The sequence below is a fragment of the Pinus tabuliformis genome, chromosome J (assembly GCF_031772625.1).
Source record: "Pinus tabuliformis cultivar Carrire ecotype Pingquan chromosome J, CPIR1, whole genome shotgun sequence".
Taxonomy (NCBI): Eukaryota; Viridiplantae; Streptophyta; class Pinopsida; order Pinales; family Pinaceae; genus Pinus; species Pinus tabuliformis.
In genome coordinates, this window is record NC_142295.1 from 424,349,068 (window position 1) to 424,493,246 (window position 144,179).

Consider the following 144,179-nt stretch of genomic DNA (forward strand, 5'->3'; position numbering starts at 1 on the left):
AGTGGATTACTTAACCAAATAAAAACTCTAAAAGAAACACACACACAAATGAAAATAAAGCATATATACAGTGGGTTTTACTACACTTAACTAAGCATAGTAACATTTAAAATACAACCCATTTCGGGGCTGCAACAATGGAATCCCATCATAGTCCACTAACTCGTAGGCACCTTTCGTTAACACACATTTAAAAATATAAGGGCCCATCCATAATGGTTCAAATTTTCCCACTCCAAGTTTATCATAATCCTGATCATAAAGCAAGACCAGGTTACCTTCTGAGAAGACACGAGGCTTAACATTTTTGTCATATTGTGCCTTGATGCATTTATTATGTGCCTTGTTAGCCAATGCGGCATCATGACGGGTTTCATCTAGATGGATTAATTCCAAAAAACATGCTTCTTCTTTAGAAGTGTCAGGTAGCAGGTCAATCGCGAGTTTGAGAGACGAGATTTCACATTTATAAGTAGAACTTCGGCGTAAATCACATAAAGAGAGACATTTGTCGACGCGTTTCGAACCAACCAGTGTGGCTCATCGTCAGGACAAGTTGAAGAAACAGATCCAGCTTGATCAACGGCTAATTTTGACTCAAGGCCTAAAAAGTCAAAATGATCAATTAATGGGAGTTAATTAAATTATAAAAGAAATAATTATATATGTTGATTCTGTTAATAGTTTAATAAGAATTGGTTAGATTAAGGACCTGATATATATATATATATATATATATATATATATATATATATATATATATAATATTATATAAAATAAAATATAAATTATAAATTATATGTGAGGTATAGTAACTAAATTTTATTAGAAAAAATATTTATATAAATAAAAATAATAAAAGATAGTTGAAAGGTATAATATAAAGGGTATAAATAAAATATAAAGGGGGCTAGTTAGTTATAATAACTAGTAACTTTTAAAGGAGATAATTTCACATGGTGGTAACTTATTGGTCGGTTAAAAAGTTATATATAAATTTAATGTAAATTAATTAGATAAAGGACCTTACTTTATAAAATATTCAGAAGGTAATTAGATATAGTGATTATATAGTATTAATCCAATAATAATAATATATATATATATATATATATATATATATATATATATATAAAAGTAAATAAATTAAATAAATGAAAATTAAATAAATAAATAGAATAATAAATTAATTAATTAATCAATTAATTAATTAAATAGAGTATAATATTATATTATAGTTCTGATATAGTTAAGATCGTATTTATAGGAAGAAGAGCACCTAACAAAAAAAGAAGGACAGACCCAAACGAAAGCAAAGAAGATGGGAAAAGGGGGGGGAGAGACTAGGATGAAAGGGCGGGGATCCAACATCTACTGATCTTCCAGCCGTCATCTCTATTGAGATTGATTGGCCTTCTTTCAATCTCAATAGCTTCCCTGAATTTACGATGATGGAACTGAGCAACTTTGGCGACAACCCTAGCCTCCTCTATACACACCTGATGCTTGGTCTTTTCTACATGCTCTGCCAAAGCTGAAGACTTGGATCTCCCATGTCTTAGGTCAGCTGCATGTTCGCTAATCCTCTGATGGATGGAGCGCCCTGTCTCCCCAATATAAGGGGTCCCACAAGAACAAGGGATCAAGTAGACACCCTTCATGTCCTTAGGGTTAATGGGATCTTTCACCGATCGGAGGGAATTGCGGATGGTGCTGAGGGGCCTAAAGGTTGAGGGAATCTCATACCTCTTAAGGATCCGAGCAATCTTGTCCGTGGTTCCTTGGACATAGGGAAGATGGACACCTAGACGGCGTTCTTTAGGCTCTTTCTTAATTAACGCATTTTTAGAGGCTTTACGGAAAGCCTTCTGACCTAGGCGTCTACTATATCCATTTTCCACAAAGACATCAAGGAGATGGGATTTCTCCTTATCAAAGCTCTCACTATCAGAAATCCTCAGGGCACGAGTGGCGAGGGTGTTAAGAACACCCATCTTCTGAGCAGGGAAATGATGGGAATCTGCATGAAGATACTGCTCAGTATGTGTTGCCTTTCGGAACACAGAGAGGGAGAGATAGCCATCCTTATTCTTGGATATAAGAATATCTAGGAAAGGGAGGCAACCCTTGACCTCTTTTTCCATGGTGAACTTAATGGCAGAGGATTGTTGTTGATATGATTAAAGAAGTGTTCCAGCTCCTCTAGGCCATGGGGCCAGATGACATTAGTGTCATCTACATACCTTTTCCAAAGCTTGGAAGGAGACGAGTCAAGGCTAAAGCTTTGACTTCGAAATCTTCCATAAAAAGATTAGCAACAATAGGGGAAAGAGGGGAACCCATGGCAACACCATAAGTCTGTTCAAAGAACTCGCCCTCGAAACAGAAGAAAGTGAAAGTGAGACAGATCTCCACCAGATGCGCGGTATCGGGATCTGTTTGGCGAAAGATTACGTCCAAGGCCTCCTTTATAGGGATGCAAGTATAAAGGGAAACCACATCAAAGCTGACAAGAATGTCCTCAGGGCTAAGTTTAATATCCTTGAGCTCTTTAACGTAGGATGCAAAGTCTTTCACGAATGACTCAGTGCGACCAACTAGGGGCTTAAGTTTGAGGGCAAGGAACTTAGCCAGAAGATAGGTTGGACCACCAATGGTGTTGACGATAGGCCTCATATTACTTTACTTTTAACTATGTTCCACAATATTTATGAACACCATATTTAATATATATATATATATATATATATATATATATATATATATATATATATTATTTCTAATTTTTTACTTGTATCGAAATCCCTCGATATATAGCACTTTTATTAAGATAATTCTCTACATATATTTTATATTTAGATTTCACTGTCTAAATTTATATTTTATGTTTAACTACTTTTTTTGTGTTTTTAACGACATTGTCAACTAAAGCCACAAATTCACCTAGAATATATCTTTTGGCTAAAATCCGGTAATTTTTCCTTTCTGAGAATACATTTTTTTAGTTATTTCATTATTTTATATTTAACTAGTTTTTAACTACTTAACTATTTTATATTTAACTATATATTCTATATTTTTGCCGTGGTAATTTGTCATTTTGGAAATACATTTTTTAACTATTTTTTAATTATTTAACTATTTTATATTTAGCTATATTTAACTATATATTTTATATTTTTTGCCAAAATCTAGTAATTTGTCCTCTCTGGAATATGTTTTTTTACCTATACAAATATAACTATATTTCATTTTTAACTATTTAAAGATTTCACATTTTATATTTTATATTTAAATGTCTGTGTTTATATTTTATACTTAACTATTTTTTGTGGTTTTTTGAGGAATGGTTATTAATGTCAAATGGGCTTGCATTCTTAATTTATATTTTTCACTAATATCAATATTTACATTGCATTAAAAAAAATCCATATTCTAATTCATATGGGTAAAATAGGTAAATAACATTAATAAAATATTTCACAAATACCCAACTTAATAATGGGTACAACCAAACTTAGAGCCTCAAGGCCTTTCAAAGAGCCAGTAAAGGACCTAGAGTTAAATCTGCTCGTGTTGATCCTATCTCGAAGGTGCATCTCTCGTTTATTCAGGGGACCAAAGATAGGATTACCCATATCCTTAGAAGGAATAATGTTTCCTCTTCATTCAAACCTCTAAGGACCATTAGAAATTCTCTTGGTTCGGTTAAGGACCCTATCGACCTGAAGGACAAGAGCCGTGTTTACCTAGTTCCATGCTCCTACAATATTCCTTATATTGGAGAAAATGGTCGATCAATTAACCAGAGGATCCATAAGCACACCACAGACATAAGGCACAATCATTCCCGCTCTTCGGCTCTTGCTGAGCATGTGGAGAAATCCAAACACCATGTCTGTATTGAGGATTCTAGAGTCATTGCTAGGGTTGATCATTTTCGCCATAAGAAGCTTAGGGAGGCAGTCGAAATTGAAAGGCATGCTAGAAATCTCAACAGAGATGATGGTTGGAAATCAAGTAAAAGTTGGATTCCATCCCTCTCCTTATAATCCTCTTGTCTCTGTCCTCCATGTATTTTTGTTCCCTCTTCCACCCCCCGCCCCCCTCCCCATTTTTTCTTGATATATCTTATCTTATTTAACATAATTAATAATTCTTTTATTCATATTCTAACATATTTTAACATAATTAATATATACTATTAATCTCTTAATTCCTTCATTAGCATATAATAATTCGAATCTTTCTCTTAACTCCTCTTTGCTTCATTATCATAACTCCTCTTTACCTTATTTTTTATAGTATATAATAATTTAGATCTAAACCTCTAGTATTTAATATTCTTATAATCTCCTAATAACTATCGTAGGTTCTTCTTAACCATCTTATTAATATGGAGTATTCTTAGCAATACTAATTTATAACTAAATTTATAATAATAAATAATAAATATTTACTAATTTATAACTAAAATTTATAATAAATAATTCCTATCCCTTGTAGCATATTTGAATCTTTCTCTTAAAACCCGATTATTAATTATATATAACAACTATTTTTATCTTATTATTATATAATCACCCATCCTCTTTTTATTAACTTTCTTAACAACTTATTACTATTATTACTAATTTACAATAACTAAAATATTAAATAACTAAATTTATAATAATACATATTTACTAATTTATAACTAAAATTTATAATAAATAATGCCTATCCCTTGTAGCATATTTAAATCTTTCTCTTAAAACCCAATTATTAATTATATATAACAACTATTTTTATCTTATTAATATATAATCTCCCATCCTCAATAAAAATTAGCTTTCTTAACAACTTATTGCTATTATTACTAATTTATAATAACTAAAATATTAATAATTCATAACTAAAATTAGAACATTAAATAATTTATAACTAAAATTAGAATATCAAATAATTCCATTCTAACTTCTTTGAATTTCTTTTTACCTAGTCAACTAATCTCCAACGGCTAGTTTTTCAATGGTTGACCCTGGGCTATGATGCAACCCTGCGATTTATTCTTAAAGATTCTATGATTTTTTTCACCTTGTCTTGAGGATTAACCACATTGGTTGGTTTGAAACTTCAACCAAATCCTAATGATTGATTAATCCGAAAGACATTCATTCTACAATATGGATCACAAAAGTCTCATATCGAACTTAATAATAAAATATTTCACCAATACCAAAATTATTAATAAAATATTCCATAGATATCCAAATTAAACAATTTAAAATTATTTAGGATAGTACCTCTTTTTAAATTTCAAGGATTTTGATCGGTTTACATATTATGACATGGAAATTACGTGAAAATTTCACGGACACTTTTAGGCAGAAATTTCCTCTTATGGACCATTTTCTTCTCTACCAAGAGTATTAACAGACCCACAATGATGATCTATTTCACTCTCAACCCTTTCTTTATCACTACAAGGGATGTTCTTATTTTCTCCTATGCACGAACACACATGGGATATATTCTCATTTTCCTCATGAGGTGTTCTTCCCTCTTCTTGAGAGGTACCTTCAACTGTTATTGCTACAAGTGTATGTCTTTCTTCACAACTACTAGATGCATATCTATATTTTTCTTTAGAAACGTCATATGAGCATCTAGAAGTTAAATAACCTATTCCTTTACAATTGCAACAAAGCAATAGCTTACCCTCCGAACTACATGACCTCTCTTTTGAATCTTCTTCATCATTTTGAGAGTGATGAGCAACAACTTCCTCATTGGGAGAAAGATCTTCAATATTTTGAGCATCTTTCCTCTAGGATGCCTTCTTCCTCTTTCTCCTTCTTTTCATGTCTTCATTACCAACAACAGTTTTAACAGTGTCTGGTTCACTACTTGAGCAACAAGGTTCATCGCCCTTCTCTTGAGCTTCATAATTGTCTTCACCATATACACAATGGAGTTTTCCCACATTTTTCTTGCAGACTCACTGTGTCTCGCCTTATCTAAATATGGCCTTTGATAACCCTTTCAAAATAATATTATTGGCTTCTGAACTATGTTCATTCTTTTCTTCGTTCACCATAGAGCACCATACATCTAAACCTTCATCCATTATATAGGCTTCCATTCTAAAACTTCCAAAATACATAATCTGCGCCCTTCAAAAATGGTACTCCTAATGTAAGCCAATTTTCATTAGCCATGTTTCCTCTTGAACTACCTTTAAGCAGTTAAATTGTTCTTCAAGCAACCAACTCTAATACCAATTGATGGAAATAATGTTAATACTGAGAGAGGGGGCGAGTGAATCAGTATTAAGGCTAATTTTAATTTTAATGCCAATTTATATTTTATGTTTTACTAGGCAATCATTCATGTGAGAACTCCACAGCAAAACACATAAGTAGCAATGTAAACAATTCACATGAACATACACATCAACACCATGAACAACCAACACATGTGAACACAGAGATTTAACATGGAAACCCAAAAGGGGAAAACCAACAACCTTTCTTTATTATGATGTAAATCTTAAGCTTCTACTCAAATTACATCATTTCTCTTTGTGAGAAACCACTCACAGGAAGCACCAACTCCCTTATATGTTTTGCTAGGTCCTATTAGTAGGAAGCACCCACTCCCTCTTTTGCAGACACCTGATTAGCTTACCAGAAGCACCAACTTCATGGATTTATGCAAGAACCCACTTGCAAAAGGCACCAACCTCCAAGTTGTTCTTTAGACACCCATTCATATGGAAGCTACAACTCCATGTTTTGTAGGCCCCAACCTACAATTCAAAAGGAAATTAATAATCTATGTTAGGTTACTCACTCGACCTAAGTTTATCTTTGCATTCACCAATTCTTGGCCCTTTGTTATGGAACTCACTCTACATGTTTTGGCTCTCTTCAACAATCATACATTCAACAGCTCTCGACCTTCAACACTTCAACATCCCACAACAGCATTCAGTCTACTAAACAACAAAACTCAGCCCCTATCTACTCCACATGCACACTCGACCTTTCTCAACAACTCTACAGTACACTCGCTCAACACTTCGCTGCATTCCCCCACAACTGCACTACTACAAACTCGCGTTTTGTTCCACTATTACACAAGGAACAATGAAGAGACCTTTGTCATTCACGTTGCTCAAGTGTGTACTTCCATTATGGAACACCACTCTGTTGTTTTGTCCTATAAGTCGCTACAATTGAATTAATTCAAGAGAATGGGCTTTGGTCTGATTTTCCATGCTAAGAATTGAATCTCATTCCACATGCACACTCACGAAGTACTTACATTAAATTATGATTGTTTGGCTAATGTGGCTCTCCATCACCAACTTGTATGGCTCTATAAGATTTCAAACAACCCAAGGAGGAAATATGGAACATGCGATCAACATTCTTAAATTCTTGATATGGCTCTCCTTGCATGTAGCTCATTTTTTGCACAAACCCTATGCTTAGGTGTGGCTCCCCTTACTGTGGACAGAGCTCCAATAAAGCTCTCTGCAGATCATGATCCTCGATGCCTACTTCCATTATTAAATTCATAACCACCGACACAATTTTGTTACATTCAAATTTGTCGAGCCCTCTAACATTTATCCCTTCTTGGTGTATGTGAGTCGGTGCCATGACCGCAGGCTAGACAATAGAGGCCTTAACCTCTATTTTATTCGCTGAGCTCCTACACCCTTATGTTCTTGGTATCATATGCTCGAGGGGTTAGAACCAAGTGCTAGCTAGAAGGGGCTTAATTTGGGGATTTAAAGGTCGGCAGTTCATTCCTTTGCTAACTTTTAAGTGTTGGGATGCCAAATTTTACGTGAAGTTCCTCCTTTGTCTGTCAACTTTCGTCTATCGATCAGTTAGCCTCAGTGATAGCCTTTATCTCCTACCTTGTTCCGATGTTGCACTGCAATGTCAATCTTTGTGATGGATAACAGGAGCAAATTTTGTCTTGGGCTCCATCAACCTTGGGACCATTATCTCTCCTAAGCTTTTGCCACTTGGCCAATTCCCATTACACTGGAAAACTTTACCAAACCAACACCTTAGCATGAACCACGAGAATATGCCACATCATCTTACTTACATCACGCCTACACCATGCTGACATCATCCATGCCTATGTGGTGCACATGTCACATGCCAGGAGTGCCACATCACCCTTTGCTAATGTCGTATCGCCACTATGGCTCCATTTTCACTCTCTCATCCAATCATAAAGTGCCACTTGTCCTCATATCAATTGTCCATGTTGTCTCGTGTCCATGTCATCATACGAAGGAAGGGGGTCTCGGGCCTTTTTTTTTTCACTGGTTTTCTTCATTATTTGACCAGAGCAAAACCATTGATCGGTTTTGAGAGACCCCCCCCCCCCCCCCCCCCGACTGTGGTCTTGGAAACCGTTAGGGGTCCCTCACACTGTCAAATCCCCTGTGAGGGACACTTGGCGCACGATCTATCTCCAAATATATGCCCCCATAACACCATTCATCGCCAAATATATCCCTGCCATCTAGGTCCCACACAGGTCGAGGGTCAGGGGTCAAGCCTTTGTACTCCTACCGAAGCCTTCCGACAAGACAACCTCCCGACTAGACCGACCTACTGACTTGGCCAAATTCTGCCTAAGTTCAAAATTTCTTTAACAAAGAAATTTCTTGTAAAAACACAAGGTCTATATAGAACCTTGAGGCTTGAAACTCTGCAAAAACTCCAACTAGCCATAACCCCATCATCTTTGAGTTTTTCAAGCTTCCTTATACCAATGTAAAGGTTTTTTTGAGGCCTATCCAACTGAGCCAATTTCAAGAGCATCTAGGTTGATCTCCTAAGGTAGAAATAGTTTCAAAGCTCATGCCATCCAACCATCATATTTATAGTATTTTTCAGCGTCAACATTTAGCCTGCTATTGTGATGGTTCCCAACTAAAGACTGCAGATACCAAAACACTCCCCCTGAGTACTAACAACACTTTTCCCAAGTAGTCTCCCATTTGATGCCACATCACTAAGCCAACAATCTCCTTTAACACAATCTTCCTATCCAAGCACTGAGGTTGACATCACTCTACTCAGGTTGACATTAATGTCAACACAACAATGCATCAATTTGACATCAGTGTAACACACTAATTCCATCTGCCGACTTAAGAATGCCAATAGTTTTCTCTGGCTTGCATCGAGACTTTGTTTTATTGCATCGAATTTGCATTTACTTATTTTATCTTATATCAATAGATATTGATGCAAATCTTAGTGATAGTTGTGCCCTATTCACTTAGTGTCATTGTGTAATCTAATCAAAGAACAACACACAACATAACACAAACAATTTACCCTAGAGAACCCTACAGGAAAATTCCAATAACAAAATATGAGGCTTGCTCAACTCTATGAATTCTCAATAATCGGCTCCATTAGATACTTTTCTCGTGTGCCAATGACTCACTATAAGACAGAATACTTCTTATGTTTTGGCTTTAATGCTCAATACAGATTTCTAATGGGCTCTTGGTAAGCTTTCCATCTATGCACTAAACTTCAAGCTACCACTAATACTTCCTCGGTTTCGTTGTTGAAGACTTTACATCCTTCTTCCGCAACTTCATTGTGCCTTCGACTGGTACGTTTCTGAAAATTCTTGTCCTCTCGAGACTTTTGAAACAAACCAAATAATGACTGCATTTTTTTCTTTTCTTGGATGAGGATTTTCAGTCCATCTTGTGGAAAATCTCTTCAAAGATCAATCTCTTTGCAACATGGGTGCTTGAATACCACTCTTCTTTCCTCCGCAACTAATTAGTAAATGCTCTCTTGCTACAAACTCCAACTAGCAATACTATCTTCACCTTTGGTTCTAGGATTTACTCTCTCTGGGGCATCTTCAACCAGACCTCATATATGTGCTTCTAAGCATCAAATTGAATCCCCTCCCCAAACCATTCATTGTTTTTGTTCTAGGAATGATGTTATTGGCCTGGAAAAATGCTAGGGGCCAAATGATTCTTTAGTCTGGCCATGGTTTTTGTTTTCTCCGCTGCCAAGCCATCTTCCCTTGTAATTAGTTCTTGGATTATTGACATTTGTAGCCCAAGCAGGTACTTTAGCACAAGCCTAAGTCTCTGAACGTGCAAAAGTTGCCCAAAGTTTCCTTAAGACACTTGCTCAAGCATGAGTAAGTTGTTATTGTAACGGGCCTAATTCTAACTTAGGAAAAACACATAATCAATTATGTTGGCTATTCAACTAAAGAAACCTAGGAAAATTAAAAGTATTTACTTTAGTGATTATGTTTTAATCTCAATCATTGACCTCAAATGAGGCGAGACCTAATCTCGATTGCCAATCACTTTGGAGATTAAGTTAGGGATTTAGCTCAATGTAAAGCTAAGTTGCATGGTAGGGGGAAACTAAAACACGTATCTGAAATGGGAACACATTGGAAACATGACCCCCCAAACATCGAGGAAACATATATATATATATATATATATATATATATAGAGAGAGAGAGAGAGAGAGAACATTTAAGTTTTAACATTATAATTTAGAACACATACAAATTCATGAATAAATGAGCAAATGCCAAGGCCCAAGAAAATCATGCTACAACAAATACCTACATATCATTGAAATCATTATCCATATTGAGGTCCTCATCATCAATATCACCCTCTAAGGGTTAAGATAGAAAAAGCTTAACATGTCAAATCCAATTTTTGTTTTGAGTGATGGGTACATTGTTACTAAGGTCATTATAGAGGATTTCAACAATCAATACCACTAACATTAAGGTAAATAGAGGGTTTGGTGTTCTTAATTAAATGTTGTTCCATACCCTTGTACATGACAAAATCCAAAAGAAACATTGCAATCCCCTCAATCCTAAAATCCCAAAACGATTAAGCCTAGTAGATTTGGAGTGCGATCTAAAATTCCACTTTCTCCATATGAAATCCAATGAGGTTGGAACCACTCTCAAACATCTTGAGTCAATTGATGGTAATGTTAAAAATTTAAGTAAAAGGATGAAAAAGAAAGAATAAAAGACAATGTCACTTTTACTTTAAGAATTTAACATTGCCATTAATTATATAGCATATACTTAACATTACCATTAATTACATAGCATTATTAAGGCACTATTGAATATTAGGCTGCCCCACTCATAAATTATTATTTTTTTTAAATTGATTTGCGTTTGGCTCACACAGGCCACACAAACATGTTGTATCACCCCACACGTACCATATGGATGCCAAAATACTATGTACGAACACTGAAATTCAAGGTGTGGTGCCTGAAAAACATTTCAACCACATTTCAAGGTTTTTGTACCGAAACACGGTTGGTAAATGCTGGGGTCCCAAATTTCTTGCAACTTAGATGTAGATTTATAAAATCAAGGCTAAGGAGAGGAGAAAGACACTATATAACAACACAAGACATTGAGAGAGACATCTTAGTGGTGAGTAGAGAAGGACTTCCATTCTAGTGTTTTGGGTCAGAGGAAGGTGCACAAGTGCACCATAGAAGATCCAGATCATGCAAGGAGATATAGGACAAATCTAGGGCTTGATTAGATAGATGAGATCTAGGTTTTGTTGCAACTTTTAATTTCTTGGTTGGGCCATTATCCCAAGACGAGAGCCCAAGTAGGTTTTGATTAAGATTTAATGAAGAATTGTTGATTGGGCAGAATTTGTTTGTGTCACATAATTTAGATTGGTTATAATTTTGCTTTCATTGAATAATTGTGTTAAGAACCTGATTACACATTTATTCAATAGATTTCTGATAACTCTGCTAGGTTAATAAAGTGTCGGATTCTAGATTAAGGAAATTAACATGGTATCGAAGTGAAAACTCGGAGAACCAATCTCAAGTTGCCAAATGCATACAAGGATGTTGGGGCCAAGTTCGACGATGACCATATGAGAAACCAAGTTTATTTTTGTGAGCATAGGGACGTACAAATCAAATCAGTATGTTGTGCAAGGGCAAAGGAAGAATAATAGTTAAGTTAAATAAAATAAATGTGGTTGGTAGTTGTGGTGGCCAACAGTGATGGACTAGCCACCATCCAACCTGTTGTCGCCATGGGAGAAATCGTAGTGTTGCATTGACGTGAAATTCAAGTCATTGTAGTAGAGGAACAAAATCACCAACAAATAAGTTGTCAAGGATGTAAGGCGAGGACAACATTGTAGTCATCAAACAACACTGCAACTGTCAAAACAGAGCGCCAACATAGAAAGCAACATAGGGTTAAGGCAACAAAAGTGTGGTGGACATGTGGAGAACTACCACCATGAGTGATGAAAAGGCCAAAGCCAACAGCAAATAGTCACCAATCACAAGTTGCAGCGGACCGGGTCAAGAGAGCACGTCGACAAGTAGCTCAACTTGATTAGAGCAAGCGGCAAGGGTGCATGGGACATGGTGACTAGTAGACCAGCAGGCATAGCCACATGCAAAGAAGAAAGGGCAATTGCAAAGGGTTGACACAACAACCAACATTGTAGTTCGACAGGAGATGAGTCGAAGTTAAGAGTTGATAGGCCAGTGAGAGTATTGTTGGGGCCCATAAAGGAGAAGATGCCAGGATGATGCACGAGAAGCCATCCAAGACGTGGTTGGTCGAGACAATCATTGTTGCATGCAGACAAGAGCAAGTCCACAAGGAAGCAAAGCGAGTCAGACAATAACTGCAAGAGTCGTGTTCCGTTGCCACCAAGAGCAGGGTCAGCGTGTAGTGGGTGTTGTGAGCAAGCTAAGAGAGTTAGTGTCAACCTGCAGGGATATGTCAAGTAATAGGAATAGGTCACAAATCTATCACAGCAAGCCATGAGCGAAGGTGTTGGAAGGGTTCAATGGAAACAAGGTATGAAGGACAACGCCAATGAAACCAACAAGTTTGGTGGAGATCAACCCTCAAAGGGGGAGAGAGATAGAGATCATACCAATCAAGGGTTTGGCAACAAATTTTCAATGGGTGTCTCAAAGGACCGAGACAGATCCACAAGGAAAATCTTAGCAGATCTATAAACCAACAATATTCTTGTGGGTGCTAGGACTTAACACAGGGACCATGAGGAGATAAGCATGAAAGTTATTTAACAACCTGAAAAAGTGGGACTCAAAATTGCATGTGGAGTTTTTTGTCGATACCAAACATGCAGTGAAGGGATTTGGGACAGTGATACTCCAACTCAAGTCAAGAGACAGGATGGAAGTGAAGGATGTGCTATGTGTGCTGGAACTCAAGTCGAGTTTGTTGTTAGGCTCTATTCTTGTAGCATTTCAAGATGCACAAGCACTAATGAGACCCATGGGATCTAGCTCTGACAAGGGCCACATCATTGGAATTAGAGAGAGCAACTTATATAGGCTAAATGGCTAGCCTATTCTAGCAAATGGAAAGAAACAAAACAATGAGAGAATAAAGAGCTAGTGACTCCGAAGGTTGAGCAATTCAAAGAGAATCAACCTTCAAGTTCAAGTGGGGAGGAACAGTCAGCAAATCCCTCCAACTCTGTCCAGAAAGTCTCTTGTTATGAGATGACCTTACAACATGTTCAGGAGTAGGAGACTTCTAGGAAAATGTCCAAAGTGAGCCGGTCTTCTAGGATGATTTCACACTAGGTGACAAGGAAAGCTCCCAATTCAAATCCATGTCAGAAAATGCAATTCTAGTATCAAAGCCAATTCCAAGTGGCAGAAGTATCTGTTGCAGCCATCAGAGGACCGACAGGGGCTCAACTGATAAGGAGAGGAATTTCTCATACTAACAAGTACAGTAGGACACAATCCTTTACCCGCCAACAGCTCTTAACCCCGCCAACATCCCTAAAACACTTAACCCCGGACTCCTTCAAATTGCTGATACCAGCAGGGCGGCGAGGGAACCAGACACTTTTATTCAATTATGGAAACTCACCTAAGAATCACTCTACAACCATATGTCAGTTTTACTGACGACAACATGGGACTTTGTAACTACCCTAACAGAGCGTAGAGTAGGTACAACAAACTACAAACTGATCATTGTATCCTCGCTAAGAGGGAGTGTTAATGTTTGTAGCTAGGGCAAGTACTTATGCACAAGCCTAAGTGTATAGGCATGCAAAAGTAGCCTAAAGTCTCATTAAGACACTTGGTCAAACATGCGCAAGTTTCTATTGTAACTTAGCCCAAGTCTAACTTAAGAAAAGCACATAATTAATTATGTTGGGTATTGGGCTAAAGAAACTTAGGAAACGTAAAGTATTTACTTTAGTGATTATGTTCTAATTTCAACCGTTGATCTCAACTAAGGCAAGATCTAATCTCGGCCATCAATCACTTTGGAGATTACGGTTACAGATTTAGCTCAATATAAAGTTATAAGAGCAAGGCTAAGGAAAGGAGAAAGACGCCATACAACCATGTAGTAGCACAAGATATTGAGAGATGCATGGTGAGTGGAATAGGAGTTCCATTTTAGAGTGTCGAGAACAAGGAATGTGCAAAAGCGCAGCGTAGGAGATCCAAATTAGGGAAGGAGATCAAGGACAGATCTAAGCCCTGATCAATTGGATGATATCCAAGGTAAGTTGTAATTGTTAATTTCTCAGTTGGGCCATTATCCTAGAACAGGAGCCGAAGTAGGTTTTGATTAATATTTAATGAAGAATTGTTGATTGGGCAGAATCTGTGTGTCACGTGATCAAAATGGGTCGTAATTTTGTTTCCGTTGAATAATTGTGTGAAGAACCTAGTTGTGCATTTATTTAGTAGATTTGTGATAAATCTGCTAAGAGGTTCCTGCTCCAGGGTTCCGGAAATTAACATGGAAATCTTCAAGGAATCATTCTTTTAACAAATGAAAACTAACATCAAACAACCCATGGATTCATCCTCTCTAGAGTATATATCTTCTTCTGCTCTAGAAGGCCAAACATTCACCAAACAATTCCACAAGTTCAAGAGGTTGTCACTACCATTACCTTATGGAGCTCAACCCAGGATCCCTTCACTAGTTTTTCTTTAGCAGAAGAAACAACTCATCCTAGGTTCCATTATGTAGAGCATAAATATTTTGTCTTCATGAAGTCATCATGGCATTTGTGCATCTATGGTGCACAAAGCAATTATCTAACGTGAGGCAAGGGGCCACATTCTCCTTATATTCATTCCACCATCTCTAGGTGAATATCGATCAAACCATCAACCCATGGGTTATCCTTGTCATGGATGGATTTATTCAAATTACAGGTTCTCCAAGCCTCAACCCTCTTCTTATGTTGCATGTATTTTTTAACTAGCTTCGAGGTTGGAAGGAGTACTTTTGTTCATTGATGCAAAGGTCAACTATCCTTATGGAAATCCTTTTCCTTTGAAGCAAAGAACAAAGGATGGAAGGTTGTCTTTGCACCTGTTATTTGTTGCCTATTCTGTCTCCACATTAGGCATGGACATTGACATCTCTTGTTGATGTGGGAGGTCGAGGGGGGAAGGGTGTCTCCACACCTTTTGGTTGTTGTTCACTCCACCTCCACATTAAGCATGGACCCCACCATTGCTTAGTGATGTGGAGGACAAAGGGTGGAATGGTGTCTCCATGCCTTTTCTTTGTTATCCACTCCACCTTTGCATTAGGCGTAGACCCCGCCATATTTTATTGATGTGGACGGCAAATCTAAAAGGGTGCACTTCCACACCTTTTGTCTGTAGCTCACTTTCCCTCTACATTAGGCATGGACCTCACCATCTCTTCGTGATGGGGAGGGAAGAGAGGTAATACATCTTCATTTCATTCCACCATGTTTTGCCTGCACACTAAACTCTTCCTCGGCCTCCACTTAGTGGTGCAGAGGGCAGCGAGGTAACCCTCTTCTCATCAAAATTGAGGGCTCAACCTCCACATAAGCTTAACAATGCAGAGAACAGAGGGCAGGGAGGGAACACCTCCAAATTCTGTCAGGCTCTGCTTCCATATTACTTGTAACTTGGCATACAACCCAAATCTTGGACGGTCAATAGAACATTGCATTCATCATGTTCTCACCATGAAGACTTAGCAGTTATAAATGCCTCTAGAAGGTTCATAAAAAAATGTTCGCCAAATGCTGAAGTGGGATTTCACCCCAGTGGAGCAAGAAAAAGATTTTATGGCATTCAAAGCTATTTCAGAGTGCCGAGAACGGCATCAACCAACTGCTGGTTTACACCAGCTTCCCTTCCCTCCTGTCCATATTCTCGAACAGGTCATTCTTTCTTTCATGGGAGAGAGAATGAAGATTTGGATAAGCAAAATTAGTTTTCCACTCTATTTGGAAATTTGGGTGGTTCTCAGAAGAAAATAGCAAGAAATATTATCCCTAGGGTCGAAAGTGACAGGAATGTATAAACCAATGCTTCCATAGATTCGACCATAATTTATAATTATGGGCATAGCTTTCATATTAATATTGATTAGAGAAGAGATAGGAGCAATGCTCACTGTTTGTGGTGGACCTCTCAGTCTGCTTCATGGATCCCTTTCAGATCAATCAGTCAGTTACCAGTTTCCAGATCTATGTAAAATAATATCAGCTTGAGCACAATGAACCAAACAAACATTGCAACAAATTAATACACAGAAAATTGTAGTAGAAGCTAAAGGTTATACCTGAAGCATCAACATTGACCACTACTATAATCTATAAACAGATTTCAGTGCAGTGTTTATTCCAGTTGTCAATTATCTTGAACTCAAGAGCACAAGTCAAACAAAACAAGTTACTGTCATAAGGAATTATTCTTGTCTGATTATTCCCATTCCAAACATGAACTCTTCATACATAAAGCCACACCTTATGGACCCGGGACAAACTACTGCCTAGAGAGGCACATCGATACTACTCAATTTAGTTCTTCCTCTTCCTTTTTTTCCCATTTTTTATTGGACTTTGCATGGAGTTGGCTAAATTCTTTGTCTGTTTCCTGCTAAATGCATTAGCCCTGCTGTCTGAATCATCACTATCAATATCATCGGCATTATTATCTTCACATTTGTACTCTTTAATGTCTTTGTCAATTGAACCTGCTTCCTCAGTGCCTAGATCAGACTGTCTTTTTGCAGCTTTAAGTTTTGCACGCAGTTTCTTCTCAACCGGATTCAAGGTGGCTGCAAACTTTGAGTGAGGAACAAACTTTGCTCCTAACCCCAACCTGCAAAATAGAACAAGTATGAAATCTGGTAGTTTCAAATCAAGAGCTTGGACTCATAACACTATTGAAACTGTGTAGGTAAATGATCTCACCTTGCAGGACGATTCTGGATTTCTTCTTCACCTACATCGTCTTCAGCAGTGTCTCGCCCCATATTCATTTGCTTCACCCATCCTTCAGCCTGCAACCAATGCAGAAAATATCATAAATTGTGTTGGAAATTAAAGAAGTAAAATTAATTACATCCAATCTCAAAATCAGGTTACAAAAACATTTTTGATCAAGATAAATAATGAGCCGTATAAATAGAGGTTTAAAAAGCCAGTTTATATGTAATAAGGCTATCCAACTGATTCTCAAGCTCAAAGAAACGAATTTGTTGAAACAATTGCCATGTGGATATTCCAGATGAAAGAAAGCCCTTACTAATGGTAGAATACAATTTTCTGTTTGCAAAGATAGTCTAGTTGGGGAACAAGGAGATTCAAGGGACATAGTGCTTAGTTTATGAGTCAAGTACTTCAGAAGAATTAGAATTTAAGGAAGGACTAAAGTTGTCACTATCATATACAGCCCAAACTCACTCCTCCAGTACATCTTTTCTCACATTTTTAAATAAACCCATAAATATGAATTATAGAAATTAAGGAGCTGTTATGGTTGTGTTGATTTCTGTAGCTTGGAAGGTACTCCCACAACCCCTGGAGCACTGGGTTTGTGAGGAGTTGACCCACAAATGGGCTTTGTGGGCAATGTACCCAAGCAGTGGGATTTCTACCCAAAGTTGTGGGCACGAAACCAAGTGGAGAAATTGATGGTTTATTCATTGATTGCATGAGGGCACCCGTAATGGAGTGAGGAGGACCTAAGGCAACCATGGAGTTTTTTATCAAATGAAAGAAATCAATTTTCTTATGATAGTTGTGGTTTTTGTCAACAAGATCAAGACAGCCTAGGCTTGAGTGGTGCCCCTTGAGGGCTAATCAATTCCCTCATGAAGACTATAAGAAGGAAAGAAATGAAGCTCATTTGATAACCAACCAACTGCAACTTCTCAAGAAGACTACAAGCCAAGGAGACCGAGTTCTCAAGTAGTAAAGCTGGAGTGAAGGATCTGAATGTCCCTATTCTGTCATCTAGCCAAGCTTATGGAGGACTTGTTCACTTGTTGAAGCAACCGAGTTTGTGAAGAGACTTTTCTGTGGTTTGCAGCCGAATTTTTATTGGAGAAGTGACCTAGAACAGGCCTAACATTACCTCCGTTCTGCATTATGACAAGGGCCGAGATATCTATGCTGTAGGAGAAGGACCAAGGGTCCTGGTTTTTTGCTACAGGAGAGCTGAAAGGCCTGTTTAGGTGTGGATTAGAGACTTACGTGTCTCTGTGGAGAGCAAAGGTATAATATAGGTCTGTTGGCCATGAAGGAGGGTTGCTACAGGCTGAGATTAGGAAAGTCTCAGTTCTGTAAGTGACTGAAGTCTGGGAGAGGGCCAAAGTCTGAGAAAGGGATGTAACAAGGGCTGTGAGTTGGCTAGGTGTGTTGCTAAGGGTGTGGGGTTGAACAGCAGTTCAAGGACAACCTATGTACAGTGCCTTTGTGTACTGTCAGTGGCTGAGTTAGCAGCCCTAAGTACTGTGACAAGGAGCTGAGATGTCACTGTGTGAGGGCAGTCCATCCAAGCCCTGAGTCTGTCATCTTTGAAGGAGCAAAGGGATAGGTTGAGGGCAGTTTTGGTGATGCCCTAGTTCAGACATTTGGAGCAACAAATATGTCTGTAGGTGGGCAGGCTTGAAGACCCTAAGAGTTGGCTATCTTGGACGAACATGAGAGAAGCTAGAGGGCAGACTTGTATGAGCCTATGTTGAGTCATCTTGAAGCAGCAAGAGTGATTGATAGTGGCAGAATGATCAGCTGAAGATGCAAGCATTCTGAAGTTGCAGAACTACTTGTGGGCAGGAGAAGAGGTGGCAAAGGACCTGCCATAACTGTTCAAGGTAGGTGGACCGAAAGGGCTGCGTTGAGCGCTCCTTCAGCGAGTAAGTCAAGTGGGTAGATTGGTAGTCATAAGTTGTTGATTCCAAGCCCTAATTGTTCTTGTATCAGGGCTAATCGTAAGGGCCATGAACCCTGGTACAGGAGCCCTATGTTTGTTGTATTAAAGTTTGTAATATAACAAATTTTGGTTAAAAATCATCTTGTGTACTACATTGATTCACTGTTGTACGTTTTCCGCTGTGCAAAGTGCTTGTGTTGTGGCATTTTAGTGTGTTTGTGATCGTGTTCTAGACATAAACCTGATTCTAAATTGCCGAGGAAAAATCAACATGGAATCAGAGCTACTTTGAAGGGACAGTGAATCAGAGTGTGCACAACGTACAACTCAAGAGGGAGTTGGTTGCATTGTTGTTGAAGGACTAATAGCAATGGCGAAGTTGGCTGTTGGTCTGAGATACGAGGATAGGTTGGATGGATTGTCCAACTATAGTCCTTGGAAGGAAAGGATCAAGTTGGTCTTGATGGTGAACAAGATCTGGGAATTTGCTGACAAGGAGATAAAGAAACCGACTGACCCTAAGGAGTTGGAAGTGTATGAGGAGTTGGATACAAAGGCGAAGTTGATCATCCTAGATGGTGTCAAAGATCACTTGATACCTCATCTGTCCAGGAAGAACACTACCCATGAGATGTGGAAAGCTCTTCAAGATCTATTCCAGAATAAGAACGAGAATCAGTTGTTGGTATTGAGAGATAAGTTGAAGAACACCAAGATGTTAGATGGTGAAGGTGTGGCTTTGTATCTTACAAGACTTTCTCAAGTTCGATCTGAGCTTGCTACCATTGATGAAACTGTTTCAGATTCTGAGATGGCGAGGACTGCTTTGAAAGGATTTAACGAGGAATGGAAGTCGTTCATCAAAGGGATCATTGCTCGAGAGAAGCTGCCAAATTGGAACAGGCTATGGGATGACTCCATTCAGGAAGAATTGCGGGACGAGGACCTTCATAAGAAGAAGACTTTTGAGGATAAAATGGCTCTTGCAGGGAGGATGAAGGGCAAGGCAAAGAAGGACTTGAGCAAATTGAAGTGTTGTACTTGTGGCAAATATAGTCATTATTTGAGCAAGTGTCCGCAGAAGAAAGGAGACAATGAGAAGAAGAAGGGGAAGGAGGTAGTTGGTGCTACTACATGTTCTGAGTTGAATGACCTCTTAAGAAGGTTGGAGGATGAGGATTTTGTGCTATTTTCTCATTTCTCTAAGGGAACCATCGACGAGACTACATGGTACGTGGACAGTGGAGCGTTTGAAGCATATGACAAGTTCGTCTGAAGTTTTTGAGACTCTAACTAAATGGGACTCGAAGTTGCACATGGTGGTTGACGACAAGAATTAGAAAGCGATAAGAGGATCAAGTGTTGTCCCATTCAGGATGGAGTCAAGTAGGTTGTTGAGAGTTCAAGATGTATTATGGGTACCGGAGCTCAGATACAGCATGTTGTTTGTCTCAGTGATTGAGACGAAGGGGTTTGAGGTGATTTTCCAAGATGGGAAAGCGAGACTTAGGCCCAGAGGCTCTAACTCTACTGGAGTTTTCATTGGAGTTAGGGAGCATGGTCTATATCGGCTAATGGGAAATCCTATAGATCATAAGAAGAAAGTTCACAAGACATAGAGGGAGTCAAGTTCAAGCAGGAGTATGCAGGTTTAGAGGGAGAATCTGCAACCCAAGAAGAGCGCATGGTTAGTGGGAAGCAAGGGGATTTTTGTTGGCAAGAAGGAACCGTGGGATGGCATAAAGGCCTATCAGCAAAGGAAGAAGTAGGAAGCTTTTGAGGGCAGAGACACTACCGAGAAAAGTGTGGTTCATTCTACAGGGTATGCTACAGTAGTGAATGCTAGAGATGGGGCTAGTGTCGCCAATGATGACGAGATACTTCCGAGTGGTGGAAGTACCGCCCTCGCTAAGAGGGAGTGTTGATTTGTGTAGCTTGGGAGGTACTCTCACAACCCCTAAGGTACTAGGTTTGTGAGGAGTTCACCCGCAAATGGGCTTGTTACCCACCAAGGTGGGTGAACCCATAGGAGAATTTCTCTCCTAGATTTGTATTCAATCGGCAACCAATAGCCCCTAACAACCACCGGTGTAACCAATATATTGTGCCACTCTATCTCCGCTCCCTGAGCGAGTCATATGTCCCCTCACCCATTTGTCGAGAGCATTTGTTTGAAGGTGGGAAGTCCAATCCTAAAGGTATGTTTTTCAGTGTGCAATCGGGTGATTATGCTTGTTTTTCTTTGGGCACTTTGGGCATGGATTATTGGGTGACTTGGAAGGAGTGGTTTTGACTATAGTTTTGTTCCCTCACCTTAAATCGGGGGTTAATCCTTAATCTTAGTCCCATGGGATCTCCCCTATTGGCTTATAGCTCTAGGAAGGGCACTACTTGGAAAATCCCGATATTGGTAGCGCAATCCTGTTTTACAATTTCACATTTTTCACTCCCCTCCGCACATTACAAGCCCTATTCCATCATCTTCCCTATCTGGATCCATAGGACCACTAGGTCCACAAGGCACTGGTATACCCCCTCCCCTTGTCCAAACTCCACATGTTTGGGTCAGGCCTGAAAATGTTGCCCCAGAGGTTGATGCAGCTAAAAGAACGTTAAAAGCATATCATGGCCACAAGCAAGAAACAAAAGAAAATAATATTATAAAATGCAAAAGATGGTTGGGACATTAAAATAGTGCATGGGCAAAAGCCAAACATGAGCTCTATCCCCCTATCATTATGGCCATCGCCTAATTCCTAGGGCCCCATGAGTGCCCCCGCATCATTAAGGAACCCATGCACGTCCCAACTGTTGAGAAATCAAAGGTAACTAGATTAGGGTGATTTCTCTTCACTTCGATAATTGCTTGTGATGTTCTTTACTTCAACTTGTAGTATTTATAATTAGCTTCTTCTTCTTCTTTTTTATTATAGTGTTCTTTTCATCAAACAACTACCAAACTATGAAGTCAATAACACGAATGGACACAGGGTATAGGTTGCTAGCCAAGGCCAAAACCTCTCCTAGAGAGGAAAACCCACAAGCATTCTTCTCTTCTTATAGAATCTTCAAATGATGAATTCCAATACCTTTAGACCCAAGACAAAGACCCCTCCAAGACCAAGTCAACCTTCTTTTAGATGAGCTTATTTTTCACAAAGTCAACCCAAGTCAAACTGCTTCAAAACTGCTGCAACTTCACTTATGATCTCAAGTTGAACCTTCAACTTTTTTACTACAATTTTCGGCCTTACTGCAGAAACCCTAGTTCGCATGTGTGGATGAAAAGATGGCAAAAGTGGTCTTTTTCGTCCTTCGCTTAGGGTGCTCCTTTCTCCTTCGAATTCATCTTTCAAGCTTGATCTCTTTGACACCAAACCTCGGCTTCTTTAAATAACTGTAATTCAGACTTTGTTGCAACAAATGATGCCATAATTCCTTCGCACGTGTGAGAGGATGTAGCCCAAAAACAGTCTTCAAAACTTCGATCTTTCTTCCTTTATTTCTCCTCTTCTTCGCTAGTCCTTTTTGTCCTTGTGTATGATTCAATGAACTTCATTGATTGACTCTCCAAGTTAGGTCGAATGCTTCTTATATATATCCTTTCTATGAGGCTCGAATAGTCCTTAATGAGGTCGGCATCTTCTCTATAGGTTGATTTGTTCTCTTGCAAGACGACTTGGTCTTGGAGGGACTTTTGACACAACACTGACTCAAATAAATTCTTTTGACTTGATACAAAATGCCCAATAGGGTCTATTACATATAACAATGACTCTTTTGACTCCTAGACTCTATGACAAAACCTTAGGAGCACACAATGGGTGCTTGACCTACAAATAAATTGACTTTGAGCATGAAACCCCATGCTTTACAAAATGTCAATAATAATTTTCTTTCTCTTTTACATCAAATACATTAAATCAATAGTACATAGAATATTATGAAGACCAAACCTAGTTACATATTTCAACACTCCCTCTTAACTAGGGAGGTATACATAATACATAGATGGTACATGGACATTCTCATACTCAAAAATTCTCATAAGAAGAGTCGATTTGTAAGCCATCTCATTAGTTATCTATTCAACTTATATCAATGCATCTCATCATATCAACCAGCATTGTCGTACAGCAAGACCTTGACTAACAGCGTTATCTCTCCACTAGATTAAAGCACAATGTTGGGGAGACAATGATTTATAGACACCTTCATCATTGTCTCTCAAGGCACATACCCCATCCAGATGTTCACAAGGTATGTCCTTTTAGGACCATTCTTGTCTTGGATTTACACATCCTCAAGGAATTTCCTCTTCGACTACTCTTGCCTATTGGATGCCCTACCTCATCCTCAAAGAGTATTGGTATTGGTCTTAGATGCTTACCCAATCCTCCATTCTTTCTTCATAATGTGAAGACAAGAATGATGTGTCTATCTCTCCCTCTCAACTAGGGAGGATCTACTCATTCCTATAAAAGGAATATACTCAAGCTCCCTCTTAACTAGGGACTTGTTTCCAACAACAGTTATCTGCTCTTTGGTGGAGATCATGGTACTATCAGCTACTTGTAGGGCTCCTCCTTTCTGCATCATCATGTCATGGATGAACTTCAACTTCTTCATCATGGAGCCAACTTCTTCATAGGGCTTCGGCCATCTTCTACATCACTTTCCCTTTCCTCTTCATAGTGTTGAACCAGGTAATGCTAGTCATGTCATCTTCTTTTCATTGAGAAGTGGCCTTCTTCGTCATCATCTGGCTATCCTTCATATTGCTACCTCTTCCAAGTCATGTTCTTCTTAGGACCATCCATCCAAATTTGTGTACTAGTTGTAGGTGAATTTCTACAACCTTCTGCCAGTAGCCCTATTCCAATCCAACCAGATGCTTTCAAAAGCAAAAGTGAACATCAAAAATAGAATTACCTCTTCAGATGGCCCTTCGTCGTGACATTTGCTTTTGCAACATCAACATATTTTCTTTACGAATCCATCTCCAAGGCTTCCATTAATGAGGTTATACTTCTTCATTTTACTCATCAGGGTCGTCATAACTTCTTCACATAGTTCCTTTCTTACTAGAAACCTTATGACCCACCTCCTTATATTCCATAGGAGTTCTTCATAACTTCTTTATGGAGATGCCATAGCCAGTCATTTTAATATCAAATGTTGATTAAGTAGTCGTAGACACATCTTTACAAACACTTCTTTCACCTTCTTCATATATTGATACCTTGGGATCTTCTATATATATAGCTCTTCTTGCATAGAGACAATTGTTATCCACCACCTCATGTTCATTCTATCATGTTTATAATGTAGAAGAGTTCAAGGCATATTGATTTATGCCTTTATATGTCATTCGTAAGGAAGAGTTCCTTCTCCTTCAATCATCTCATGAGATAGAGTATTCCAACCATACCATCTGCAACTAAGTGATGACATTACTGTATCTATTAAAAATTACCAAATACATGCATACCTTTATGATCTCGATGATCCTTGTTACCCACCACTTGTGGGTAGTGTATATAGGAGAGATTTTTTCTCCTAGATGGTCCTTGGCTAGTAGCCAGCAGCCCCTTGGAGCCCGCCAGATAGCTCAATGTGCCAATGTCTCCGCCACCTGAGCCATCCATGTGCTCCCTCGACCACTTGTCATGAATGTATGTTTGAAGGAAGGCCTCTCGACCCCAAATGTATGGCTTTTCATTGGTATAACTGAGTAAATTTTCTTACTTGTCATGAATGTATGTTTGAGGGAGGGCCTCCCAACCCCAAAGGTATGGCTTTTCATTAGTATAGTTGAGTAAGTTTCCTTACTTGTCATGGGCACTTTTGGGCATGGATTGGTGGGGGGATTCGGCAGAAAGAGTGTGTTAGGCTTATATTATTGTCCCCACTGCCTGATTTTGTGGTTACCTTTGTATCCTAGTCTTGTGGGATCTCCTTTACTGACCATTTGGATTTTCGGTTGGCACTACATGGAAAACCCGGATTTTGGTTGTGTGGTCTCGCTTCCCAATGCCACCTACACCACTCCCCTTCCACTCATTTTATCCCCATTAAACTATTTTCCCATCTAGGTCCACGTGTCCACTAGGTCCACATAGGGTTAGCCTCCCCCTCCCCTTGTCCACACCTTGTGTCGAGCCTGGAACGATGCCCCGTAGGTTGATGCAGCTAAAAAGAAAAGAAAAAACATAATTTGGCCACTCTCAATAGGAAACGTACCACAAAATGCAAAAGATGGTCTGGACATACAAATTTAACACGTGAGCAAAAGCCTGACATGAGCTCTACCCCTTACCCATGGCCATCACCCTGGTTTCTATGGGCCCTATATGAGCCCCCTCCATCATTAAGGAACCCATGATTTTCCGAACCCCTGGTGGGCAATGAACCACCCCACCTCAAGGGGGTATTCATTGCTACATATTACACATCATGCTCTCATCCCCTGGAGCCCTGAGCAGTTATAAAGAAATATCAATAAAAGGCAAAAGGCATATGAAGAAGGGTGGAAAAACAAAGGTCAAGGTAACTCATGTACCACGATTATCTCCCTCCTACACTCACATACCTAGGTGTGGGCTTCCTTTATTATAGCTACCCATGAACCATGGCCTGTGGTCTAAATGATTTCCCCTCATCCCCACTCTGATTCATTATTATATCATTCGCCACTTACCATTTGAGTGATGTACCATGGACATGTCACCCCCTCTAGAGGTTGAAACCACATGATAGGGTCCTTAGCTAACCCCTTATTGAACTTGGAGACACTTATACATACCAAAGCCCACTATGGAAGGGCATGCCACCATGAAGTGCCCCATTGATTCCATGACTTGTAAGCTATTTTACTTGATTCTTCTGATGACTTGTTGTATTGGAGGGCAAGGGACGCATTGGATCTTATGCAGAATTGCAATTGGATTCACATTTGGGGCTTGGTTTCCCTATACAGGGTCCTAGCCCTCCAAAGGGCCACATTGGCACTTGTAGGGTGAGCGTTGAGAGTCATGGGCCTCCACCATAGCCGAGATTACTTCATCGATCCCCAACAGCGTTCATTGATTGATCCTATTCCACCTTTTGGATAAGGATGATGCACTTGGTTCATCATGCCCAATCAACTCCACTGATGTACCATACACTTGGCAGATGTTCCAGGATCCAGAGGATTATCCCACGCGGCAGATGGTGGTCCTATGTCATCATTCCAACTCTTACAGTTGGTCTACAGGCACTTCCGATCCATTTGGAGACCCATGAGGATGACCTTGCGCCCCCAAACCCACTTGAGAGCACCACATGTTTTTGCTTGGAAAACAAGGGGCCAACCCCTTCTCCACTATGTCGAGAGTCCATTTCTGCATCATGGCACCCTTTGGACTTCATTACGCCTCCTCAAAGACCCAATGACTCACTTTGTTGATCATTTGACCCTCTTGAGAGGCTTATTCATGTATTATTGAGCTATTTGGTGGGCTTGTCACCAATAGTTATTGTTATTATGCACATTATTTTATTCTAAGGGCTAAATTAGTCCTAATTAGCTAAATCGAATTCATTAGGAAGTGTATAAATACAAATATGATGAATTATTTGGATCATCATCACTTGGATTGGATCATATCTGCTTGTGAGATTTTCGGTATCTTTTGAGGATGATAGTTTTGGGATGAATGGATGAATTTCGATTTTTGGATAGTCTTCTTTGTCTTGGAGCTTCTATGATTGGCATATCTTGGTGATTGGATATATTCTTCTTACATGAAAGTAATGTCTTAATGTTATTCTTGTTATCTATCTTGCTACATTCATGACGTTGGGATTTTCACTATTCTAGGGTTAATTCATTGCTTTTCTTGGAACGAAATTGTGGAAATTACATCTCTAAATAGTGTTGTGTCATGTATGGGCCATGTTTGAATGAATGAATGTTCCTAGAGACAATGTTGTTAAATTTGTCTTGATAAGTCACCAAATATTGCTAAACGAAGTATAAATGACCTTGAAGTTGCTTCCATTAAGTCCTAAAGCATAACGAAGTTGCTTTTTAGGCCTCCTTAACAAGTGGAAATCAATCTAAACCCTAAATCTTCCATGACCCCATCCCTCCCAAAGGACAAAGCATTGGTCCTCTAGTGATCGCTTTAAAGTTCATATTTTCCCTTCACCTTCCTCTTTTTCTAGGTCTAGCCCCATTGGGTCTCTTAGGGCATCAAATTTCTTGCAAACAACCCATCATAAAAATTCGATCTCTTGGTCTCTACTGCATAGGTGAGTCTCCTAGGCACCCTCCAATTTTGAAGTCATTCTGATGGTTGGATCTTGAGATATCTCGAGCCCTAGCCTTGAGACCGAATTTTGCCCTTAGTCTCCCAAGACTAGTTACCTCATAGGGATCATTGCATCAAAATTAAAGAAAATTGTTCCTTTAATCCCTTTCTTCTCTTTAATTAGGTCAAGCTCACCCTTGGTTAATCAATTCCATCCCCTTGACCTAATTTTGGGCCCACTTGGTCCCATGTTGTCCCACAACTTATTAAAGCCAATTTCACTAAGACCACTTGGAATCCAAGTTTCCACAAGGATTTTAGGAGCTAGGAATCTCTTTGACAAGTCGTATACTCCAACCCAAGCTCTTAGAATTCTCCTAAGCCCTTCCTTGAGAGCCATACATCTTGCTTTCTAAGCAAGCAAGCCATATATTTAAGCCTCTCTTGTGAATAGGTTTTTAGGATCACCTTTCATCCTATCACTGATACATTCATTATCGTGATCCTTATTATACCGGGTCTCCTCCCATTGGTGAAATTGCATAAAGAGAAGGGAGCCATAGCTGAGTTGATAGTGGGCTATCGCTCCATTGTTTCTCTTGACCTAGTAGTTGCCCTTCTAGGATCCCCTCCTAGGACCCCTACTAGTTTGAGCGGTAACATTTTGGTTTTTGTCACCGTTGTCAGGGACATGAGATGTTTGTCTTGTTCTCCATACGACAATATTGATATATCATTCTTGTCGACTCCATTGGAAGAACGAGGCCCTAGTTCTTCATTAATTTCTAAGGCCAATGCTTGCAGAGTGAAGCAAGCATTTGTTAAGGCAATTTCATTCACCCTAGCGACTCCCATGTCATTAAGAACCCAACAACATGTTGACCACATATATCCGCACCTTAGATATGACAAGGATCCCGAGATATCCCTCATCGGAATCCATGAAGAATACGCCAATGTTCAATGGGGATCCACATTCCGCATCCAACCATGTGGTAAGGTTCATGAGGTATCTTTCAAAGAAAAATATAACACAACCTTGTGACCAAATGGAGTTGTTTGTCCTATCCATTGCGCCCAATACTAATTGGCTTGAGTCATGTAAACCTAAAAGCATTCCTTCTCTTCCAATGTTGACTATGCACTTCTTGTTACATGAAGGGTCGGGTTTCCAATCTCATGAGGACATATCCCAAATATTGGACGTGGCCCTTCGAGAGGATGAAGTCATTGAATATGGTTTATGCTTGAGAAAGAGTGCCCTGATCCTTCTCTAAATTATCAAGATCAAGTGATTGATGCATACGTTGAGGATTGTGCCGAAAGAGAGACTCACGAATTGGAAAGCATGTCCTCTAAGGATAATGAAGAAGATCTCGACCTCAAGAGCCTTCAAGTTTTGCAAGAATGGGTGATGGAATATGAAGAGTCTTGCAAGCAATTGATGGCAACTGATGGCTACATATAGCTCCAAAGATATTTTCTCCCACTATTGTGAGCAATTGAAAAGGCTTCGTAACATGAAGTGTGAATATAGAAAGAGTCCTACCGATGACCTTCTTCTTGAAGCATTCTATCAAAATCATGTAGTAAATACCTTGGATAGCATTCTTCTAGAACGAATGAAGTAGGAAAAGTCCTCCCTGTCTAAAGAAGAGAAAGAATGGCACCTCAACCAACATCAAATATATAGTGAAGAATGGGATGATTCTAAGGAAGATCGTGATAGTCAAATAAACGAAGGATCTATGAGTGACCTTTGGGTTGTTGATTAGGGAATTGGGTATCATTATAAAAATGAAGACCCCATAGATTCTCAAATCCATAAGAATGCGCTTAGGAAAGAAGAAAATGCTCCGCCCCTTCTAAATAACAGTGTTGGCCCCTATGAAGCCCTTCCTAATGATTGGAAGGGCCTCTTCTTTGTGTTCCAAGATGATTCAATCAAACAAGAGCCTTCCAAAATTGTGGGTAATTCTGATGACTAATGTAAAAGAAACTGAGGAAGAAGCTTCCTTTAGTCATGCCATCGATACAGGGGTTTTCTTCACGTTTGAGCATTCCTCCCCTTGTTATGTCCTGCCTCGGAAATGGATGTTTATGATGAAGTTTGTTCCCCTAGTTTTGATGAAGAGCTAGGTTCCCCTACGAAAAACTAGGTATCATGGTTTTTCCCCAAATACGATGATCAATCCACCTCTTGTTTTCCCAATGACCAAAATAATATCATCCTAAATGTGTTTGAGACATTCACTCCTTACCCAAAGGGTGATAGGCCTGAGATAGATCTCCATCAAAGATTCATGTACTTGATCATTAACATTTCGATTTTCTGGTTAGAGGATCAAATTCAATCCTCTCGGTTGGTGTTTATCCTATGTTGCATGAGTTTCTGGAATGTGGGAACGTGGGTACGGGTGTCGGGAACGGCTAGAGGTTTCCCCAAAATTTACAGGAAACGGCTAATTGGGAGCAATATATAATAAAAAATAAAAAATAAAAAATATTTTTTTAATTATATAATTTATATAAATAATTAAAATTAATATTGAATCAAAATATTCAAATATTAAAATCAATTTAAAGATATAAATAATAAATATATAATCTCTCTTATATATAAATATATTCTTTGGGTGTCTCTCTCCCTGAGTCTCCCTTATATATATATAAAATATTAAAATGTCAAGTTCATTATCAGTTCTCTGACACATGACCAGTCTTTGAAACAATTTGGCTTAAAAATACAAAGTAACAGTTTTACATATGTTTCTCTAGTTATTCTTAAGAGAAAAAGTAAAGCAACTCGAGTGTTTAAGCATTGATCTCCACATACAATATGCACACACAATCTTCTGTGATATATATACATAAACAACGAAAGAAATACTCATCAGCATGACATCCCAGATATCGCCCTTACATCGAGGTGCCACACACTTCCTTAACCCATCAAGATATTGCTCCAGTTTCTCAATTAAGGATATCGGTGTTAAGGATGTCTTTGGCCTTTCTTCCTACGAAGGTTTCAACATAGGCTCATGTTTTGTGGGCAGTTCAACATATTTCTCTACAAGCTTTGTATTCCCTAACACCAGTGGACGTCGGAACTCCAAAAAAAACAGTCTTCAAAGCTCCCGAAACTTTCCCGAGCTCCCATTGCATCTCCCGCTGAAAAGGGAACGTTCCCATACAGTTCCAAAGCTTCCGGGAGCACGGGAACCATTGGAAAGGGTTCCCCACCTCTCGGGAGCGGTTCCCATGTAACAGAGTGTTTATCCCTTCTTCTAGGGCTCCTTTCTATATCATATGGGTCTCCTATTTTCCCACCTCCTGCCCCCGTAACCCCTCATATCATTATTCCCATTTGTATTGTTGGGTCCATTGCAAAAATAATCATGGAAGCATGCATTCTTGTATTGATCAATTGACATGTTGTTTGCATTGGGCCTATGATTATACCTAGCATTTGACATTGTATGTTATGCACATTAGAGTAGGATGCATTGCATGATGATTTTCTCATTAGAACTAACATCATATGATATTTTTCATGATAGACTAGTTGCATTTAGATTTAATTTGAATTTTACTTTCATGTTGATTTTTATGGCCTAATATTAAGCATGGGTGATCATTAGACACCACGAAAAACATGTTGCCCTGTGTGCTTGGTCTTTGATATGTGCAGAGAACATGTCAACGGTACCAAGAGATTGTTGGTGTTCTCATGATCTCTTGTCTGAGTAGCTTCGTGCACTTTCCCGAGAGCTCATGTCCCAGTTGAAGCCAGATGTTTACCCACCACCTATGCGTAGTGTATATATGAGAAAAAAATCTCCTAGATGATCCTCAACCAACAGCGCCTTGGAGCCGCCAAATAGCTCAAAGTGCCATTGTCTCCGCCACCTGACCTAGACATGTGCTCCCTTGACCACTTGATATGAATGTATGTTTGAAGATGGGCATCTCGACTCCAAAGGTATGGCTTTTCATTGGTATAATTGAGTAATATTCCTTATTTTTCATGGGCACTTCTGGGCATGGATTGGTGGGGGTATTCGGCAAAAAGAGTAGGTTAGGCTTGTATTCTTGTCTCCACTACCCGATTTCATGGCTGCCCTTGTATCCTAGTCCAATGGGATCTCCTTTACTGACCATTTGGCTTTTGGGTTGGCACTACATGGGAAATCCTGAATTTGGTTGTGTGGTCTGACTTCTCGATACCACCTACATCACTCCCCTTCCACTCATTTTAGCCCCATTCATATATTTTCCCATTCAGGTCCACATGTGTCCACTAGGTCCACATAGGGTTAGCCTCCCCCTCCCCTTCTCCACACCTTGGGTCGGGCCTGGAACGATGCCCTGGAGGTTGATGCAGCTAAAAAAAAAAAAGCATAATTTGGCCACTCTCAACAGGAAATGTACCACAAAATGCAAAAGATGGTCGAGACATACAAATTTAGCACGTGGGCAAAAGTCTAACATGAGCTTTGTCCCTTACCCATGGCCATCACCCTGGTTCCTATGGGCCCTATATGAGCCCCCTCCATCATTAAGGAACCCATGATCGTACCAAACCCTGGTGGGAAATGAACCACCCCACCTCAAGGGGGTATTTACTGCTACATATTACACATCATGCTCTCATCACTTGGAGCCCTGAGCAGTTATGAAGAAAGAACAATAAAAGGCAAAAGGCATATGAAGAAGGGTGGAAAAACAAAGGTTGTGGTCTGGATGATTTCCATCCTACACTCACATACCCAGTTGTGGGCTCCCTTATTACAGCTACCCATGAACCATGGCATATGGGTTGGATGATGTACCACGAACATGTCACCCCCTCTAGAGGTTGAAACCACCTAATAGTGTCATTGGCTAACCCCCTATTGAGCTTGGAGACACGTATACATACCAAAGCCCACTATGGAAGGGCATGCCACCATGAAGTGCCCCACTGATTCCATGACTTGTAAGCTCTTTTACTTGATTATTCTGATGATTTGTTGTATTGGAGGGCAAGGGGACGCATTGAATCTTATGCACGATTGTAGGTGGATTCACATTTGGGGCTTGGTCTCCCTATACAGGGTCTTAGCCCTCCAAAGGGCCACATTGGCACTTGTAGGGTGGGCGTTGAGAGCCATGGGCCTCCACCATAACTGAGATTACTTCATGGATCCCTAGCAGCATTTGTCGACTGCTCCTATTCCACCTTTTGGATAAGGATGCCCAATTCCGTGGTTACCCTTGTATCCTAGTCCTGTGGGATCTCCTTTACTGACCATTTGGCTTTTGGGTTGGCACTACATGGGAAATCCCGAATTTGGTTTCGTGGTCCCGCTTCCCGATACCACCTACATCACTCCCTTTTCACTCATTTTAGCCCCATTCATCTATTTTCCCATCCAGGTCCACATAGGGTTAGCCTTGCCCTCCCCTTTTCCACACCTTGGGTCAAGCCTAGAACGATGCCCCGAAGGTTGATGAAGCAAAAGAAAAAGCATAATTTGGCCACTCTCAACAGGAAATGTACCACAAAATGCTAAAGATGGTCAAGACACACAAATTTAGCACGTGGAAAAAAGTCTAACATGAGCTCTACCCCTTACCCATGGTCATCACGCTGATTCCTATGGGCCCCATACGAGCCCCCCCCCTCATCACTAAGCAACCCATGATCATCCCAACCCCTGGTGGGCAATGAACCACCCCACCTCAAGAGGGTAATCACTGCTACATATTACACATCATGCTCTCATCCCCTGTGGCCTTGAGCAATTATGAAGAAAGATCAAGAAAAGGAAAAAGGCATATGAAGAAGGGTGGAAAAACAAAGGTCAGGGTAACTCATGTACCGTGATTTGCTCCCTCCTACATTCGCATACCCAGGTGTGGGCTTCCCTTATCATAACTACACATGAACCATGGCAAGTTGTCTGGATGATTTCCCCTCATCCTCACTTTGATTCATAATTATATCATTCGCCACCTACCATTTAAGGGATGTACCACAAACATGTCACCCCCTCTAGAGGGGGAAACCACCTAATAGGGTCCTTGGCTAACTCCCTATTGAGCTTGGAGACACATATACATACCAAAGACCACTATGGAAAGGCACGCCACCATGAAGTGCCCCATTGATTCCATGACTTGTAAGCTCTTTTACTTGATTATTCTGATGACTTGTTGTATTGGAGGGCAAGGGGACGCATTGGATATTATGGAAGATTGCAGGGGGATTCACATTTGGGGCTTGGTCTCCCTATACAGGGTCCTAGACCTCCAAAGGGCCACATTGGCATTTGTAGTGTTATCGTTGAGAGCCATAGGCCTCTACCATAGCTAAGACTACTTCATGGATCCCCATCAGCGTTTGTTGATTGCTCCTATTCCACATTTTGGATAAGGATGATGCACTTGGTTCACCATGCCCAGTCGACTCCACTGATGTACCATACACTTGGCAGATGTTCCAGGATCTAGATGATTATCCTACGCAACAGAGGGTGGTCCTATGTCATCATTCCAACGCTTACAGTTGGTCTACAGGCACTTCCAATCCAATTGGAGACCCATGAGGATGACCTTGTGCCCCCAAACCCACTTGGGAGCACCACAGGTTTTTGCTTGGAAAACAAGGGGCCAACCCCTTCTCCACTATGTTGAGTCCATTTCTGCATCATGGCACCCTTTGGACTTCATTATGCCTCCTCAAAGGCTCAACGACTCACTTTGTTGATCATTCGACCCTCTTGAGAGTCTTATTCATGTATTATTGAGCTATTTGGTGGGCTTGTCACCAAAATTTATTGTTATTATGCACATTATTTTATTTTAGGGGCTAAATTAGGCCTAATTAGCTAAATCGAATTCATTAGGAAGTGTATAAATACAAATGTGATGAATCATTTGGATCATCATCACTTGGATTGGATCATTCTCCCTTGTGAGATTTTCACTAGTCTTTTTAGAGGACAAATTTGGATGAATGGATGAATTTTGATGTTAGTATCTCTTCATTTTTTTCTTGAAGCTTCATTATTGGCATATGATGATGACTGGGTATACTTGTTCTTACATGTAAGTACACTTTTAATGCTACTTTGTCATTTTTTTTATGTCACTTGAACGTTGCTAGGGATTTTCGCTATACCAAGCTGAAATTTGTTGCTTTTCTTATGTGAAATGGTGGAAATTTGTCTTTTTATAGCATTGCATTATGTCATGGGCCATGTATGAATAAGTGAATGCTCCTAGAGATATTTCATCTAAATTTTATCTCTATTAGTCATCACATATTGCATATCGAAGAATAAAGACCTTACGCAATTGTCCCATGCCCTAATTGCTATGTGAAATTGTTCTAGAGGCCTCATTGACTAAGTGAAATCATTCTAAGCACTGAAATCTGCTTGACTCCATTTCTCCCAAACGATTAGGCACTAGTCCTCCATAGGTGACCTTAAAGCATAATTTTCCTCACCTTCCCTCCTTTCTAGGCCTAGCTTCCACAGGGGACCTAGGGAATCACATTCCTCACAATTTACCCATCAGGAAATTTCGATCTCCGAGCCTCTACTGCGTTGTTGTGTCTCCTAGAATCCATCCAAATTTGAAGCCATTCCGACGGTGGGATCTTGAGATATTTCAAGCCCTACCTCTGAGATTGATTCTTGCCCTTTGTTTCCCTTGGCTAGTAGCCTCATTGGGATCATTGCATCAAAATCAAAAGAAAATTTTTCCTTTGATCCCCTTCTCCTCCCTAATTAGGTCAAGCCCCTCACTGGGTGATCAACTCCATACCCTTGACCTAATTTTGGGCCCACTTGGTCCCGTGTGGTCCCGTAACTTATTGAAGCCAATTTCATAAAGAACACTTGGAACCCAAGTTTTCACAAGGATTTTGAGGTCTAGGAGTCTCATTTGTATGTCATATCTTCATACCCTAACCCTTGAAATCCTCCTAGCCCTTCCTAGAGAGATTTTCACCTTGCTTTCCAAGCAAGCAAGCCATATATTTGAGCCTCTCTTGTGAATAGGCCTTTAGGGTCACCTTTCATCCTATCATACACTTGGAAGCCAAGTTTTCACAAGGATTTTGAGGTCTAGGAGTCTCATTTGTATGTCATATCTTCATACCCTAACCCTTGAAATCCTCCTAGCCCTTCCTAGAGAGATTTCACCTTGCTTTCCAAGCAAGCAAGCCATATATTTGAGCCTCTCTTGTGAATAGGCCTTTAGGGTCACCTTTCATCCTATCATTGATATATTTATTATTGTGATCCTTACTATACCGGGTCTCCTCCCATCTGTGAAAGTCCGTAAAGAGCAGGGAGCCTTAGCTGAGGTGACAATGGGCTATCAATTGTTTCCCTTGACCTAGTAATTGCCCTTTAGGATCCACTCCTAGGACCCTTACTAGTTTGAGCAGTAACAATCCTTATTCTGCAAATGCCTCTTTCTAAAGATGATGAGGTGTGATGAGCATATTTCTTTCAATCTTGCTAGATAACTTACTTCAATTGTACAAACTGCTACTTCTACTATTCTTTTATGCTTTTAATAATGATGCAATCTCAATTACTGCTACAATGCATCCTACCATAGTTGTAATGCTTCTATCATGATTGTTGACTTGAAATTAAAGTATGACAAACCTTTAATAGTAGAGGTCTTTCACTTCTTCCTTTTTTGTTTTCTTCTTTTCCGGTTCTTCTACTTCTTCGATCACATGGGCTTCATTTCTTTCTTTCCTTTTCTTGTTGTTGTTGGAAATACTGGGGGGGGGGGGGTGAATCAATATTTCTTTTCAATTGTTACTTTTACAAGTTAGATAATTTATATTTAGAACACAAAATGAACAATAATAATAAATGCTTTTATTAATTTCTTTTTCACAATAAATCACGTACAATGTATATAGGGCTCCAACCCTAGATGAAGACATCGATCTTCAATCTCCTAGGCTCCAACCTGTTACCAAGCACCAACTTGGACTTTTGTGAGGCTCCGACCTCTAGGGCATCGACCATTCTTCTCAAGGCACCGACCTTGCGTTTAGAGGCTCCAACCCCTAGGGAACCAACCCTTCTCTGGTCTAGACTTTGATCTGGTTTCTTGAGAACTCCGATCCTCTAGGGCTCCAACCCTATCTTATCCAAGGCACCAACCTTGAGTTTAGGTGCACCAACTCCAAGAACACCAATCTTATATTTGCCAAGCACCAACCTGAACTTTCCAAGGCACCAACCCCAAGGTATCCAACCCTATAGCTTCACTTTGTCAAGGTATGTTTGGTTGTACTTCACGGCTCCCAATGTCTTCTTCAATGAGCCCTGCCTATCTTCGTCTTCACTATAGTCTCCACGTTATGTCATCAATGACAACCTTGTTTTCTTAGAAGGTATCACCACTGCACTTCATGTCACCCAAACAAAATCTCCAAGGTTACCTCATTATGGCTTCAATGATGCATTATGGTCTCCAATCAGCTAAATCTTCTCAATAAGATGTCTTCAATAAGTTTTCCCAAGAATTCACGCGTCAACAGATCTTCACAATTATTGAATTGAGACTTCTATGATCCATATCAATTTTTTGAAGAATCTTCGGCAAAAATCACATAGAAAAACTTTTGTCGACACGTTTCGAACCATCCAGTGTGGTTCATCGTCAGAACAAGTTGAATGAGCAGATCTCATTTAGCACATTAAATAGATCTTCACAAGTCTTCACAAGTTTTGCATACTTCAAATGTTTCAGGTCCAAGGAGGTAGTCTCAAGGAGCTTTCAAACACCAATATTAAACCATAGATAGTTCCCAAGATTTGTAGTCTTTTAGGTCTCTACTTCACAAGTTTGTCACTGTAGATTTCAATAGATGCCCAATAGTTTACTTGAAATCTGCTCTAGCTGTGCCAAACAACTGCCCTCAAATTTTCACCAAAGATGCAAAGTCCTCCAGATGTTAACTCCGAGCTTGAATAGGATTATCCAAGCCTTCAATCACAGAAGACTATCCACAGATAATTTTCCATACACAGAAGAAGATGAGCCTCTCCACAGGTGGTTGTCTGAGCCTTTCAAGGATAAATGTGCCTCCACAGGTCCACAGGTCCGAGGCTTCACCATTTTCTGATAATAGGTTTGAGTCAATGTTCAACCTTCACACAAGACTGCCTACAAGTGTAAACTGCTGCAATCTGAGCTTCACAACAGTGTAACAAAGTCTTTACTGTTGATTGTCCGAGCCTCTGCACTAGTCTACTGATCTGAGGCAAAAATTTCGACCCTCTGCAATGCTACAGGTCCAAGGTATTTATGTTGAGCCCCCAAACAAATGTGACTTAAACAGTGATCCGGGCTTCTTAATCTGGACCTCTTCTTCACAGGTCCGAGAAAATGTATGAGACAGTTCTTTAATGTTTTATCACTGGTTTGAAGTTTAGTATTGATCACAGAAGACTTTCCTTTCTGAGCTGCAATGGAGGAAGTTTATTTAGCCCAACCACAGATATTTTAGCCCACAAATATCCTTAACTGTCCTCCTCAGCTTTCTGTCTTGTTTCTCTGCCTTGTCTCTGAAATCTCCACCAAAAATGGATGCTAGAATGAGGAGTCTGAACTGTATATATATAGTGATTTTGCTTAAAATCTGAAGGGACACGTCTATTTGAAGGAGGCCGACATGGGAGAGAAGCTCAGGTCGGCTTACTGACCAGAATTACACCATTAACTTGTAAAATCAATAACTTTCAAACCGCTTGGAGTTTCGGGTTGAGTAATAGCTCGTTGGAAAGGCAAAATTATGCTCTTCAAGATGGTGTAGGTGTCATTAAGGAATTTTGCCTCTAAGGTAGCAAAAAATATTTTTTAATGTGACTGATTATTTATGAGTGCAGAAATGGAGGCAAGGCATAATGCCTTTGAGTGTAGGGCTTCTTCATGGTTTGATTTCTTCGTTGATTGTCTTCATAATCATGTCCTAGCCTTCTTCAACATAGGATCACCATCATCATGTCCTTGCCTTCTTCAACATAGGGTCACTAGTGCAGAGATATTTCATCAATCAAATGCAACATCATTATGTAGTCTTCATCATAAGGACATCAAGCTTCACATCATTGGAGATTTGTCATGTCATCATCAAATTATCGAAGGTAGGACATGTCATCATGTAGTGTTATCATCAAGATCAGTGATATGGTAGTCTTCCATTATGATCATCAAGATACATGATTGACACTTCATTTGTCTTGACATCTTAAACAAGAGTTCTAATCATCCTCTGGCATCTTCAAGAATATTTGCCATCCCGACCACTAACATCAACTATTGACATCAATGACAACCTAGATTAACAGTTGCCCTTCTTGAGTTTAGGTCATTTCCTCTTGAAATGCCCATATTCATTGCATTCATAACACTGAATCTTACACATGTCAATCTTCTTTTGAAATTTCTTTCGAGGTTCGAATCTTCCAAACTTTCCTTTCTACCTTGTCATAGCAGCAAATGCTTATGTTTGCTCATTTGATCCAACTTCATTATTTGCTTTTAATCTGGATTCTTCAATCTTTCATAATGCCCATAGATCATTGAAGGTGTAGCTTCCTTCTTTCCATATATGCTTGATACAAAGTTGCCCCATACATATCATAGTGCATTGAGTACACAAGTGGTCATCTCTAGATCTGACATTGTTTCTCCTAGCTCTTGTAGTTGATCTCTAATTTGAGATACCTTTATGAGATATGAAGCTATACCTTCTTCCTTTGATACTTTCTTCTTGCATAATTCATTTCTTAAAGATATTATTTCCCCAGTTGTACTTATAGAGTACAACTCTACCAGCGTGTCATAGATCTCTTTTGATGTCTTCAATTTTGCTACGAAGGGAATTAGAGAATTCTCGGTTGATTCAATGAGGATAATTTGAGCCCTTATTTCTCCTTTCATATACTTTGACAATGCTTGAGATTGTTCTTGAGGAGGCTTTGTGATGGATGATCCAAGTGGATATTGGTGGCCACCCGCCAATTCCACTTGGACCCCCACCATTGTTTCTTTGAGTTTTTCAGTTTCCTTAATTGTAGCACAGTTTACTATTTTTAGCAATATTTTTGGGTCCTAAACTTCTGGAGCCGTTTTGAGGCCCTAAACGACGTTGTTTTGGCAATCTATCGTTAGCGATTTTCTATCTAAAATCGTCTTTTCTATCGTAGTCCTCGAAGAGATCATTCCAACGGGGTATCATGCGCGTCAAACAGAGATAATATGACCAAGTCGTGACCCCAGGAAGTTGGTTGTCCAACTAACCCCAACGGGGCCCATAAACTCTTGGTGTTACATCTCCTCGGGTTAGGGTTTTGGTTGTTTAGGGTTTGCTCTTATTGTTCAATAATAAAAAGGCCCTTGAGCCTCATTGTAACGTAGTTTAGAGGCATGTCGCTACCACATCTCTTCTCAGAGATAAGCTACCATCGCCTAAGCTAGTCTTATTTCCATTCTGTTTGTAAGCATATTTCAGTGTTTGATATTAATGAAATGAAGTGTTATTTCTACTGCATCTTTGTATTTATGGTTATATTTGTAATTTGTTGCGTTTCTGTTTAAATCCGGATCAATGGTATCAAAGCGATCTGCTCTTTCTCTGTTTTTCTTTGCATGTCCCCAACGAGGTCGGGATATAAGGAGTTAGAGCTTGAACTAGTCGAACCTTTGCAAGACCAGCCTCGCAAATCCTCACGGTCTCCCATGGCGAATGAAAAGAAAGACGGGGGGGCAGGAGATCCTATCAAAATCTTGCTCGAAGAAGCCCTCGAGCGACAAAGGAACGCGATGATGGACAACTTTGCCCAGATCCTTCAGCGGCTACCCAAGGGCAACGCATCTACTTCCAGCAGCTACTCTGGAAGCACCAAAACCTTTAAGGTACAAGTTAACTTTGACATTCCCATATTTGAGGGTCAGATAGATGTAGACACTATAGATAAATGGTTAAATCTGCTAGAAGGATGTTTTTCCGTTCATGACTTTTCCAGTTGGGAAAAGATCACTTTTGCACTTCTCAAAGCAACCCCCCACGTCAAGGACTGATGGGAAACCTACTATGAGCAGAAGGATGAAAGTACGAACTCATTGTTTTCAATCGCACCCACTTGGAACTCGTTCTGGGATGCGTCAACGAGCAGTGCTACCCTGTCGGGAGCTATGAGGATAAATACATAAAGTGGACAACGCTGCGACAGGGAAGGGACCAAGATGTGCCGGAGTTTACCAATGCTTTTCATACCCTTCGCACGAAGTTGGGTATCAAGGATTCTGAGAAGCATTTGGTTCTCAAGTACCGCAGCTGCCTGCATAGGTACATCCAGGACTAGATGGAATTCCTGGACATCTCCTCGCTCGGCACGGCATACCGATATGCCGTCAAGGTCGAGCAAAAGTTTAAACAGAAGAAACAAAACTTTTGATCTGCGAATCCGAAGCAAGGGAAAGGTGCCCCCAAGCCGCAGAACAAAGGACAAAGCTAAGGCGAGGCAACCCAAGATAACCTGTCAAAGCCGCAAGCAAAGAACAATGCCGCGAAGCCGAAGGAGGACACAGGATAGTGGTGTGAGTTCCATAAGAGCTCCACTGACAACATGAGTGTCGGGCCAAGCAGTCACTGGCGGCCGAGCTAAAGGCTTTGGAATCGGATGCATGTTCCGACTCTAAGTCAGAACCCAACAAGGGGAATGACAAAGGGAAGCATATTATCGATGCGGAGCCCAACGCCGCCGTTGCCACCACGAAGATCTAGAAGGAGGAACTCGAAGATCCAGAGGAGGAGGAGCACCTCTTCCACTCCCAGATGTGGGTAAAGGGTTCCCCGCTACAGTTCATTGTCAACAGCGGGAGCCAAAAGAACCTCATTTCGAGAGAGGTCATGAAGTGGTTGGGCTTACGGACCACAGCACATCCACAACCATACACCATCAAGTGGCTTCACCAAGGACGAGACCTTTCCGTGAGTCAATAGTGCCTCCTTCTATACAACATCAAGCCCTTCACGGATGAGGTATTATGTGACGTTTCTCCCTTGATGTTTGTGATGTATTATTAGGCCAACCATACTTATGGAAGCGACATGTTGTGTATGAGTCAAGGCCTCGTTGTTATTGTTACTTTGTAAAATAAGTTGTACAGGATAATGGAGGTAGCACCGCCTACTGCCATCTCTTTGGTTACTGCAAAACAATGCAGTAAGCTTATTTCCAAAACCGGGAAATTTGTTTTCCTCATGATACGCCCTCAGGGAAAGAAGAACACGGTGGCCACGACCTCCAGACAAGGCCCTTCCGCACGACAACAACAGATGGACAAGGTCGTGGAGGAGTACAAGGACATCTTCACCTCCCCCGCAGGGGTGCCTCTGCACTGTCAGGTCAAGCACTCCATCAATCTGACCCCAGGTGCATCGCTGCCCAATGGACCAATCTATCAGCGCTCCGTTCTGGCGAACGACGAAATCAAGAGGCAGATTCAGGAGCTGCTGCAAAATGGTCACATACATCTGAGTTCATCGCCCTATGCGAGCCTAATCATGTTGGTACAGAAGAAGCATGGGACTTGGAGACTATGTATTGACTATCAGGCGCTCAACAAGATCACCGTTCGGAATAGGTACCCGATCCCACGGATTGATGACCTTCTAGACCAACTAAAGGGGGCAAAATATTTCAGCAAGATTGACTTGAAATCAAGACTTCACCGGGTACCAATCGAACCCTTCGATGTGTGGAAGACTGCCTTCAAAGCCAAGGAGGGCTTTTTCGAATGGTTTGTTATGCCTTTCGGGTTGACAAATGCTCTTGCAACCTTCATGAGACTGATGGATGACATCTTGCGGCCATTCACCAATTCAGTTGTAGTGGTATACTTGGATGACATCATGATCTTTAGCTAGAGTTGGGAAGAGCACCTCCACCACATCCGACAGGTTCTCCAAACACTGCGGCAACACAAGCTATGTGCCAATTTGGAGAAATGCACTTTTGGCATGACCCAAGTTCAGTATCTGGGATACATTATTGATGAACGGAGGGTGCATATCGATCCAGCCAAGATCCAAGTCATTCGGGATTGGCCAGCTCCAACCACTCTGACAGAGCTTCGCAGCTTTCTGTATCTTGCCAATTTCTACCGCAGGTTCGTGTTTGGATTCTCTCATATCACTTGGCCGTTGAGTCAAGTCACCAAGGGAGGAGCGAAAGCAAAATTCTTTTGCTCTGAATCTCAACATAAGGCATTCACAGAGTTGAAACATCGCCTCTGCTCTGCATCAGTGCTCACATTACCAGACTTGCAACAACCATTTGAGATCGAGACAGATACCTCTGACTATGCTATTGGGGCAGTCCTTACTCAACAGGGCATCCAGTGGCATATCACAGTGAGACACTTTCAGACATAGTCCGGAAGTATCCCACTTATGACAAAGAGATGTATTCCATTGTTCAGGCCTGTCGACAATGGAAGCATTACATTTTGGGGAAGGAAACGGTAATCCACACAGACCACCAACCCCTGCAATTCATACAGACGCAAGGGAAGTTACAGAATGATCGCCATCAGAAGTGGTCCACATACCACAGTTCCATTTGAATATCAAGTATAAGAAGGGCAACACCAATAATGTTGCAGACTGCCTCAGTCGACCATCGATCATGGCGTTAACCACCGTGCTCAACTCTTGTGGGCACGAGACTGCGAAAATGATTTGGGAAGCACAATACAGTCAAGCCGCTAGCCATTTCGAGGTCGAGAAAATGGTGGCAGTACTGCAGAAGTATTTCTATTGGACGAATCTTCGACAAGATGTCGGCAAGTACATCAGATCCTGCACTGCCCTCGCCATTGCCAAACCGACCATCAAGAAGCAAGGCCTCTATACTCTGCTACCTACCCCTAGTCGACCTTAGGAAACCATCTCCATGGATTACATGTCAGGCGTTCCTTCTATGAAGCATGGCAACAACTATGCTTTTGTGGTCGTCGATAGATTCTCGAAGATGGCCATTATGGTTGCCTGCAAGAATAATATCACAGCGGAAGCCACTGCTAAACTCTTCTTTGAACGAGTGTGGGTACACTTTGGGATCCCATAATCTATCATCTCAGATCAGGACAGCAGGTTCCTCAGTACATTTTGGTCCAGTCTCTGGTCGATGCTGGACACCAAGCTCACTAAGTCCACAGCTTTCCATCCCCAAACTGATGGCCAGACATAGGTCGTCAACAGAATGATCGTACACATTCTACGCATGTACAACTCAAAGCATCCACACACATGGGATGAGAGCCTCCCCCATGTCCAACACATATTTAACCGGGCTCTCCACAGCCCTTTTCAGGTGGGCTTGGGATTCCAACCACTATGTACCATTGATGTGGTCATGCCATTTGCAGCTACTCAGGTAGATTCGGCTCATGTCCAGTCCGAAACCGATAAGGCAAACAACTTCATTGAGCACATCCAACATATCCGCCAGTGGGTCCACGACATTCTAGAGAAATCAAATGCCAAGTACAAGCAGTGACATGATCAACATCGGGTGCCACACAAGCTTCAAGCGGGCGACAAAATCTGGTTGCATTTGCAAAAGGAACGCCTTACCAAAGCCTATCGAAAACTCAGACCACTCCGATATGGTCCTTACACCATTACCAAGGTTGTGGGAGACAATGCATTTGAGCTCAGCATTCCCCCAATCCTTGGCCTGCACCCAGTGCTCAATGTGGACTACCTTAGACCATACTTCCCACCATTTCTAGACACATCAGACATTGCAAAACAACTCACACCTATAGAGTTAAATCCAGATTGCATGGAACAAGCCACAACTGATCGGATCATGGACACGCAAATCAAGCACACTCGCCAACATAAGATCCAACTGTATCAAGTTGTCAAAGCAGGCCAACTCCTTCACCAGGGCAAGTGGCTCACCAGGGACTAAGTTCAGCAGAAGTTTCCCCATCTCATGGAGGAACTCAACGTAATGGGGACCATTGCTTCCTAAGGGGGGAGGAATGATCTAGGTGGATATTGGTGGTCACCCGCCAATTCCACTTGGACCTCCACCATTGTTTCTTTCAGTTTTTCAGTTACCTTAATTATAGCACAATTTACTATTTTTAGCAGTTTTTCAGGTCCTAAACTTCCAGAGCCGTTTTGAGGCCCTAAACGACGTTGTTTTGGCAATCTACCGCCAACATTTTTTAATCTAAAATTGTCTTTTTTGTCGTAGTTCTCGGAGAGATCTTTCCAACAGGGTATCATGCGTGTCGAACGGAGATAATATGACCAAGTCGCGACCCCAGGAAGTTGGTTGTCCAACTAACCCCAACAGGGCCCATAAACTCTTTGTGTTACATCTCTTCAGGTTAGGGTTTTGGTTGTTTAGGGTTTGCTCTTATTGTTCAATAATAAAAAGGCCCTTGAGCCTCATTGTAACGCAGTTCAGAGGCATGTAGCTGCGACATCCTTCTCAAAGATAAGCTACCATCGCCCGAGCTAGTCTTATTTCCATTCTGTTTGTAAGCATATTTCAGTGTTTAATATTAATGAAATGAAGTGTTATTTCTACTGCATCTTTGTATTTATGGTTATATCTGTAATTTGTTGCGTTCTTGTTTAAATTTGAATCAATGGCGCCCTTAACATACTCAAAAACTTCATTTTCTATGAGAATCAAATCTATTATTTTCTTCCATGCAAGGCAGTTTAATGTACCAAGTTTGTTGTTCTCCTTGCAGAAAGTAATCATTTGATGAGACATAAATATAAAATACTTACTTGACAAATAAAGATGCCTTCTACTAGATGCTTCCATGATGATGATGTCTTCTGGTGAGCTTTATAATGAGAGATGATCTTCTTCCTTCAAAATGCTTGAGGTCTGCTATTTCTCTTCAATATGAAGGAGATTACTTTTGATTCCTTTGATGATGATGAAGAATGTGGAGGCTACTCAAAATACTTCAAACGAGTAGAGTCCTTCTTTCTTTGAGATGGAGGTGGGGTCCTTGAGGTCTTCTTTTCTTCTTCCAAGAGTTCTTCCATCAATATGATGGTGAGGTCTTTGTGATGTAATGACTAGATCTTCTTTTGTTTCTCTTCCTTCTTATGCTTGGCCCTTTTGATATCCTTTTCAATTTGATATGATATCCAAGTTGCCTTTCCTTGTCACCTTAGCTCTGATACCATGTTGAGAAATCAAGGGCAGCTAGATTAGGGTGATTTCTCTTTACTTTGATAACTTCTTGTGCTATTATTTACTTCAACTTGTAGTATTTATAATTAGCTTCTTCTTCTTCTTTTGATTATTGTAGTGTTCTTATCATCAAACGACTACCAAACTATGAAGATCAATAACACAAATGGACAAAAGATATAGGTCGCTAGCAATGGGCTAAAATCTCTCCTAGAGAAGAAAACCCACAAGAATTCTTCTCTTCTTATAGAATCTTCAAATGATGAATTCCAATACCTTTAGACCCAAGACAAAGACCCCTCCAAGACCAAGTCAACCTTTTTTTAGATGAGCTTATTTTTCACAAAGTTAACCCAAGTCAAACTACTTCAAAACTATTGCAACTTCATTTCTGATCTCAAGTTCGGACTTGCAACTTTTTGACTACAATTTTCAGCGTTACTGCAGAAACCCTAGTTCGCACGTGTGGATGAAAAGATGGCAAAAGTGGTCATTTTCTTCCTTCACTTAGGGTGCTCCTTTCTCCTTAAAAATTCGACTTTCAAGCTTCATCTCTTTGACACCAAACCTCAACTTCTTTAGATAACTGTAATTCGAACTTTGCTACAACAAATGATGCCTTAATTCCTTCTCACATTTGAGAGGATGTAGCCCAAAAACAGTGTTCAAAACTTCGATCTTTCTTCCTTTATTTCTCCTCTTCCTCACTAGTCCTTTTTGTCCTTGTGTGTGCATCCTTTTTGTCCTTGTGTGTGCTTCAATGAACTTGATTGATTGACTCTCCAAGTGAGGTTGAATGCTTCTTTATATATATCCTTTCTATGAGGCTCAAATAGTCCTTAATGAGGCCGACGTCTTCTTTCTAGGCCAACTTGTTCTCTTGTAGACCGACTTGGTCTTGGAGGGACTTTTGACACAATATTGACTCAAATAAATTCTTTTGACTTGATACAAAATGCCCAAAAGGGTCTATTACATATAACAATGACTCTTTTGATTCCTAGACTCTATGACAAAACCTTAGGAGAACACAATGGGTGTTTGACCTACAAATAAATTGACTTTGAGCATGAAACCCCATGCTTTACAAAATGACAATAGTAATTTTCTTTCTTTTTTCCATCAAATACATGAAATCAATAGTACATAGAATATTATGAAGACCGAAGCTAGTTACAAATTTCAACACCAACCCTTGGTGGGCGATTAACTTCCCCACTTTAAGGGGGTAATAAGTGCTTATATCATACACATCATGCTCTCTTCTACTGGAGCCCTGAGCAATAATACAAAGAAAAATAAAGAAAAGTCAAAAGGCAAATGAAGAAGGGAGGAAAAACAAAGGTCGCGGTAAATCATGTATCCACGATTGCTCCCTTCTAAATCTATACACCTAAATATGTAGACATCCCTTATCATTACCATCCTTGAACCCACGGCATCTGACTTTGAGACCCTTGTGTCCCTTTCCATCTCATCCTTATTCACATCACCCCTATCAATTGAAAGATGTACCTTGGAGTTGTCTTTCCCCTTAGGGATTGGGAACACCTAATAGGGTTGTTTATTAGCCACTCCTACCTAAGGAGGTAATACTATTACAAGCGTAACGCCCCAAATTTTGAAGGGAAGCCCATTATGAAGTCTCAATCTGCCCCTTGATTAACAAGCTTGGTTCACTTAGATGAACTAATGAATTATTGTATCTGATAGTGGGGAAGCGCAATGGATCTTATATGTAATTGGCAAGTGGTTTCATCATGGGTTGGGCAACTTAACCAGGGGCCAACTCCACCAGAGGATCATATCGACACCCCTTGTGGATGTGTTGAGAGCCATGGGACTCCACCATGTGTTAGAGCATCATTTCATGCCATGGGAACCCTCAACACCTTCATCCGTTTGGTCATTGCCCCACATTATTCCCAAGAGGATGCACTTGGACGAGCGTGCCTTGACTGGTTTAGCATGATCATGGCAGTTGACCTGAGGCCCAAAGGAGGTTTGTCTCATCCTTGAGACATGGGAGGGTAGACACCATAATAGGATTTGGAGCACTGTACAATCTTTTCTTTCATTTGGAGACCCATGAGACCAACGGTTGTGCCCCAAACCCACTTTGGGGCCCCACATGATGACTTGCATAGAAAATTAGGGGTCGTCCCCTAATTCATCTTTATTAGAGCCCTCTCTCTCATCATGACACTTAGAGGACTCAACGTGGCCATCCAATGTCCCTACATCATCATGATGTCATTAACTCGACTTGCATATAGATGGCTAATTCATGACTTGTGATAACTACTTGGTCAGCTTGTGACCAAGATTTGTTTTTAGTTTTATAATTTTGGGGGCTCATTAGGCTAATTCACTTTAGAGAGACTCATATAAAGAGAAGTGAGTCTCATTTGTGAGAACTCATCATCATCACTTGGATTCTTTTCTTGCAAAAGAACTTGCGCTTTTCTTTGGAAGTTATTGGAGTATCTTGGATGCACTATGATATTTGGAGCTGATTTTTTATCTTGTCTAGGAGCTACTTCTTGAATGTGGATGGATATATTGCATGATTATCTTCTAATTTCTTTTGTTGATGAAATCTTTCTCTTGAAAATGTCTAATGTATTTAATTGTTGCAACTAATGCAAATGATATTGTCCCCTAATTTTGTTGAGAAATGTTTTGGAAGCTAGTTGGTAGGCTCTTGCATATGTTACTCATGATATAACATACAATGAATGTTCCTAGTGATGAAATGTTATATTTCTTCATGAAACTCCATATTCTAATAGTAGGTAATTTTTAAAGGTTGGTATCTAGGGCATCAACTTTTGACCTACTTGAGGACAAATTTGGAAAATCTAACGCATCTAGGACTCCATAGCCCTAAGTACTAGACACTAGTCCAAGGGTTTTGGTGATCAAACTTCTCTTCCTCCAAATTTTCTCCTCCTAAATTTCGATCCCCTAAAGGTAGGGCTGAAATCTAGGACTTGCAGGGAAATTTTAAGGAGGTGGTTTTTTCAGGAATTCAAGGGTCCAAACATCAAGCTCGGGGTCTAGGTTACCTATGCTCCAACTATGTTGGGCATTCGCACGAGTTTCATCCATAGAATCTCTTGCCCTAAGTGCTACTCTAAGAGGGAAAATCTAGGTATTTCGCTCTCACCTTGAGGACTTTTTTGAGGGTTGTATGAGCTTAGTATCATTGGAATAAATCATAAGAAACCCTTTCTCCTCCCTTGCCTTGACCTAGTGAGTACCTTGGAAGTATTTCTTCCCATGATTATTCATAAAACCCTAGGTCTAGCACAAGTCTTTCCTAGGTCTCTCAAAGGAATGAAAGAACCCCCTGGAAGTGTTAAAAGTTAAAACATCGCATTAAGCTTCTTTGAGAGGTCCTATGATCTATCCCATCACTTGGAGTCTTGATCTTAGGAATACCTATTATAATAATACATCTCAAACCCTAAGTCTTGATCTCTTCCTAGGCCTTTCTTGGAGAGTGTTTAGCTTCCCTGAAGCATTGAGCCATTTTTGTGTCTCTCCTTTAATGGGCTTTGTGGAATCACATCATACCTAAAAATTGATCTATTCATTCTAAGTGATTCCCTTCCTACCGAGACTCCTCCCATCTATGAAAGTTTGTAAAGAGCAGGCACTTTGACTGAGGTGACAATGGGTCATTGCCCCGTTGTTGTTACTTAGTCTAGTAGTTGTCCCTTAGGTTTTTCCTTCCTTAGGGCCCTACTAGATTGTGTGGTAACATTGTTGGCATCATTGTCGGGGAGGAAGCAGGTCTACCTCCTTGGTCAAACATTTGAAGAGGTGATTCCTTTAATGACAATATAGATCCTCTTTTAGCGACTCCATTGGAAGAACGAAGCCCTTGTTCTTCATTGAACCTCAAAGTCAATGCTTGTAGGGTGAAGCAAGCATCTCTCAAGGCATCTTTGAATTCACCCTAGCGACTCCTACATGATTGATATGTGTAACCTAATAGGATGTCTTACCTTGATAAAATCCCTGCCTTGGACATCGCTAGCATTCCTGGGTACCCGAATTGTGTCACCTTACGCACAATACTCGGGGTGCCCAAGTTTGATGGTGATCCATCTTCTGAAATTGATCATATGACAAGATTTGCTACGTATACCACAAAGGTTGGTGTGGTTTATCATGATGTGCTCATAATGTTGTTCATAAGGTCCCTTCAAGGTCATGACTCATGGTTGTATAATTGCAAGCCTAGGAGTATTTCATCAATTGAAGCATTCTTTGATAACTTTCTAGAGCATTATCAAACTAAGGACTAGACTTGCCCAACATTAGATATTGATTTTCAAAAGGAAGCCTTCATTAAACATAAGGAGGATCATGAGGAAGAAGAGGATCCCTTTCTAGATCATCAAGATGAGATCATTGGTGAAGACATTAAGGGATATCTTGAATGGAAGCAAGATAAGGAGTTTGATGAAGAAGGTTCCTTAGAAAGTAAAATTGAAGATAGCCCCATCTTTTTCAAGGACATTATCTCTGACATTGTACATATCAAAGACCTTGAGAAAGACGACCCCATTAACCCCTTGGACATTAGTGATTTCTTGCATATTGAAGAAGGGAAGTGGGAGATCACGGGCCATCATTTCGACAAAGATCCTATCTATGACACCGATGAAGAAGGGGAATTTGTGGAAAGTGAAGTTGAGGCTAGCCATGTTTTTGTCAAGGATATTATTCTTAATGATACGCCTTTTGAACCCCTTGAAGAGTAAGGTGATCCCATTACTCCTTTGAAAATTGACATTGAAGACTACTTGCATGTTGTAGAACGGAAATAGGAGATTCTTAGCTACCACTTTAAGAAAGACCCTATTTATGATGTTGATGAAGAACTTAATAAGGATCTCGATTTGCCTTGTATTCCATGTCATCAAGAAACAATAATCATTTTTGAGCAATCCTTGGGCCTTAGTATTAAGAATGATGAACACATGGTGGTCCCCCCTTTTCAACATGATCCTTGCAATAGGCAACTTGATTGGTGTGATTCCTCTTGCCAATTTTCTTTATTGTCCTATCCCTATTGGCAAGAGCATGAGGATATCAAAGAGAACTCCATAAATAAAGGAGCCTTTGAGGAAAGGTTATGGGCTTTGATCATTCATCTCTCCTGATGGTGCAGGCTTGATTCATGTTCCCCTGCTTTGTCTGTGGCCTTTTTACATAATTCATGGTCACATTATTTTCCCACCTCCCATCCTTGTCACTTACCACATGAATGTCATGATTATCATGTTTGTTTACAAATATATATCATAATTAATCCTAAGAGTTAGAAATATGATAATCAATTAATATGTTGGTTACAATGGCTATATGTCTATACTTAGCACTTGCATGATGTAGTATGCATGTTAGAGTAGGGTCCACTACACATTGATTTTGCGTAGCTACTATCATCATATCATATTCTCATGCTAGAGTAGGTGCACCTAGAGTAGACTTGCATCTTAGAATAGATTTACTTTCCTATATGGATTTATTGTTTGATGAAAACATGGGCAATAAAAGTACACCCAGGACACATGCTTCCAACATTGTTTGTGACATGAGATACAAGTCTGCAGTCCCAGAGGATTGTTGGTGTTCTCATGACCTCTCGTTCGAGTACATGGTTCGTGAACTCTACATTGAGCTCATGTCCCAGTTGGAGCCTGATGTTACCCACCAAAAGTGGGTGACCCCATAGGAGAATTTTTCTCCTAGATTTGTCTTCAGTCGACAGCCCCTAACAGCCACCAGTGTAGCTGATATATTGTGTCACTCAATCTCCGCTCCCTAAGCTAGTCATATGTCCCCTCACCCATCTATCGAGAGCATAAGTTTGAAATTGGGCAGTCCAATCCTAAAGGTATGTTTTTCATTGTGCAATCGGGTGCTTATGCTTGTTTATCCTTGGGCACTTTAGGCATGGATTATTGGTTGACTTGCAAGGAGGAGGAGTTTTGACTGTAGTTTTGTTCCCTCACCTTAAATCGGGGGTATATCCTCAATTCTAGTCCTGTGGGATCTCCCCTATTGGCTTATAGCTTCAAGAAGGGTACTACTTGTGAAACCCCGATTTTGGTAGCTCAGTCCCATTTTCCCATTTCATAATTTTCACTCCCCTCCGCACATTACAAGCCCTATTCCATCATCTTCCCTCTCTGGGTCCACAGGACCACTAGGTCCACAAGGCACCGGTACCAGTGTTGCATGAAATGCCCCCCCTCAAAGGATCCAAACCAGGAATTGCGCCCTGTACAAATCCGTTGGGGATCTGTCGTCAGATCCGTGATTCTAAATTTCGAAACCGTGGATCGGATCGGTAAAGACAGTTCCTGGAAATTCGGAACTGTGTCAGCCCGATCCGCGGTTCTGACGTTTCGCACTGCGGATCCGACAACGGATCCTCCCTGGATCTGTGGCGGATCGAACACGGATCTGTATGGATCCCAAGCGGATCCAAAAGGAGATGGACGGTTCCACATGGTTCTAGATATTTTTTTATTTTTTCTTTGACTTCAGTTGGGTTGGGGCTTCTCGAACACTCCCAAGGTGCTCTGTTGATGCTCCATCATGGTAAAGTTAAATTCTTAAAGTAAAAGTGACATTCTCCTTCATTTTTCATTTTCATGCTTTTACTTAAATTTTTAACATTACCATGAAATGACTCAGGATGTTTGAGAGTAGTTCCAGCCTCATCAGACTTCATATGGAGAAAATAGAATTTCATATCCTATTCAAAATTAAGCAGACTTAACAGCTTTCAAGAATTCAGGATCAATGAGATTGTGGCTTTTCATTATATTATATCATGTATGAGGTATGTGATTAGCATTTAATCAAGAGCACCAAGCCCCATATGTACCCCTAATGTTGGTGGTGTTAATTGTTGAACTACTTTGTCATGCCATTAGCAAAAATTACCTTTCAATCAAGTCAAAATTATCGATCAAGCATGTTAAGCTTTTTCTACCATATTTTAAGACTTGGATTAGGTAGTTGAATCAAAATTGGGCAATGTTGACTAATATCCCTAGACAATTGAGATAGAGGCAAAGGCTAGACAAGAGGAAAAGAATCTAGATTCTAGATGGTTGATGCATCTAAATGGTTGATGATCAAATAACTAATCATTAATGTACAAATGCCATATGTATCTTGATTTATGTACAAATAAGCATGCTTCCATATCTTATACAACTATTTTGGTATTTTGGATTTTTTTTAATACAAATAAAATAATATATATATATATATATATATATATATATTATAGCAGACGCTTTCGAGACCCTTCGCTTCCTAGATTTTTGGGAAATGACGCTTCCGCATCCCCGCTTCGTGCAACATTGACTGGTACACCACATCCCCTTGTCCACATGATTGGTTCAAGCCTGGAAATGTTGCCCCGAAGGTTGATGCAGCTAAAAGAACCTTAAAAGCATATCATCACCACAAGCAAGAAACAAAAGAAAAGAATATTATAAAATGCAAAAGATGGTCAGGACATTAAAATAACGTATGGGCAAAAGCCAAACATAAGCTCTATCCCCTATCATTATGACCATCACCCTGCTTCCTAGGGCCCCATGAGTGCCCCCGCATCATTAAGGAACCCATGCATGTCCCAACCCCTGGTGGGTGATGAACCGCCCCACCTTAAGGGGGTAATAACTGCTTATATCATACACAATATGCTCTCTTCTTCTAGAGCCCGGAGCAGTAACACAAAGAAAAAGAAAGAAAAGGCAAAAGGCAAATGAAGAAGGGTGGAAAAAAAAAATTCGAGGTAACTCATGTATCCATGATTGCTTCCTCCTACATCTATACACCTAAATATGTGGACTTCCCTCTTCATTACCATCCTTGAACTCACGACATTTGGCTTTGAGACCCATGTGTCCCTTTCCATTTCATCAATATTCACATTGCCCCTATCAATTGAAGGATGTACCTTGGACCTCTCTTTCCCCTTAAGGGTTGGCAGCACCTAATAGGATTGTTTATTAGCCACTCCTGCCTAGAGAGGTAACACTATTACAAAGCCCCAAATTTGGAAGGGAAGCCCATTATGAAGTCTCAATCTACCCTTCATTAACAAGCTTGGTTCACTTAGATAAATTAATGAATTATTGTACTTGATGGTGAGGAAGCACATTGGATCTTATATGTAATTGGCAGGTGGTTTCATCATGGGTTGGGCAACTTAACTAAGGCCCAAGCCCACCAGAGGATCATATTAACACCCCTAGGGGATGCATTGAGAGCCATGGGACTCCATCATGTGTTAAAGCATCATTTCATGCCATGGGCACCCTCAACACCTTCATCAGTTTGTTCATTGCCCCACATTATTCGCGAGATGATGCACTTGAACTAGCATGCCCCGGTAGGCTTAGCATGATCATGGTAGTTAACCCGAGGCCCAGAGGAGGTTTGTCTCACCCTTAAGACATGGGAGGGTAGGCACCATCATCAGATTCCTCATATGGAGCATTATACAGAATTTTATTTCATCTAGAGACTCATGAGACCAAAAATGGTGCCCCAAACCCACTTTGGGGCCCCACATGATGACTTACATGGAAACTTAGGGGTCATCCCCTAATTCATCTTTATTAGAGCCCTCTCTCTCATCATGGCACTTAAAAGACTCAACGCGGCCCTCCAATGGCCCTACATCATCATGATGTCATCAACTCGACTTGCAGGATGGCTAATTCATGACTTGTGATAGTTACTTGGTTGGCTTGTGACCAAGACTTGTTTTTAGCACATTATTTTATAATTTTGGGGGCTCATTTGGATAACTCAATTTAGAGAGATTCATATAAATAGAAGTGAGTCTCACTTGCGAGAACACATCATCATCACTAGGATTCTTCTCTTGTAAAAGAACTCGCACTTTTTCTTTGGAAGCTATTAGAGTATCTTGGATGCACTATGATATTTGAAGCTGATTTTTTGTCTTGTCTTGGAGCTACATCTTGAATATGGTTGGATGTATTGCATGATTATCTTGTAAGTTCTTTTGTTGATGAAATATTTCTCTTGAAAATGTCTAATGTATGTAATTGTTGCAACTAATGTAAACGCTATTGTGCCCTAATTTTATTGAAAATGTTTGGAAGCTAGTTGGTTGGCTCTTGTATACGTTACTCATGATATAACATGCAATGAATATTCCTAGTGATGGAATGTTATTTTTCTTCATGAAACTCCATATTCTAATAGTAGGTAATTTGAAGGTTGGTAACTAGGGCATCAACTTTTGACCTCCTTGAGGACAAATTTGGCCAATCTAACGTATCTAAGACTCCATAGCCCAAAGGACTAGGCACTAGTCCAATGATTTTGGTGATCAAGCTTCTCTTACTCCATATTTTCTCCTCCTAAATTTCGATCCCCTAAAGTTAGTGTGGAAATTTAAGGCTTGCAACGAAATTTTAAGGAGGTAATTTTTCGGGAATCGGACGGTCCAAACATCAAGCTCAAGGTCTAGGCTACCTATGCTCCAACTTTGGTGGGTATATGCCCGAGTTTCATCCATATAATCTCTTGCCCTGGGTGCTTCTCTAAGAGGGAAAACCTAGATCTTTCTCTCTCACCTTGCGGACTACTTTAAGGGCTGTATGAGCTTAGTGTATGCCCGAGTTTCATCCATATAATCTCTTGCCCTGGGTGCTTCTCTAAGAGGGAAAACCTAGATCTTTCTCTCTCACCTTGCGGACTACTTTAAGGGCTGTATGAGCTTAGTGTTCATTAGAATGAATCATAAGAAACCCTTTCTCCTCCATTTCTTTGACCTAGTGAGTACCTTGGAAGTATTTCTTCCCACAATTATTCATAAAACGCTAGGTCTAGCGCAAGTCTTTCCTAGGTCTCTCACAGGAAGCAAAGAACCCCTTGGAAGTGTTAAAACATCGCATTTAGCTTCTTTGAGAGGTCCTATCCCATCACTTGGAGTCTTGATCTTACGAATAACTATTATAATCATAAATCTCAAACCCTAAGTTTTGATCTCTTCCTAGGCCTTTCCTTGAGAGCGTTTAGCTTCCCTAAAGCATTGAGCCATTGTTTTGTCTCTCCTTGAATGGGCTTTGTGGAATCACATCATACCTAAATCATTGATCTATTCATTCTAAGTGATTCTTTTCCTACCGGGACTCCCATCGGTGAAAGTCTGTAAAGAGCAGGGGACTTTGACTGAGGTGATAATGGGTCAATATCCCATTGTTGCCACTTAGTCTAATAGTTGTACCTTAGGTTTTTCCTTCCTTAGGGCCTTGCTAGATTGTGTGGTAGCAGGGCTTTTTGGGCAATGTACCCAAGCAATGGGTTTTGTATCCAAAGTTGTGTCAGTGAAACCAACTGTAGAAATTGATGGTTTATTCATGGATTGCATGAGGGCACCCTTAATGGATCAAGGGGGGCCTAAGGCAACCATGGAGTGTCCTAATCAAAGGAAAGAAATCAATTTTCTTATGCTAGTTAGGGTTTTTGTCAACAAGATCAAGTCGGCCTAGGCTTGAGTGGTGCCCCTTGAGGGTTAATCGATTCCCTCATGAAGACTATAAGAAGAAAAGAGATGAAGCTCATTTGATCACCAACCAAGTGCAACTTCTCAAGAAGACTACAAGCCAAGGAGGCCGAGTTCTCAAGAAGCAAAGTTGGAATGAAGAAGGATCTGAATTTGTCTCTATTCTGTGATCTAGCCAAGCTTATGGAGAGACTTTTCTGTGGTTTGCAGATGAGTTCTTATTGGAGAAGAGGCCTAGAACAGGCCTAACATTACCTTTGTTCTGAATAATGACAAGGGTCGAGATATCTCTGTTGTAGGAGAAGGAACGAGGGTCCTGGTTTGTTGCTATAGGAGGGCCGAAAGGCCTGTTTGGGTACATTTTAGAGACTTAAGTGTCTCTGTGGACAGCGAAGGGATAACAGAGGTGTGTTGGCTGAGAAGGAGGGTTGCTACAGGCCAAGATTAGGGAAGTCTCAGTTCTGTAAGTGATCGAAGTCTAGGAGAGGACCGAAGTCTGAGAAAGGGATGTAACAAGGGCTGTGAGTTGGCTATTGTCCGTAGAGATGTGTTGCTACGGGTGTGGGTTGAACAGCAGATGTACAGTGCATTTGTCGACTGTAACGCAGCCCTAAGTACTGTGACAAGGAGCTGAGTTGTCACTGTGTGAGGGCAGTCCATCCAAGCCCTAAGTCTGTCATCTTTGAAGGAGCAAAGGAATAGGTTGAGGGCAGTTTTGGTGATGCCCTAGTTCAGACATTTGGAGCAGCAAATAGGTCTGTAAGTGGGCAGGCTCGAAGACCCTAAAAGTTGGCAATCTTGGAGGAGCAGGAGAGTAGCTAGAGGGCAGGACTTGTATGAGCCTATGTTCAGTCATCTTGAAGCAGCAAGAGTGATTGATAGTGGCAGATTGATCAGCTGAAGATGCAAGCTTTCTGAAGTTGCAGAACTACTTGTGAACAGTAGAAGAGGTGACAAAGGCCCTGCCAGAAGTGTCCAAGGTACAGGCACCAAAAGGGCTGAGTTGAGTGCTCCTTTAGCAAGTAAGCCAAGTGTATCTTGTTCAGAATAGATTGGTAGTCATAACTTGTTGACTCCAAGCCCTAGTTGTTCTTTTATCAAGGTTAATTGTAAGGTCCATGATCCCTGGTACGGGAGCCCTATGTTTGTTGTATTAAAGTTTGTAATATAACAAGTTTTGGGTTAAAATTTGTCTTGTTTACTACATTGATTCACTGTTGTACATTTTCCCTGTGCAAAGTGCTTGTGTTGTGGCATCTTAGTGTGTTTGTGATCGTGTTCTAGACATAAACGTGATTAGGGTGCCAAGGAAAAATCAACAGTATCAGCGTTTAAAACAGTGTCCATAGGATCCTTGCCTTCTACAGCCTGCTAATATGGTAGCCACCACACACTGTGGCTTATCTTGAAAGTTGATTCTTATGATATTTTGCCACTGCAGATGCACACTGTATGCTTTCTTCTGAGATGCAAGGATCACATGCTGCCTCAAACTGCAACAACCCACAGCGCATCACCCCCGACCCCCTCCCCCCCAAAAACCAACTTTTTGCAATGTCCCTTGGACTTGTGAATGCAGCTTTTTTTCAATAGAAACCACTTTTAATCTAGTTTATATTTATTTTAAGAGTCTCATTTACATCCCATATACAGGTAACATTAAACCATGCAACACGATAGCTAAATCATAATTGAGCATACTAAATCAGTGAAAAATACGGCACCTAAATAAAGTACTAGAGTGAAATAGAAAAAGTAGGGCAGTACAATGGTTTATATGCAATTCCTCTACAAATATTATAAAACAGAATTAAAATGAGGCATACTGCTTCGACAATTATGGACTGCTAGCACAAAAACCATGTGAGAGGGAACAATGGATTACAACAGAAGGCTGAACAAACAACACAAGCATGAAGGTATATGAATAGGCAAAGAAAGATTATTTATCAAGATGTTCACAAAACACCCATATAGCTAGTCACCTTGCAGGAGCCTGTATCCTTATTCGGACCATCTGTAAGTTGAATAGCACTAACTGTAACTAAGAAACAGACTTACAACTAAAAGTCTACCAGATCTGCAATATGCTCATTAACCAATTTGCCATCTTTTTACTCAGATCATCTGAGCAGGTTGAATAACATTCCCTGTGTAAATGTGTGATATGGATTCGTAACCCCATACAAGGCTGGAACATGCCTTCAAAGACAATCCACGAACCAGAAATCAAAGACAGGTTCGTTCGTTCAAAAGAAAGTTGAACATCATGCAGCATACAAATAATAATAATAATAATAAAACAGAAAATGTGCATAGCAGTGAGTAGCAATACCATGATTCATGATCATTGATTACTTATTATTACAGCAACGAGAAGTGATTTAATATTTGTTTTTGAGTTGTGAGTTATTACTCAGACGATCTGCAGGTTGAATAGCATTGCCTATGTAAATGCATGATATGGATCCCCAACCCCACACAGGACTGAAACATGCCTAAAGACAGGTTCAATCAAGAGCAAGTTGAGCAGCATGCAGCATAGAATAATAAATCAGAACTGCACCTAACAGCAAGTGGTGATGCCATGATTCACAATCACTAATTAGTTATTATTGCAATGATGAAAAGTGATTTATGATTTGTTTTTGAGATGAGATTTACTATTTGTTGTAGTCTAATTAAAAATTATCCCTGAACCAGTAAAAGGGCAATATATTAGAAAAGCACACATGATACCAAGTTAACCAGCATTGGGCAGTACTCGCATAGGAGGTAGGGTGTATGTCTAACAGGAATCAGTAAGGGGAAGCTAATGCCATGGTACTCTCAACCATATTAGATCATCACAAAATAAAGTATTTTACATCTTAAAACCACCAGAATATTCCAAGGTCCATAACATAACATACATCTTATTATATAAGCATTGAGAAGAAACTTTCAGAGCATAATGAGAAAATGCACTTACCTAAGAAAAACAATCTACTAGTGGGTGAATTCATGAACATAGGTAAGATTTGGCAGCATGGGGTACATATGGAGGTTTGTGGTGGAGGTGTTAGCACATATTTGTGTTTTGCTTGTAAATAAGGATATCTTTTAAAAAATGCAGTAGAAATCAGTGAAACGTCTAGGAAAATCTGCCCTAATTGTCACTAGCAAATCCCCTCTCCTTTCAAGCTGGTGCATGCCAACCTCAAGGGGGTGTCCCTAGTCTTAGCAAGTGCTGTTTTCAACTATAATCTGCAATATAACATGTAAAAAACAGCAAAGTAATGGCTGTTTGACCAGCAAGTTAGTGCCCAAACAAGTTTATAAAATTGTGTTTTCAGTATGTGGAATAATCTTTAGCCAATCAGCTCTTATATGAAAAATAAAGCAGATAGAAAACATATTTAAATGTCAGATTTCACCGAAGAAAATACCTTTAAAAACGTTTACCAAATTGCATGAGATACCATTGAAACATCAAACAAACCTAGAGAGATTACCCAAACGCTGACTGGGCACGCAGTGTGGAGGATCACTAGAGCACTTCCCAGTGTTGGTTCTCTTTGGATTCTGCTTCGATATCCTGGATGAGCAAGAAGCAGAAGTCGGTTGCTATAAGCACCGCCGAGACTAAATACATAGCTACGAGTATGATCTCATGTGAAGCTGCATGGTTGCAGAAGCTCTTAAGTGAGCTGTTTGTACACATGATGAATACCACTGTGATTCTCTGTGACAACCAGAGGGGGGATTCGATTATTGAGGAATCCCGTATTCGATGATTGCTCCAATAGATAGACATCAGATACTGCCTTATCTGGGATATGGTAAGTCAATGAGCGAGGAGGCTCCATCGCATTGAGACTGATGTACAAGTCGCAGACATTTTGTCAAAGCCCCGAGGAAAGGTCAAATCTGTGACTTTCCCGAACGACTTGGAGTCGTTCAAAGACCTTCTTATAAGGGTCCTGCATGTTGCATGCATTTAACTCTGGGAGCTCTGGGGGGGCTTGGGGTACTTACTAGAGCAACATACGACCACAGGGCGACTCACCCTCTCGTGGTGGTGCGCTATGTACAAGATGACAGGTTCAACCTTCCCCTGTGATACCCCGTGGCGACTGTGGAACAGGATGATTAGTTCTCCTATGGGTCGGGATGATTAGTTCTCCCGTGGCAACTGTGGAATAAGATGATTAGTTCTCATGTGGATCGGGATGATTAGTTCTCCCGTGGCAACTGTGGAATAGGATGATTAGTTCTCTTGTGGGCTGGGATGATTAGTTCTCCCATGGCAACTGTGAAACAGGATGATTAGTTCTCCTGTGGGTCGGGATGATTAGTTCTCCCGTGGCAACTGTGGGGCAGGATGATTCGTTCTCCTATGGACAGGATCATTAGTTCTCCTGTCGAGGCATCCTACCCATGTAGTCTTGGACTCATAGGAAGTACCTCTCATCCGATCAATGAGCAGGGAAATGGGGTTAGGGACCATAGTAGTACTATTGATGGATGCATCGATGTATCTACCATACTCCCTATGTTAGGATGACCTCCATTGATCTGGGATCAGTATGAGTGGTTTGAGACACTCTCTTGTGATATTGATCTGGGATCAATAAAACTCACTTCGGGCCAATAAGAGTGATGTGACACACTCTCTTCAGATGAAACTGACTTCAGGTCAATAGAGAATGGTATGAGACATTCTCGATCAATTCTTCTTGTTCATGGTTCAGCAGAGCAATGCAGGGCATTGATGGCAGAGATGGTACAGTCAGACATATGGATCAGCGAATGGAGTTCTCCCTAGTTGAGAGGGAGTGTTAAAATTGGCAACTAGGGCCAAACTCCACGTGGATCATCTTATTAATGGAAGCTGATATTTTTCTTGGATCCCTCTCATCCAAAGGTGTAGGATTGATCTAAAGATCATCCAATTCCGATAAGTATTCATGGAGATATGAATTTATTTGTGTTATGGGACAATTCGTGTAATATTCCTAATTAGCCATGGCTAATTGGAATATTCGATTTTGCTCAATTTTGCCTTCTATAGTTATTTATAAATAAAAAGGTGAGGAAAAGGGGGGCATAACTCACCTTTAGAATAAAGTCACTTCCTAGTAGCACAACGTTGTGACTTAAAGGGGAGCCAAGGGGGCCAAAGGACCACGCAGAGATGGGGCCCACGCAGACACTTGGAGGGACTGCGCAACTGGAAAGGAACACGTGGCAAGAAAGGGTCTACGTTGGAGGAGGTGGGCCTTGGGATTGAGAGAGGCCAACACTATAAAGGAGAGGGGAGCCTCCTTATTTTGTCATTCGATTATGTGCATTTGAGCTAGTCACTTCGACTTAGAGCACGCTGGCTGTTTAGCTGGTCTGCAGCACTGTTTAGTGCATTGAGTGTCTCCGTTCGAAGATCTCACCCTTAGCCCCAGGGGACTTCGAGTGCCTACTCAGGCAAGGTAGTTTCCAGCAGTCTTTTGCAGTAGGATTGATCTTTGGCGTTGTGGAGGAGCTGAGCATTTGAGGACTGCGCAGTCTTGGGAGAGAGGGACGCAGTTCTTTTGATGGGAGTTCCGGATTGGGGGTTTTGTGGAGGATTAAAGCTGGGAGATTGAGCAAGGGATCAGCTCTTGCATATTGGAGGGTTTTGGCAAAGTTTCGGGCTGAGTTTTGGTGGATTCTATTCAGTGGCAACACAGAGCCTTGAGGGACAGCGTAGATCCCCAAGGGGGTGATTTTCGGGGGTCGACTATTTCAGAAAAGCTTTCTGGGTTTTTTTGGGTTTCTTGAGTAGAGTTTGATTCCAGAGTTTCAGCATTTTCTGAGGAGGGGAACAACCCCAAATCCTCATTTGATTTCCAGCAGTAACAGCAGCACGACAGTTCTCCAGCAGCTTGGACGCAGTTCAGAGAGAGGCCATTCCTTTGCTATTCTGAGTGTATTTCTTCACTTGCCTTGTGCAAGTTGAGGTGCCATCTTTTTTATCACCTCCTGTACTCATTCCATTACTCAGTACAATAAAATGGCTTAGCATTTCTCTCTGCATTTCTTGAGTATCTGCTTATATTTCATGTTCATATTATTATATGTTGTACCACTGTTATTTATCACTTTGAGTTTCCTGGTCACTATATCATTTGGACGTGTTTGGTTGGAGTTTGCTTGGGTTTGAGGGATATCCCGAAAACGGGATATTACAGTGGTATCAGAGCATAGATCTCGCTCGGCCTGTGGAGCTAGCAATCTATCACACCGGGGGAAAAGCCCTACATCTGTTACAGAGGTAGGAGATACAGAGACACTGGGCGTCGGTTGGAGAACACCTATGGAGAGGGAGATGTGTTTTGGTGGTGGACACAAAACAGGAGGAGCCTGTGGTGGACGCAAAGCAGGAGGAACCGATGGCAGATGATGACGGGAAGAAATTTGCGGACATGCTCCTCAAATCAGTGCAGGATCTGTCGAGGCAAATCAAGGTGATGGGGCAGAGATTCACGGCAGTGGAGGCTAGACAGCGTGAGAGCCCACGAGTTTTCCAAGTTGGAGAGGGATCAGGTGCATCTCACCATTTGCTAGAGCAGGGTGCCACTCAGCGTGATACTACTCAGCAGGTGGCCTCACATGCCCCTATACGCTCTACCATGCCCACTTTCCTAGGAGCAGATACGGGGCTGGAGCACAGCAGGAGGCAAAGCCCGGTCATATGGGCGATTATTTTGCGGAGTACTAGGCCTATGGGCAGGAGTTCAGGGATGCTCTCTCATTCAGAGACTTTGTTCAGCTCCAGCGGGATAGTAGACCCCGCGACCATCACAGAGGATACCGGCATTATCATGATGGAGACACCCACCACACAACTAGTAGATTTCACTTGCCTACGTTTGATGGCTCATCAAACAGTTCGGCAAAGTCTTGGGTGGAGAAGCGGGACATCTATTTCAGCTTAACCAGATGTCGGAGACGAAGGCCATCAAGGTGGTGACATTACATTTGGATGGTGAGGCCCAGGACTGGTAGTTCCATGGGTTGGTTACACTCGGACACTCCACAGTGACGACATATGCCGAGTTCACCAAGAGACGATAGAGAGGTTCAACTGGAGGGATCCGGAACAGCATTTTGTTGAGCTGACGAGGCTCAAATAGACTGGAAACCCAGAGACCTACATTGCAGACTTCTTGAGGGTTTCAGTGATGGTGCCCGATCTATCCATGGCACGGAGGATCTACATGTATGTTGAGGGGTTAGCAGAGCCACTTCGGGGTCTAGTCAGGTCCACTAGACCAGCCACACTCCAGGATGCTGTTAGCAGGACCCAGGACTCACAGGATGCCTTACCCAGGACCCGGACACCTTACCCCCAGAGACAGGCTTTCCAGCCTAAGGGGAAGGATGTGAGGAATCCGCCTCCAAAGGAGAATCCAGGACAAGCACAGATTGATGATGATGCCAGGAGGGAGTTGAAGAAGAAGCGGTTGTGCTTTACCTGTCAGGAGCCATGGGCACCGGGACATAGATGTGCTGCTGGCAAGACACATTTTATTGAGGTCTTCTCTGAGAGCAGCGAGGAAGAGGATGAGGAGGATGATGTGGAGGCAAGAGGTAGTCATGCCACGCAGGATCGCTTGCCACCTCCACCACCAGCAGCAGGTGGTGCAGCTTTTGCACCTACCGGAGGGACCCTTGCAGCATTGCGAAGAGTCCCCAAGTATTTGATGTTGCTCGTACGGGGGACAGTACGTGGCCAGCGGGTATCAGTTTTGGTTAACAGTGGGGCAACCCACAACTTCATTGATGCACAGATGGTTGAGCGGAGAGGTATACATATTACAGACAGAGAGCTTTTATGGATTTTTAGTTTTGGTCCCAGGAGATCAAACCATGGTGTGTGCTCGTTATGTTCCAGAGTTATCAATGACAATGGGTACCTACACACTAACTGACCACTTTATCGTGGTCGATATTCCGGACACCAACATGATATTGGGTGTTCAGTGGCTTATCACTCTAGGGAAGGTCACGAGAGATTGGAAGACCCTAGAGATGGAGTGGGATGATGAGAATACAGGGAAGCATGAGAAGATACGGGGACAGCACACATATCTGCCTTAGACTGTTTCGACTCATCGGATGGAGGCAGTCTTCCGGAAGGGAGACATAGAGTGGGCAGTGGAGCTGCGTGCATCAGAGGCAGGGACTACAGGGCAGACAGTGCACCCAGAGATACAGTCCATCCTTGACCGGTATGCCATAGTATTTGGGGAGATTCTGCCAGGACAGCCATCGGACCAGGGGTTTGAGCACACCATTGAGCTTGAGCAGGGTATACAGGCAATGATTACTACCCCCTATAGGCATCCCAAGCAATGTTTTTAAAACCGAAACCAGTCTAACCGGGACTGGTTTGGTCTAAACGAATCGGTTTTAGAAAAATACATTAAATAATTATTTTTTAATGAAAAAAACTATTTTTAAGATTTAAAACCATGATTCCAAGCCAATAGAGACAAAATATGCAAAGATTGCTCATTTATATACCATATAAATGTGAATATATCAAAATGGCACCGAGTGCAATACATATCATCGACAAAATACATAAGCAATGAGGCTCTAAATGGCCTCTAGAGTGCAGAAACAAAGCCTACAAACTATGGGGCCAGTGGCCTACTACAAGACTTCAGTCTAGACTCTACATGTATGATAATAGTAATACTATAATAGTGATCAACATTATCACTTGAAGTTGAAACTTCTCATGAGTCTCAGTCATCATGATCAAACTCAGTTGGTTGAGTCTCGACTCCCAAACTTTGTAGTCACAAACTTCTCTATTGGTATAGTGACTTGAGTCTCAAACTTCTGAAGGTATTCTGCCCTAATATGCCCTATTATTTCATTTGGTGCTCCACATGGCTTTACATGGCCTCCTATCCCAGCCAAGTGTTGCTTGAACCTGTTAATACCCCTTCCTTGAATGGATTTTTGGCAATATTTGCAGATCATTTTGCCATCAATCATATCACAATGAGCCCATGCAGTATCTCTGGCTTTTGGAGGCATGATGACTCCCTGGATGGTAGATCATAGAAGTGAGAAGTTTATAACACATAAAAAAATTAATTCATGGACAACAGTCAAATAAGGAATTTTCAAGTGCAAATCCTTACCTAGAAATGCAAACTAGCTTCCTTAGCCTCCTCTTGAAGATGACAACTCCACTGACAGCTACACACTATCTCCAAAATAGCTCCAACTCCAACTCCAAGATGACTACTTCAGCAAAAACTCAACACTCTCCAAGCTCACAAACAAACTCACAAACACTCCAAATCAGTTGTGTGAGACAAATGAGAGTGAGAGGGGCCTCTTATAGCTTGGAGAGGGTGTTTTTGGAGGGAAAACACCCTTAGTTCCCCCCCAAAACCCCTAAACCACAGTCAGAAATCCGCTTTTTGCAAGTTATGGTGGGCATGCCTAAAACCGGCCTGTTTAGGACGGAACCAACCGGTTTGATACAAACCGGCCGGTTTTCACCGGTTAGGGCCATGAATTGGAGAAATTGCCTTTCCAACCGGGTTTTTTGGCCGGTTTAGACCGGTGGCCTTGCTAACCGACCGGTTAGACCGGTAACCGGTTTTTAAAACGGTTTTAAAAACACTGAATTCCCAAGGCCTATCGGGATGAGATTGAGCGGGCCATTCAGGAGTTGCTGGCTCTTGGGCACATTCGGCCGAGCACGAGTCCTTTTGCTTCTTCCGTGGTGTTGGTGAAGAAGAAGGACGGCACATTGACGATGTGCATTGACTACAGTGCCCTGAACAAGAAGACCCTGAAGAACAGGTACCCCATACCCAGGATCGATGAGTTGATGGATGAGTTGAGAGGAGACCAATTCTTCTCAAAGATTGATTTGAGATCTAGGTACCATTAGGTTCGCGTGAGGGAACAGGACATTCCCAAGACCGCCTTCAGGTGTCACTATGGGCACTTTGAGTTTTTGGTGATGCCCTTCGGGCTAACCAACGCCCCAGCTACATTCCAGTCTTACATGAATCACATCTTCCGCAGTCACTTGAGGAAGTTTGTGTTGGTATTCTTTGATGATATACTCATTTACAGCAGGACTTGGGAGGAGCACCTCCAGCACATTGAGACAATGTTGCGCATCTTGGAGGAGCAGCAGTTCTATGCCAAGCTCTCCAAGTGTGAGTTTGGATTGACAGAGATGTTGTACTTGGGACACATCATAGGGGTGGACGGAGTGAGAGTCCACGAGGAGAAGATTAGGGCCATCAGAGATTGGCCGGAGCCGAGGAACGTGACGGAACTTCAGGGATTCATTGGTATTTGTACTTACTACCGGAAATTCATCAAGAGTTTCTCACAGCTTGCTGCACCCCTGACAGATTTGACGAGGAAGGGGGCATTCAATTGGTCGGATACAGCGCAGCGAGCCTTTAACATGCTCAAGGAGGTGATGAGCAGTTGCCCCGTGCTTGTATTGCCAGATTTTTCGCAGCCATTTGTTTTGGAGTGTGATGCGTCGAGAGAGGGGATCAGCGCAGTATTTGATGCAAGGAGGTCACCCTATAGCCTTTGAGAGCTGGAAGCTCCTTCCACACGAGAGGTTGTATTCTATATATGACAAGGAGATGCTGGCCATCATGCATGCATTGGCCAAGTTCCGGCAGTATTTAGTGGGTAACAGGTTCAAGGTGAGGACTAATCACAAGAGCCTCAGGTTCTTTTTGGAGCAGAAGCAGCTACAGGAGGCAACAGAAGTGGATCAGTAAGATCCAAGCATATGACTTTTTCATTGAGTATGTCAAGGGTAAGAACAACGTGGTAGCATATGCCCTTTCACGTAGACCAGCCACGTTGTCTCTTATGAGCTTGGACACAGACTGGAGGGCTCGACTCTTAGTAGAGTACTCCAAGGCAAATTTGCATGTGAGGTTCTGGATGGCAGGTGGCGGATGACAAGTACAGGGTGATCGATGAGATCATTTACTATAGGGACCGGATCTTCTTGACTGAGGGATCTAAACTCAAGAAGAAGATACTCCAGGCATCACATGATTCACCTTTGGTCGGCCATCAGGGGTTTACCAAAACCTACAGGGCCATTAGAGAGAGGTTCTCATGGAAGGGCCTCAAGGAGGACGTACTCTAACATATCCATGAGTGCGAAGTTTGCCAGAGGAACAAGGGGGAGATGAGCCATCCCGCAAGATTATTGCAGCCTCTTCCCATTCCGGAGGGGAAATGGGAGTGTATTTCGATGGACTTCATCACAGGGTTGCCCATGGTACAGGGCAAGGATTGCATCTTTGTCGTCGTTGATCGACTAACGAAGTACTCACACTTTTTCGCCATATCCGCACACTACACAGCAGCACAAGTGGCCACGCTATTCTTCAAAGAGATCTTCAGGTTACATGGTCTTCCCAAGACCATCACTAATGACAGGGACAGCCGTTTCATGGGCGGATTTTGGCAGGAGCTTTTCTGGTTGGTGGGGACAGAGTTGATACTGAGTACCAGTTATCACCCACAGACAGACGGGCAGACAAAAATAGTTAATAAGTGGCTGGAAGGCTACTTGCGTAACTATGTCAGTGGGCAACAACGAGCATGGCTGAAGTGGCTGCATCTGGGGGAGTACTGCTGCAACACTATACATCACATGTCCATTGGTATGTCACCATTCTATGCTTTATATGGATATCATCCCTTATCTTTTGTTGACGTGATGTTTGGTGCTAGCAAGGCTCCGAGAGCCAAGATTTGGATCCAAGAGAATCAGGATATTCTCCGAGCTCCCAAGGATAATATGGCTAGCACAGAACCATCAAAAGCTGTATGCTGACAGGGGTCGGGTGGAGAGACAGTTTGAGGTAGGGGACTTGGTCTACCTATGGTTACAGCTATACCGATAGTCATCACTGAAGCAGAAGGGGGTTGAAAAGCTCAAGCCCGGCTTTTATGGGTCATACAGGGTGATACGCAGGATTGGACAAGTTGCGTATGAGTTAGAGCTGCCCCAAGGCAGCAAGATTCATAACGTCTTTCATGTATCATGCCTGAAGAAGGCATTGGGACAGCATGTGACAGTGACAGATGAGCTACCGCCGATGAATGATGAGGGGCATTTGGTGTTGCAGCCAGAGGCTATTATTGATACCAGGGAGAGGCAGCTACAGAGCAGGACGGTCCGGGAATTCTTAGTGAGGTGGAAGAATTTACCAGATGAGGATACCACTTGGGAGAGTGTGAAAATTTTGCAGCATCCATCACTTCAGCTGCTTGAGGACAAGCAACATTTTGCCGGGGGAGACTGTAACATTCCTAATTAGCCATGGCTAATTGGAATATTCGATTTTGCTCAATTTTGCCTTCTATAGTTATTTATAAATAAAAAGGTGGGGAAAAGGGGGACATAACTCACCTTTAGAATGAAGTCACTTCCTAGTAGCACAACGTTGTGACTTAAAGGGAAGCCAAGGGGGCCAAAGGACCACACAGAGATGGGGCCCATGCAGACACTTGGAGGGACTGCGCAGATGGAAAGGAACACGTGGCAAGAAAGGGACTGCGTTGGAGGAGGTGGGCCTTGGGATTGAGAGAGGCCAACACTATAAAGGAGAGGGGAGCCTCCTCATTTTGTCATTCGATTATGTGCATTTGAGCTAGTCACTTCGATTTAGAGCACGCTGGCTGTTTAGCTGGTCTGCAGCACTGTTTAGTGCATTTAGTGTCTCCGTTCGGAAATCTCACCCTTAGCCCCAGGGGACTTTGAGTGCCTACTCGGGCAAGGTAGTTTCCAGCAGTCTTTTGTAATAGGATTGATTTTTGGCGTTGTGGAGGAGATGAGCATTTGAGGACTGCGCAGTCTTGGGAGAGAGGGGCGCAGTTCTTTTGGTGGGAGTTCCAGATTGGGGGTTTTGTGGAGGATTAGAGCTGGGAGATTGAGCAAGGGATCAGCTCTTGCATATTGGAGGGTTTTGGCAGAGTTTCGGGCTGAGTTTTGGTGGATTCTATTCAGTGGCAGCGCAGAGCCTTGAGGGACAGCGTAGATCCCCAACAGCCCTAATTCTGCTCCAAATCATTATACTTCCCTGTCCCAATAGGTTGCCCTTCTTTGTTGCCTTATACCCTTCTCCATATGTTGTTGCAAACCTCAAGGCACTTCCTCAAAACTCCTACAACTCCATAGGTAACTACAACAAGGATCTCGGCCTATTTAGAGTCTAGACAGAAAAATACCTTTGTTTTGGGCTGTGGGCTATCCTTGATGATTGTGGCTAGGAGAGAGGGGCTTGACAGCCCTCTCGGCCCTTTTACAAGTCCTCCAACGGTGTTGTACCTACAACACTTCTCTACGACCCTAAACAGAGACAAATACCTAACAAAAACATGCACAAAACAACTCCGCCTCTATGGCAGCGACTCCAATCTACAAGACGAATGCACCCAGAACTAGTGACAAGGCACATCAAACAAGTTTCCCAAGCTTCCTTAGGCCTGCGGCATCCTTCACAAGGTAACTTGCAACAAATTACAGAGATATCCTTCACAACTTGTGCTCTTGTCCCTGCGTCCTTGTTTCCCTAACTCGTTGCCCAATTCAAAGCTATTTCTTTGAATTTGATGCACTTAGGATGTGAGGAATGAGGCCTCTCCTCACTCCTTTATATAGCCTTCTCTAGGGTGACATCGAACCTATCAAGAAGTGCTCCTTGTACTAACGCCAACTTGAAATTGAGACAAATTCACCCACATAATACATTCAAAAATTCATTCCTCTTCAACCACAACTCGAAATCGGATGATTTTCGATGCATTGGATTCGTCTCGACGTGCACTATCATCCTCATCCATCACATGTCAAAATATCTTCATGGTTTTGTCCCCAACATCGATGGGTGAAAAACCCCAAGCTTGGGTTTCAAGCCCACAAGACCACTTGTGGAACTCCTTCCTCCAAACCCTCGATCCTCAAGGCTTGGAGTACCTCCCAAGCTACAAAAATCAACACAAGACTCTAAATCATAATCAAAAATACCACCACAATGTGCTCTCAATACAAGCAAAATAGTCGCTCGTATCCATGCATCAAAACTATGACTATACAGCAGCATAATCTCGACTCCAATCCTCCAAACAAAAACTCTGCTACAACAAACATAAGTTTGATCTGAATATTGATGCACTGCTTCAGAATTATGCTACAACACTGCCATTACCCTCACATACTGAAGCATGTATCCTCATAGCTAGGTCTGAAGCCTATTTCCTCTATGCAGCCTTCTCTAACTCACTCTTAGACACAACAAACCATCACACGGCTCCAAAATCAAGTATATAAAACATGAAGGGCAAAATTGACCTTAGGCATGCGATCAAAGGTGCACAAATTGGACTAAAACAATCCACTAACACCACTACTTGTGCACTAAAAGTGTTCACGTCATTGGGGGACCTTTTCAAACCATTCCCAACCTTTACAACATATTCTAGAAGCCTCTGGGAATTTCCATGCCCATTTCCATCTTTCTGTCACACGCACAACACTAGCTAAACTCGACTGGTCGCATGCACAGGCCTATCTTCCAGCGACTAGAGCCTTTCAGTAGCATTCATAAGCCTGCAAGGGAGCGATTGGGGCTAAACATAACGAAAATCAATGATCTTCAACTTTGAACCTCTGCCACTTGTTGGATCACCTTCTCCAGCATTTGTACATGCCTCCAAACCTCTGTTAAGCTCAGTAGCACCTCTGCAAGTGGATCAAACATGTCTCCCAAGTGTCACTGCCAAGTTGACCTAAAAGGCCAACAAACAAGGTTTGCAAGAGTGCCAACAAGTCCTCCACTCTCCATCAACACCTACACAAGCTGCAACACCTCTGAAGCATCATCATCATGAGGCCAACACATTGTTGCAACAAGTCATCTCCATGAGTGTAAGCATGAAAACCTAGTATGCCCACTCAACATCATGGATCACCTGAGCAACCATCTCCAAATCCTGTAGCAGCATCCTCTACCTGTAGTAGCAACATCCATCTATCTATAACAGCGTCAACAAACCATCATGACATGTCCATTAATGCACATGCCAACACAAGACAACTCCTCCATGACCATCAAGCTACATCATCAAACGCTGACATCAAGGGTTGACATCAATGCCAACATAACCATCTCAATGCTTGCTCAACTAGGTGCAACCATGCTACAAGGAAGGCATTCAAACATCAACTAGTCTACATAGGGTTGACATCAATGCCAACATGAGCTAGCTTCCATCATGAATCGATTCCAACATCAACTACTTGGGACCATGCACACCATAATGCCAACAATCTCCCCCTTTGGCTTTAATGGCAACCATACACAAACTCTCTAGACCATCATCCTATATCACTTCCCCTTTGACATCAATGGCAAAGGGTCAACTCCATCTGATAAGGCAGCAAAACTGAAGCATAAACACTAGAGTAACTGATATCTACATGGCTGAAAAATAATGCATGTCAACCAATAGCCTTACTCTCCACACCAGTAGCAGAGCAACAATATGCCAACATAAGGCAACCATTCAAGCATCAATGAGCATCATCAAATAATATGCAGCAACATCCATAGGCAACATCAACCTCTTTGCTCATATAATGAGGTCAAAACCCAACAAACATAACATAGCATGAGGCACATCATAACCATCTCCAAGCAGACCATAATGCCAACAATGGATGACTGAAGTAAATAGGAACATATAATGCTCCCCCTGAACATATGCCATCAACATCAGCTTCAACTTGTAATGAACTGCTTCTGCTGCAACCATTGCTTCCTTGCCAACAAAGAAGCGTCATATGGACGAAGACTCCACATGACCATGACTCAAATGACATATACATTGATAAATGCATGGTTGTAGTAAACTAAATATAACAGCCTATATATGGTTGGTCCATATCTCAAGTCATGGTAGGCATGTCATTGCCACATTGTCCTCATGCTAGGATAGTTGAAGGATGGTCAATGAATGTTGCAACAAGGCTAATATACATGTCTTTTCCACTCATACACAATAAATATATCAGCTGCAAAAATAATGAGTGAAAAGAAATGAACATAAAGAACAAGCCTTGAAAAACATAGCTCCCCCTGAGCATAATATACCTCATGAGCATGTTGATCCTGTGGACCTGAATATGCATGGTTGAACTGGATCAAAAAATCATGGCTACTAGTACTCCTCAAGCTGCCAACACCCCCCCTGAGACCATGCTAGTCTCATACATACTGCTGCAGTCAAATAGATCTAACATGCAAGAATGGACTGCAGTAGAAGCAGATCTCATCTACTCTGAATTTTATGAGGAAGAGTACTCTCTTGATCTTTTCTTACCCTTCACTCTTCCTTTCAGCACATACACATTATCCAGTGTCTTGACTCCGTTGGCAATCACTCTCTTTGATCCTTCCTTTCGGATGATGCAACCTTTGGAGTTGAAAATCACTTCCTTTCCTCCATCAACCATTTGAATCACACTCAAAATATTATGCCTTAGACCTTCAATGAGCCAAACATCATTTGCATTTGTCCTCTCTCACCAAGATTGGATTTACCACTTCCCAACACTCTTGTTGTTTCATTTCCTTCAAACTCAACACAGTCAATCTTGGTTCTATTGAGAAAATAAAATTTTCTCCTATCTCCTAACATATGGTGTGAGCATCCACTATCAATATACCACATGTCATCCTCATCATGCGAACAAAGTGCAATGCCACATCTTCCTAGTTGTTTCTCCTTCTTCCATATGTTCCTTGGTCAGTTCCTTGGTTGAGAATTATCTTGTCTGCTGCTTTTGAACCGAAAGCATCAAGGATGTAGGCATCTTACAATCCTTGGCCATGTGTCCAAAATAATGAAACATATAACACTCTATATGACCAAGATATGTTGCCAAAGGATCTGATCTTTTGCTACTCATACTAGACCTCCATCTTCTCACAGTAGATCTGCAATCAATGGCTTTATGCCCAAACAAGTTACATGCAAAACAATATCAATTAAATGAACTTGTACACCTGAATGTAGGTCCTCCTCTTGGTTGATCATACTGCTGCATAGATTTGTGCATTCACCTCCTACACGCAATTGCCACATGGCCAAAATTGTGACAATTGAAGCACTCAATCTTGTCCATCAAGGGGGCAAAGGAGTTTTGACTTCTCCTTTGAAAACTGCCACCTTCAACCATATCAGTAAATGGTCTTCTAGATGTGAAAGCTCCTTTTGTTTTCTACTTTGCTGCTATTGGTGAATTTATTTTCTCTCTCCTTTCTTACTGTTGTTGCTGGTCACATTCTTTGTTAAAGGCTTCTTTGGTTCTTATTTATTATTATATCCTGCATGCATGCTTGTCTCACATTTTTGAAGATTGCTGCTAGATTTGCTTACTGTTATGGTCCTCTTCACTTTCTCCAGTTGTTGGTCTTTTTCTTCAAGTTGCTTCCTTAATTTGTCAATCATACCTTCAAGCGCTTCAACATAGTCTTTCCTATCCTTTTGCTTGCTGCAATTGACTTCTTCAATCCTTTTTTATTCTGCCAACTGTGTCCTCGAGGTAGTGATCTCTTCCTTGAAATTTTTCTCCTTTTCCTCATAAATCTGCAATTTCTTCTCATGCTCCTTACATACATCTGTTAGTCTACCCATTTCACTTGAAAATTATTCAATAACAACCATGGCAGATTCATATTCATCCTTAAGAAGCATGTAACTGCAACCATCATCTATTTCACTAACCAGATCTAAATTATTTTCAGCACTGCTATTAAAAATATAGCTCGAAAGTAAATCAACACGACTTATACCTTCAGATCTATTATCCTCTTGTACAGTTGGTTCAATTGAAGCTTTGTTCTTCTTCTTCATGGATCTCTTCTTCTTCTTCTTTTTGCTGCCTTTCTCAACTCTTTCATCACTGTTGTTGCAACTTGCTCCATATAACATACGCAATCTATCCCAAATCTCCTTGGCAGATTTTAAACCTCCAACTTTTTCCAAATCTGCATTATGGAGATTTTCGAGAACAATTTGCCTTGCTTGAGCATTTAGCTTCTTTTCTTCATATGAAGGCAAATCATCATCATATCCTTCGCAAACCAGACTTCACAAGTTAAATCCACAAGAAAATAACGTATACTTCACACTTTCTTGCCATACCTTAAAATTTGCAGCAGTAAGAACAAGTATTCCTTGAGAGTTCATTCTTGAAAAAAAAAAAAATCTGCCAACAAACCCCAGATCTACTCTCCAGCGATCAAACTGCAACCGAGAGCCCTGCTCTGATACCAATTGTTGGAAACCTTTGAGCACTACTAAGAGGGGGGGGTGAATCAGTAGCGTGTCTTATTACCAAATTTTCCTTTTATTTATTTTTACTGAATCACACACATGTTAGCAACTTCACATTAATCATGCAAGTAACTGATAAACAAATAAATTATAAGCAGCATGAACTAAAAGCAAACCATCAAAGCACAACCACAAAAATCATCATCACACATGAGACTTGGTAGAAACCCTTCCAGGAAAAAAATCACCCTTATGTCAAGCAATTTGTCTTTTACATAGTTAGTTGACTTTGATTAGCCTAGAGACTCGACCTCATATACAATAGGCCAACACCAATCAGCCAAGAGACTCGATTCTTCTGATCAGCTAGGAAGACTCTGTTCTCTCATGGATCTACGGACTATCATTTGTTGAAAGCCACCACGATCAACGATCCTCGCCCAACTCCGATTGAATGGAGAAATTGTTGCTTTCAATGAAGCTTCGATATCACTACTCCTCTCTCATGAAGTCACTGCTCCTCAACACTATGTGGACCTCATTTCATAAATTTTCAAATTGGATCCAAGATGCTCTGCTCAACAAGAATTCAGCTCTGTAATCATGCTCTCAGTAGCAAGACTCTAAATCATAATCAAAAATACCACCAACAACATGCTCTCAATACAAGCAAAATAGTGGCTCATATCCATGCATCAAAACTATGACTATCCAGCAACATAATCTCGACTCCAATCCTCCAAACAAAAACTCTACTACAACAAACATAAGTATGATCTGAATATTGATGCACTGCTTCAGAATTATGCTACAACACTGCCATTACCTTCACATATTGTAGCATCTATCCTCATAGCTAGGTCTGAAGCCTATTTCCTCTATGCAGTCTTCTCTAACTCATTCTTAGACACAACAAACCATCAGACAGCTCCAAAATCAAGTATATAAAACATGGAGGGCGAAATTGACCTTAGGAATGGGATCAAAGGTGCACAAATTGGACTAAATCAATGCACTAACACCACTACTTGTGCGCTAAAAGTGTTCACACCATTAGAGGACCTTTTCGAACCATTCCCGACGTTTACAACTTATTCTAGAAGCCTCTGGGAATTTTCATGCTAGTTCCCATCTGATTTGCGGGAGGAATGTGGAGGATTTCTCATGCTTTCTTTCGATCCCACGCACAACACTAGCTAAACTCCACTGGTCGCATGCACAAGCCTGTCTCCCAACGACTGGAGGCTTTCAGTTGCATGCATAAGCCTGCAAGGGAGCGACTGGTCTAAACATAAGGAAAATCAATGATCTTCAACTCTGAACCTCTGCCGCTTGTTGGATCACCTTCTCTAGCATTTGTACATGCCTCTAAACCTCTGATAAGCTCAATAGCACCTCTGCAAGAGGATCAAACATGTCTCCCAAGTGCCACTACCAAGTTGACCTAAAAGGCCAACAAACAAGGTTCGAAAGAGTGCCAACAAGTCCTCCGCTCTCCATCAACACCCACACAAGCTGCAACACTTCTGAACAGACCTGCAACACCTCTATAGCATGATCATCATGAGGCCAACACACTGCCGCAACAAGTCATCTCCATGGGTGTAAGCATGAAGACCTAGTATGCCCATTCAACATCATGGATCACCTGAGCAACAATCTCCAATCCCTGTAGTAGCAACACCATCTATCTATAGCAGCATCAACAATCCATCATGACATGTCCATCAATGCACATGCCAACAAAAGACAACTCCTCCATGACCATCATGCCACCATCAAGCTACATCATTAAAGGATGACATCAAGGGTTGACATCAATGCCAACATAACCATCTCAATACCAACTCAACTAGGTGCAACCATGCTACACGGAAGGCATTCAAACATCAGCGAGTCTACATAGGGTTGACATCAATGCCAACATGAGCTAGCTGCCATCCTGAACCAATGCCAACATCAGCTAGTTGGAAGTTGGAACCATGCACACCATAACGCCAATAGTTTGAACAGCTTCTTGTCCTATATATCATACTTGTTAATTTTAGGTATGTTCTATGCTTAGAGCAATTTATTTCAATTTTCACAATTAGATCAATATCTTTTCCAAATTAGCAATCACATTAGCATTAAAGTAAATTGCAGATAGAACATAAACATAAATCGCAGAAGACAAGCCAAGACAAGAGGACACAAGATGTGGCACTAGCTAGGGACAAACCCCAATGTGGGGAAAACCTTGATCAATTCTTCTTATATGTTCTTCAATAGTTCTGCAGAGAGAGAGAGATCATACATTTACAGTAAAAGTCAACACTTTGACTTATCTAGATAAGAGCATATATCATCTCTAAGAAGATGATACATGAGATCAATTTAAGACATGCTGCTTCAACTGATTCTCCAAGGTGACTCCTTCACCTATCATCGTGTTGCATTTCATCATCATGTTGCACCTCACCGTGTTGCACCATGCTGTACCCATCATCACAATGTTGGACCTCATGACTGCTGCACCTAATGCTGCACTGTTGTCCCATGTGCCACTGTTGAACCATGTTGTCATACAGCATGTCTCATGTGCTTGCAGTACCATGCTTGTTGCTGCTATCCATGATGTTCATGATAGTCACGCTATCCATGCTAGTTGTTGTACCATGCTTGCTATTGTACCATGTGCCTTTTGCCATGTCACAACTGTTGTCCCACTTAGCTTTGCCATACCTAGCAATTGTCCCATATGTCTAAGCATACGTTGTTGCTGTCCATGTGTCTTAGCAGCATTATGCTTGATGTTCCATGCATCTTAACATACCTTGTTGCTGTCCCATACATCTAAAGCACAATTATTAGATATTGTGACGAAGCACAAGATTTTAGCTATTGACAGCCATGATAAAATATTTTATTAATAATTGAATATAATGAATACATTCTCTTGAGAGGCCCTAGCTATATACCGCCTTAGGTACCTCTTAGTGAACGGGAATGATCTTTGATCGTGCCCTTTGCCTAATAATCTATAACTAACTAATTTTTACATAGCATTGCCTTTCTCTCAAAGAATGCTTTGTCCTCAAAGCATACATAACGACAGATGTTGCTGAATAAACACTTCGGTCTCCCATGAAGCTTCTTCTGCTGGTAAGTCCTTCCACTTGTTAATTGTACGAGATCGAAGCTTCTTTTCTCTAATAGATAAGATACCTTCTAGTTCTAGAATGCCCCTTCCTTCATCATCTAGAGAAGGGAGAGTTGTTTGCACTAATTGATGGTCGCCCAGTGCCCTTTTAAGGCAAGAGACATGGAAGACGTTGTGAACACAACTTTTCTCTGGAAGGCTTAAACTATATGCAACTTGGCTAATCTTTTATTGATCTAATATGGTCCATAGAACTTCGGTGCCAATTTATTTTTTCCTTTTTGTTTCAAGGATAATTGTTTGAATGGTTGGAGCTTGACAAATACCCATTCTCCGACTTCAAATTCTCTTTCAGTTCTATTTCGATCTGCTTGTTGCTTCATACGGTTCCTTGCATTATTCAAATTTTCTTTTAGGGTTGGACGATTTTTTGGGTTTTTTCTAGTTGGTTTTTAACAGCAGGTAAATTTGTCTGGACGATAGCTAGATCCTTCCATTTTGGGGGTTCATATCCATACAAAGCTTGGAATGGCATCATTTTTGCTGACGTGTGATAAGTAGAATTCTACCACCACTCAGCGAGATGCAACCATTGAGCCCACTTATTTTGTTTTTCTGTAGCGTAGCAACGTAGGTAGACCTCCAACATTTATTGACAACCTCTGTTTGTCCATCTGTTTGAGGGTGATAGGCGGAACTCATATTTAGGTAGGTCCCTATGTGGTTGAACAATTCCTTCCAGAAATCACCCTTGAATTTGGCATCTCTATCACTCACAATGACCTTCGGAAAACCGTGTAATTTATATATATTTTTGCAAAATATTTCAACGATTTGTTTCGCTGAGTCTGATTTCTTTATTGCCATAAAGTGAGCATATTTGGTGAGTCTGTCGACCACTACGAAAATCTTATCCTTGCCTTCAGATACGAGTAATCCTTCAATAAAGTCCATCGATATTTCTTCCCATTTCTGATTCAGAATGTTTAAAGGGTGAAGTAATCCTGGGGTAATGATATTTTCACTTTTATTTCTTTGACATGTGTCACATTCTGCGACATACTTCTGAATATCATGATTCATCCCTTTCCAAAAGAATGATTGACGTGCATTGTAGTAGGTTTTAAAGAATCCTACATGTCCCACTGATGATGAATCATGTGACTCCTTGAGTATCTTGGATTTAAACTTGGAGTTTGCATTCAGATAGATTCTTCCTTTGTACCATAGAATATCATTCTTCCATTCAAATTTTGAGTTATTTGGAAGGTTATTGATTATCGCAGTTATTTTTAGATCCTTGGCATACTCACTTCGAATCTCGTTAAGCCATTCAGGCACAACAACCGAGTCTGCAAGTAATGTTGGTTCTTCGTCTTTCCTAGACATGGAATCTGCTACTACATTGTCTTTTCCCCTTTTATGTAGTATTTCCATGTCAAAGGAGGCAATTTTTTCAATCCATTTTTGTTGTTCTTCGAAAAGTGTTTTTTGTTGAAGGAGGTGCTGGAGACGGTTATGGTCTATTTGAATGGAGAACTTACTTCCCAAAAGATATTGTCTCCACTTAGCCAATGCGTGCATAATAGCAAGCATTTCCTTGTTGTATGTGGACTTTGAGACATTCTTTTTTATTGAGCTTCCTGCTTTCAAAAGCTATTGGATGCCCTTCTTGCATTAACACTGCACCTATACCGAATCTGTAAGCATCACACTCGATGATAAATGGTTTAGAGAAATCTGGAGTTGTCAATACCGGGGCGCTAGACATAACTTCAATTCTTCAAAACACCTTCCTGCGTCCTCATCCCATTGAAATGAATTCTTCTTTAAAAGGTTTGTTAGAGTTTTTGTTATATGAGCATAGTTTTTAATAAATCTTCGGTAATATCCAGTCAATCCTAAGAACCCTCTTAGTTTGGATACATTAACCGTTTTGGTCCATTCCTTTATAGCTTTGATTTTATTAGGGTTCACTTTTACGCCTTCCTTGGATATAATGTGTCCGAGGTATTCTACTTCTTTCTTTCCAAAGGTGCATTTGGATTTTTTGGCGTAGAACTGATGCCCTTTTAGTAGTGTAAGAACTTTATCCAAATGTTGTAAGTGCTCTTTCCAGGTTTCACTGTAAATTAAAATATCGTCAAAGAATACTAATACAAACTTCCTAAGATATGGACGAAATAATTCGTTCATAGTGGCTTGAAACATTGTTGGTGCATTGGTTAACCCAAACGGCTTTACTTTAAATTCACAGTGACCTTCGTGTGTTCAAAATGTCGTTTTTGGTATGTCTTCCAACCTAATTCTGATTTGGTAATACCCTGACCTTAAGTCCAATTTTGAATAGTATATTGCGCCATGTAGCTCATCCAACATTTCATCGATAAAGGGGATTGGGAATTTGTTTTTAATCGTTATTTGGTTTAATCCTCTATAGTCAATGCATAGCCTAAATGAACCATCCTTCTTCCTTACCAATACCACTGGAGCAGCATACGGACTTTTACTTTTCGAGATGATCCCACACTTTAAAAAGTCTTGGATTAATCTCTCAATTTCTGTCTTTTGGTGATGTGGATATCGATACAACTTGATGTTGACGGGGTCTGACCTTGCTTTGACTTCTATTGTATGCTCAATTTCTCTATTAGGAGGCATTTTCATAGGCAGGTCTTGAAACACCGTTTCATGCTTCTGAATTAGATCTTGTACCTCTGGTGACTCTTCACTGATCATATTTGTAGATAACATTTCTAATTGGTGACATTGTACTATGTAAGCGGGTGCTCCTTTTCGAATCATCTTCATCATCTGAGATGACGATACAATTTGATTCTCTGGTGCTTGGAATCCGTGTAATTTGTACCTTTGGCCTCCCCAATTAAATCTTATGAACTGTACTTGATGGTTCGCAGCATAAGTGCCTAGAGTTCGTAGCCTTTGGATACCTAAGACCACATCTACTCCGCCTAATGGAACAGTGAAGAAAGAAGATTATAAATTAAAGTCTTGAATCTACAATTTGACCTTATGGCATTTCCCTACCTTTTCAATCTTCTTACCATCAACTACCATTACCTTCATGTTTGGTAAGGGAAATGAGAAAATGTTGAGTCTCTTTGCCAAAGTTGCATCTAAAAAGTTGTGGGTGCTACCAGAGCCGATGAGAACCACTATGTTGTTCTTCTTTATATGTCCATTCAATTTTAGAGTCTGAGGTTGTGATATACCTGTCATAGCTGATAATGACACTTGCGGAATACTTCCGTCATCTAATTCTAGAGAGAATTCTGGGGCATCTTCTGTTTCTTCTATGTCAGAATCCTCACTATTTGAGTCATTAGTTGCTTCACAGTTATATAGGTTCTTTGATTCTTTTCCTTTAGCACACCTATGTTTAGGGTCCCACTTCTCGCCACAGCGTTTGCATTTGCCTTCTTTTATCCTTTGTATTTCCACATTAGATTTTTCACCTTCACGACGATGTGGTGGAACATATCTTGTATTATTTGAATCCACAGACTGGGGCATTCTTCATCTCGAATATACTTTTTCCGGTTTTGACCACAGTATTTGTTCAAATTTCTTTTCAGCAGTTTTTGCTTTTCATCTTGCTACTTCTATTGACGTAATGTCATGAAGGTCAAGTTCTACTTGTAGATGAGTTTTAAGTCTGGATATGTATGATTGAATTAGACGAGATTCTGATAACCCAGGTACTCGTGTTACTAAGGTCTCCCATTCTCGAGTGTACTCATCCACACTTCCTTTTTGTCGTAATTTGATGAGTGTTGAAAAGAACTCTTCTTCCCTTACACCTTGGAATCTTTTAAAGAATGCATCTTTAAATTTTCTCCAACTAATGGCGATTGTCGTCTTCTTCCACCACATATACCAATTATATGCTTCTCCTTCCATTTTCATGGAAGCGTGCCTAATCTTTTCGTCATCATTGTTGATGTCGTAAATCTCGAAGTATTCTTCTACTTTATTCAACCACGCAACACTGCATTTTTCGTTCCCATCGAATTTAGGCATCTCGACTTTTTCCTTTCGCTGATATGTTGCTAATGGTGGAACGAAAAGAGGGTGTTGATTGTTGAATGCATCCCAGAGTTGCTTATTTGAAAAAGTCGCGTTACTATTTCCTTGATGGAGTGTGGCTGATTTTTTTGGAGATTTTGCTTTTTCGTGAGAATTTGCTGACTTTGTTGAATCTGATGAATTGTGCTCTTGATTACCTCCATCATCTTGGAATAGTTGTTCGAGTGTAACCTTCGTCCTTCCACACAAGGTGTTTAGCAATGCTAATGTCTGATTATGATTCATTTCGGATTGGATCTAGTTCTGCCCAAGCTGTAATTCTATTCGATTTGTCGTATCTTGAAGCATATTGTCAGAATGCCCGATAAATTTACTTTCGAGATCGACTAAATTTTTGTTGAAATCATCGGAGTGGCTATTAATCCTATTCTCCAAGTCAATCAATTTTTTACTGAAATCGGCCATTGACATTGACGACATTGAATGAGTTTGTGGGGGTGTATATTTGTCCACCAGCTTTTTAATTAATTAATTAATTATATATATATATATATAAACTCTTTTTTTTTTAATTAAATTAATTTAATCTAATTATATAATATATAGTTTTTAAACTATATACTATGTATGTATGTATGTATATATATATATATATATATATATAAAATTAAAAGATATAATATATATGAGTTCTTACGATGTGGGAAGAGACAAGTCAAATGACAAAGCGTTTGGGTGGCCTGAAGAAGATAGCGGACGGGTGTGCAGCGGACAGCGGATGGTGTGCAAATGACGGCAGACAGCGGACGGCAGCAATACTTCGGGAGCCGCAGTGATCTGATGGGAACGGCAGAACAAAGGAATGATGGGGACTGCGCTGGAATGGCAGAACAGCGGGTGATGGGAAGACTAGCGCAGATGCACAGTCAAACGACGGAAGGATAGGGTGTGGGAGCACGATAGTGGAGTTGAATGAGCGAAGGAAATCGTGGCAGCAGAAGAAAACCGATGGCAGCAGATCAATAGAGCCCGAGGAGCGAACTCGCTCTGATACCAGATGAAGCACAATTATTAAATATTGTGACGAAGCACAAGATTTTAACTATTGACAGCCATGATAAAATATTTTATTAATAATTGAATATGATGATTACATTCTCTTGAGAGGCCCTGGTTATATACCGCCTTAGGTACCTCTTGGTGAACAGGCATGATCTTTGATCATGCCCTTTGCCTAATAATCTATAACTAACTAATTTTTACATAACAACATCTTAGCAGCACTATGCTTGTTGTCCCATGCATCTTAACATACCTTGTTGTAGTCCCATACATCTTAGAAGTACTATGCTTGTTGTCCCATGCATCTTAACATACCTTGCTGCTGTCCCATACATGTTAGCAGCATTATGCTTGTTGTCCCATGCATCTTAACATACCTTGTTGTTGCCCCATACATCTGATGTCCATGCTTGCTGCTATCCAATGAGTTTGTAGCACCATGTACCTTTGCTGCCATGACACAACTACTGTCTTGCCTTAGCATTCTTTCGTTGTCCTATTTATTATACAGTTGTCCCTTGCAACTCCATGCTTGCCATGCTTACCATCTGTTGTTTCACCATGCTGCACTACTGTACTGCATCAAAGGTTAGGGCATCACCCTACAGCCCTTATTCTCCATACAATTCGGCAAGACAGCCTTCTAAAGGCTACGGTTCTCCAAGGGAATAACCCTCCACACTTATGCTATTCCTTTTGGCTTGTTTAACTGCGGTTAGGGCCACGCTGTCCCTACAGCTCCTTCACGTTGTCTAGGGCAGCCTCTTCGTTGTTCCTTTGACCCTTTATACGGCAGCTAAGACTCTGTTGTCCACACAGCCCTTCACGTTGTCTAGGGCAGCCTACACGTTGTCCCTTTTGACCCTTCATGCTGCGGCTAAGACTCTCTTGTTTGACTGCAGTTGGGGCTGAATTAGACCAGCGTTTAGAGCTGGATTAGAGCATCATTTAGGGTTGGATTAGACCACCTCTTTGTTGTTCCTTTGACCCTTTACACGGCGGTTAAGACTCTGTTGTCCACACATCCCTTCACATTGTCTAAGGCAACCTACATGTTGTCCCTTTTGACCCTTCATGCTGCGGCTAAGACTCTCTTGTTTGACTGCGGTTGGGGCTAAATTAGACCAACGTTTAGGGTTGGATTAGAGCATCATTTAGGGCTAGATTAGACCATCGTTTAGGGTTGCCTTTAGGTCTGGGTTAGGGCAGCCTTTAGTCTGTGTCTAGGGCTGCCTTCCATCTGTGTCTAGGGTTGCCTTCTATCTGCGTCTAGGGCAGCCTCTTTTCCTCCAATGTCTAGGACTTCCACTCCTAGATTTCTCTTCCACTAAAACCCAAGACAAGTGGAGAGAAATCAAGACAGAAGTGTGTGTGTAAAATGACTCTCAAGTCATCTCCTTTTATGCTAAAACGTTGAGCACATGTGGGGTTTATTTGGTTGCTGGTTGACCTTGACAAATTGTCTTATAACACAAATAAATTCATAACTCTGTGAATACTTATCGGAATCGGATGATCTTTAGATCAATCCTACACCTCTCAATGAGAGAGGATCAAAGAAAAATATCAGTTGCCATAAATAATATGACCCACATGGAGTTTGGCCCTAGTTGCCAATTTTAACAGTAAAGTCTACATAAAGTGCAGGGACAACAACCTATTTAGCCTATAACAACAACTCTACAAGTGTCTAAGCACTTCGAGATTGTGAGTCTAGGGGCAGAGATGTATGAGAATCAATTTTGACCCTTTTGGGGCTTCCTTTCAACCTAAAATGGTTGAAAAAGTGGATTTCCAGCAAGTTGGAAATCACTTTTCGAAATGTGGGTGACACCCTTTCGGTAAATCCACCCAAAAATTTCAATATTTAGATTTGTACGTTAAAAATGGTTGGCAATTATTTGAAATTTACTTTGCACAAGAAAATGCAGAATTGAAGTACAATAGGGTAAATGGAAGAGGTTTGGTGATAGATGAACTCACTTAGATAGTTGAAACCTCTCTCTATTTGCAGATCCAATTTGTTATAGCAAAAAATTATTCAGATTTGCAAGACAAATCAACTAAATACATGTGTAAAACATACTAGAAATGATACTTGTACCTACCCTTGGTTAGATTTTACAATTTACACAATCTTCCTAAGGAAAGCTTGCTAAATAAGATAAGCAATTAAAAATCAATATGTTAGTTTACCATAAACCATGTTAGTTACCCCTAAATTAATTGTAGAGAATAAAAAGTTTTAGATTCTTTAAATAAGAAGTGGTTGTTGGATTATACCTGTGCCTTTACTTACCTCACCCTTGCTGGAGCGTGAAATTGACACTCTCTTAGATCAATATAGCCAGCTGAAATCAAGGGAGTAGGTTTGGTCTTGGACAGAAATCGCCCCCACTATTGACTTAACTTCCTTGTAATTTTCAAACCCACTTAGGAGCAATATTTCTCAAAGTGGCATCTCTAGCATTTGAATCCTTTGTGTGATGAATACAAGACATCGCACAATTCAAAGCTCCCTCTCAGAATAGTCTAGTTGCTTGGATCGATGCACCTTCAAAACAAATTGACAAAGTGGGGTTACCCCCTAGTTTGCCCTTTCCATGTAACTATAGCCCCTCAATTACAAGATTTGTCAGCTTTAGCATGATTTTACTTATTACCAAAGAAAATTAGAATAAAAAACCCCAAGGCATATATCAAGAAGAAGAATAAAAATAAGAATCACGCCACACAATGCATATTAAAAACATATACAAAGGTTTGCAAAGAGCTCTTTTATTATGAAAGCATTAATCTCAAATGACAACAACAACATTGCAAATTAGGGGAGGCTAACCTTTATAGAAAACGTTACAATGGCTAGAAAATGGCTAGCTAATGGCTAGTCTTGACTTTCCCCCAAGAAAATATTTTACTAGCCATCCCGTGTCGAAGACAGTGTAAACAATTCATGAAATGTTACAAAATAATTTTTCATTCACTCACCAGGGGGTCAACTTGGACAAATTTCCACAAATTAGCTCAAGATTCCCATCACTCATGGACCACGATGGTCAACAGTCAAAACAATAGGCTTAGTAGGCTCAACATTCCACTTGTTTGGTCCATGATGAATTCGATTTGGTCCTTAGAGGAGTGTGACTTGATGGAGGAATTCAACTTGGTCATTTAGTGAAAAGGTTTATCTTGCAATGGCTACTTTCTTGGTCCAATACTCAACTTCAAATTCCATCTTCCTTCTAGTCCTAACAGCTAGTTGACTCATCCCAACAACTAATTTGACCTCCAACAGCTAGTTCAACTTGATGTTTTCCTAGTAATTCAACTTAGCTGCCCTTTCGTTGGATCTTCAACGCCCGTGCCCTTTTGGCAATTCTAGAACATGGGTGTTGCTCTACTAGTGCAAATCTATATTAGGTATCTCTCATATTTTCCATATCCTATAGGGTTTTGCCACATCATCACCATATATGCCACGTCATCACCTCCTTGTGATAGTTCTCTAATGGCCTAGCTGCTCTCTTAAATCTGACACGTGGGTATTGTTTGTCTCTTCATACTGATCACTTTTGACGTAATGCATATATGATTATGCCAGACGCTCTATCTATTTTTCCCCCTAGAAACTTGCTCTCACTTATTGACCAAGTTGTAACTAGCCATTGGATACTTTGATTGAAAAAATTCCACGTGGTACGGAATCCTCTCATCAAACCACACAATCTAAGACCAAGTTGAATTTTTGATCCACAAGTGTTGAAATTTGTCTACAAGCTAGAATTTCTTATCATGATAATTACTTGTGATTGATATATATATGTTTCCTTGTAGCATTTACTTCATTAAGTTATGTCATCAAGCAATTACACATTCAAACATAAGGAAGGCATAGATCATAGTCACAAGAGACACAAGAGATTAGGCCAATGGCCAGGGCAAAACCCGCAAGAGGAAAACTCAGAAAACCTTTCCTTATAAAATCTTTGTCAACCGGAGAAATCCAAGTCATAGAAACAACTAATCCCTCAAACAACACGTCAACCCTTCATCAAAACACTAGTCCACAAGAATGTTGCGACAAGTTTGTCCAGAATATGCCTCTTGTCTATCCTTAATACAAGAAATTTCTCATGGCTTGCCTCAGAAAACTTCATATGAAGTGCCATAGATAGTTAAGATACCACATGAACATACACAATGCCATAAATAACTCAGATGCTTCAAGAACATAGTGTTATAGATAGCTCAGATGCTTCAGGAGATTGGGCCTTACATACCATAAAGGATACGTGTCTTCGAAAGGATGTACAAACTGTCTCAAAAATGTGCTTGATTCTGCCTCAAATACACCATGCAAAATGCCTCTATTATGCCATGCGAAGTGCCTTTGTTATGCCTCAAATGGGCCTTTGTTATGCCATGCAAAGTATGTTTGTTATGCCTCAGATGTGCCTTTGTTATTCTTCAGATGTGATACACGAGTTGCCACAGAAGTTCAAAGTTTGGAGAAGGACGAATAGGTGTATAAATAGCCTTCCTATCCATGTGAAAGGGTGCCTCTATTGAGCAGGCCAACTTGACATCTAGAGGACCGACTTGGCATATAGGGTTTGACTGATAGATACATAAAAAAAATATTTTTCTTAAGTGATCGGAGGCTTTCATAATTATTCATATTGATGGAGATTTCCGAAAGAGAACTGTGTAATTTATTTAGTCCATCCAACGTTTCGAATGGTTACTCCATCCATCATCAGGGACCAAAGAGCTAGTGAGTGCACTGTTGATTTTTGAGTAGCTTGGGAGGTACTCCAAGCCCTAGGGTTCGAGGATTGCAGGGAAAAGCACCACAAGAGTCACTTGTGGGCTTGCAACCCAAGGTTGGGGTTTTTCACCAATCGAGATTTGGGCCAAAACCATGATGAATTTGAGCATGAGAAAATTTGAGGTGATAGAGCTTGGCGTGTTGATTCCAACACTTCGAAGATCACTCAAATCGAAGCTCTAGAAATGAAGTTATGAATTTTTGAAGTTGACAATTAATGTATGGACAGTCAAGTCATGTAGGCTTGAGGAATTCGTCCAATAGACATGTCTCTTCATCTAATTCGTGGAGCCCTTCTTTTGGTGTATCAATAGGTGGTGTTGTGGAGGTCAATTAATCATCCATTTGTGCAACACACACTTGAAGACAAGCTCGTTGGAGGAGAGATTATCTTTGTTTTGGGTCGTAGCTAAGAGAGGCAGACCAACGAATAAGGACAGGGCTATTTCTACCCTAGTTTAGGGATTTGAACTGTTGGAGGGAGGCCGAGTACCTTACTAGAAGGGTCGAGGAGAAGAGGAGTTGTTTGCGGACTGTTTGAGGGCAAAAAGAGGTAAGGTGTGATTGTTTTGGAGGGTTGTTAGGGTGCTACAAACATTTGTGGTAGGCCATAGGCCTAGCCACTCCAAAACAGGGTTGCGTGGAGGCTTGAGGGGCAGCCATATGCCCAGAACAGTAGCATATGGAGGCAGCACTTTACCTTGACTAGGTCGCAGTTAAAAGGAGGTTGTTGTGTGGGTTTATAAGGGTTGTTGCAGCGTGCACATGCCCTAACTAGGGATAGTTGTATAGCAGTGTTGCAGCAGCAATTGTGTCATGTGTTCGATCAAAGTTTTGACCAGTTTTGGATTATTCATATATGCAGCCTGTGGGAGCTAGTTTGGAGGCTTGATTTGGTGATCGAAAGTCGACATAGAAGCCGATCTTGCAGTGACTGGATTGGGTGCCATTGACCTAGTGGAGGGCAGTGTGTTGGCTACCCAAAGTAGCCCTAGACAGGCTATCTTGAAGTGACGAAGAAGAGTTGAAGGTTGGGTGAAGATTTGAGCCTAATGAGCAACACTTTGATGGATGAAAGTGATTGCTAGATTGGCAAATTGGAGCTCAGGTATTGGCCAGCCTAGAGAGTAGATTGGATCAGCCTGTGTACATGCAGCAGAAGTGACCTGCAGCAGTGTTAGGTGGTAGCCCTCCTAGAGTCTTGATGTGTTGTCCTTTGAAGGACTGAAGGGCAACTAGTGAGCAGTACGGAAGCGAAGGACCGACAGGATAAGATATGACATAAAAGTTGCAGCGAAGTTTGTCATTGTATCTTGTATTCCATAAACTATTGTATTATTCAGATTTGGTTTAATACTTAGTCACCGGATTCGCCGTTTTTTATCCATAAAATTTGAAATTCGGCGAATTTGAAGGCCAAACGAACATATTCGTTCGAGTTCGCCATTAAATTCGGCGAACTCGAATTTCATGTCGAATTCGAATTTGAGACGAATAAAATCGCCATTAAATTCGTTTGAATACGTTGAAATTCGACTGCTAATGATTAAATTCGTTTTTTTTTCGCCCGCGGGTTTTAGTTTTAGGTTTCATTGACTGTTTCATTGACTCGGGTTTCATTGTTTCACGATAGAAATAGGCGTGAGGTGTAACTAAAGAACCCAAAACCAGTGGGCCTTCTCCATGTGTTCGCAAAAACCGAGGGCAATGATATTATGGATACAATTTGCAGTAGGACATATGAGTGTTACTTAAATCTGCGAGTACGTCTGGCAGAACGCCCGCGAGAGTGTATAGTATTTAATGCGTTCCTGCATATGTTCGCCCACATTCAATCCATAAACCGTGGGCTTTTGTTGCTGCGTAGCGTGAATCAAATGGCGAACCTATTTGTTTATTGGTTCAAAGTATCAGTCGTGTTTCCACTTGCCCGCCACGTTCTGCAGCAACGTATATCCATTTTTCAAATAAAACATATTTAATATGTCAATTATTTTATCTAAATTTCACGATCAAATCCAATCTTTTCATTGCCCTAATCTTATTAAGGTTACTTAAATAAAATTGTTAGAGCACTTTTTCCACGGATGGTCCCCGCGCTTTGCAGCGAGCACTTTTTCCACGGATATTCCCCGCGCTTTGCAGCAAAGGATAGTAGCGTTTTAATGTTTTCGTTTTATAAACTTGTTAAAAAGATATAATTATAAACATTTCACCAAAATATATAATGTAATAGAAATAAAAATAATAAACCGTATTCCAGAATCTAAGATCGAATGAAGTGTATTATCGAAAAGATGGAATATGTAATTTATATATTGCATTCTTAGAATCGAAAAGATTGTAATATATGTTCTATATAGATATCACGTATAAAAAGAAAAGGTCATATAATAATAAATTTAATGGCTATGAATTCACCTTTTTAATGGGTTTACAGTTAGATTTTAAATTTTAATATTAATGTGAAAAAAAAATAATAAAATTATAATTTTAAAAAATTTGGAGAAATTAAGTATATTATTTTATAAGAAATATATTTAAAAATATTTTAGTATTTTTAGGATGGAGATGATTAATAATTTGATGGAGGATTTGATGGAGGTGAGAGGGATTGGATCACTATTTTTATGCGAGAACAATTAGGTAGCTTAATAGTATATCTAAATAATAGGAAGATGGTTTGGCTTGTTTTTCATGCCTTGATTGATATATCTATCTTTAATATACATTTTTTTTTCGAATTTCTATATGTCGAATTTTATCGACAAAATTTGAGTTGCCGAACTTTATTCGAATTTCATGGTCCTCGAACTCGAACCTGGTGACTTAGGTTTAATATAACGAAGATTGGGTTGTACATTATTGTACAATTTTGTTAAAAATTGTGTATAATTGTGCATATGTGATTTACTGCTTTATATTTTCCGTTGTGCAAAGTAGTTCTAGTTGAGATTCTTGGTTTGGTAACGTCAGAGATTTTAAAATTCTAACCTAAACCCAAGATCGTGGAAATTCAACATGAACAAGTGTTGAAGAGCATTTTTATAGGAGATAGAAAACCAAGTATCCATTAGAGAATAAACATGGTCCGGGTCAAAATGATAACAAATTATTCCAACGCTCAAATCATAAAAGCCTTTCAAGTTGTCTCTCACCCTAGATCCACCAATCCTATTTTTTCTCCTTCTTGTGGCCAAGTTACACTCTCGTACATTAAAGGAACCACAGATCTTATAGCGAAAATCTTGGCCAAGAAAAACATAAAAACCATATTCAAGCCCCATAAAACCCTCAAGCAATTATTTTGATCCCATGCAAGGATCACAGGTCTATCAGATTCCCCGTTCATGTGGAAAATACTATATTGGCCAAACAGGTCGCCCTTTCAAAGCCCACTTCAAAGAACACATTTTTGATACCAACCACAACTATCTATCAAAGTTTGTCATCGACAAACACTCATTTAAGTCCTATCATTTGATTTGTTTTGATCAATCAAAGATCCTAGCCTCTGTTCCTTTTTATAACTCTCGCATTATTCGAGAAGCCCTTGAAATCAAGAAGAATCCTAATAATTTTAATAGAGAAGATGGATATAGGCTTAGCTAATCCTAGAAGCCCGTCATCCACCAGCTCTCCCATTGATTCACGCCCTTCATCCTCCTCCTCACCCTTTCATTCCCTATATTGTTTTTGTTTTTCATCACATCCTCTTCATTTCCTTATGATTCATTATCTCTCCTTTCTTTCTTCTTATAATCTCTAATTTATAAGAAAAAAAGAAAAAAAATCTTTAGTTTGATTTGTGCCTAAATTATCTTTAGTTTCTGATTGGCAACCATTTTGTTTGTTCCTGCCTATTTAAAGACTTTGTTTTTAATTTTTCAACTATGTATTATTACATTATTCTTATTTGATTTCTTTCGAAATTATTCTTATTCGAATCGTTTATCAATTCTTATTTAATATTAATTTAATTACTAAATATTATTTGATTATTAACTCTTAATTCAAATTTATATTATTTAATTAATAATATTTTTTATTAATCATTATTTTTTATTCGTATTTTATAGTTCTAAAGTATTTAATTCTCATTTGAGAATTTGGTCAAATTCAAACTTAAATTGTTATTTTTAATTTATTTATTTTAATTACTTGTATATAGATATATATATAGTCAAAAAATCAGTTTTCTTATTAATTATTTTTAATAATTTGTTACCATTTGACCCGGACCATGTTTATTCTCTAACGCATACTTGGTTTTCTCTCTCCTATAAAAAGGCTCTTCAACACTCGTTCACTCAGCAGCTCTTTGGTTCCTAATAATGGATGAAGTAACCATCTAAAACATTGGACAGAGTAAATCAATTACACAGTTCTCTTCCGGAAATCTCCATCAATTATTTTTCTTTCTTTTAAAGATGTCCAAAAGGGACATGATAAGATCATTTTCTTTTTGTCTTGAATAAATTCTTTTTGACTTATTTTACAAAGACATAATTATAAAGACCGAACCCAGTTACAATTTCCACAACAATACCACTTTGCATTGGAAGTCATGAATTGCCTTGGGAAATGTGGAATGCTATCAAATAACATTGCCATGCTCTTAGAGTTGTCATGAGGAATACTGCACCAAATCCAAGGCCACCTACAGACTCAATAGACCCTTACCATGCGGAATGACATGGGTGCACCTGCACACAAGCTGGACCATCCCATACACTAGTGATCACCCCTATAATGCATGCTCCCATAAAAACCATGAGTCTACAAGAGAGTTCACCTAAGGCCCTCCAATCTCGATCAGGATGAGAGTAACCCAAAGTGGAACCTTAAGGGACTAGCCATGGTCCGACCAAGACTACAAAATACAAACACAATGACAAAGACACTGATCTAGATACCCAATACAAGGCCTCACATGGTTTTTACATCGCTTTTGACTTGTGACACTAGGCTTATAGTGGTGATGAAAGATGCTACAAAATTTTTTATGTACCCCAGTTGACATGTGGGGTAATAGGCCTCAGGGAATGTAAGATGTCTCTCAAAAGTAGCCAAAAAGAAAAATGCATCAAAATATGCGTAGATGCCTCAAAAAGTGATCCTCAATGAGAGAATACACATCATAAGTTGCAACCAATGCCTCCAAACCAAATTATTCATAAACAACTTGTTGCAAAAGGTCTTCAATACTAGTACAAGTCATCATGCACCATGAGTGCTAATAAGGCATTTCCTATAGATTGCAGACGATGGAAAGCATGAATTTTTCACTCAAACATATGCATGAAAACACAATGATTACAGAAGGTCATTGATTACATAAACAAACCGCTAGTCTCTAGCCAATTTGTCCAAGTCAATGACAAATATATTTCTTTGGATAATGCCTCCTTATCACAATATAGTGGCAAGTATCCACCACCTATCAATAGGTGGTATACTGCTTACATTGTTAGGTGTCCACTCAACCTTGTGTAAACAACCATAGCAGCTCAAACAATACATCAGCCCTCTTGGAGGAGTGTAAGGGCCACTTTTCTAAGGATTTGAACCCTAGTAGAGGTTATAACGATGCCCAAATAGAGTATTGACTGCTCAAGTGAACCTAGAGTGTGGGATTATCCATGGAAAGACTTCAACTCTAAGATCTTCATGAGGCTAGAACTAGTCCTCCTATTGATCTAGTGATGCCTATCCATGGATCTAGATCAAGAACTCTTTGGAAGCCTCGTGGAGCTTAGTCAACCCAGCAGGGGCAAGAAGCAACATGTAGCCTCACTAAGTTGATATCTAGGGTGGCATGTATCTTTTCCTAATGCTTGTTGTTGTGGGAAAACAAGACAATGGGGAAGAAAGAGGTGATCCTATTGATAGGCTCTTATAGGGGGAGGTCACACAAGGACTATGATCTGCATTCAAGAATTCCTCGTGAAAAAGAGTTAGGCATATCTAGTAAAGAAGATCCATGCAAGGTGTGCAATCTATGTTTGAAGATCTCCCCCACAAAAAAGTTAGGCATGTTTGGTCAAGATAATTGAAGAATGTTGAACAGGGGCCATTAGAGTTCCAACAGAGATAGTATAACTCCCTTTGATCTTGTCAGTAATTAGGACATCGAAACATGACATGCACCTCCAGCTTGATCTTGTTTAAGTGGCATAGATGGAAAATCCAATCGAAGCATGGGATGTGGTGGTTAATGTCAACTCAACATTGATGATAGCCTACCTAAAACTATCTAAGGGGCATTTCAAGGGCATGCATCCAATGTTTGCATGTGTATGCATGTCTAACCATAAGTTTCTCTCCACCACATGAAGTCGTCAAAAAAAAAGAACAGCTTGGGGCTAAAGCCCTGAAAGAGTGTAATCCAAGTGACCTGGATGCATTGCATGTTGATGTCCTCTCTAATCCTCCAATTCAAGTCCCACTTAAATAAGTGACCTAGAGCATCTAAAGAGTACCTAATAGGCGGAAGGCAATTAAGAGGGATTTCCACTTTTTAACATACCCTAGAAACGTCCAAAATCCAACAACATATTTGTCCATGGAACCCAATGTAGCCTCAAAATTGTAGAGGACAAGTTAAGGGTATTAACATCTACCAAAAGCAAAGTCACCTAGAGTCCAAACTCTATGAAGAAAAGATATAATTTTAAAGATGGTCTCAAGGTGCAAAGGATGGGCCTCAAACGTCACCTACACAATGAACCAAGGAACTGTTTGTTTGTCGCAAATGATGCATTGTAACATAAGAGCCTGCACTCTCTATCTTCCCCCAATCGGCTTGAAGTACGCTACGTCCCCAAACCTCAAAACCATAAGGGATTGTGGGGGTCTAATGATCACGTCCAGCAATGTCACATGGTTCGGGTTCGAATTCGGGTACGGCAATGATTAGGTTTGGTTCAAGTTCGAATTTTTTGATGGGGTTCGGATAAGGTTCGCCATTAGGTTCGTCTATATACATTTTCTATATGTATAGATATATTAACTTGAAAATGAAATATAGGATAAAATTGTAAGAAATCAACATCAATAAAAAAAATGCTATCATGAACATGGAAATTGTAAGGATAGATTACAAGCTTGAGTTGCAACATGAGGTCACGAGTTTTGATCTATGGACTTGGTTAATGGCCATGAGATTCGATGAGGTTCGCCGAACCTCAAAATCTTTTTAAGGTTCGCCAAAATTCGAACCTCAAGGTTGAAGTTCAACGAACCTTGTGACATAGATGTCCAGAAGGTGATTTCAGACGTGATACTATGGAAGTGACTCTAAAAGCACCATATCTCAAGGAGGGCAAGGGATACATACAACTTATTAAGTCAAGACTGGAAGTTGTGTCTTAAACTAAACTAAGGCCTTATGAACTAAACCCCCAAGTATGTATAGGTTGTGGTGGTCTCAATCTCCTCCCCTCACAAGTAGAAGTGGTTAATTGTCAACTATCAAAGATCACAAAATGTTGGAAAGGGTATCAATCTATCTTTGCAGCCCCTCAATTGAGGAAGCTAAGAGGATCATGTCATCAACAACTAGGAGCAACGAGATCAAGGCAACATGTAGAAGACACCATCACCATCCTATATGTCATACCTGAGAAAGAATTCTGGCTCATCAATGTAGATACTAAAAAGAGATGTTCAAAAGGTTGAAGTCATAATACCATTGATCCTAGTCAAAGCAATGTCTCTGGTCCTTTCACTCCAAAGAAGACAAGGGATGAGATGGAATACGAATATTTGTCTATTTGTACACTAATTTATCTTTCATGAACTGAACATCTCAGCGTGAACATCAGCTATTAAGAAAACTAAAAACTTGAATTACAAGCTACAACATAAAAACAAAGGACATATACATAATCTTTTGTGCTACAAATAAAGAAATACATACCAGTTTTAATGCTTTGTCTAGTACAACCACCTGGTGCAAATCAGCTTTTTTTGATGATTTCATAATGAATAATGAATAAACTTGTTAGTATGTTGCTGCCTGAAGTGTTGAATAGAAATGGCAACAAATCATATCTGCAAAATCATAAATACAGAACAACATTACATAATAGCACCTATATGTACGTAATAATTGGAAATGCTACTCACCTCTAATGAAAATAAATATTGTTTCAATAACTTATGACCAGCTAATAATGGAGGTACTACTCAATGCCACTTGCTTCCAAAAAACATAAATGTTTAGTAATCAGTGCCCTGCTAGCAATAGCTTAGGCAGCATGGCTTCTACTCCATGTCTACCTGTGAATACAAATATTTGAGAGTCTAAGCCACATTTAATATGAAGATAAGGTAATTTGATTAATGTCCAAGAAAGGACCACAAAAGTAGGTCAATGGGACTCAAAAGTATTACAATACACACAGATTGAATAGAGAGAAGACCAAACTCGTTGATCAATGGGACTCAAAAGTATTAGATTATACATATGTTGAATAGAGAAGAGACCAAACTTTTAACAAGGGAGCCATCAAATTATCATTCATCAATTCATCACATGTCTTCTTAGATACGTACAGATGTATAGGAGAAAGACACTGTGTAACCTCCTCTTGTTAATTCATAATTAACTCTAAAGTGCCTAATGTTCTGTGTATTTATGCAAAGTAGATGCTAAATACCAATCAATGACCATTATTAATAATTACAATAATATCGCCCACGGGGCTTTGGATTGACGGTGAATGGGTGCACTGTTAAGGCATTCCTTGCGATAGGTCACTGGTTAAAACCCTCCGTGGGCGCTTACCTACCAAAAAAAAATTTACAATAACATCCTCCCTTAAGGGTCATTCTAGAAAATACACCAAGCTTACCTCTAAATTTCACAAATTTATATGGACCTATCGGTTCGGTGAAAATGTCTGCAGTATGCTCTGGTGTGGTACAATATTCAAGTTCAACTTCCTCTTCTACAAGTTGTCTAATGAAATGATAATGTACAAGCCGTCTGATGAAATGACAATGTACATCAATGTGTTTGGTGTGCTCATAAAATATAGGATTCTTAGTTGATTTAGAACACCTTAATTTTCCTGTTACCCCTCATTTCAACAGGGATACATATGGTTTTTTCTTCATTTTGCATAACACCATTGTAAGCCCAAGGATGCAAGTTAAAGCCTTGTAGCCCATGTGAGGTTTTGTATGACGGTGTCCTAGGCCTGTTATGGTCAGCCGTGGCCGGTCCCTTTGGTTCCTGCTCCTAGCTCCTTTCCTCCTGGATAGGATTGAGGGACTAGGAGTGGATCACATTACGACTCGTGGTTTGAGGCAGCCTTTGATCATATAGGGGCGATTGCAGTTGTAGGAGCCAGTCCAGCCCATGTCGTGCACACCTATGTCTTACCACATGTTCATGTGTCATGGGGTCAGTATGTATCCTTGGCCTTGGTGTAGTATCTATCAGACAGTTCTTAACATAGCAGTCTCCCAGTTCTGAGCAATTCACAATTCTCGAGGCAATGCATGTTTTCCACTACATGCGGTTCCAAGGTCAAAAAAGTCAACATGGTCTCAAATTGCTCGAAATAAAATGTAGATGACATGCCATAGAGAAATATTTCCAAAATGTGAAAGCATCACCCAGAAAACTGCAATCGAAGGTGGCTAAGTAGCATGTGGGAGTTCTAGGTGGCAAAACAAGGTCAAATTTTGGCATGAAGAGACAATCTTTACGTCAAAATTTATCCAAAAAATTGGCCAAATCCAAGTGGCAGAATCCTCAAATTCTCTACGGAGTTAGAGATCTCCCTCCATTGGGCAATTTAATCACCTTTACTAGCTGTCTGGGATAAATAATGTGGAACATTGAGTTGGTTATGGGGTCAATGGGAACACTGGACCTCTTGTGACCAAAAAATATAGCTGTTACAAAGTGAAGTCACCCTCTTTTCCAACAAATCGAGTTTCCTTGGATCAATTCAAGCTTCCTGTGGACCAGATCGAGCCAAGTAAAGTAGATCGAGCCACATCACCTAGCCATTGGATCATAACCTAGTCAAATCAAAGGGAACGTTTCCTCCTTTAAATCAAGACTAAGTTGAACTCTTCATGTGGACAAACATTGTAATATAATTATTTTCTATTGAACTTAAATCGTCTCCAGGTTGTGGATGACAACTAAAAAATTATTTTTGAGAGTGCAATCCAACTAGCCTTTACTAAGAGAAATTGTATAAGGCTAGCCACTCCTCTCATTTTGGTTGTTCTTGAACTATGAGATCATAATGCCATAATAGAGCTTTCATTGCAAATTTTATGTGTACATTGTGGGTTGATTCTTTCTATTTCAATTTTTCTTAACTCTTGTTATAATTGTTCTTAATAAGATAGACACAGGGAAACCCCGGTTACACAACAATTGGAGGGTTGATCCATGGGGCTACATAGCCAAGTGGAGGAGACGACCAAGGCACTAGTCTTCATTGTAAAGTTGTCAGAGGTTGGAGCTATCGGATCCAGTGGTTGGACAAATCCTTACAGGGGATTTCTTCAGCTAGATGAAGATCTCTACCAACCTCGTAGTCAACCCAAAGATCAAAGAAACTTCACTAGAAGTCGCTCCTAGTTGAGGTTGGGAACCTGTGGAGCAATCTTAAACAAAGGTGGGGGTGATTAATCTTCTCAACTCCAAGCCCATCTCTTGTCCAAAGTGCAAGGCTAACTTAAGAGTGGTTGTGATTTGGAACTCAACACTTGAAAGGTAATATTTGGCCAAGGTAAACATATCTCATCAACCATGTTAATTAAAAATATCAAAATCTTTTATTTTCCTACTTTATAAAATCAAAATATTCACTAGCTCGTACTTTCTAAGTTTTATCTCAAGATATCTGGTTATCCCTTAGGGTTTTGAGCTACATTTTTATAATTTATCCAAGGGAGAGATATACCTTCTTTTACGGCTAATCACACATATTTCATGAGGTATAGAGTTTATTTTGCAGATCTGCATTAATTTACAGCAATATATACTTCAGATCCGTCATATTTCAAGCCAGAAGTGCCATTTCCAAGTAAGTATACATAACCCAAACCCTTATATTAGTTTCTATATTTCTTTCTCAAGTTTATATCATTGTTCTGGGATTATTTAGAGCTTACTCCAACTGTTAGAAGGTTAAATTATTAGCGGGAATAATTTTCTGGGTTTTCACTTATTGGCTTAGTTACAAGGGAACCGCTCCCGGCATCCAGGGAACCCGTTCCAGCGGTTCCTGCGTTCCAGGGAGCTTTGGAATGGAAGCGAAACAATCATTTTTCATGGGGAACGACAACAGGAACGGGGGCACGTTTCTGGCACGTTGGTGACTCTGATCGGGGAACGTGGGAGCAGTGTTTTCAGCTCCCAACAATCAATTTACTGTTCCATAGCATTTTAAACATTCATATACAGTCATACTTACATATGTATTCAACTGCCTGACGAAACTGGAGAAGTTGTTGTGCTTAAAGTAAGTGAGGAGGAGAGCACGGGAGAATTCAGTGGAATTCTACACAATAAAATAGTTGCTTCCGGGACTCCATGACAGTGGACACCATAGAATTCGTGGTTGGGTCGTCCACCATATCATACGTCTTCGTTAAGAAAGGGGGCGTCCCATTGCTGCTTCCGTTCTGTGAACCTCCGCAGCACGAAATCAATCGGAATTCTACACCAAACGGTATCCAATTCGTATCATTCGATCGGGTTTGAACCCACGACTTCGCTTAAAGGGCCTAATAGAATAGATTGAATCTAATGCCGTGGGGAATGGATGAAGGTATGCTTTTGCAGAGTGGAAATTAAAAACACACGCAATGAAGTAAAATTCCAATCCTTTAATCTGTTAAATTCTGGAAAAGGTTACAGTTTATGATCCTTCGGGGTTTATAGAATTCTTTGAATCTATACAATATTAATAAATAAAAGGCAGCAATCAAAACACAAATTCGTTCTTATGCTTTACCGAATGCAAACGAAAAAAGCATTTTCAAACAACTTTTGATAACCTTTACAGTACTCCATAGCTTGCAGCGTCCGGTTGGCTGGACATTGATCTATCGCACATATTCCTGAAGAGAAATTGACCCACCGTCAAGATATCGCTCCTTCGCACTTATCACCGTATATAAATAAAAGAATTACTGTTTGGGTGATGAACTTTTCTGAAATTTTGAAAAAGTTCATCATGATTTAAGTTCAGATTTCTTTGAAACGAATGGAATGAGTAATTGTGTTATATTTTTATTTTCAATTGAATGATAGGGAATTTTATTTACCTTATCCGATTCCCAAAGTTTCTTAGTTCCTGCAATATAGTTAAATAAAGAGTGGTTTTTTATTAAAAAAAATTAAAGACTTTTAAGTTATGAATGCAAAATAAGTTGGATTTTTAGCTTTTTGTTCATGATTTTACTAGAAATATTAAATATTAACTAGATCATAGAGATAGGTAAAGACCTTACCTATATTTAAATCTATGCAATTTCGAAATTTCACATTGAAGCAATAGCGACCGCCATTGAGAGACTGAAAGCTAGAAGCCCGACACGAAGGAATTGGAACGTGAAACAGGAAACCGCTTCATTTCGGTGTAGCCGCCCGCAATTCCTATGTTGTTTACAGTCTAGATGCCAGACTATCCCTTCCACAATGTGTTTTTGGTTTGCAAAACCGAATCAGAAAGTGTTGTATTGTTTCTAATTTCCCCTCTCTCCACAGAAGCCGCTAATTGATCCTCTCACCCAACCCCTAGCCTGCCCTAGATAGTCGCATTGTACAAAATCAATTGGCCAATTATCCTTTCAATATGTCATGTATCTATGTTATTCTTACTTGGGGAGGGATGACATTACCTGTGCGCCCTCCCCTCCACCTCAGCTTTGGGAACGTGGACAACTGCCCCCGGTGTACGACACCTGCCCAAACGAGCCTGCCACATGTTGTGGTGGGTGACTTCATTTAAATTACCCAACTCATCATCGTTTAGGGTTTGTTTCGGGTTTTTTATGCGATGTTTGTTCTGCCCTGTGTTGTTTTGTTTAGGGTCTGGTGTGTGGGCGATGCGCTCCGCCGACGATGGCGCAAGACAGCTCCAATACCTGTGCACCTTGTCCGCCATTCTTAACCTGCTAACTCGGCAAGTTTGCTTGCAGTGGTTCATAAACGGAATAGGGTTTATGCTATGGTTGTTTCATTCCGCCTACCAATGTTGTTCATGGTTTAGGGTTTTGTTGCTTTACCTGTTTCGAGGGGGGTTTGACTCTGCTACTGTTGTTAAACGCTCTACAGGGTTGGGGGTTTACATATGCCATTGTTGTTGTTCGTTCTGCACCGCCGAGGGTTTACAGATACCTTGGTTGTTGTTTCATTCTCGTGGCCTATTGTTTGGGAAGGAGCCAGTACCAAATTCTAGCCAATTCGAGGTCGAAGGTAAATTTACAAATACATGGGTTTTTATGGTTTTTTTCGAATTGTGTTTGTATATTTTTTCCATTTGCTAATTTTTTCATGTTTTACAAGTTTTGGTTGCAGGTATGGTGAGGTTTGGAGGACGTTTGGACATGGCTTATGCGTCTATCTGGTAGGATTTTCCTACCAGCCACCGCCACTGTGTTTTTCAACACCTAAACTTGTTGTTGGGATTTTTGTTATTTTTGCTCTTGCTGCACTGTTGTGTTTTTTAACACTTGATTCTGCTAGGAGTTTCAGTTGCGTTGCGTAATTACATATAATAGATAACTAATTTATATTGTTCTGTAACTAATTGAAGTCTACATAGTGGCATTTCACCTTTCCTTCGTTTTGATTTCACCATTCCACCAGGCTGCTAGTTCGGTCAGTCTCCTGTTGCATTGGAGGGTTTTGCGGGTTCTATTGCCAACCCTATCTCTGCCAAGGTTTGAAGCTCTTTTCCCAGATGAGCTCACGGGTTGGTGCCCATGCTTAGCCATATGTTTATTCTACCTCCCTTTATTTTTTTGTGTTCTTGCTCCAGGGTTTATACATTTAATTTACCTCATTTTTCCGATAGGTAAGGACAAATTTCTATTTGTTTTTCCTGTTGCATTAGAGGGTTTTGCAGGTTCTGCTGCCAACCCTATCTCTGCTAGGGTTTCAATCTCTTTTCCCAGATGAGCTCACGGGTTGGTGCCCATGCTTAGTCATATGTTTATTCTAGCTCCCTTTTTTTTGTGTTCTTGCTCCATGGTTTATACAGTTAATTTACCCCATTTTTCCCATAGGTAAGGACAGATTTCTACTTGTTTTTCTGGTTGCGTGGACTGACAGTAATGTTTGTCTCACAGGTGTAGAATCCCTCTATTTTCAGCTTTTCCCTTCAATTTGATGACGGTCTTTGAATTTTGATACCTGACACTTTACGTTTTATGTAGATTCTTGAGTGTTTAAATTTTTAGTGTATTGTTGTCAAAAGGCTCCATAGCTCAGATATTCGTCATTGTCAATTTTCTTATATTCCTTAGAGGGCTTTGCAGCTTTGGCTTCTCAATAATTTCCAATAAACAGATACTCTCTAATTGTTACCTTGATCATCTGGAAGCTGAAAACCTCTGCTACTTAAGTTGTGCCTTTATGCGTTTTACCAAAGCATTTGAAGTCGTAAAAATACTAATCTACCGCTCATGAAATCCTGGCATAATCGACTGTATTTTTTTAATTAAAGAAAATGAAAAATGATAGCATCACAAAGTGATTAAATACAAGGTGTGCACAGAGAGCTCCATTAATTAATTCGTGCATTCATCGCCTTCATTGCTGCAAGACAATTCAGCGACACAGTTAATTGCTTTAAATGTTATGTGTTGTTTCATCATGAAGTATTGCTACAATCTCATGAAATGTAAACTAAAAATGTTGTCATTGTGTATTTATGGTTGGGCATGATGTTATATGTAATTGTAGCGCTAGGCATAATACATTGTTACAAGGTGTGAGTCTGTGATAATATGCATAGATTTCACATTGCAAAGATTTCACATTCAGAGGTTTCACTTGTGTATTGTTGTTTCATTCCTTTGTGGCATCTGGTTTGTGGAGAAATCTGGATTTTATGTCATTTTGGAAATGGTTTTGGTTCTGGTCAGATTTAGTTTGTTGTCTTATTGAGATTATATCAGATGGATCTAAGTTGTCCTTTTGTAAATTGCCATCTTGAGGAGCTTCTTTATTGCACTGTCTCCATATTTGTTGATGTATTGAATGTTGGTTTATAAAGGAAATTCAATGTCGAGAGTGCATTGCCCATTTGTATTGTGTTTTGATTGGAAGTGCATTGATTTAAAAAGGTAAATTAATGCTCATAATGGGTTGGCCTACCAGCCCATTTGCATTGTATATTCATTTATAACAGTCATTCAATGTCCATAGTTCGCAGAGTTGAAGGTAAATTGATTTGTAAGAGCAACTTTGCATTGTGTTTGGATTCGAATTAAATTGGGTTATAAAGGAAATTCAATGTCGAGAGTGAATACCCATTTGTATTATGTTTTAATTGGAATTATTATGTGCATTATGTGTTGTTTCATCATGAAGTATTCCTACAATCTGATGAAATGTAAACTAGAAATGTTGTCATTGTGTATTTATGGTTGGGCATGATGTTATATGTAATTGTAGCGCTAGGCATAATACATTGTTACAAGGTGTGAGTCTATGATAATATGCAGAGGTTTCACATTGCAGAGATTTCACATTCATAGGTTTCACTTGTGCATTGTTATTTCATTCCTTTGTGGCATTGTGTTTGTGGAGAAATCTGGATTTTATGTCATTTTGGAAATGGTTTTGGTTCTAGTCAGATTTAGCCTGTTGTCTTATTAAGTTGATATTAGATGGATATAAGTTGTCCTTTTGAAAATTGCCATCTTGAGGAGATTCTTTATTGCTTTGTCTCCATATTTGTTGATGTATTGAATGTTGGTTTGTAAGGGAAATTCAATGCCCAGAGTGCATTGCCCATTTGTATTGTGTTTTAATTGGAAGTGCATTGATTTAAAAAGGTAAATTGATGCTCATAGAAATATGGTTCACTATTTTATGGAATTCTCATATTAAAAAAAGTGACTTGTTCAAGATTTAATTATTCACTCGTTTGTCATCATATTTACAACTCCGTTATAAATGTTTTGTAAATCATTTGGTGTGTAGAGGCATAACAAAAAATCCCATTTGCATTCTTAGGTAAGATTTCTACATTATAATAGACTATAGATGTTCCTTCTAAAATGGATTTTGGTTACAATGTCGCAAACAGTATGAAATAAAACAACCTAGGTTGTAAGCCAAAATCTTTTTGTGACAAGAAAAAAATACAATCCATCCAAAATCCACATCATAATGTGGTTACAACAAAAAACATATGACACCCCTATTATTTATGGCCCTAAGAATCTTGAGTGCCAAAACTCCCCGAGTTACCTTCTTGAGCCAGGTAGGTTGGCCTACCTAAAAAGGGTTGATTAGGAAATGGTTGATTGCTGCCATATGATTGAGTCCAATTTGCACCTTCCAACCATGGAGGAATTGAGTACCCATACCTCACATTTGCACTACTAACCCCTGCATTAAGTGGAGGTGTGTAATGAGCATACATAGAATTGACACCTCCTCTGGTAGGAATAAGGAAAGTGGGTAAACCCTCAGTTTGATAGTGAGGCACTTGAATGTTTATGAGGTCTTAGAATAATGGTGTATTATCTGCAATATTATCTAATGAGTTTGAAATAATCTTGGTTTCATCAGCTATGCTTGCATCATTGTCGACCATATTGATCATCCCTTGTTCCTTTTCAAGCATTTGTTGTGTCTTTCTTGATTCCTTTTCCTATCTTACCATTTGTTTTTGTTGGCCCTTAACTTGCCTTGCTTTATCTCTTTCAAGCCTTTCATCTGCTTGACGTTGTGTTGCAACAATCTTTGATGCCTTCTTCTCCTTGACTAAATCCTTCTTTTTTCTGTTTTAATTCCCGCATTTCAAATTTATTTTTTTCAGACTCAACTAACAGGTTTATATAGTCTTTTGAGGTGAGTCACTGTGAACTTCAGCCCAAAGGAAGACTACCCAGTGTACCTTGCTTTTTTTCATCAATACTCTCTCTACTGGTAGCTTTAGGAACTGACCAAGTATCTTCTCCACCCCTTGCACCTGCATGTCATTGCTTGGTACTTCCCTTTCAGTATCTAAGACAACTAATTGAACACTTTCATTATCTTCATTTGATGCCTCATCATGTGCTTCATCTTCTTCCATTGATCTGTTGTCCACAAAAAAATGAACAATCTCATTGTTCAATTCTGCTGGTTGTGAGGGCATGTTCATGCTTTGTTCATTGGTTGTTGAGGCACTATGTTCATTCATATTAATCATTGCTTCTTCCAACCATGACGGTGGGGTTACTTGGCTTGGCAATGTCAATTGGTCATTGTCAACTGCATGTTCAACAATGTCATTAACAATATCAACAATAGCATTTTCATGTTCTTGAGTTGGTGGAACGATCTCCATGTTACTGCGAATTTGTTCATGAGTATATTGTGTTTCACATACAGTTTCATCATCTTCATCATATAAGTGTCTTTGAGAGATGGAAATCATATTGCCAACTGCAACCACATCATCTTGGTCATCTACTTCTTGTACTTCAACACCTGTTTGGACATGCCCTTCTTCCCGACCATCCACATGAAATGCCTAGCTACAGCCAGTATCATGCATAAGAGCATCATAATTCAGTGGCTAGATTCCTGTCCTCCTAAAGCTAGCCTTGATATTTGATGGTGTTAGAGCCCTTTTAAAAACTTTGCTTGCAAGGTCTGCTAGCTCAAACCTTTTCTCCTCAACCCCTGGATTCTTTGCCATCCATGCAACATGCTCTGACCTAAAATAGCTCTTGAAAGGTCCAAACACACTAACATCAAGGGGTTGCAGTCTGTGAGTGGTATGAGCGAGCAATGTCAACAGGTCGATGCCTAAATTGTTTGCTTCCTCAATTTTTTGTACATCCATGTGGCTCCCATGGCCATCTAATATTAATAGGTGTTTGTTATTAGGTGAGACGCCACCTGGTATCGATGCAGCAAAGTGAAAAAGCCAACTTAAAGACAGTTCTTTAGTCATCCATGCATGGGGATGTACAGTCATGCATGCACCTAGTTCACAATTCTGTATATAGTTTTTTCAGTTGGTTTTTACCTTGAATAGATAAAATCCTGGGATTAAAGTACCAATTGCATTGACACAACATAAAATAGTTATCCACTTCCTACTCTTAGGCAAAATCTTTGGCACATTTCGACTCCCTCTCTTGGTAATTACCTGCATTCCACAATTCATCCCTGCCTGTAAACTTGTTTCATCACAATTCCATATATGGTCTGCTCCATAAGAATGTTTATCGTAAGCACTAGAAAGAGTATCATAGAACTTATGCACAATTGCAAGGCGCAAATTTAATGCTCTGTCTCTGTTAAGGCCCTCAGCAGTACGCAATACAAGGTATAGATGCCTTTTTTTAAACCCAAACCACCATGATTTACCAGGAAACCCATCTTTGAATGGGTTTGGCTTCCCTTGACAGATTTGAGCAACTGTGGATTTGAGTTGTATCAACTCTAGCCCATGTCCTAATTAGGCCATCTCTTTACACCATTCAACCACCTTAGCCTCCTCCTCATCAGTCATAACTGTAAGAGGCCCTCTACGTTTTGTATGAGTCAGTCCATTTATCCAATAATGTATTGATGAGGGAGGAATACCATGTTTTTTTTGCAGATGCCTGAACTGAGTATCCATTAAACTCTATGTCGTCAATTGTAACTAACATTTCTTTTCTCTTTTCCATCCTCTTATAGCATTGATCTTTTTAGTTGAACTTGCCCCTTGGACTGTTGTTGATGGTGGTTCTGTGGATGATGGTGTGAGAACATCAGCTTCAGTCGCATGGTCATCCTCAACAACGTTCCTTGGGGCATTGTTGACATTGACATCACTTGTCATGTCCTCATCTGACGATGGGCATCGCAGTTGGGCACCCCTTGTCAGTGTCCTGCCACTTCTCCTTGTACGATAAACATAACTAACTCTTGCCATAGATGCAACAACTTGCAGAATTATTGCATGCATTTAATTAAGAATATTTCTAAATTATGCTTTCTTACAAGGCAAAAATACTTCTGCTTTATTACAAGAAATTATCAACATGTATGTTAGTATCCTTGAAAAATCAAAATTGCATAATCATTTTGTTGTATGTCTTCAAAATTAGTAGTGTTTTTTGTTTTGATAACTTGTCTTTACAGTTAAAATACCATGACTATATTTGTACTTGGAAAACTACTGTAGGTTTCCGCCTTATTCTGGTACTATGAGAAGATCTAGTAGTTACTGTTGTTTGAATTATTTTTTTTAGACTCCTATTTGTTATCGCAATTGAATTCATTCATGGCCCCCGTTGTCTCACCAAGTGGACTTGCATTGTCAATCATGTAGTTCAAGTAGGGTTTGCCTTGTGTTTCTTTCAAGTTGAAAATAACTTTTGAGTAATAAAAAACTTCCATTGTAGTAGAAGTTTCTCCTACAAGATTTGATCCAGGATTGCTAGTGTCAATATTGCAGGCTTGTCTTGGTGTTTTCATATATTGTAGCCTCTGCCAACAACAAAGGTCTAAGTTACCATAACCAACATGAGAACATATTGAAGGGATTGGTTGTTTGCCTACAAAGTAATGAACTCTAAGATGAGGTCAACATTTGGTATTCTCAAGGATGCACTAATGGGAGTGGGCTTATGTGTTTGGTAGGATGTATTTGAGAGTTGTATTGTTGGAGGATCATGTAGTTCAAGTAGTGTTTGTGTTGGGTCCCTATAATACTAGTGATTACCCCATTACTATTGTAGTTGTATCCCTTATTAATATTGGTGTGCCCCTATTGTCCCCATATTTTTATTACTGTGGCCATAGAATCCCTCTATTGTTATTTTTGTGGCTTTATATTATTATTGTTAGGTCAGCTCGGTTATATTGTACTACTTAGACTCCTATATATAGAAAGGAGGTTTTTTCATTTGAATCATCAAAGAATTGTGCATTTGTGTAATGTAAAGGAGGTTGCCCCCTCGAAGAGGCTGAATTCTAAGGCGTTCATCTATCTTTTCTATCTTTTTGTGAGCTGGTTTCATAACATTTGGTATCAGAGCTTTGGATTCTAGGTTTTCACTGCTCCAAATAGGTCATTGTGGCATTTTCGCTATAACTTTTTTTCTGCGACGTTTTAGAAGCTAAAAGAAAAACCCATTTGAGAAGACATCGCGCTAAACCTTGGGTCCAAATTTCAGAGCTTTTTGCACTACATTTGTGGAGATATGATCTGAGGAAGTTGGCCTTTTTGCAGACTCCTGAATTACATTCCAAACAGGTGACCTGGGGAAAATCGTCATAACTTTCTCTCTGAGCATCGGATTGAAATTTCGTAAGAAGTTATAGAAAGAGGACGGATTGTAGTTTCTTGTATATATTTTTCAGAGCCAAAGGTCGAAACAGTGACTCGTGGCATGTCGTACAAGTTCGCTCTACTGAACTAGTCTATAATCAAGTCACTGTGGGAGATTTCGCATAACTCTTCCTTGGAGAATCCAATTTGGATCAAACTAGTGGCATTGGAAATAGGACACAGAGGGCTACTGCAGGTCGCAATTTCACAACTTGATGATCAGAAAGTACAGAGATACATCATAGGCAATATCGAGCTCCTACAAAGTGAAAAAAGGTGTGTAGATTTTTTTAAATTTTTGCTTAAGCTTGATTTGAAAATTTATTTTGAAGGAATTCAAAGGGCATAATAGAGCATTATTATCGGTCACTGATGCCCCGAGGAAAGAAAATGCAAACACCTAGTAAGCAACTTGAAAGCTCTAGCATTGCTCATGAAAAAGAGGAAGAAATGCTACATGATATATCAAAATTACAAGACCAAGTGCAACAAATGTCAATCTCACAAAAGCTAATAGAAGCTAAGATAAATGGCATGGAATCTAAGATAAAGGGCACGGAAGCCAAGATGGATGATTTGAAGACGTGGAATCTAAGATAAAGGGCATGGAAGCCAAGATGGATGATTTGAAGACAGACTTGAAGAGAGACATGACAGATTTGAAGATAGATTTGACAAATTTTCTACAAGAAATACTTACTAATGGTGAAAAGGTAGTAAAGGAAACTCATGATGCAAACAAAAGAAATGTTAATCATGATTTCATAGACTCTAATGTGGGATCGAATACCCACCATATTCCAAAAATTGATATGAGGAAGTTTGATGGCAAGGATCCCGCAACATGGATATTACAGATGGAGCAATTTTTCGATCTCAATAATGTGCAAAACACACAAAAGGTTCGTATTGCAACTTTATATTTGGAACCAAATCAGTTTGTATGGTATCAATGGCTTTGTTCTCGTAAACAAATTATCACTTGGGCAATTTTTATGGAATAATTGACATCACATTATGAGGATACAAAAAGCAACACTTTTTTTAGCCAATTGATAAGTCTCAAAAAAAAGGGTTCAATAATGGAGCACATTGAGGAGTTCTAAAAATTGAACATAAGGGTAAAAAATATTCCAGAGGAGCATAGGATTGATGTGTTCATAGGGAATTTAAAGGATAATATCCAACATGATGTTCGCCTTTGGGAACTTGATTCATTAGAGAAGGCATTCAGGTTAGCAAGAAAAATGGAAAGCAAAATTATGGCAACTAGGAAGCATACCACTCACACCTATAAAGATGGAAGTGTTGTTGCCCCTAGTCTTCCACAACCTATAAGGTTGACACCACAACAATTGGAAGAAAAAAGAGCAAAAGGTCTTTGTTACAGTTGTGATAGCAAATACACTAAAGGTCATAAGTGTGCTGAGAAGAAATTATTCTACATAGATTGTGAAGAGGAAGAAGAAGAGCAAGAAAGGTCAAAAGAAGAGGATATACTCCAGGAACAAAGCCTAGATAAAAAAGAAATGAATCCGACCATATCTTGTAACGCATTGGCAGGAATTACCACTCCTCAAACCATCAAGATAGAAGGACAAATCAAGAAGAAAAAGGTAATAGTGTTGATTGATTCAGGAAGTACCCACAATTTTATTAATTGTAAGGTAGCAAAAGAATTGAATTGCTTCTTATATCCAGCACTAGAGTGTCAAGTGATGGTTGCAAATGGAGGAACAATAAATTGCTCTGGAAAGTGCCATAATATCAAGCTATCCATGGGAGAATATGTATTGACTAGCCCAATGCTTTCCATTCCAATGGGAGGTGCTGATGTTGTACTAGGAGTCCAATGGCTACAATCCTTGGGTACAATAGCTTTTAATTTTCAAGAACTTTTCATGAAATTTTCTATGGAAGGAAAGGAAGTGGAATTAAGGGGTATTGCAGGGAAACCAAGAAAGATAATAAGCTCTAATGGTATGACAAAGCTTCTAAAAAAGGAACAAAGAGGTGTAATTGCATAATTATGTTCGCTAGATGTTTCCACATTGGAACCATCTATTTATCCAGATCTCCAAAAAGTCTTAAATAATCATTCCAAGGTATTTGAGACTCCCAAAGGTCTCCCACCTATTTGTGATCATGATCATGCTATTCATCTAATTCCAGGAAGTGTTCCTCCAAACATTAGGCCGTACATATATCCCTATGCCCAAAAGTGTGAAATTGAACGTATGGTTGCAAAAATGCTAGAGGCTGGTATAATTCAACCAAGTCAAAGTTCTTTCTCTGCTCCAGTAGTATTGGTGCACAAGAAGGATGGATCATGGCACATGTGTCCGGATTATAGGGAGCTCAACAAGCTCACTATTAAAGATAAGTTTCCCATTCTTGTCATTGATGAATTATTGGATGAATTGCATGGATCAATTTACTTCACCAAGTTGGATCTTCGTTCAGGATATCATCAAATCAGAATGAATACTGAAGACATTCCAAAAACAACATTTAGAACTCATGAGGGTCATTATGAATTTTTGGTCATGCCTTTTGGCCTTACCAATGCACCTTCAACATTTCAAGGTTTGATGAATTCTATTTTCAAACCATCCCTTAGAAAATTTGTGTTAGTATTTTTGGATGAATACTAATCTACAACAAGTCTTGGAAGGATCATGTTGAACATGTTGACAGGGTGCTACAACTATTGGAGGAGAAACAATTATATGCAAAAATATCCAAACGTTTCTTTGGAGTACAAGAGGTGGAATATCTGGGTCATATTGTATCTCATGAAGGAGTTAAGGTAGACCCTAGCAAACTTAAAGCCATTAATGAATGGAAAATCCCCACATCCATAAAGCATCTGCGAGGATTTCTCGGGTTGACAGGGTATTATTGCAAGTTTGTTAAGAATTATGGGAGAATAGCAGCGCCTCTAACAACATTATTGAAGAAAGATGTATTTTCATGGACTCCAGAAGCAACAAAGGCCTTCGAACATCTTAAAGAGGCAATGTGCCAAGCACTGGTCTTAGTTACACCAGACTTCACAAACCTTTATTGTGGAATGTGATGCTTCAGGAAATGGAATTGGTGCTGTTTTAATGCAAGATGAAAGACCCATTGCTTTTGAAAGTCGTCCAAACAAGGGAAAGTTTTTACACAAAGCTATTTATGAGAAGGAAATGTTGGCAATACTCCATGCACTTAAGAAATGGCGACCCTACCTAATGGGAAGATACTTCAAGGTAAAAACAGATCATGATAGCCTTAAATACTTTTTAGAACAAATATTATCCTCTGAAGAGCAACAAAAGTAGGTCACAAAGATGTTGGGTTATGACTTTTAAATCATCTACAAAAAAGGGAAGCAAAATGTGGTGGCAGATGCACTTTCAAGAAAGGATGAGGATGTGGAAGCATTGTTGTGCACCATTTCTATTATCCAACCAGATTGGATAAACGAAGCAAGGGAGGAATGGAAGAATGACGAAGAAGTGTGGGCACTTATTCGAAAGTTACAACAAGATTCCAGTACGTCTGATACATTTAGCTGGAAAAATGATTCGTTATGGTACAAAGATCGCTTATACCTCTGTAAGAATTCCCAACTAAAACAAAAGATTCTTATGGAATTGCACACTTCTCCCTTAAGAGGGCACTCAAGATTTTTAAAAACTTATCACAGGGTTAAGAAAGAATTTTTTTGGGATGGCCTTAAATCGGATATTCAAAAGTTTGTGGCGAAATGTTTGGTTTGCCAACAAAATAAAGTTGAAACAATTAAGACACCGGGTCTATTACAACCTTTATCCATTCCAAGCCAACGTTGGGAGGAGGTTTCAATGGATTTTATCACAGGTTTACCCAAGTCTGAGGGAAAGATGTCATCATGGTGGTAGTTGACAGACTTACCAAGTATGCACACTTTTGTGCATTATCACATCCATTTAAATCCAATACAATTTCTACTGCATTTATGGAAACAATTCAAAAGCTACATGGAAACCCAAAGATTATTATTTGTGACAGAGATCCCATTTTCACTGGAAATTTTTGGACAGAATTATTTTCTTGCCTCGGTACTCAGTTAGCTCATAGCTCATCTTATCATCCTCAATTTGATGGGCAAACTGAGATAGTAATCAAATGTTTGGAAGGATATCTTCGTTGCTTTGTATCTGATAAACAGACACAATGGGTCAAATGGTTGCCTCTGGATGAATGGTGGTATAACACTTCCTTCCATACAACAAAAAAAAAATGACCCCATTTATGGCACTTTATGGATATCAGCCACCATCCATCACATCATATTTAAGAGAAAATTCTAAGGTTCAAGCAGTGGAACATCACATAGAACATCAACAACAAGTCCTCCAACTCTTAAAGGATAACCTCGTGTTGGCACAGAATAGAATGAAACAATAGGCATATTAACATCGCAGCGAAAAAAGTTTTGATGTAGGTGATTGGGTATTCCTATGGCTACAACCATATAAGCAAATGTCCCTCAAGCAAGCTAAGAAGGATAATAAATTATCACCAAAGTATTATGGTCCGTACAAGGTGTTGCAAAAGATTGGTACTATGGCATACAAATTGGAGCTTCCTGCAGCTTCTCGATTGCACCCAGTTTTCCGTGTTTCATGTTTAAAGAAGGTTATAGGCGACAAGCTCCCAGTTCAAACAATATTGCCAGAACTTGACGAGGAAGGAAAAATTATATTGGAACCGGAAGCAGTCACAGAAACAAGAACTCGACAGCTATGAAATCGATCAATTTCGGAGTATCTTATCAAGTGGAAGAACTTATCCGATGAAGATTCCACATGGGAGGATGAGAATTTTATACAAAAGCATCCATAACTATTCAAGCGTTGAGGACAACACTTTTTTGAAGGAGAGGGGCATGTTGGGTCCCTATAATACTAGTGATTACCCCATTACTATTGTAGTTGTATCCCTTATTAATATTGTTGTGCCCCTATTGTTCCCATATTGTTATTACTGTGGCCATAGAATCCCTCTATTGTTATTTTTGTGGCTTTATATTATTATCGTTAGGTCAGCTGGGTTATATTGTGACTCCTTAGACTCCTATATATAGAAAGGAGGTTTTGTCATTTGAATCATCGAAGAATTGTTCATTTGTGTAATGTAAAGGAGGTTTCCCCCTCGAAGAGGCTGAATTCTAAGGCGTTCATCTATCTTTTCTATATTTTTGTGAGCTGGTTTCATAACAGTTTTCCTTGTGTTGCTTTCAAGTTGTAAAGAACTTTTGAGTAATAAGAAACTTCTACTATGCTAGTTTCCTTGAAAAATCAAATATACAGAGTCATTTTGTTGTATGTCTTCAAAATTATCAATGATTGTTGTTTTGATAACTTGTCTTTACGCTTAAAATACCATGACTCTATTTGTACTTGGAAAACTATTATCGGTTTCCACCTTCTTCTGGTGCTATGAGAAGATTTGGTAGTTACTGTTGTTTGAATTAATTTGTTTAGACTCCTAGTTGTTATCACAATTGAATTCATTCATGGCCCCCGTTGTCTCACCAAGTGGACTTGCATTGTCAATCATGTAGTGTAAGTAGGGTTTGCCTTATGTCGCTTTCAAGTTGAAAAGAACTTTTGAGTAATAAGAAATTTCCATTGTAGTAGAAGTTTCTCCTGCAAGATTTGATCCAGGATTGCTAGTGTCAATATTGCAGGCTTGTCTTGGTGTTTTCATATATTCTAGCCTCTGCCAACAACAATGGTCTCAGTTACCATAGCCAACTTGAGAACATATTGAAGGGATTGGTTGTTTTCCTACAAAGTAATGAACTCTAAGATGAGGTCAACATTTGGTATTCTCAAGGATGCACTGATGGGAGTGGGCTCATGTGTTTGGTAGGATGTATTTGAGAGTTGTACTGTTGGAGGATCATGTAGTTCAAGTAGTGTTTGCCTTATGTTTCTTTCAAGTTGAAAAGAACTTTTGAGTAATAAGAAACTTCTACTATGTTAGTATCCTTGAAAAATCAAATATAAGGAATCATTTTGTTGTATGTCTTCAAAATTATCAGTGATTATTGTTTTGATAACTTGTCTTTACACTTAAAATTCCATCACTGTATTTGTACTTGGAAAACTATTGTCGATTTCCACCTTCTTTTGGTACTATGAGAAGATCTGGTAGTTACTGTTGTTTGAATTATTTTGTTTAGACTCCTGTTTGTTATCGCAATTGAATTCATTCACGGCCCCCATTGTCTCATCAAGTGGACTTGCATAATGCCTTCTAGGTTTGTTCTAGGTCCGTTCTTCGATCTTCAAGAAGATTCTTTGCGGGTTTACAAAATACACAAAGAGACTCTTTGTTGTTATTAACTCCTTAATTAGGATTTTGGCTTTCATGCCCAACATTTGATTTAATGTCTCAAGGAGCTTGGTCTTTGGAATGCTTATGATTTTTGAAGAAATGAAGCCAAAGTAGGACTTCTCCTTGATTAGGATTTCAGCTTTCATGCCCAACATTTGATTTAATGTCTCAAGGAGCTTGGTCCTGGGAATGCTTATGATTTTTGAAGAAATGAAGCCAAAGCAGGACTTCTCCTTGATTAGGATTTCGACTTTCATGCCCAGCATTTGATTTAATGTCTCAAGGAGCTTGGTCCTGGGAATGCTTATGATTTTTGAAGAAATGAATCCAAAGCAGGACTTCTTTTCAGAAGATTAGGCTATTTTTTTTATCAGTCCCTTACGGGTTGTTCCTATTCATTTAGGGGCATTCTTGAGCTTTTTTATGAAAATAATGTGGGGTTTTAGTGGGTCCCCAAAGGCTATCAGTAAGGTAGAAAGGTAAGAACGTTGTATCATGCCTGCCATGTAATTGAATCAATTTGCTCAGGTCTCTAGTTGTACTAGGTTTGTTTACAAGGAAGTTCTAATTGCCAGTTATAAGAGTGCTTTGATTAACAACATGTTTCTAATGCTTCGACGTCTGGATTTTATATTGGATCCTCATCAATGGGTGTAACAATGACTAGCTCTCGATCTCGCTTTCAATAGAGCCTGTAGTTCCCAAGGGAGCTTCTATCCATAGGATTCAGTTATGGCAACCAAGTGTCTTCACCAACAGTGTGATGTCATAGTGAGAGGCCCGAGTGCTTCTTCTAACGAGGATGATTTTAGTGCATAAGTGGATGATAGAGATCCTATGGGTATTGTGGATTATTGCAAATATGTGATGGGGATATATGATTTTCAATTGACTGAGAAATGGTTTACAAAGATGAGTTGTTCAAAGACAGAGATTGAAGGAGTGCGGATATACACAAGGAAAAGAATTTCGTTAGATACCTTAGTTGCTTAGAGTCTATATAAAATCTTTTGTGTGAGGGATGATTGACTGCCTTAGCGTAGAAGTTTCTTCTGCAAGATTTGATCCAGGATTGCTAGTGTCTATATTGTAGGCTTGTCTTGGTGCTTTCATATATTATAGCCTCTGCCAACAGTAATGGTCTGAGTTACTGTTATGAAACCAGCTCAAGAAAAGATAGAAAAGATAGATCAACGCCTTAGAATTCAGCCTCTTCGAGGGGGCAACCTCCTTTACATTACATAAATGAACAATTCTTGGATGATACAAATGACAAAACCTCCTTTCTATATATAGGAGTCTAGGGAGTCACAATATAATCCAGCCGACCTAACAATAATAATATAAAGCCACAAAAATAACAATAGAGGGATTCTATGGGGCACATAAATAACAATATGGGGGTAATAGGGGCACAACAATATAAATAAGGGGTATAACTACAATAGTAATGGGGTAATCACTAGTATTATAGGGACCCAACATGCCCCTCTCCTTCAAAAAAGTGTTGTCCTCAACGCTTGAGTAGTTCTGGATACTTCTGCATAAAATTCTCATCCTCCCATGTGGAATCTTCAGCGGATAAGTTCTTCCACTTGATAAGATACTCTGAAATTGATCGATTTCGTAGCTGTCGAGTTCTTGTTTCTGTGACTGCTTCCGATTCCAATATAATTTTTCCTTCCTCGTCAAGTTCTGGCAATATTGTTTGAATTGGGAGCTTGTCACCTATAACCTTCTTTAAACATGAAACATGGAAAACTGGGTGCAATCGAGAAGCTGCAGGAAGCTCCAATTTGTATGCCATAGTACCAATCTTTTGCAACACCTTGTACGGACCATAATACTTTGGTGATAATTTATTATCCTTCTTAGCTTGCTTTAGGGACATTTGCTTATATGGTTGTAGCCGTAGGAATACCCAATCACCTACATCAAAACTTCTTTCACTGCGATGTTGATCTGCCTGTTGTTTCATTCTATTTTGTGCCAACACGAGGTTATCCTTTAAGAGTTGGAGGACTTGTTGTTGATGTTCGATGTGATGTTCCACTGCCTGAACCTTAGAATTTTCTCTTAAATATGATGTGATGGATGGTGGTTGATACCCATAAAGTGCCATAAATGGGGTCATTTTTGTTGTTGTATGGAAGGAAGTGTTATACCACCATTCAGCCAGAGGCAACCATTTGACCCATTGTGTCTGTTTATCAGATACAAAGCAACGAAGATATCCTTCCAAACATTTGTTTACTATCTCAGTTTGCCCATCAGATTGAGGATGATAAGATGAGCTATGAGCTAACTGAGTACCAAGACAAGAAAATAATTTTGTCCAAAAATTTCCAGTGAAAATGGGATCTCTGTCACTTACAATAATCTTTGGGTTTCCATGTAGCTTTTGAACTGTTTCCATAAATGCAGTAGAAACTGTACTGGCTTTAAATGGATGTGATAATGCACAAAAGTGTGCATACTTGGTAAGTCTGTCAACTACCACCATGATGACACTCTTTCCCTCAGACTTGGGTAAACCTGTGATAAAATCCATTGAAACCTCCTCCCAACGTTGGCTTGGAATGGATAAAGGTTGTAATAGACCCGGTGTCTTAATTGTTTCAACTTTATTTTGCTGGCAAACCAAACATTCCGCCACAAAATTTTGAATATCTGATTTAAGGCCATCCCAAAAAAATTCCTTCTTAACCCTGTGGTAAGTTTTTAAAAATCCTGAGTGCCCTCCTAAGGGAGAAGTGTGCAATTCCATAAGAATCTTTTGTTTTAGCTGGGAATTCTTACAGAGGTATAAGCGATCTTTGTACCATAACGAATCATTTTGCCAGCTAAATGTATCAGAAGTACTGGAATCTTGTTGTAGCTTTCGAATAAGTGCCCACACTTTTTCGTCATTCTTCCATTCCTCCCTTGCTTCGTTTATCCACATCCTCATCCTTTCTTGAGAGTGCATCTGCCACCACATTTTGCTTCCCTTTTTTGTAGATGATTTCAGTCATACCCCAACATCTTTGTGACCCACTTTTGTTGCTCTTCAGAGGATAATCTTTGTTCTAAAAAGTATTTAAGGCTATCATGATCCGTTTTTACCTTGAAGTGTCTTCCCATTAGGTAGGGTCGCCATTTCTTAAGTGCATGGAGTATTGCCAACATTTCCTTCTCATAAATAGCTTTGCTTAAAAACTTTCCCTTGATTGGACGACTTTCAAAAGCAATGGGTCTTTCATCTTGCATTAGAACAACACCAATTCCATTTCCTGAAGCATCACATTCCACAATAAAGGTTTTTGTGAAGTCCGGTGTAGCTAAGACCGGTGCTTGGCACATTGCCTCTTTAAGATGTTCAAAGGCCTTTGTTGCTTCCAGAGTCCATGAAAATGAATCTTTCTTCAATAATGTTGTTAGAGGTGCTGCTATTCTCCCATAATTCTTAACAAACTTGCGATAATACCCTGTCAACCCAAGAAATCCTCGCAGATGCTTTATGGATGTGGGGATTTTCCATTCCTTAATGGCTTTAATTTTGCTAGGGTCTACCTTAACTCCTTCATGAGATACAATATGACCCAAATATTCCACCTCCTGGACTCCAAAGAAACATTTGGATCTTTTTGCATATAATTGTTTCTCCTCCAATAGTTGTAGCACCCTGTCAACATGTTCAACATGATCCTTCCAAGACTTGTTGTAGATTAGTATATCATCAAAAAATACTAACACAAATTTTCTAAGGAATGGTTTGAAAATTGAATTCATCAAACCTTGAAATGTTGAAGGTGCATTGGTAAGGCCAAAAGGCATGACCAAAAATTCATAATGACCCTCATGAGTTCTAAATGCCGTTTTCGGAATGTCTTCAATCTTCATTCTGATTTGATGATATCCCGAACGAAGATCCAACTTGGTGAAGTAAATTGATCCATGCAATTCATCCAGTAATTCATCAATAACAGGAATGGGGAACTTATCTTTAATAGTGAGCTTGTTGAGCTCCCTATAATCCGGACACATGCGCCATGATCCATCCTTCTTGTGCACCAATACTACTGGAGCTGAGAAAGAACTTTGACTCGGTTGAATTATACCAGCCTCTAGCATTTCTGCAACCATACGTTCAATTTCACTTTTTTGGACATAGGGATATCTGTACGGCCTGATGTTTGGAGGAACACTTCCTGGAATCAGATGAATAGCATGATCATGATCACGCATAGGTGGGAGACCCTTGGGAGTCTCAAATACCTTGGAATGATTGTCCAAGACTTTTTGGAGATCTGGAGAAATAGATGATTCCAATGTGGAAACATCTAGCGAACATAATTGTGCAATTACACCTCTTTGCTCCTTTTTTAGAAGCTTTGTCATACCATTAGAGCTGATTATCTTTCCTGGTTTCCCTGCAATACCCCTTAATTCAACTTCCTTTCCTTCCGTAGAAAATTTGATGAAAAGTTCTTGAAAATTAAAAGCTATTGTACCCAAGGATTGTAGCCATTGGACTCCTAGTACAACATCAGCACCTCCCATTGGAATGGAAAGCATTGGGCTAGTCAATACATATTCTCCCATGGATAGCTTGATATTATGGCACTTTCCAGAGCAATTTATTGTTCCTCCATTTGCAATCATCACTTGACACTCTGGTGCTGGATATAGGAAGCAATTCAATTCTTTTGCTACCCTACAATGAATAAAATTGTGGGTGCTTCCTGAATCAATCAACACTATTACCTTTTTCTTCTTGATTTGTCCTTCTATCTTGATGGTTTGAGGAGTGGTAATTCCCGCCAATGCATTACAAGATATGGTCGGATTTATTTTTTCTTCATCTAGGCTTTGTTCCTGAAGTATATCTTCTTCTTTTGACCTTTCTTGCTCCTTTTCTTCTTCCTCTTCACAATCTATGTAGAATAATTTCTTCTCAGCACACTTATGACCTTTAGTGTATTTGCTATCACAACTGTAACAAAGCCCTTTTGCTCTTTTTTCTTCCAATTGTTGTGGTGTCAACCTTATAGGTTGTGGAAGACTAGGGGCAACAACACTTCCGTCTTTATAGTTGTGAGTGGTATGCTTCCTGGTTGCCATAATTTTGCTTTCCATTTTTCTTGCTAACCTGAATGCCTTCTCTAATGAATCAGGTTCCCAAAGGCGAACATCATGTTGGATATTATCCTTTAAAGACCCTATGAACACATCAATCCTATGCTCCTCTGGAATATCTTTTACCCTTATGTTCAATTTTTGGAACTCCTCAATGTGCTCCATTACTGAACCCTTTTGTTTGAGACTTATCAATTGGCTAAAAAAAGTGTTGCTTTTTGTATCTTCATAATGTGCTATCAATTCTTCCGTAAAAATTGCCCAAGTGATAAATTGTTTACGAGAGCAAAGCCATTGATACCATACAAACTGATTTGGTTCCAAATATACAGTTGCCATACGTACCTTTTGTGCGTTTTGCACATTATTGAGATCGAAGAATTGCTCCATCTGTAATATCCATGTGGCGGGATCCTTGCCATCAAACTTCCTCATATCGATTTTTGGAATATGGTGATTCTTCGATCCAACATTAGCGTCTATGGAATCATGATTAACATTTCTTTTGTTCTCATCATGAGTTTCCTTTACTACCTTTTCACCATTAGTGACCCTTTCTTGTAGCAACTTCTTCAATCCTTCCATGTTTGTCTTCATATCTATCTTCAAATCTGCCATGTCTCTCTTCAAATATGTCTTCAAATCATCCATCTTAGCTTCCATGCCCTTTATCTTAGATTCCACGCCATTTATCTTAGATTCCACGCCACTTATCTTAGCTTCTGTTAGCTTTTGTGAGCGTGACATTTGTTGCACTTGTTCTTGTAATTTTGATATATCATGTAGCATTTCTTCCTCTTCTTCATGGGTCATGCTAGAGCTTTCAGGTTCCTTACTAGGTGTTTGCATTTTCTTTCCTCGGGGCATCAGTTACCGATAATAATGCTTTACTATGCCCTTTGAATTCCGTTAAACCAAGCTTACACAAAAATAAAAAAAAAAACTACACACCTTTTTTCACTTTATAGAAGCCTGATATTGAATCTGATGTATCTATGTAATTTCGAATCATCCAATTCTAAAATTGCTACCTGTAGTAGCCTTCTGCGTCCTCTTTCCAATGCCACAAGTCTGAGCCAAATTGGATTCTCCAAGGAAGAGTTATGTGAAATCTCCCACAGTGACCTGTTTTTAGACTGGTTCAGTAGAGCTAACTTGTACGATGTGCCACGAGTCACTGTTTCAACCTTTGAATCTGAAACACACATACACGAAACTACAGTCCGTTCTCTTTCTATACCTTCTTACGAAATTTCAATCCGATCCCCAGAGAGAAAGTTATGATGATTTTCCCCAGGTCACCTGTTTTGAATGTAATTCAGGAGTCTGCAAAAAGACCAACTTCCTCAGATCATATCTCCGCAAATATCGCGCGAAAAGCTCTGAAATTCGGACCCAAGGTTCAGCGCGATTTCTTCTCAAATGGGTTTTTTTTGCGACTTCTGAAACATCACAGAAAAAACGTTATAGCGAAAATGCCACGATGACCTGTTTGGAGCAGCGAAACCCTAGAATCCAAAGCTCCGATACCAAATGTTATGAAACCAGCTCAAGAAAAGATAGAAAAGATAGATCAACACCTTAGAATTCAGTCTCTTCGAGGGGGCAACCTCCTTTACATTACATAAATGAACAATTCTTGGATGATACAAATGACAAAACCTCCTTTCTATATATAGGAGTCTAGGGAGTCACAATATAATCCAGTTGACCTAACAATAATAATATAAAGCCACAAAAATAACAATAGAGGGATTCTATGGGGCACAGAAATAACAGTATGGGGGTAATAGGGGCACAACAATATAAATAAGGGGTATAACTACAATAGTAATGGGGTAATCACTAGTATTATAGGGACCCAACAGTTACCATAACCAACCTGAGAACATATTGAAGGGAATGATGAGCACATTAATTGACCAAGTTAAATCTAATTGTAATACTTCAGAATTTTTTGAGGAAGACATACCATTTCATTCAAATATGCAACACAAGATTAATTTATCATAGGTTCTATTCTTTTTCATAATATCGAAAAATAGAAAAAATATATATTTTCATGAAAATGAAACTGTAAGAACTGAAATAAAAAACTCTGAGAAATGAAAATAGAACTGTAAGAAAAATGTGTTGTAATTGAAATAACTAACCTGGATATACTGTCAAATGTTCTGTGATGTTTTGTCTCCAAGGTCGGTGAATAGTTTGAAAGCATAACATGCAACTTCAGCAGTGGTTGAACTTCTTTTATATTTTTTTGCACTTGAATTTAATTGGTGGTAAGGATGGACATGGATTGCAATGGCTTCATTTTGAATGTGTGATCTTCATTTAATTTGATGTGATCCAATGGTTGGGAATTTGCTATTTGTTGATCCATGTGCTTTGATTGATTTTAATGAGAAATAGAATGGGTTGGGTGTCATTTATTGAAGTAATTGGGTTGGGTGTCATTTATTGAACATGTGCTTTGATCTGTTTTAATGATAAATAGAATGGGTTGGCTGTCATTTATTGAACAAAGTGGGTTTAAATGTTATTAGGTTGGGTCATTTATTGAAAACAAGGGGTTTAAATGTTGAACAACACGAGTTATGGCTGACATACATTCACTTTTATTATGTGCAGGTATGGATATTTATTCGGGGGGTTGAAGTCATTGCTACTTTGTACTCCTGGAATAGAACATTTTGGAAGGATTTATGATTTTATTTGTTTTCTAGTTGGGTCAATATGGTTTGTACTCTTAAGTATTAAGATACTATTTATGGACAATTGTGGGCCTAGTCAATGTTTTATGAAATTTTGGACATAAATTAAAACTTATTTGCACTTAATGTTATTTATTTTTGTTTAAATATTGGTCGCAAAAGTCTCAATTTCTGGTGGTTTGGTGGGGCCAATACTATATCAACCACTGGTCCTTGCACAACATTAGACATCTCTCCCCTACTAAAATTGTAAATATAATTTATTCAATTATATATATATATATATATATAAGTTTAATGAATCTTTTTAGAAATATATATGTGATAAATATTTAATAATTATGTTTTTAATTCTTTGAATTGAGTTTCATATTTTAAATGATATATATATATATATATATATATATATATATCATTTTCTATATTTTTATAAAGCGTTTTTCCTATTTTAATAACTTCCCATACTTTAGAATACAAATCAAGCATAAAGTTTTATATTTTAATTCTTTACCCATAGTTTCTTAAAGGTGTTTAAGTCTATCATTACTTATATGCACCTTGTAATCCTCCTCTTCTTCATTAAAATTGTGAATTTTTATTTCAAATTTTTTTATGTTAACACAATTATATATTACTTGTATATTTAGATTTCAAACCACTTGCTCCTTTTTTCTTTTGTATATGTTCTTTAGGTTAGTAATAATAATTTTATTTCCCTTTTATTTCATCTATTTTATTATTATTATTATTATTAAATTTTATTGCTTCCGAAACTCAAATTACAATATTGTTAAATTTGTTTTCAAAAGTATTACTCACACTCTGCCATATAGGAGAGCAGAGTTGTTGGCCAATAGAAATTACTAAATGACATAACAAAACCATCAAGAACATTACCATAAACATAACATCAAAATCAAGTGTCTAATGATGACAACGGTTCAAGATTCATCACACTTGCCCGAGATGGCATTGCAGACTTGAATTCACATTGGATATGCCTCTCAATGTGAGATATATGAGCTTCTAAGTAATCCAAATAATCCTGCTTCTTCCACTGGTTGCGTTGAATGTCATTGAGAAAGGAGATAATGCCATTATTCTCTTCATGCTTTTCCTGTAATACCTACCTTAGTAGAATCTTTAATTGCTAATGTAGAGTAGCCGAATGCATATATTGACTCCTTCCCCTAGTATGACCAGGTTCAGGAAGTCAATTAGACACCTCCTCAAGGAGTTCTAAATCGGAATAAGCTTGTCAGCCTTGTGTAGCTCGGGTCTCCAGTCTCTTAATCTCTACCTGAGTACTATAAGATGTATAAGTAGCCATTGCCTGTTATGCCTATTACTAGGCACATGATTGGTTAGGCTGGCCATGCCCATCAACCCCACAATGCCCACACATATTCTGGCTAGGCATTGTAGTTACCATAGGTATAAGCCCAACAATGTGATAAAGAAATAAACCCCACTAATCCCAAAATTTTGACACTGACAACCACCCCACTGTTGGAAATGTAACTAGGTTCAGTCTTCATAATTATCATTATACTTATATCAATATGTATTTCATGTAAAAAAAAAAAAAAAAAAAAAAAAAAAACTATTATTATGATTATTTTTATTTCTAGTCAAAGCATGTTCTTCATGCTTATAAGGTTGATTGAGTCAAAAAGAAATTTATTATGAGTCAAAGAAATGTAATTGAGTCAAACTCCCATTTGGACTTCTTGGAAGAAAAAGAATAATATTTTATCTTAAGTTGAAAGAGTAAAAAATGTCACCACAAAACCAAGTTGGCCCTCCTTGGACAAGTCGACCCTAGGGGCAATTATTCGACCTCCTGGAAGTGTATATATAGAGGGAAACTCGACCACTTTGGAGACCAATCACTCACTCACACATTCACATCGAAATATGTGCAAGAAAAGAAGGAAAAACAACAAAAGTCAAAGGAGAGAGAGAGAGATGTCAAAGGAGATTGTTTTTTTTTTTTTTTTTTTGTACTCTATTTCTTCTTACATGTGCGAAAGTTCTGTGGTTACTTTGCAAAATTGTAGGTTCGAACTGCAAGTTTGAATTCTCTGATTTGACAAGGTTTGACCAACATTGACTTCTGATTTGACTTTGAATTGTTGAGGAAGCTTGAGAAGGATTGGCTTGGGATTAATGTGGCAGCATTGGTCTTGGATTTTGGGTCTTGGATATCTCACTTTGTTCTGATTCTATACGAAGAGGATTGTTTGGGTTTTCCCGTTCCCTGGCTTGAAGCCTACATCTTTGTGTTCTCTGTCTCTTATGATCTTCTTGTTTTGTACTTTTTGGGTAATTGCTTGATGAAGAGAACATAAAACTAATAAGAAGCCAACAAACATTCACAAGTAATTATCAAGTTAAGAGAAATATACTCTAGTCTACTAGCTTATTGATTTCTCAACATGGTATCAGAGCTAAGTTGAAGGAAGGGCAGTTTGAAGATCATTTTTTGTTGGCATGTCTGAAGACATCTTTATAGTAGTTATCTCACTCACAAGACGCAACAACTAGATTTGAGGACATTTATTGCAGTTGTTGTACTTGAAAGTATTATGTTATCAAGGACATAAGGAAGAATATCCAAAGACCATCATCTTTGAAGGAGACTATCGTAGCAACCATCTCTCTCTCAATATCATTGAAGGATTTTGGAATGTTTTCAAGGTCTTGTTCATTCATCATCTATCAATCAAATAAGTCATCATAGCAACTTCAAGACATTATTGTAGCAGTCATCCTTGGAGACATCACTACAACAAGCCACTCAAGAACATATTTAGAGACTCTTGGAAGCACCATCAACATACTTAGAGCACTCTTATAACAACCCTCTCTCCTTTTACTTACTACATTCTATGTCTCAATTCTCTAGTCAAATGGGATCTATTTGTAAGGAAGGCCACAAGCTTGATGGAGTCCCTAATTTCAAGGCTTGGAAGAAAAGAAATGATTTGGTTTTCATACAAAATGAAGTCATGGATTATGTTCTAAGCAAAGTTCTAGAGCATAACAAATATAAAGTTCAAGAAGTAGCCTAGTAAAACAACAGAGAAATTAGGGCTCAAATAATTCTATTTGAGTTTATCAAGGATCACATCATCTCTTTTGTTTCAGATTTGACCACATCCAAAGAAGTTTATGACAAATTGGTGAAACTATATTTTATCAACACTACTAGTCAAAAAATCTCTTTAAGGAATCAACTTTACAGAACAAGGATATCAAAAGATGAAGATGTGGCCTCATACCTCATGAAAATCTCAAAATTGACGGATCAAATTTAAGGGCTTGGAGAAGTCATATCTAATTTTGAATTAATCACTTCCATACTCAATGCATTACTGCTAGATTGGAGTGGTTTTGTAAGTAGCATCTATGCAAGAAAAGAAACTCCAACATTTGAAGAACTTTGGGCACAATGTGTTCTAGAAGAAGCAAGGTTAAAAACCAAGGATGACATTGAACCCAACAATGAAAATTCTCAAGCTTTTGTTGCTAGGTCAAGGAAGAAGTTTGGAAGATTTGGAATATTTGAATATCATCATAGATACGATAAAAACAACAACCAACCAACCACATGGAAAATGAGATATGTATAAAGTGAAATGTTATGGTTGCAATGAATATGGACATTATAAAACAGTTTGTGCCAAAGATCCCATGAATAAGAAGAACAAAAAAAGTAAAGACATAAATGAAGCTCATGTTGCAAAAGATGAAGAAGCCAAGAAGAAACCGAAGATTGAAGACAACAAGGACCTCTTTTATTGAAGGATTTGACTAAAACTAGGTTTGCAAGTAGTTTGTTTTTCTTTTTTGAAGATGGCAGTTAGAGTAGCAATTGTAGCTACATTTGTGTAAAAGGGTCTTGGATTCGCAAACTATAGTGTCTTGAAAATGAAATTTTGAAGAAGCATTTATCATTGGGAGAAGTAACTCCACCCGACCTCCACAACACGATCTCGTACAATCACTACAAGGCTTGAATCTATCAGTTCAGCATCAAATCCAACACCAGCCTGACAAACCTCTCCCAAACCAACATAGAAGAGCAAGGAATTACGACCTTGTAAGGTTTTAACGCCACACTCCACAACAATCCAATTCAGAACAATGTCACCCCATTTCCAACTTCGACATCTTGGTTGATAAACACTGCCATAGCCTCATTCCTTGCCCCGAATAAGAACAAAAAATCCTACATGCACCAGAGCAATTACCCTAACTAGTTTCATACTCCCTCCCATCAACACAATCGAAATACAACGAAGATCCATGACACAATTCTCCATGTAACGATGCACTTAATATTCCTACGCCTCATGCTGAGGGAGGCTAGGCCATGCCACCCCCTACTAATGACATGCAAAGTAGATGGGGTGGTCGGTGCCCCCCCCCCCCACCCCACATTTACATCCTCGCCCACCATTCCCATTGGGGATTTATTTCATCCATATTATTTCAACATAAGATCTAGAAATAGTTGGATAATAGAGCATATCAAATCTAAAACAAATGTTTTTCACTGATTTTTTTTTGTAAGTTAATTCTATTACCTTTAGAAATTAGATTACATCACTAATAAAACATTTGACAAAATATACCACCCTCACTCCACCACACAAGAAATTAGATTTGTTAGCTAGTATATGAGAATGTGAAGTTTCTACAAAAAATAAGGAACATCAACTATACATAAAGGTCATATGACCATAAAAAACTACTATAAGATAACAACGACATATCATCCAGGTTAGTTATTCGATTATATCACTAGAGTTGTGTCCTTTATGTTCGTACCAGGTGGAACTGAGAGCTTAAACTCATATTGGATGTGTCTCTCCATGTGAGCTAAGCGATCCTCCAACCTATCTAGACATGCCAGTTGTTTCCAATGAATATCATTCAAGAAGGAAAATTTGTCATTCCTTTTCTTGTGTTTATCCTTTAAAACTCGTCCTAGCAGGGTATGTATCTTCTAGTGGAGTGTAATAGAATGCATATACTAATTCCTTCTTCCCCTAGTGTGACCAAGGTCAAGAAGCCAGTGAGAAACCTCCTCTAATAATTCTAAGATTGATTAAGCCTTTCGGTCTAGAGTAACATGATTCTCAAGCCATTGTATCTCCTCCTCAACACTAGGAGAGCTCACAGAGTGATAAGTAACCACTGCTTCTTGGGCCTGTGTCTGGACTTGTGATGGTATTTCTGGCCACGACCACCAGCCTCACAACGGCCTTGCATTTTTTGATGCAACATAAGGACCACAACAAGCAGCAAAACAACATAGTGATAGGAATGGAGAACCCAACAACTCCAAAGACGATGACCATGCTACAATCCCCCATAAACAAAGAATACAATAAGAGATTTGAGAGAGTTTTCTTCCCCCAAGATAGCTACATACTAGAGATATATAAAACCTAGGAGTTACAACCAGACTAACTAAACAAAATCGAGGAACGATGATAAGAATAAGAGTTGTGCAAAACCAACCCAAGAAGTAGGCCACCTGGAGATATTCGTCAATAACTACTTCTCTAAGGGGAAAATAGACTAGGGGTATAGGCCAACACCAAAGGTAGTAAGACCCAAAATCTCAAAGGATAGAGAACAACATAAATCACCAAAAAAAACCACTAATGACATCCACACTACACTAGCACCATAGCACCATACATAAGTCAAGAAAATTATTGCACTAAGCTAAGAGAAAGATTTTACCTAGTCACAACAACGTAGGAGTGCTAAGGCCAAGCAACTAGAAGGGCCATAGCCTGAAATCTTCCTTGTGCAGCGTTGTCATCCATTAGAAGATTTGATGTGATTTCCAATTTCTGCCTTCGACCCTGCAGTCGTGTCATCACCCTCGTCTCATGTCTGAGATCCACAACCCACCACTACCAAGTGAAACATGTAATTTATGCCTCTATGGAGCGCAAATGCAATAAAACCTCTTACATGCCAATCCAATTTTAGAAATACCCAATTTTGATCCCATATCGTTAACTTACCAAAATAGAAACTCAGTACATCCAAAATCCACAAAGGGAAAGAGAATCCCACTAGTGGTGGGGGGGGGGGGGTTTGTGTGGCGTGTCACGCGGAAAGAGTCGTCAGTGCGGACACAACCGACCTTCCTAGAAGCCTAAGACTTTCTAGTGACAAACAAGACAAATAAGAGCAATCCTTCCCTAAATATGCTTTTGCAATATGAGAAATCAAGTGTTTAGATCCTACCTGTAATCCAATGCTGTTGTAGTAGTCCAACTTCGTTGATCCGAATGAGCTCCTCCTTCCCTTCGAAACCTGCATTCACTAACAATCACACGATTAAATAGCACCTGAATATCACATAACATAAAACATATTTAACATATAGACCAAGGAGTATATGAAACAACTCATTAATAACAAATTGTTGAGAAGAATGGGCTAATTTGTATTAAAAGGTAACAAAAGGAACCATTACAACCTGAGCCTTGGTGTTGTGCAAGCTCCTCCCAGGGTCCACAAGAGTTCTCCCTTACTCTGATCAGCTCACCCACCTCCCAATGGAAACAAGTAAAGATGGTAATCTCTCCTCACAAGCTTCTACAAGGAAGTCTTAATTCCAGCAGCATCTACCCTTAGGAATGTTCAGCTTTCAACCTCTCCTCCCTCTGGTCCAATGCATGTATTTATAGTGCTGTAGAGGAAGTTAATCAGGTCCACCATCAATGGGATAAGCCCCTCTTTTGGGTGGGTTAGCTCCCCTCTTGATGGGATAAGCTCCTCTTCTATAGGGATACATGAACCATCTGGAGGCGCTCCATACACGTCAAACAAGCTTCTAGAATGCTCTAGAAATGACCACAAGTAACTTTTTTGGAGTGAAACTTGCGCTCATTGACCTTTACAGGAGTACGCACCCAGTGCTTTACAGACAGAGCGTACAAGTACGCAGGTATTGTGAACTTGGATTGCGTACACGCAGGTAAGGCTGAGAGAAACTGCGTACCAGAGATAACTTGACTTTAAATGACTTTTCTCTCTTTCTTTGAGTTTGACATGGACAGCAGAGGCATGAGACTTGCCAAGGAGGATAGTATGACAGGTGATGGAGCCATACAAACTGCAAATAATCATGGTGACATTTTTTTAGTGTAACAGATTGCCCCCTAAAGTGCGAAGCCTGAAGTAGATTAAGGTTTCAAAACATCTAGGAAGGGTGAAGTACTTTATCATTTCAAGGATTATCTTGCGGAGAGCCTGGTCAGAACATGCAAATATTCAACACAAAATACATATATAGGATGATATCATCGCTGAGGTAGGCATTCCCATACTCAGATTGAAAACTTTAACTAACAATCTAACTACTGCTCTGATACAGGAATGATTTTGTAGTACATCACAATTATAGACTTTTGTAGACACAGTATGGACGCAACCATCTGTTTATGATTAGTCTATTATACAACGAATACAAAACTCCTCACAGCCTGGATGGTGGAAACTAGATCCAGGGTCTTCATTTCTACTTCCCGATTTGGTACGATTCTATCCATGCGAATAAATGAGTCGATGTCGAACATGGTAGAAACCACTTGATTACCAGTCAATGATGTAAACTGTTAACAAGTGTGAGAGAGGCCACCAGTGATGTCAATGGTTCTCAAAGTACCCAGTACAATCCATGAAACGTGAATGAATGGGTTGTTGTCGAACACGTCACAGAGTCCTTTGATCGAAAGTCAATGATGTAAACTGTCGTCAAAGGCGAGAAATCTGCCATTGATGCATGCAGACCTCAAGGAACTGATGATCTCTATGTCATCTTTCTAGATAATGTGCTGATGTCGATAGAAAGTGACCCGTTGCAGGCAAGCCCACAACACGAAATCATTGCTCAAGTTGAAGAAATGTTTCTGTAAGGACTGACTCAGGGATGGTCAAAATGGATGATAAGTATTTTGCATATGAATGGTTTATTTGCAGAGACCTCTTGAACACATAACAACACAACAGATGGCTTGGTGACGATTGACCCAAAGTTAATACCTGGAAACGGTTGAAGACTTTCAAAGTAGTTTGACCAACTTTAAGGCAAAGGGTTTCCCAACCCAGGTGAATAAAAAGTGTTGTGTTCAAGAGCGGTGATAAGGTTCTTCTGTAACAAAGGATAACAAATAGGTTCATTCTTCTCTCTTTTCCCCCACCATTTCTGGCAAGTACCTCTTTATTTTTTACAAGCTTGAGGAGGATAACATATGGTTGATTATAAGCTCATCCTTCGGATGAGTCCAACTTAGTTTAGATTCGGACCCTAAGAAGGAGTGGTCCGTTCCTGTTTGTAATCGAACAGGTCCTTTACTGTGAAATTTTAACGAGTCCAGCATAGGAGAAACTCGACGTTTTTCAATTTTAGAGAGTCTGAAAAAACTAAAGAAGACTTCATAGTGAACTTTTTCGTAAATTTGTGTCTCCCAAGCCCGAAAAAGCATAAAATAATACCTGAGAGAACCGCTTGATCTTGCGACCAAGGAGTACTTTCATGTTTAGTGTCGTTGACCTGAAAAGTAAAAAGCGATCAAGGACACGTCGTTTTATTTCCAATATCGAGTTTGAAACGAAAAAAACCCGGCAATCTTTTCGTGTTTTTACGGTCAGAAAATGGCTATAAGAGGACCGTCTTTTAATTCCGTTTTAACGAGTGTAAAAGAAACGCTCGGCAATCTTTTCATTTTTTAGGAGTCAGAAAAGGGCTTAAAAGATGACTCTGATTTTGGTTCGTGAAAAATGATAGTTTACCCTAAAGTCCCTTTGTCCTGCACAAAAACAACACATTACTCATACCTGTTTAAGATAGGCAAAAATACATTGAAAAATATCTCTTTATGGTGAAAAATAAACAAACCTAGCATTTATTCATCCAAAAAACCTATAAAAAGACCATTTACCATGTCATTTTTACCATTTTACTGTTGAGGGAGAGAAAAGGGCTTTTGGCAAGAAACTTCCCGTGGACTTTGCGGAGAATCCGACCGTCAGAATCGAACGCCGTTTCACCAGGTATTCTACAACATCCTTCTCTTAATTTCCATCCGTTTAGAATTCATTTTTAGGCTTTTATTTGATTTTTTGGAGGTCTTGGGGTTTCAAGATGCGCCCTTTGGGGTACGCAGGTCATGCACTGCTGACCTGCGTACCCCGATATTTTCTCAATGGGGAAAATACCAGGCGTACGCACCCGGCCTTAAGGGAAGCTGCGTACATACGCTCTGTCCCTAAAAGCCAGGGTGCGTACCGCGCAAAACGCATTTTGAAACCCTCATATCTCCAAAATGAACCAAAATTTTAAAAATTTATGGACTCTAACAGATGTTTTATGATGTGCAGGGTGCACACCATGCTTGATTGGCGTGAAAGAGAACACGAGGACGTTGATTTGGCCGCAATAAATCATCAACCCTCCATTGATGCTTTGAAGGCATGCAGTCTCTACAAGTACTGGGCCATAGCTGGCATGAGGGCCCAAGTGCCATTCCTAGAGTGGCTGGTTGAAAGGTGGAACATTCAGGAACAATGCTTCTACATCGGAGGGCACCAGCTCGAGATAGAGCCCTCTGACATATATTTTCTCACTGGTTTGCCTAATAGGGGCGAGCAACTGACTCTCTCCGGGACTAGGCCGGGTGGCCAATCCCTTGCTAGCCTCCGGCTAGAGTGGTGCAACAATCAGAACCAGGAGAGAGGGATAGAAATCAAATATATATCCCTGCCTGAACTTATGGTAATTGCCTTTACAGTTACCAGACTCTGCGGCGCAGCCGCCTTGCACATTGCCACCGGGTCCCAAATGCGGATGGCGATAGATTGCTACCGAGGCACCATTTTCAACTGGTGCGATGCTGTGTTGGCCAACATAAAGGGCCAACTGACTAGGGTAAAGAACGGGCAACTAAAGACCTTTGGGTATGGGCCTTTAGTTGTGAGCTTTGCCCTAGAGAGAGTTCCGATGCTTATCCCTCAGCATCTCACTGTTCCGGTTGGGCCACCTCGGGAGCCACGGTTGGTACGATGGGTTACGGTGATGGCCCGGCACCCTGATGAGAGAGCGGGAGTTGTTCGATTTCCTGCTGGTTACTTTCACTGGTTGGAGACCCAGGTCTTCGCGATTCAGGACTTTCCTTATGCCGGAGTAGATTTTCGCGGTGATCCGGACATGGTTCTTCCACAGGGAGAACAATGGGACGACAGAGGTATTTCATTTTTCACAAATTTTTTAAATTATTTACTTTTTATTTGTTTTATATCGTCTCAAAACTGACAGTGATAATTTTCAAAATGCAGATGTAGGCCCACAGCGTCCGGCCAATCTCCGGCCATTCGAGAGGAGAGTACCAGTTGCACCAGCACCAGCCCCACAGGATGCGGCCGCAGAGGCCTTAGCCGAGCTGGAACATGACCTTGAGCGTCTCACGGCGGACATACCAGAGACGACCATAGATGAGATTCCCATTCGACTTCAGCGCTATGTGGTTGCAGTCCCAGGACCTATCAGGAGGTTCCTGTGTAGGGTAGCGCGGGCAGTGGTCTCGTATAGAGAGCACCACCAGTGATTGGCTAGTCACTTTTTGTAGACACACATGACATTTTTGGTTTTTTGTACTTATCATTTTTGCCGATCATAAGGTGTTTTTCAACCTATGATCGAAGACGATGTATATTTTTTGACACACTCCTATCTATATATATATATCATTATTACCGGCTTATCTTGTTGAACATGTATGATTAAATGTTAATGTGTTTTAAATTTACAGGCATGATTATTGCAAATGTCTGTCTAACACTCGAGAAGCAATTGCATCTGCTAATGTATTAAAAGACCTTGGAATATGTTGATATTCAATGTAATCAAATTCACGTTCCAAAAGACGCACTCTCAAAAATAACCTTAATAACACTGGATTTCTAATGGCATAAACCCTATTAAGCTGTAATACAACGAGTTCAGAATCTAACCTCACTATCAAACTCCGAATCCCAAATGTAATGGATTCAGATAATAATTCAATCACTGCACTGTATTCTGCAATGTTATTTGTTGTTTGATCGAGGCTCACCCCATGCATAGAAACTAACTCGTCAGAGGGCAAATAGATAACCCAGGCTGCGGAGGAGATATTCCGTGTACTACGACAAGCACCATCAGCAAATCCAATGTACGTTTGGAGAGGCGTCGACATCTGCAATATCAAGAGTAAAACCAAGATAAGCCAGAATAACGACGAAAAACCACACTCTCTAAACTAAGCACACTTGACTAAACTAAGCAAACGTACCAGCTAGAAAGAGAAAATTAACCTAACTACCCTAACAAAAATCTTCGCACCCACCATTTAAGCATAGTACCTCTTTAGGTAAAGTCCATTTCTGGGTTTACCCAAAGAGTCCCCATCAAAATCAACCAGCTCATAGGCCCCTTTTGCTAGCTTTCGCTTAACAATGTAGGGTCCATGCCACATAGGAACGAATTTTCCAGCACCTAATTTATCGTTAGCTTGATCATATAATAGCACTAAGTCTCCTTCCGAAAAATTTCGAGGGGTCACATTTCGATCGTACTGAGCTTTCATTCGTTTCGCATGAGTCTCGATTGCCAGTGCAGCATCACGTCGAGTCTCATATAATTGAGCTAAATACAATAAACGCTTCTCCTCTTCGGAAGTAGCTGGGAGTAATTCGACAGCCATTTGAAGTGATGGGATTTCACATTCAATGGGTAGCACGGCTTCCAAACCATAAACTAGTTGGAAAGGAGTGAACCCTGTTGATGTTTTCACTGAAGTTCGATATGCCCAAAGCGCGGAAAATAACATGTTGTGCCAATTCGACCGATGAATGCCAATGATTCGTCGGATCATGATGAACAAAACTTTGTTGATGGATTCAACCAGACCGTTGGCTTGTGGATAATAAGGTGTTGAGCTATCGTGGCGCAAACCAAGCTGGCCTGTAAGCTCTATCATCATAATGTTTCGAAAATGGCGCCCATGGTCAGTGATTATCACTTGTGGGACACCAAACCTAGCAATAATGTGATTGAATACGAAAACTGCAGCAGTCTTGCCGTTTGCCTCGAATGTAGGCATTGCCTCGGCCCACTTAGTAAAATAATCAACCGCAAGGATGATATACGCATGCCCCCCGACCGAGTGAGGGTTACAAGTAATAAAGTCGATACCCCATTTAGCAAAAGGACCAACGACAATTATAGGGTGGAGAGGAGCTGGTGGTGCGCGCATCTTGCGATCAAACACTTGACAGTTGTGGCATTTTCGGACCGCAATGATACAATATTTAAACATGGATGGCCAGAAATAGCCAGCACGCAACACCTTCTTAGCGGTGGCATACCCAGACATATGACCGCCACATGCCCCAGAGTGACAGTCATTCAAAACCCTTTCTGCCTCTTCATGAGTTAAGCAACGTCGAAAAACCAAGTCCGCCCCACGACGATAAAGAGTATCTCCAATTATTTTGTATTGTTGGGACTGGAATCGAATTTTTCGACGTTCCGTCTTAGAAGCTTCGGGCCGAAAGGATTGGGTTTGGAGATAAATGATTATATCCCCGTACCACGGATCTAAAGTGCTGATAAGAAACAAAGATTCGTCCGCTATGGGTTCCTCTGCCACTGTTTCCGTGTCAGCACGCGGGAAATCACACATTAACTCGGCAAAGACTAAGGATTTCTTAGATTTGGACTTTTCGAACTCCAAATCGAACTCCTGCAGGATAACAATCCATTTGGAGTACTTGCCCCCTAGCAATTGTTTAGTTAGAATATAGATCATAGGGTTGCAATCTGAAATCACTATAGTTTTACGGAGAAGAATGTAGTGACGAAAACGCTGAACAGCTTGAACGGCTGCCAGTGCCAACTTTTCCACATGTGAGTACTTTAGCTCGGTTGGATTTAACGTCCGACTAAGATAATATATCACATGTTCCGTTCCGAATTCATCTTCCTAAACTAAGACCATTCCAATGGTGGAGTGGGAGGCGGCGAGATACAAAAAGTAATCCTGGTTGTAGTTGGGAGGATGCAGCAATGGTGCATGGGTCAACGCGTGCTTAAGTGCATCGAAAGATTTCTGAGCTATCTCATCCCAAGAGAATTGAGTTTTTTGTTTTAACAACCGGGGGAAACCCTTTGTAACCTCGGCGTAGTTAGGAATGAATCGACGTAAAAAGTTTGCTTTCCCCTGCAAACTTTGGAGTTGGCGCAAACTCGAAGGAGGAGGCAATTTGATGATAGCTTCTACCTTCGAGGGATCGACGCGGATACCGGCTTTTGAAACGACAAATCCTAGCAATCGTCCCACTTCTATGCAGAAGACACATTTGTGTGGGTTCAACCGAATTCGATAATGCCGACACCTCATAAAAATAGCTCGTAAGTGGACAAGGTGATCAGCTCGATGTAAAGAATGAGCAGGCAAATCATCGAGGTACGGCTGCACAATGTGCTTGATGTCGTGAAACGCATAAGACATTGCCCGTTGGAAAGTGGCTCCGACATTCTTAAGTCCAAAAGGTAATTTGAAATAAGCAAATGTCCCCCAAGGACAAATGAAAGCCGTTTTTGGTTGATCGGCAGGTAGAATATTGATTTGGTTGTAACCCGAAAAGCCGTCCATAAAGGAAAATATTTCACTGCCGGCACAATCATCAATTATTTGATCGATATAGGGTGTGGGATAGTTGTCTTTTGGACAAGCACGATTAATATCCCTATAGTCGATACAGATTCTTATTGTTCCCTGTTTCTTGTTAACCGGAACAATATTCGATACCCAATCCGTTAACGGGATTGGATAAATGAAACCTGCTTTCAACAGCTTCTCAACTTCTGCTTTAATTGCAGCCGCTTTCCTAGGGTGTATCTGACGCAGACGTTGCCGAACGGGTTTAGCGTCCGGATAAGTCTTGATTTCATGAACAACAATAGAGGGATCAATTCCTGGCATTTCCTCATAGGACCAGGCAAACACGTCGCGGAATTCTTGAAATAGGGCCTTGTATGCTTGAATTTCGTCATTTGTACACGAGGCACCTATATGAATGTTCTCAATAATTCCAGTTTTGACTGAAATGTCAATGGAAATAGTTTGGGAAATGTTTCCCAAATTCAGCTCTGAATCAGGATGTTTCGTGGGATCCTGAGCGTCCTTAACATATTCAGCCGTAAAAATTGATGAAAAATCATATTCAAAGCCATCTCCCTCAGGTAAAAACGAAGACCTATGATGGAGATCTTCCCATGGTAGATCATCTACACTTAGGATTTCGCGAAGTTGCTCGTCAGAGGACACAACTTCGGGAAACGCTCACGGACCACATTCATTTGGTCGATTTGGGTTGAACACGGGTCGGTAAAAGACTGCACGACTTCATAAGAAATTTCATATGGACTCAAAGGCATAGCATCACCGAATGAGTCTATCTCAGATTCAGATGGGACAATCCAAGGATCATCATAAATAATAGTGTCTGAAGTAATCATATGAATGGAAGCGAATGAAGGGTCTGCGTTGATTGGAGGAAAAGGAAAAGTTCCCAGTAAACCAGAATCTTTAACTAATCCTACGCCAACATCCCTATAAGGGATAGTCGTTTTACCGACATGCTGGATACTCTCTGAAGAGGCTGGGTCGGATGAAAAATAAGCCAGCTGGTCTATCGTTACGATCTTACCATTGTGTGGAAACTTTATAACTCTGAAGACCGATGAGACGACCGCTGTCATAGCGTAAGACCAACTTCGACCCAAGAGAAGGTTGTAGTCTAGAGGGGCATCAACCACCTCCACATCCAGACTAACGGTTTTTCCTTCAACCCCTATAGGTAAATCCTGTAGAATGCCAAACGGATGGAACCCACGGCCATCAAAGGCCTTAAGAATCGTCGGGGATTGGTTCAATGAAGGAGAACCAAGCGATCTCCAGCATTGAATCGACATAATACACGTAGAAGCTCCTTCATCAATTACAGTCCGATGAATAGGCCTGTTTTTTACTATCACTGGGATCTGGAAAGCCATCTGATGAGGGAGACGCGGTGTACTATTTTCTAGATCAAAGATTATCAGGTTCGGGTCCTGAATGTCAACAGCTCCTATAGCCGACAAAAGTAATTTTCGTTGTGCTGGGCATGATTGCAGCACTTCTAAAGTCGACATTGCTGAGGGTGAAACAGCTAAGTCCTCAACAATGTTATAATTCTGAGCTGCTCTCGCATGTGGATTGAAAGCAGATTTTCGAAGTATACCCTTGGCGGGCGGTTTGATTACTAAGTCCGGGTTAGGTTTCTCGATCTGTAGTGGATCGGAACCGGGAGCTGAGGTTGATGGGTTAGAATGAGAAGATTCTGCTTCTTTGCCATCAACAGGACTCTTACTACCATAATCGTGTGATCGAGTCACAATCTGTACATGAGACATCATCAATATGGGTTCTTCACTGGCACTCGAGGAAGAACCTATCATCTTACTCTCCTGCTTTGGAAATGGATCTTTCAAAACAGCAGGAGTTGGGGAACCTTTAACGATTTTCACAACCTTTGCCCGATGAGGGCAATCTCTTGTGAAATGATCTTCTTCACAAATTAAACAAGGATAGCGAGGTTTGCGTTTCTCGTCGTTAGATTCCGACTTCTCTTTTTTCTCCTTTGGAGCCTTGTCTGCTTTATCCTTCTTCTTGCCTTTCTTTTTACCACCGTTTTTTGATTTAGCCGTAGATGACTCTACAGCGTGAACGTCGGCGGTAATCTCAGGAGAAGATTCTCCTGTCGGGGAGTCTGGTAAGGTTATAATTGGAGAAGAATTCTTTGAGGATTTCTTCTTACTTTTAGTGTTCACCGTACCAATCATGCCATCAGCAGCATGAGACCCCGAAGGAGCAGCAGCGATTTGATTCGACTTAGGAAGATCTGGGATCTTCTCGTGCAACGTACCCGACTGAGTGTAAACTAAGTCAAGGTACTGGGCTTGAGCAAAGACTTGCTCCTCAGTAACTACTCCAGCCTTAGCTACATCTTCAGTAATCTTCGGTAATAATGATTTGACAAACCATTTAGCTAAGATTTGGTCCGGGATAAAAACTTTCACTAAACGTCTTCGACGTCTCCATTCATGGATATGATCAGAAATATAAGTGGACGTCGATTGTTTTAATGAAGTTAATAACTCAGTACCATTATCGTATCTGACCGACAACTGAAAATGAGTTAGGAACGAGGTAGCTAACTGGCTAAAGTTATAAAAAGAGGCCCGTGGTAACTCAATGTACCACTTGGCCGCGAGACCAATGAGCGTACGCTGAAAAAGACGTAAACAGATCGAATCATCCGAGATAGAATTTGAAGCACACCAGAGGTGGTAAGTCATCACGTGATTTGATGGATCCTCTCCAGGTTTACCTTCGAACTTGGGTATATCACTGGGCAACTTATTTGGCATTGGCGGCCAGAACAGAAGATAATTTATTGGATCGTTCGTTAGGCGCGTCAAGTCGGGTAAATCCAAAGTTGCGATAAACGGCAATTGCCGGTTAGGATCTCTAAAACTCTGGGTCACAGGACCAGTCCCAGGAGGAGGATATCCAGGATAACTTGGAACAGGAATCGCGTTCGGGATATTATATCCTCCTGGAAAACCAGGATTAACCGGACCGTACTGGGGTTGATGAGGTTGTTGATAAGTATACCCAGGATACGGTTGATACTGGTAAACTGGTTGTTGGACAGCAGGCCCGTATTGGTACTATCCCTGGTGCTGTTGATAAGTAAATTGTGGTTGACTTGTTACAACAGTACTTAAACCAGGTTGCCCTACAGGCATCTGGACCGTGGTTTGAATCGTAGATCCGGACAACGGTAAAGATGTCTGAGGGGTGGTTGCAGAGACAGTAGAAATTAGAGCTGTTGATACTCCAGAAGTAAGCGTGGTAGATGTTGCAGTAGTTGCAGCAGCCGTTTGAGATGGACTACTAGGTGCGATTGGCGGCTGAGTAACTACCGAAGTTACAGAAGTTTGAACAGTTGACTGGACAGGTTGTGGTTGCTGGGGTGGACCAGAAACTACAGGTTGTCCAGTTTGAGGTAACAACTGTATACTTGGCTGCAACACCTGTTGACCTTGTGATGGATCCCACACTATCATTCCGGGGTATTGACCCGTAACAGGTTGAGGATACTGAGATCCGTAACCAGGTTGAGGGTAGGATTGATAATTGAAAGGTACATTTCCCGTACCTTGAATGTAAGATTGACCTTGAGGTGGTTGATAACCTTGACTCGAGTACTGACCTTGGGGTAGATACCCTTGAGGTAAGTACTGATACTGGGGTTGACCTTGAGGTACATATTGAGGTTGGGGTTGACCTCGAGGAACGTATTGCATCATAGGTACATACTGTCCTTGAGGTTGCCCCCCAGCCGCAACTTGAGTACCTTGAGGTTGCCCCCCAGGCGGTAATTGACCACCTTGAGGTTGAGAACCGGGAATTGAACCTGACATCATATAAACGTCTCCTACACCCAACGGTCTATTACCATTGCTTCCAGCTAATGACCCATGTCCAATGGGTTGAGGAGATGCTCCTGAAAAGGTACCAGAAAGTGATTGATACCCAGTAGGAACAGAAGGACCACCATACAAGAAAGATTCAGGGGGTTGAGTAGACACGGATGACTGACTAGACATATTTACAGGAGTATAAATACCTCCGGGTGGATAAGGAGTACGAGGTGGAGAAAAACCTATCCCTGAGTTGTCTAAATAATTAGTTAACGAAAGGTACCAAGTAGTACTTCTAGGTGGACTGTAAAAGATAGATTCACACTCTCTTAGGTGAAGAGTAGGTTGATTTTCAAGAACAGGGCCTACTTCTTCTTCTGGAGTAAGTTCTTCAATAGCTAACAAACCAGAAGGAAGATTCTCGGTTATGACTCTTTCAATCCTAGGTGAATCAAGAACACTAGAAGTTGGAGTAACAGGTTCAGATATTTCAGGTTCTTCGCCTATATCACTAGTAGATGAAAAACTACCAGCAAGCTCAGAAACTGCAACAGCTTCAGGATTGTAACCTGTTTCTAGACTTTGGTAATCTGGATGGACCACCAGCGAAGACTCTCCTTCTTCAGGTGAACCTACTCTACTGCCACTAGGAGGAGTTACGAGGACTTTCAAACCTTCTAGATTACTCGGGTCGTCTCGAGGAGGATCACCTCGAAGTCTACGGGATCTCCTCAACAATTCGGCCACGGAAACAATCTCAGGGGATTGGCCCCGAAGTCTACGGGACTGTCTCGGTAATTCCGCCACAGTTAAAAACTTTTAACTACTGCACACGCAAACAAAGTAAAATCTCAAAACAAACCACCTAAAGTCTCTAAAGAACCAAACAAATTTGAATCACACGCCTAAAGAATCTAGGGCGTCAAACCATGCACAAACAGTAGCCTTCCGGACCGAAAACACTAGTTGGTGATGAAACCCAACATCGCCGAATTCAGTACAGAAGTGGTGGGTGGAACAGTTACCCCGGCAACCTGCTTAATGAATAGACCGGCACAAGTTCCTCCACTTTAACCGTCTCGAGTGAAGTGAAACCCCCGGAAAATCCAAGTGAGTCTAGCCGACGTCTGCTCCAGGTACAGTGGGATCTTCCCTCCACCGTCACCTCGGGTAGAATCCTAAAGATAATGGTCACTAAGGTTACCAACAGCAACAAATACACCTGGGGGAACAGTCTACACTCCGACAGCACGCAAGGGCAGAGTATCAAGCTCAATCCCCTTGTCGGCTCCTTGACAATAATCCAAGGTTTACCGACAAGTGACCCCTGGCTCCTCGACAATGGTTAATCCGAGGTTTACTGTTTGTAATACGTGCGTGTCTGGCGTCGTTCCCAACGAGGGAGGATTGATCCCCTCACTGGTTCGGACACGAGCTCGTGCTTCTCCTTTAAGAGGAGCTTTCCCAGAGTATAAATGAAACAGTTGGATTTATCCTACCACAAGATCAGCTACTTGTTTGGTTTTGCTGTCTTGGAGAGTTAATTACTCACCTACTCCAAGAGACTAGCCTGATCTATATTGGTGTTTCAGAGACCTAGTAAATAAAAGTTACTAAGTTGATTTTACTTTAAGCGTTAATTTTATGGTCTTTCTTTAAGACAAAAGGTAGTGGAGATGAAACTGGTGGTGTGTAGACTCGACTCTCAACCACTACAAAGATGCACCTAAGATGATTTACACTACTTTCCTTTTTCAATGAATCTCCTAGCTAAGAGAGTTGAGAGAATGCAAATTTTATGGAAAAAAACTTTCTTAACAAAGACAATCAAAGAAACAATTCTCTTTATCTTTTCAAAACATGCAACTCATGACCACTAATTATTCACGAAAATCCCTTTTCTTCAAAAGACTACAAATGCTACCAAAGCAAACTTGTTTTCAAAGAATCTTTTATATTTTTCCCTATATTAATCAAGCATGTAAAACTATTTATCAAAAATCAAATGTAACAAATCTAAGGCAATCAAACCAAAATCACTCAAAAGTAAATTAAAGGGAAATTTACCTAAAAGTAAAACTAATGAGGACAAAAGCCTACAAGGATGATTCCCGGATGTTTTACTCAGTCAAAATATAACTAAGGATCAGTCCATGCAGAATCATAAACTGATCAAAAAACAAAATCGAAATCTTTTTATTCTTTTTCTCAAAAATGGAATTCAAGGCTTTAACAAACAAACTTTTCGAGTTTCGCAAAGAGGAGACACAAAGGTAGGTCTCTCACAAGGGTGACTTCTATGACAGGCCCGACTCCTAAGAGGACTGACCAAAACCAAGGAGATCCAAAGTTTGACAACCTCTAACGTCAAAGTCACTACAGGACCAGTTAAAAAGTAAACCCTAAGGCAAAATCCCTATGAATTCCACCAAAACCCTCGATACTGACGGGACAAGTTCATGTGAAGATCTTTGACAGTAAACTAATGGATCTGGGCGGTAAAAACAAAGTAAAAACAAAATCTAAAGAGCAAAAAGATAAAAAATGAAATTTTCTCAAATTTGACAGGGGTACGCAGGTGATCTGTTGACACAGGCGCGGGTACGCTCTGTGCACAAAGGCGCAGTGCGTACAAGTACGCACTGTGTCTAACTCAGAGACTGCGTACTGCTGGCAAAACTAAGAAAACTAAAAATCTAAAATGACTCTAAGCTAACCCACCCAAATACACAGCTAGACAGCCAAAAATCAGAAAACAAGCTATTTTTCTCAGACCAAAATACCAAATCAAAAAGAACTTAAGTACATTCATGGATTCCCCAGTGGAGTCGCCATTTTGTCACGCGGAAAGAGTCGTCAGTGCGGACACAACCGACCTTCCTAGAAGCCTAAGACTTTCTATTGACAAACAAGACAAATAAGAGCAATCCTTCCCTAAATATGCTTTTGCAATATGAGAAATCAAGTGTTTAGATCCTACCTGTAATCCAACGCTGTTGTAGTAGTCCAGCTTCGTTGATCCGGATGAGCTCCTCCTTCCCTTCGAAACCTGCATTCACTAACAATCACACGATTAAATAGCACCTGAATATCACATAACATAAAACATATTTAACATATAGACCAAGGAGTATATGAAACAACTCATTAATAACAAATTGTTGAGAAGAATGGACTAATTTGTATTAAAAGGTAACAAAAGGAACCATTACAACCTGAGCCTTGGTGTTGTGCAAGCTCCTCCCAGGGTCCACAAGAGTTCTCCCTTACTCTGATCAGCTCACCCACCTCCCAATGGAAACAAGTAAAGATGGTAATCTCTCCTCACAAGCTTCTACAAGGAAGTCCTAATTCCAGCAGCATCTACCCTTAGGAATGTTCAGCTTTCAACCTCTCCTCCCTCTGGTTCAATGCATGTATTTATAGTGCTGTAGAGGAAGTTAATCAGGTCCACCATCAATGGAATAAGCCCCTCTTTTGGGTGGGTTAGCTCCCCTCTTGATGGGATAAGCTCCTCTTCTATAGGGATACACGAACCATCTGGAGGCGCTCCATACACGTCAAACAAGCTTCTAGAATGCTCTAGAAATGACCACCAGTAACTTTTTTGGAGTGAAACTTGCGCTCATTGACCTTTACAAGAGTACGCACCCAGTGATTTACAGACAGAGCGTACAAGTACGCAGGTATTGTGAACTTGGATTGCGTACACGCAGGTAAGGCTGAGAGAAACTGCGTACCAGAGATAACTTGACTTTAAATGACTTTTCTCTCTTTCTTTGAGTTTGACATGGACAGCAGAGGCATGAGACTTGCCAAGAAGGATAGTATGACAGGTGATGGAGCCATACAAACTGCAAATGGTCATGGTGACATTTTTTTAGTGTAACATGGCGGGGTTACACAGTCAGGGCACAAAATCCCATCTTGTTG

General features: G+C 40.1%; 1 protein-coding gene across 3 annotated transcripts; it reads right to left on the reverse strand.

Annotated features, from left to right (window-relative positions):
• Window positions 1-16,701: 16,701 nt before the first annotated feature.
• Window positions 16,702-100,086, reverse strand: LOC149227630 (uncharacterized). Of its 3 annotated transcripts, none has more exons than XM_089377845.1 (4): window positions 99,931-100,086; window positions 95,816-95,949; window positions 17,309-17,397; window positions 16,702-17,216 (listed from the first exon to the last, which is right to left on the reverse strand). In XM_089377845.1, the coding sequence occupies exons 2-4, from the start codon at window positions 95,876-95,878 to the stop codon at window positions 16,913-16,915; spliced, it is 456 nt and encodes a 151-aa protein (XP_089233971.1). In that variant the 5' UTR covers window positions 95,879-95,949; window positions 99,931-100,086; the 3' UTR covers window positions 16,702-16,912. The 3 variants fall into 3 exon arrangements, with proteins under 3 accessions (XP_089233971.1, XP_089233972.1, XP_089233973.1); XM_089377846.1 differs by lacking the exon at window positions 99,931-100,086 and adding an exon at window positions 99,345-99,821; XM_089377847.1 differs by lacking the exon at window positions 95,816-95,949 and having other exon boundaries at window positions 99,931-100,074.
• Window positions 100,087-144,179: the final 44,093 nt, after the last annotated feature.

What these genes read in the sequence shown, in the direction of transcription:
- LOC149227630 (XM_089377845.1), bottom strand. Translation starts at nt 95,878, where the DNA reads ATGAAATCATCAAAAAAAGCTGATTTGCACCAGGTGGTTGTACTAGAC. An exon ending in TAGACAAAGCATTAAAACTG is followed by an intron (nt 17,398 to 95,815) that starts GTATGTATTTCT and finishes CATTGGTTGCAG; the next exon opens with GCTGAAGGATGGGTGAAGCA. An exon ending in ATCCAGAATCGTCCTGCAAG is followed by an intron (nt 17,217 to 17,308) that starts GTGAGATCATTT and finishes TCTATTTTGCAG; the next exon opens with GTTGGGGTTAGGAGCAAAGT.